The sequence below is a fragment of the Pipistrellus kuhlii genome, unplaced genomic scaffold (assembly GCF_014108245.1).
Source record: "Pipistrellus kuhlii isolate mPipKuh1 unplaced genomic scaffold, mPipKuh1.p scaffold_m20_p_23, whole genome shotgun sequence".
NCBI lineage: Eukaryota > Metazoa > Chordata > Mammalia > Chiroptera > Vespertilionidae > Pipistrellus > Pipistrellus kuhlii.
This window is the reverse complement of record NW_023425522.1, coordinates 11,440,797-11,581,420: the sequence shown is the minus strand read 5'-3', so window position 1 is coordinate 11,581,420 and position 140,624 is coordinate 11,440,797. Positions and strand designations below refer to the sequence as shown.

Genomic DNA, 140,624 nt, shown 5'->3' with positions numbered 1-140,624 from the left:
GATCTTAGTCCCTCGGGAGTCAATGTGTGTGTTTCTGCTTGTTGAAATACAGTTCAGTTGGAGCCCTAAGAGTGCCAATGTATTCCCCGCTTCCGGATGCTGCCTTCCTGAGCACCAGGACAGGCGGGCACTGAGCAGGGGACCTCAGGTGACTTAATGTAGCTCACCAGTGCCTACTCCAGCGAAGAAATGAGTCTTGCATTCTTCAGAAACTCATGGAAGGGCATGTTTCTGATTAGAGGTTTGCCTACTAATTTTTACAAAAACTTTGATGTGACTTATGCCAAGTAATTGTGAAGATTCTTTTCCCCCGTGAGTATTGCATGAAGGTTACGAAGTTGGAACAGGCGAGTCCTGAGTATGAAAGCTTTAATTTATCTACCTCATTTATTTTTTATTTTTGTAGCTTTAGTCTCTTTTCCTATTTTATGACCGCTGAAAGTGTTCCCAGTCCCTGTCTTAAACCTAAGAGTTGATGATGGTGGGAGCTGCTGGACCTTCAAGATGTTTTGTGATTTTTTCAATCCTTTTTTTGCATATGTAATAAGCAAATGCTGAAACTTTGCTGTGATGGTTTAACGAGGAGGAAGAAGGAAAGACCATGGTTTCTGGGTGAAGGGGTCTTTCCCTCGATGCGGAAATGTACATCAAAATGTATCAAAAGCTGGTCTCTGAGTTATTGCACCTGAGTTCAGGATATTAAAAAAAAATGTGTTTTTTTTGCCAAGTTGTGCCTTTCCTTCTGAAATTGTAAATGAACACAATACTAGAACCTGTTTATACTGTGAAGTGGATGTTGTTACAGAGGACATGCCGGAGGCTTTCTCACTGTTATGCCTTGTGAATGTACGATCTACGGAGAAAACCTTGTAGTTTTACCTGCTGATCTGACTGTTGGAAAATAAATTTTGGTATTTTTCCCCTCAAAAAAAAAAGAAGTGTCTGCTTCATCTTTCCCTTTTATTAGGAAAGCAAAATCTTTCTCAGAAGCATCTACAGAATTCCCTTCATGTCTTATTGGCCAGAAGCCAATCACTGACAAAGGGTAATTGGAATACCATGAGGCCAACTAGGGCCCATCTCGTGGGCTTGGGGAACTGGCCTATGCTTCCCGAAATGAAGAGATTTCTACTCACTACAAAACCTGGGCTCTGATAGGAACAAAGAGGGGGAGCTATTGGGTAGGTGATGTCCATGATCGGGTGCTGTGACCCTTTCAGAGGAGCCCTTACCCCAGGCTGCCTGAGTGGCTCCCTTTCCATGGAACTCAGTAGAAGCATGTCCCTAGGAGGGAAGAGAGTCCATGGTTGTCGGGTCAAGGGCTTCGCTTCAGCTCTGCTTCCAGTTCCCAAGGCCAGGACTCCCCAGGAGACCCACTGGATTGGGAGGCTAGAGCCTGAGTCATGAACTGAGCTTGGTCCCAGCATCTGACACAAGTCAGTCCACGCTCTGGCCTCAGTTTCTATCAGGAAGGGGCTGGACCAGAGGATGTGTAAGTCCTGTCTCCCTTACCCCATCTGGTCCTCCATCTGCTTGGGCCAGATGAGGTCCCCATGCTGTCTCAGGGGGACTCTGTTGCACAGCCCACCCTATGTCCATCCGGGTCTTAGCCATTTGCTGAAAACCCCTTCAGACCTTTTCCTAAGGACCTATCTTGCCTCTTACACTTTGTCAAGTGGTTCAGCTAAGACCCTTCAGTTTTCTCTAAGGCAAGCGTGTCAAACTCAAAGGCTAACACAGGCCAAATGAATGAGGTATGTGGCCTGGGGACTGCGAGTTTGACATGCTTGCTCTAAGCAGTGGTCGGCAAACTCATTAGTCAACAGAGCCAAGTATCAACAGTAGAATGATTGCAATTTCTTTTGAGAGTCAAATTTTTTAAACTTAAACTTCTAACACCACTTCTTCAAAATAGTTTTGCTCAGGCTGTGGTATTTTGTGGAAGACCCACACTCAAGGGGCCAAAGAGCCGCATGTGGCTCGAGAGGCTGCAGTTTGCCCACATGGCTCTAAGGCATCTGGATCAGACATTTGGGCCAAGCTTGGCTGAACACAGAATCCTAACCAGGACTGCTCTCAACTGTGTTGCCAGGAGCCCACACGGATCCTATGCATTCCAAAGATCAGGACCCAGGGTTCCTGTCCCTCTGATCTCCCAATTGGGATCCTTCCCTGCCCTCTGAGCCGAGAACTTCCTTAGGGAAAGGCCTGCACCTCCCTCTCTGGCAGAACCAGGGAGCAGGGCACCTCCTGGGACACGTGAAGTTCTCTCTCCTCCCTACCATCTCACACACCAACGAAAATAATGGATAGTGAGGTGTTTGCTCTGGACTTCAAGCAGGGAATCATGTCAGTAGCGCAGTCCAATTCTCAAAATCAATACGGGCATTCCTGGGTAAGGCCCTTAACGACACATTCCTGTTTGTAGAAATAAAGACCAAATGTTGGTCAATTAAGAACCAGACCTTGCATCCTAATCTTATCAAAGAACCCTCTCCCCCTACTCCCACAGCCTCTGAAAGCTTTGTCTCCCAACCCACCAGGAAAGTGTCTTTTCATATTAAAAAAAAAAAAAAAAATCCATCAAGAGGAATCTTCCTTACCATGGGATGGGTTTTCACATTCCTTCACAGAAAGCTTATCATTTCAGGCTAAAATCTGCAATCAGATATTCTGTTTCTTTCCTTGGGTGTTGTGAATCAGGGCTCTCGTTCTCACTTCCCAGCCCAAGGAATGTTCTCCTGGATCTGCTTGTTCAAACACCCCCTCCACCCTCAGAGACACAGGCCGTGACCCTTGGCCGTTCCAAAGCAGAATGTAGGCCCTGCTTCCAGCTGTGGAGGGCAGGGGAATACTCAAATTCAATCTCGGAACATCCTGTCAGCCTATCAAGAGACTTAAACTAAAAAAAAAATATATATATATATATATATATATATATATATATATATATATATATTTTATATATATAATAAATTTTTATTATATATATATATATATATATATAAATAAATTTTTTTCATTGATTTTTTAGAAACAGAGGAACAGAGATATTAGATAGATAGCAACATCGATGAGAAACAGCATTGATAGGCTGCCTCCTGCACACCCCCTGCTGGGGAAGGAGCCTGCAACTCAGTTATGTGCCCTGACCAGGATCAAATGATTAACCTCTTGGTTCTTGGGTCAATGCTTAACCATTAAGCCACGTCCCACTACTGGGGATCAAGCCCGAATACCAGGCATGTGCCCTGACGGGGAATCAAACAGGTGACCTCTTGATTCCTGGGTCAATGCTCAACCACTGAACCACACTAGCCAGGCTTAACTATTTTTTTTTCCAGCAAAAATATAGATTATATATATTTATATAAATATTAGGAACATTTCCCTCACCCACCCCAGTAACATGGTTCTTAGTATTTGATTTTTTTTTCCACACACTATAGGGAATTTTTACATACATTTCAGCCAACAAGTTTTGATCTACTGGCTTCTTGGTGCAGTAACGCAATGGCAGTCCCCTCTGGTGCCACAGGCTCATAGGACTACAAGGAAGCTATTAACACTCATTTCTTAGGAGGTGAGGCCAGCCCCCCAGCAACTTCTCTTGTATCCCTCTGGTCCACCATGATTCATAATACTTAGAATTTTTTCTCCTCACGTGAATCATTAGACGTTAAATATGGAGCCACAGAGTCACAAAGGGCCCCAAGCTTTTCAGCAGAAAGCATTCTCCCTCACTAGGCAACTACCACGGCACAGACCTGATGGCCTGAAAATCTGCTCCAGATGTTAGTCAATATTGTCTGTATGTGATTGTGAAAAAGTCTCCCTTAAAAAAAATCCGAAGTGCATAGTGAGAACAAATCAAAGCTTTTTTCTTTTTTTTTTCTTTTCAGCTTCAGTTTCACCGAAGCATCTTTCTAAGCGAGGACTACTCAGATGCCTTGCCTTTGTCCTCCGCACCATCCAAAAATAAAAAATTTAGTAAAATAAAAAATAATAAAAATGATAAGCAATTGAGACATTCATCAGCCTGCCTGATAAACAAACTTTGCCAGCAAACACAAGTCCTATCAATTTAAAGAAAAGTTGACAAGACAAAAAGTACCTACGATGACCCAACTACTGTGCTGTTGGGTAATTGATAAGGTTGACCTCTGACTTCATGGATGTAAAATCCTATTGGGAATATCAGGGCAGCCACACAGAAAAGGGTCATTCCAGGGAATGCTACCCATCCAGCATATTTTGTAGTTTCTCTCCGCCAGTTGAAAGCCACAAGCAAACCACACGTGACAGTCAATGAAATGACTCCCATGATGATAAAAAAAAAAAAAAAAAAGTGTGGGGACCCACTCCGGGGGAAGCCCAGGTGGGAGGCATGTTAGGTCTCACCCATGGACTGTTTGACACTGCCACACAAGGCCCCCGGTGAGGACTCCCGGCTTTAATCCAGTTGGGGTTGGGGCTGCTGGAGATGGCGAGGATATCAGCGGCCATAAAGAAAGAGGCACCCAGAGATGAAGGTCAGTTTATCCATCTCCCAGCCCCACTCCCCCACCCCCCGAGCCCCAGGCAGGCTGCCCTGTGCCACGGCCCCACACAGCTGGATCCACACTCTCCGACCCCACCTAATTTTTATATTAAAAAAAAACACGAGCAGGGTAAAAGAAATGTTAGCAGTACAGAAAATACTGAGACAAGTCCCTCCCACTTCAGACCTGAGTCCTTCCTCCCCCAGGAAGACAGACACCATCAGCAGTGCCTTGTGCCTGCGTCCTCCCAGCAATGGTACACGGGTGTGAGCTTCTGGAACAGGTACACATCCTCTGTTACAGATGAGAGCACACCATACACACTTCCTGCCCTTGTTTCCACCGCCCACCCCATGGTCCACACCCCAACCTGCTACATTTATTTGGAGATGGCTCCATTTCAGGACATACGAAGTTTGACTAGGGTGGGCTCTGTTTTAAGTCAGTAAACTTTGTTGTTAAACGGAGCCAGGGTTAAGTGCAGTTCCTGTGTGCAATTCCGTGATGTAGACAATTGTGTCCATTGTGTCAGCAGCACCCCATTTCCATCTCCTTCCCCCCTGAACGCTCTCCTGCCCCTTCCAGGAACCTGCTCCTGCCTTCCCCAGGCAGCCCTGTCCTGATTGCTATTTCCATGGCTCAGTTCTGCCTGTTAAACTTTATAGGAATGGAACCCTACCGTACCTACTCTTTTGTGTATGATTAACAAAATGCTTTTGAAATCCGTTCCTGTTGTGGTGTGTATCCGTTCATTCCTTCTTATTATTGTTGCTAAGGAGCATACCATTGTACGGATATGCTGCAATTTGTTTGTTCTCCTGTGATGGGCATTGGGGTTGTTCCAGTTTGGGGCCATTATGAAGAAAGATGTTATTAAATTCTCTGAACAAGTTTCTTTGAGGACATGTTTTCATTTCTCTTGTACATATGTCCATGAGTGAGCCTCACTCATTATAAGAGCTGGATAGCATTCCATTGTGAGTCTATAATATAGACTCTATACCATATAGGAAACAAGTGCCTACTGATGGGCATTTGGGTAGTTTCCAGCTTTTGCTAATCTATATACCGTGTTTCCCTGAAAATAAGACATCCTCCAAAAATAAGACCTAGAGCATGGAAAGATAAGACATCCCCTGAAAATAAGACCTAGCGCAACTTTGGGAGAAAAAAAGAATATAAGACACTGTCTTATTTTTGGGGAAACAGGGTATATAAAAGGCTAAAATGGTAAGTGTCTCTCTTATAATCTGACCAGTTGCTATGACGCACACTGACCACCAGGGACAGACACACTCAAGTAGGAGCTGCCATCACACACACTGGCCGGCACCAAGGACCTGGTGCTGACAAACCAACATTTGGCTTCCCCCAAGTGGGACACAGGCCCCACCAAAGTGACATTCCTGAAGTGACATTCCTGAAGTGACATTCCACCAAATCGCAGCCACTGCTGCCAAAACCCCATGGCGCAAAATGCAGCCGACAGCCCAGCCCAGCCTGGAAACGGTTGCTGTGGGTGCCTGGTAATGACGTCACATAGCAATGCCTGCTTCCTCTCCCTAGCAACTAGCCTCCTTGGAGTTTCTTCATCCCAAGAACACAGTAGAAACATTTTACACTTTAACCAAATGTCTGTGAAGCATTTTCCAGTGCCTTATCTCATTTGATCCCCACAAAAGTCCTGGAGTAGATAAATAGGAGACCTGGGAGAATTCTATTTTCTTTTCATTGGCCAGAAAACGGAGATTTAGAAAGGTTAGAAACTTGACCCCACTGAAAAGAGGTAAGAAATGTTGGACCTTGAAAATGACTTCAGGTTTTCTCACTATGCAGAATATAGTCAAACACTGCTGCAGTTAAATAGTTCACCCTTTGTTCTCCCTGTGTGATCTACAATAATAATCTGCTTCGTGTTGATATTTACTGCTGTGTTGTAGACAATTACCTGAAAGAGAAGTTAGGGTGCTTCACTGGGCTGGAAAAAGTTTAGCTAAATCAGAAAGCAGGTCTAATTAATCAAGTTTATTCTACATCTATATAAAGGCTAAGTTGACGCCAGCTTACAAGATACATATAAAGTTCTCGCTGGTGCCAAACACACACATGTGTTTCCCTCTGTCATCATTGATAGTGAATTTGGTTGACACTGCTATTATTGAGAAAGGGTGAACAGTGATATTAAAATATTTCTTCTAATTAATTTCCTTTTAATGTGCACGAATTTGTGCACTGGGCCACAAGTACTGTAATAAACACATCTGTGTTTGCACCCATGTGTATTTATGTAAGGACAATACTTTCCTAGAATGAAGTGCTGGCTCAGGGAGTGTGTGTATTTACATACGGGACAGATATTGCCAAACTGCTCTCCAAAGATGTAGTGCCAGGATATAGTCTCAAGAACTGTGCCTGAGACCTTACTTTTCCACACCCTTAGCAACTCTGTGTGTAATCAGACTTTTCAGTCTCTGCTAATCTGCTAGTTGCAAAATGCCATCCCATGGTTTGCAAATAACATTGAAGATTTTTTCATATATTCATAATCCATTTGTGTGTCTTTTTTGTAAACTCTGTTTTTTCTCTCTCATTTTGAGTGTTTTTAAAAGGACTTTTCTTATTAATTTGTAAGAACTCTTTACATATTAAGATTAGTCATTGGTCACAGGAATTTGTAGTCTATGTTAAGCTCTGGTGAAGCTAGTTACTGTTTATTCTTTTAAATTTATTCCCCCTAGCTTTTCTCACATATTTTTCCATAAGAATTTCTGAATCAGCTTTCTCTAGTTCCAGAGAAACCCTGCTTGGCCTTTACCCCTCTTGCTCTCTCTCCTACTACTGTTTCCTTCTCTCTCCGGATGTCTTGACCTCAGCACTATTGGCTTTGGGACCTAATAATTCTTTGTTGACAGGAGCAGTTCTGTGCTCTATGGGGTATTCAGCAGCATCTTGGCTTCCAGTCACCAGATGCCAATGGCAACCCTACACCCTCCGACCCTTGGTTGTGACAAGGAAGAATGTGTTCAGGCGGTGCCAACTGTCTGAGGGATTCGCTCTGATTAGCTGCACTCTCCTCAGTGACCCTAGAGCGGGCAGAGAACACTCCTACCTCCTCCAAACCTCTGCTCAGTGTTCCTTCTCAGCCTGTTTTACACCACAGTTCCCCTGCCTGCCCACACTCTCCATACTGCTCCTGATTTTCCTTTATTGAGCTTTTCATCTTCTCAAATACTATACAATTTACTCCTTTAGTCCTTTATTTTGTCTTTCTCTCCCTTTCCTTTAAGAGTGTAAGTCCCACTAGGGCCAAGATTTTTATCTGTTTTGTGTGCCTAGAATACACCTGGTACATAAAAGTTGCTCAATAAATATTGAATGAATGAATAACTGAATGAATGAATGAGTTGAGGAAAAGATTTATAGATTGGTTTAGGTGAGAGGTGACATCTTGACAATATTGATTCATCCTACCTAATAAAATGATATTTTTCATATATTAAAGTATACTTCTACATCGGGACACGCAGCAGGCAGGGCTGGCTGTTGAGAGGCTTGGCTGGGACCCTGTGGCTCTCAGGGCGGCTGGCAGCAGGCTCCATGGGGCGATGGCAGTGTCCTGAGGTTGGCCACTTCACATTTATAGCTGCGGGCTTCTCAGTTTACTGCCCCTGCAGTGCGGGCCTGGCACCCTGCACCAGCTGTGGGGAGCGGAGTGCCTGCCTGAGCGCTGAGCTGAGGGTGAACCCCCGCCCAGGGCCTGCCCTGCTCTCTGCCCAGAACCTGGTTTCAGGCCAAGGAGCTGCTGGATGTGGAGGGTCCCCTGGCACCCCTGGCCCACGGGCCTCCATGAGCAGCGGGAACCTTGCCAGAGAGCGGGAGCTGAGGGAGTGGGTGCGGGTGAGGGTAAGATTGGAGAGGGGCTCACAGCCAAGGCTGGGGTGCCTGGGGGCTGCTACTAGATAAGCACACGGGAAACACCCAGCTGCTGCTCTGCAGTGTGAACCCCTTACCCTGTGGGCTTTCCCAGGCAGCCTCAGCCAGAGGCCTCCCAGCCTCAGGTGCTGCTCTCACAGACAGCTCAGCGGGGGGGATGTGTGTCTGTTCAGCCCAGAGAGAGCCTGGGAGAGGTTAGGGAGGGAGGCGAGCTGTCTGAATGCTGGCAGCCTTGGTGGAGCCTGGAGCAGGACCGGGAGCCTGACTCCAAAGCCTGTGCCAAGTGGACCCCAACTTTTGTGGAACTGGGGAGTGAGGTCCTGCTGGTTTGCCAGAGCTCTGGGAGGACCAGTGCAGATGCCCTCCCCCCCTGGGCCCAGAGCCTGGCTCTGCCTGCTCTTTGGGAAGTCTGGGACGCGGAGGGCAGGTCCGAGAGGGAGGGAGTCTGGGGTCAGGCATGAGGCAGGCCTCTGGGGCGCCTGGAAGCTCACACCCTGTAATCGAGGGAAACCCCAGAGAGCAAACAGGGGAGGGGTGGGGCAGGTGGGGCCATGATTACTGGGTGGGGTGTGGAGGGACCCATGGGAGGGGGGTTGGGCCCACCTTGGGGAGGTGAGGCAGGAGGGTACATACCTAAAAACGGAGCTGATTTTTATATAAATAGAATACCTGTTGGGTGTGCTTCCTTTTAAAGTTGGAATAAATAAAAATAAAAAAGGGAGGGGAGATTTATTTATTCCCTTCCTCAGCAAACACCCAGATGCCAGACCGTGGTGGTTTCAGCTTGGTGACACTGGCGGCTGACCAGTCAGGTCATGGTGCCCTCCTGGTCTCAGATGCAAAGGGCATTCCGGTTCTGCCTTTACTGACCACTGCTGGGGGCCTGGTCTGTGCTGAACGGGGTTGCTGGGAAGAAGCAACCTGAGGATGAGGCAGCCCTCCTTGAGACTATAGAGGAGGGACAGGTATTAATTGGCAAATCAAGAAAGGCTCCAGGGCCTAGTCTGAGCAGAGCTTTGAAGGATGAATATGAGTTTTTCAGATTCTCCTTGTAACAAACAGTAAGCCCCTACTCTGTGCTGGGTGTCAAACTCACAACTGAGAGAGACAGGACACAGGCCCTGCCCTGTGGAGTCCAGTAGGACAGTCATGTCAGTGGTGACAACAATGTCTTAAATGTTGAAATATAAGTGTGTGTAAGATGCATCAGAGACCGGGAGGGACCCATCCATTCTTTGTGGGGACATAAGAACAGGGGCTGGCATGTCCTGGGCTTGGCTGAGGCCAGGGGAGCTGTGTGTAGTCGGGAGAGTTGTGCTAAGAAATAGGTAGTTGGGCCCAGCCTATGTGCCTCAATGGTTGAGCATCAACCTACAAGCCAAGAGGTTATGGTTTGATTTCAGGTCAGGGCACATGCCCTGGCTGCCAGCTTGATCCCTCTCATCAGTGGTGTTCCTATCTTTCTCTTCCTTCCTCTCTAAAATCAATAAAAATACATTTTAAAAAAGAAGGAGGCACAGGAGATTTGACCAGACGAAGGGAGGGAACGTGATGACAAAGCAGAGAGAGGTTTGAAGAGGTTATGCTGAGGCTTTGAAGGTGGATGAAGGGGCATGAACCACAGGATGTAGTTCTGGAGGCTGCACAGGCCAGGAAACAGACCCGCCCCCTCCCCGTGAGCCTCCCAACAGATTGGTGGCCTGATGAAAAGTAGAGTGAGATCTCCTCTCTCTTTCTCTCTGCTCGTGCGCACACACGCGCACACACACACACACACACACGCACGCACTCACACATACACTCACACACTCATACACACACACACACACACTCACACACACACACTCACACACACACATGTGTGCACACACACACACACACACACACACAGACACACACACACACTCACCCTGAGATAAGGACATCTGAGCCCACAGCAAGAAGGCTCCCTTAGAGAGATCCCACTCTCCTTTTTAATAAGGCCACTAATCTAATGGTTACAAATTCTGAGATTCCCACTACCCCCTAAAGTACGAACCACAGGCATGGGGGTACCCAGGTCACCCTCACTTCTGATCAGTCTGCTACACATTTGGGAATTCCCCTGCCCCCTCAGGTACAATGATTCACTGCAACGACTCACAGGACTCAGGAAAGTCCTATACTTATAATTACAGTTTATCTTCAAGGATGCAAACCAGGCCAGGCCAAGTGGCCACGCACTGGGTGAGGTCTGGCAGGCTCCAGCATGTGAAGCTCCCGTGGCCTCAGGGATGTGCCGCCTTCCCACCACATAGCTGTCTGATCGGCAAGTGCACTGGGCCTGGAGGTGCAGAGTTTTTCACTGAAGATCCAAGTTCCCATCTGTTATCATTTCCCTTCAACCCAAAGCACGTCATTTGTTTTATAGTGTAGGTCTTTTTTGTCTCAATTCTTGAAGGCTCTCTTCATTGGGTATAGAATTGTGAATTGCCAGATTTTTCTTTTCTATTTCAGACACGGAAAATGTTGCCTGCCCTTCAAAATAACAGATGAGAAGCTGGTTGTTCCTCTGTGTACAATTGGTTGTATTTCTCTGGCTGCTTTTCTGTTTATCTTGGGTTTTCAACAACTTGATAATGATGTGCCTAGGCATGGTTTTCTTCATATTTATCCTGCTTGGGGTTTGTTGTGTTTTTTAAATCTTTAAGTTTATGTGCTTTGCCAAATTTTGAAAAATTTTCAGTTATTTTTGGCAAATATTTTTCTGCCCCATTATTTCTCTCTTTTTCTACAACCATGATTCAAATGTATTAGACATTTTAATATTTCCCCACAAATCCCTGAGGTTCTGTTCTGTTTCCCCCCACTTTTTCTCTGTATCTCAGATTGGATAATTTCTATTGATCTAGTTTCAAGTTCACTGGCTTCTCTGTCATCATCCATCTACTGTTAATATTTAATTTTAGATATTGTATTTTTCAATTTTAGAATTTCTACTTGTTTATTTTTATAGTTTTTGTTTATCTGCTGAGATATCCTATTATCATAAGTATTTTTCTTTACATCAATAAGTGTGGTTACTATAACTATTTTAAAATCTTTTTCTACTAATTACAAGATATGGGTCAACTTATAGTATTGGTCATATTGTATTATTCTTTATACAATGGGCCCCATTTATATGTTTCTTTGCTTTTCAAACAATATGGGGTTATATCTTATACGTTGTGAAGACTGTTGTAGAGGTTCTGGATTCTGTGATAGTCTTCTGAAAAGTAGGGAGTTGTTTTTTAAGCAGGCAATTAATTGATTAGATGCAAATGCAGACTGAATTTCAAATCTCAGTTCAGATTTTTGTCTGTAGCCAGGTTGTTTACATCTGTTTCATGTAGGTATGATTCAGGCATCATCCAGGGATCTGGGAGGAGTTTCTATGCAGAATTTAGGGGTCCTTTTCTAGGACACTCTTTCCCACCTAACATTTCCCCATTGCTTTCTAGCTGCTGTGGTTGTTCTCTGGTCCTTCGTCAGAGAAAGAATGAGGATTTTCCATTTAAGGAGGCCTGCATTTAGACTAAAAGATCTGAAAATGGAAACTCACCCAGTTCTCTCCCCCCACATGTTAACTAATAGGCTTTTTGCAAGTGTGTGTGTGTGAGTGTGTGTGTGTGTGTGTGTGTGTGTGTATGTGTTTCCTCTTCGGTGCCTTTAGGGAAAATTTTTTTTTTTCATTTAAAAAATTTCTTTTTTTAATTTCCCCAGAATATATAACTATTATATATAGAAATGACAGTCCTATTACTTGGCCATTTTTGAAGTTGCTATCTATGATTGTCTTTCTCATTCATATCTCACTCCTATCTCACCTGCTCACTCCACTCCAGCCTCACTGGCCTCGTTGCTGTTCAATGGACTGACGAGGCAGACCTCCACCACAGGTGGGGTTTGCATTAATTGTTCGCTAATGGAAACCTGGAGGTCTCTTGCCCCAGGAATCAGCTTCTTCTCCTCCTTTGGGTCTTTTCTCACAAGACACATCTAAGTGAGGCCTCTCCAGGCCGTCGTATATCACATTTCTGCTCCATTCCATGATGTTGATATTCCACTCCAATGCTTTGTTTCTTCCCTCTCATCATACTATATATTTGATTTACTTTTTTACATATCTTTTCTCAATTAGACTGTAGCTCCATAAGGGAAGACATTTTTGTCTGTTTAGTTAGTTTGTTTAGAAGTATGGAGGTAAGTACTGGAAGAAAGTGCTAGAAGTACTATTTCAAGCATTTGCCTCTGGGGAAAGGGGAAAGGTGGGGTTACAGGCAGATAGGGGGCCCAGGGCTGCAGTGGGAGGGCCTGGGTGGGGGCGCAGAGCATGGTTCAAGACCTGCCCCTTTGCCCACCACTGCCGCCCTGCCTACAGTTCCTTTCAAGGTGCACCAATTCATGCACCAGGCCTCTAGTTTTAAATAAAACTTGATCTTTTTATCAACTTCATGTTTATTTTTTTTTTTAGCTAACCCCTCACTTATTTTACATAAATAAAAACATTATTATGATTATTTTAAAATATTACAAAAGAATATCTGTTCACCCACTACTCAGCTTAAGAGAGAAAGTATTAGAAATAACAGTTGAAATGTCATGTGTACCCCAATTCTGTTTCCCTGTCTCCCCATATAACTATTCTCCTATATTTGGAGTTTATTATTCCTTTGCATGGCTTTAAACTTTTACCATATATTTCTGGTCCATAAACAATAGATAATATTGTTTTTGCATACCATTAAACCTTGTATAAATGGAGTGAAATGTATATATGCATGTGTGATGTATATATTTCTAGAGCTTACTTACCTCCACACTGTCTTATGTTTTTGAGATTTATCCACATTCAAATATGTTAACTTATTTTATTATTATTATTTTTATATTTTATTGATTTTTTACAGAGAGGAACGGCTAGAGAGTTAGGAACATCAATGAGAGAGAAACATTGATTAGCTGCCTTCTGCATATCTCCCACTGGGGATGTGCCCGCAACCACGGTACATGCCCTTGACCGGCATCGAACCCGGGAGCCCTCAGGCCAAGGCCCTCAGGCTGATGCTCTATCCAAACCAGTCAGGCTAGTTGACTTATTTTAATTGTTGAAAGGCATCTAATTGTACGACTATGTTCTAAGTTCTCAATCCATTCACTTGTAAATTAGGATTTATGATTTTCCTTTTTTTTTTTTGTCATTAGAAACAATATCATAATGAAAAATCCTCAAAAGAACTGACCTTAGTATACTCAGAAAGGCTTGTAAAAGTTACTTTTACAAATAAAGAAAATGGGGCGGAAGAAATAATTTCAAAAATTTCCAGGCTCGCCAAGGCTGGTGTGACTCAGTTGAGCACCACGTCCCCTGAACTGAAAGTTGCCAGTTCAATTCCCTGGTGAGGGCAATGCCTGGGTTATGGCTCAATCCACAGTAAAGGTATTCAGAAGACAATCAATACTTGTTCCCTGTCACATCGATGTTTTTCTATCCCTTTTCCTTCCTCACTCTCTAAAAACACACACAAAAACATTAACAAAACCTTAAAAAAAATTTTTTTTTCAGGTCCTGCTCAAGGTAGCTCAGTCAGTTGGAGCGTTGTCCTGATACACCAAGGTCATGGGTTCAATCCCTGGTCAGGGCACATACAAGTATCAACCAATGAATGCATCGATAAGTGGAACAAGTGGATGCCTCTCTCTTTAAAATCAATCAATCAATAACAAATAAATAAATACAAAATTCCTTAACTAAAGAATATCAGGTTGCTGAGCTTTCCAAGTGCTCAGCACAAGAAAAGTCAAGATCCTGTAAAAAAATAAAAAATAAAAAAAAAGGCCCTATGAAGTTTCAGGACACTGGGAACAAGAGAAGATCCTGTGAGTTTCCAGAGAAGAAAAAAATACAGCAGTGTTTTTTTTTCTTTTAAATCAAGAGCAAGAATGTATTTAGACTTTTTAGATAGTGACACTGAAAGTAAAAACAAAATAAAACAAAACAAAAAAACCAAGAGAACAAAGCCTTTAAGTTTTTGAGGGAAATGATTTTCAGCCTAGAATTCTACAGTCAGCCAGACTGTGAATGAAGGATGGGTGTGGAATACAGATATTTTTGATGCTTCGCTGGATTGAATTTGGTGGTACTTTCTGTACACATTTTGTGTGTTTATCTGTGAACTCAGTTTATAGCTTTCCTGTCATGAACTGCCCTTGCTGGTTTTGGTGTTGAGATTATGTCAACCTCCTAAAATAAGAGTGTATGTTCCTATATTTCAGGAACAATGCATATAAAATTAGGCTTATCTACTCACTTCCCATTTCCGTGTGTTTGAAAATGTTCACAGTGAGGCCGTCAGAGAATTATCAGAGCAAAGGGGAAAGTCGGAACCTTCACTCGGTTCAGCGGAATCTGTGTGCCAGGTTTGCAGCCAGTCAAGCATGACACAAAACTTTGGACCCAGCATCAATTTGGAGAAGGGATCAAGGTTCACATTTTAATACAGACATCATTTATAGACACAGTGATCAAAAGAAACTTGCCTAACCTAAAAACACACAGTACAACTTTTCCATCCGTGTGCTGTTCACTAGCTATATCACAGAAAAATGTCTGTATCCATAACCAGTTAAAATATTAGGCCTCCCTACAGGTTAAAATTAGATTAAATTTGGTGTTTATTTATAGTTATACTAGTGGCCTGGTGCATGGATTCCTGCACATTGAAAAGAAATTAATTAGAAGAAATATTTTAATATTACTACTCACCCTTTCTCTATAATAGAAGTGTCAGAGATGAAAGAAAATTAATAAAATGTACATGAAAATAGAATATAAATTGATTAATAAACAATAATAACATGATATAACAACAAAGACATGCTATAAAAAACAACAAAAACATGAAATACAAACAATAAAAACATAATATAAAAACAAGCAAATTCAGTCAATCAACAAAGTTTTATATGTATTAGGCAAGCACAAAGCAACATTTATTTTTAAATTGCCAGTGAGCATCATATGTACCACTGGTCAGTTGAATGATTAGATGTACATACAGTTGGTCACTTAGCCATATATAGATTCTTTATAATTTTGCTACTTCTGTTTGTATCCCTAAACAAGATGTAGTATTATATTGAATTTTTACATTTTATAAATATTATCGCTCTCCAAATATTCTTCTGTGACTTCTTTCTTTCACCAAATATAAGATTTCATCAAGTATTCATGTTTCAGTCATATTAATGTGTATACCTCTAATTCCTTCACTTTTTCTGTTACGGTATATAAATATTTGCCATGAAAATACCCTAATTTATTTATTCATTCTCCTATTAGATATTTCCATGTTTTTGTTCTTTCAAAAACTATGACCATCATTTTCTTTTATATGACTCCTTGTACATATGTGCAAAAGAAATTTGTTGTTGTTTTTTTTCTTTTTTTTTTTGGAGGTGGTCTTTGAACTTCTTGTCTTATATGCTCCCTAAGCTAACTTTGGAAAAACTATGTATCTTTTTTCTACATTTTTAATTTGACACCTAAAACTTTAAAGTCATGATTTTAAATATTAACTTGAACCATATGAATTTGCCATATTTGTTGGCTGAAAATGGTTGCATATTAAAAATTCAGATGGTTCAAACTTGTAGTTGCAAAGAATGTCATGTCTTGTTATTATAAATATTTAAAAATAAAACTGTTACTTCATTTTTCAAGATGTATTCAATAGAATCTAAATAGCATAGTAACTTGATACTTGCTATTACCCACTTTAAAAATATTCAAATGAACTCTTCCTCCACAGACCAAATTTATAGTTATTTTTCCCATGTATCTTATATGCTTATTCCACTTAGCTCATATTTTTCATTTGAATTGTTCTATTGTTCTTCCAATAATATTTTCTATAGTAAAAATCTATGTATGAATAGAAATATTTATGTTTTAAAGTTTCTTATGACAGTAAGACTCTAAGTGTTAAAATTTTGTCTGCCCTGTGTTATGACAATTACTACGTAGTATCATTTGACCAAAGCAACATAAATGTAACATAGGTTTTTATAATTATGATATACTAGAGGCTCAATGCACGAAGATTCTTGCAAGAATAGGCCTTTCTTCCTCTGGCTGCCAGCAACATCATCACTCCAGCCAGAGCCGCCTTCTGCCTCTCACCTTGTCATGTCAATTGGCATATTCTCTCCTTGTTGGTTGCAGGCACTGCCATCTTTGTCGTGGGTCACAGTCAATTTGCATATTTTATCTTTATTAGATAAGATAAAAGTAAAATTTGATTGGAAAGACAGCACAATAGGGTTGATTTTTTGTTTTGTTTTGTTTTGTTATCAGTTAGCCAAGGATAAATGCTTCTTCTTTACTTAGAGAAAACAGGATCCAACTCCTTATTTTTTTGTTATAGATTGAGCTCTAAGCAACTTTGCTCCTGTGTCAAAATATTGGAGCTACAAATTTAGCTCAGCTCATTTATGAGAAACATCTTCTGTATAACTTTATTGGTAAAATGGTCTTTATAAATTTTTAAATTAAATTTATTGGGGTAGTATTGGGATATGTACCCCTATGTTCATTGCAACATTATTCAACAATAGTCAAGATATGGAAACCACCTAAGGGTCCTTCGATGGATGATTGGATAAAGAAGATGTATAGATTTTTACAAATGGATACCAGTCAGCCATAAAAAGATGAAATACTGACATTTGCAACAATATGGGTGAATCTTGAGAGTATCATGCTAAGTGAAATAAGTCAGATGTATGATTTCACTCATATGTTTGATATAAAACAAAGAGCAACAAACAAACAAAGTCAGCCTTTATTGTCAAATTAATTATCAAAATATATTTACTTTCTATTTTTTTTAAAGTCTTATTTCAATTTTCCAATTTGAATACCTATGCTAATTTGCAATTCCTGTAACAACCCTCTCACTTCTGAATTCATTTAACTCAAGTACCCGAGTTCATATAACTCATGTAAGTTAATTGTGTGTCCAGACATGACTTTAAAAAGATCTAAGTTTAATTTCTTGGACTTAATAATATTTCTCATGTGTAGTAGTATTAGATGGGAAGAGGGTCTCAAGGTCTGGGAAGTTCTAACTAAATATTATTTCTTGCTAAATGTTAAAATGTAGTATAGTATTTTTGAAGATGCAGCTCTAAACAGAATGAGCTGATAGGAATTCAACTGTGACAAAGCCAACTGCAAAGAAGAAATCAACATGTAGCTGACCAAATAGTGTATATGGGTGTCCCCCCCCCCAAAAAAAAATGTATTGATATACAACACTCTGAAGAATTATAAAGGGAGTGTTAATGAAAATACGTTTCATTTTCCAAATTGAGCTATCAGCTGTTAGTGTGTATACATTTTGGGGGACACCCACCCTGTATACGCAATGGCTAACCCAGTGTTTCCCAACCTTCTCTCATGATGAGAATCACCTGGTGGACTTGTTAAAACACAGATTCCTGAATCCCAACTAAGAAGTGCTAAACTAGAATTTTTGGGAACATATAGGTAAAATTGTATACTTAACTAGTGCTCTAAGACAGATTTTATATACAGAGCACTAAGTTAGGTATGCAATTTTACCTATATGTTCCCAAAAATTCTAGTTTAGCACTTCTTAGTTGGGATTCAGGAATCTGTGTTTTAACAACTCCACTAGGTGATTCTCATCATGAGAGAAGGTTGGGAAACACTGGGCTAACCCTCCCTTTGGGGAGGCCAAACTCTGGATGTGAATCTCCTGTACCCTTTATTTGCTTTGAGGAAATAAAACTACATGCCACAACCATGCCTTGTGTTTTGTTTTTAAATAGAGCAACCCAAGTGGAAACACCTTGATTTCCATACCCGTAGGTCATATGTGCAATCCTTCCCCGAAGCAGAGTACATTTCCCCACCACATCGACTTTGGACTTGGCCATGGACTTGCTTTGGCTAATAGACGGTGAGAGATGGGAGGTGGCTGCAGCTGAGCAGAAGCTTTGGAGGTGCTGCAAAGTCCCAGCAGCCCTCTTGTTCCTGTTTCCTGGCGCCTGAGGGTGACTACCTCCCCAGGCTGAGTCTTGCAATGAGAGGGCATGTGAAACTGACCCACAGTGCTGAGTGAGAAGAGCATGGAGCTGCCCACAGTCTACCCACAGCCAGGAGCAGAGTTGCGAAAACCACCCATTCCCAGCGAACTTGCAGCGGGGAGTAAATATTTGCCGTTGCAGTCTCGCCTAGTGAGAGCTGACCAATGCTGTCTTTGAATAGCAACTGTCCAGTACTCTGAGCAAATCAGGCCCTGACTTTTTAGCAGCTCAAGCTTGTTTACAAACACAACAGTGTTTCCAAGTGGAAGTGTGGACACCAGTAATGCCAGTCTTGTGACCAGTTGTTGGAGCAAACCTCTCCATAGAAATACGCATCCAGCCCAAGCATGCACAAAGAAACTCAAAGTCCAAGAAATCTGTTCTCAGCTGCATCCCTAAGCATGCCTTAAACACATCGCAAGCTCATCAGTGATACAGCTGTTTTTTTTGTTTGTTTGGTTTTTGCTATGATGTCAGTCATAAAATATGAACTGGGAGGAATGGGATTCATCAGTCTGAAGAATATTTTTTATTTACTGCCATTTTAAAATGTTTTTTTTAATTTTATCCTAGTCTGATTTATAAGGAGTTGCAAAAATAGTACAGAGTTCCCCTACCCCGTTCCCCAGGTGGGTCCAATACAGCATTCCACATAACCCCACAGCATTATTCAAAACTGGAAATTGACATTGATACAATACGAGCAAGTCAACTACAGACTTTTTCTCACTTTAACAATTTTTACATGCACAGTTTGTGTGTGTGTGTGTATCTGTAATTCTATAAAATGTTATTACATGTATACGTGTATCCATCACCACAATTAGGGTATAAATCTGCTCAATTGCCTGTTTATAGTCACATTCTCTCCCAACTCCAACCCCTGGCAACCACTGGTCCCTCTAATATTTCCACTTGCAAAACATTATAGAGATGGAATAGTGCCATAAGCGAGCATTTGAGATTGTCTCCTCCCCCCCCCCCCCCCCCTCAGCACAATGGCCTTCAGATCCAACCAAGTACCATTTATTTATTTATTTATTTATTTATTTATTTATTTATTTTTACTGCTGAGTAGTATTTTACTATCTGTGTATCTATTCACTTGTTAAAGGACATGTGAGTTGTTTCTAGCTTGGGGCTATTATAACCAAAATTGCTTCAATAAATGGTGTTGGAAGAATGGGACAGCCACATGCAGAAGAGTGAAACTGGACCACTATCTTACACCACACCCAGAAATGAACTCAAAATGGATTAATCCCCAGAAGAGATGCAAACAGCCATCAGATATATGAAAAGACGTTCAATTTCACTAGCTATTAGGGAAATGCAAATCAAAACTACAATGAGATACCACCTCACACCTGTAAGAATGCTTAATATCAAGAAGACAAGTAATAACCAGTGTTGGAGAGGTTGTGGAGAAAAAGAAACTTCATTTAGTCCTGGTGGGAATGTAAACTGGTACAGCCACTATGGAAAACAGTATGGTGGTTCCTAAAAAAAAAAAAAAAAAAAAAAAGAGTTACCATATAACAGACTCAGCAATCCCTCTTCTGGGTGTCTACTCGAAAAAGTAAAAAATATGTATTTGCCAAGATATATGCACCCTATGTTCCTTGTAGCATTATTCACAGTGACCAAGATATCTAGACAACCAAAGCATCCTTCAATAGAGGACTGGATAAAGAAGATGTGGTACACATATACTATGAAGTACTACTCAGCCATAAAAAAGGTGAAACACTGCCATCTGCAACAACATGGATGGGCCTTGAGGATATTACACTAAGTAAAATAAGTCAGTCAGAAAAAGCTAGGAACCATGTGACTTCATTCATATGTGGGATACAAAACTGAAACTCAGAGACATGGACAGACAACAGTATGGTGGTTACCAAAGGAAAATGGTCGAAGGGGTGGTAGAGAGTAAGTATGTAGTGAAGGAAGGTGATTTGCCTTTGGGCAGTGGGTACACAATGCAATATACAGATTATGGATCATAGTAATGTACAATTGAAACCTATAGGACCCTATTAACCAATGGCACCCTAATAAATTTTTAAAAAGACAAAAAAAAAATGGATTAAAGTAGTGATTTTCAACCGGTGTGCTGCTGCATCTTTTTAAATGATGCAATTCTCGACTTTTTAATCAGCGACGCTGACCTCTTTTCTCTTAGATTGTCAAATTTAAAAATGACAACAGCCAACACAACAGTAGCTATCTGGTATGAGTAAATCAAAATTATACCTCTTTATTTTGGTCAGATCAGCAAAAAACATAATATATTTTTTTTGGCGTGCCTCAGACTTTTAGTAACTAGTGTATGTGTGCCGTGAGATGTAAAAGGTTGAAAATCACTGGATTAAAGACTTGAACATAGACCTGAAACCATAAAACTCCAGAAGAAAATATTTGAAGAAAATGGAAACACTAATTGGAAAAAATATATGCACCCTTAAGTTCACTGCAGCATTATAGCCAAGATATGGAATCAGGCCAAGTGTTGATCAGTGAGTAAATGGATCAAAAATGAATCTTGCCATTTTTTATAATGGGTGGATCTTGAGTGTATTATGCTACGTGAAAGAAGTCAGACAGAAGAAGATGAGCACTAGATGATCTTACCTATATGTGGAACTGAAAACAACAACAACTCACAATACAGAGAATAGATAGTGGTTGCTAGAGGTAGGGTTGGAGGGTGAGCAAAATGGGTGAAAGGAGAAAAAGTTACACATTTCCAATTATAAAATAAATAAGGGGATATAATATGCAGCATTGTAATTATAAATAATGCTGAATTGTATATTTGCAAATTGCTGAGAGAAGATTTTAAAAGTTCTCATCACAAGAAAAAAAGTTTTGTAACTATGTATAGTAATGGATAACTAAACTTGTTGTACTGGTTATTTTGCAATATATACAAATATAGAATAATTATATTGTGCACCTGAAACTAATATGTTATATGCTAATTATTCACAATAAAAATTAGTTGGGTGTATTTTTGGAAGCTGATTGCTTTGGAAACCCATCTTTTTGCTTAATGGATGGTTTTGTAAATCAATGACTTTGTAGAGAGATGGCATATCAAACTCAATTAATTCTTACCAGAAAGTAACAGTTGCATATTAAAACTGAGATCTAATTGATAAAACACACCTAATTTAAGTCTTATAGCAAAAGTAGATTTTTACTATCTCAGTTTTAAGATGAAAATTCTATTAAATTATTCATATGCAAATGAAAACTGTGTCACATTTATATACTATCATATTCTAAAACAATTTTGATTTATATATGTTCCTTTTTTAGTTAGGAAGTTATTTATTTTTAAGTTAAAAAATATGTTCTAGTGTTTATATTCATATTTTGAGAAATATTATTTTTAAAACACAAGAAATAAAATATAGAATACCTCCTGAGGATAGGTTACTAAAAGCAGCCACATTGAGACAAAATGATGGACACTGAATTAATCCTCTTTATGGTTAGTTAATCACTACAAGATGTAAACTGACATGTTCCTTTTCATTACTTCATTTGTTATCATGAACACTAAATTATAAGCTATTTGTGAAGGGGGAAAATGACAAAAACAGAGCGTTTCTTTGGTAAACCAATTTGCATGCATAAATTGAACTCCTGTTTCAGCTTTTGGGAAAAATTAAATGACTCGTGAATAAAAAATAAATTTATTAAATGATTACATATGATGATCACACTTTCTTATGTGTTTAATATTTTTAAAGAGAGAAAGATGTCTCTACTGCTAAAAACCAATTGGTCCAACAGCTGCCAATAGGATCAAATAGTCCATGCAATCTCTGCATATCAAGTTTCCGCATAAGCATGGGTCTATTTCTAGGCTCTTAATTCATTCTATGCTACTGATCTGTTTCTCTGTCCTTATTCCAATAGTTAATGATTATATTAATTACTCTTATCCATTGGTGATTTTGATTGGCTTCCACTGTTTTCCTGGCAATTTTTTTACTTAGCCTTGGGATTTTGTCCTTTGTAAATCTTGAATTCGGATAGGCAATTTGCCCTTCACCATTCCAGAGTGTCTGAAGTATTCCTGCAAAAGTTTCAATTTTACTTGTAGCCCTAGCTGGTTTGGCTCAATGGATAGAGCATTGGCCTGCAGACTGAACGGCTGCATGTTCAGTTTTGGTTAAGGGAATACAACTTGGTCCCAGGCTCCATCCCTGGTTGGGTGGATATCTAACCAAAGGATGTGTCTCTCTCACATTCCTGTTTCTCTCTCTGTCTCTCTCCCTCCTTTCCTCTCTCTCTCTCTCTCTCTCTCTCTCTCTCTCTCTCTCTCTCTCAAAAAAAAATAAAATAAAAATAAAATAAATAAATAAATAAATAAATAAAATTGATGGCCAAATATCCTCTGGTGAGGATTAGTCAAAAAAAAAAAAAAAAAAGTTTGCATTTTAGCCCTGCCCGGTGGTTTCGTGGTTAGAGCACACGCCCAGATTTGGGGTTTGATCCCTGGTCAGGGTGTGTGCTAGAGGCAACCCATCTATGTTTCACTCTCATATTGATGTGTTTTTTTTTCCTTCTCTCTCCCTTTCACTCTCTAAAATCAATTAAAACATTTTTTTTTAAGTTTGAATTTTAAATGTAGTTTGTCAAATAAAAATTATTTTGGGACTGTATTTCAAATTTATAGATTAATTTGAGAGGCATGAAAATGTTTACAATGTTGAGTCTTCCCACCATGAACTTGGTATAATCTCCCGTTTATTTAGTTTCCTTGTTGTTGCTGTTGTACGTTAGTTACCAGTATTCCTGAATTACCTGGGGATTTTTTTCCTCAACAATTTTAATACTTTCTTATCCATTGGTGATGTTGACTGGCTTCCACTGCTTACCTGGCAAATTTTTACTTAGCCTTGAAGTCTCATTTCAAATGCTACCTCCTGGGTGAAGGTTCCCCCATTGCTACTGCCACTCAGAGGATTTATTACATTTGTCATCTAATTGCAAAAGGAAGTGTTTACTGATTGCTCACTATATGCCAGAACATTTGTGAAGCACTGGCTGAGCATTAGTCCATGTAATTTACAAAGCAGCTTTCTGAAACCAGAGTTGGTGTTAGTCTCTCCACTTATGAAGTAAAGAAGCCCAAGAGGCAACCTGTCTAAGGCACAGAGCCAGGAGGAGGCAGGGCCGGGAGAGGGTGCGGGCAGGCTGGCTCCGGAGCCCATGCCCTGAGCCTGGGACATTCCCTTTCAGGCAGTTGTGCTGTTGCATTGAAGTGGTTCACATGCATTCACACAGCCCAGAGGAAGTGTTTGGAGTGCACACACGGAACCAGACGCTGTGAAAGGTGCTGGTTGAACATACGGTGTTGAATAAAACAGACATGAAATAAAAATCACACCAGGACGAATATAGGCACACACAGAGCTAAGTGCCTTGGACGGGGATGGGGAGGGCAATCCAGTTAGATGATAGAATTACGACGGGGGGAGGGCATCAGCAGGCAGACGCAGGAGGGGTCCGGGAGAAGACGTGTTCTTAGGTGGAGGTACAGGAGGAAGGTCAAGCACTTGTTTAGGTAGGATATGCTGGGTGTTAGAGCTCCTGAGACTCAGGCTCCAAAATGTTGGAAGTAGGGAGCTGTGGGACTCCCATATCAGGACTGCACTGAAGACAGAGGGGTGGCCATTATTAAGGAGCACACTGTAGTTAAACCTCAGGGAGGGGTAAGACTCCCCAAAAGAAAGCTGCAGAATGAGAAGACAGGCCGGCAGAGGAGGAGGAAGGAAAGGAGAAAGGGATGGGGGTGCCAGTGTCTGCATCCTTATATATCCGGCACCCCAGATGGGGCCGAGCACAGAACAGGTACCCAGGGCTTGTTGGCAGGTGGCCAGATGAATGAATGGCCCTTTCAGGGCAGCCTTGGTGAAGTCCCTTCGTCGCTGCACGGTTTCCCAGAGGGAAATGGCAATAGCAGCCTTGGTCAGGAGGGCAGCGGCTCCGGCCCCCAGGGGAACGCCCGTCACTCTGCAGCTCACCGAAGTCCAAGCACAGGTCTGTCCGCGGGCTGCGCGGTGGCCGCTGGGGGGCTGCAGGCGCTCAGGCTGCGGAGGACAGAAGCCTCGCCTCCTCTGCGATCGCCCAAGAGCCTAAAGCCTTGGGTGGGAGAGAGTGCGCTGGAGGGGTGATGGTGGTTGGGGGTGAGGTGGGCAGTCAGGGGGAATGGAGGAAAGAGGTCTGTTGCCCAAAGCTGCACAGACCCCTCCGGAAGCCAGGAGTGAGTGCGGGGAGGAGAAGCCCGCGGGGCGCACTGCCTGGGGCGGACTGCGCCGGGGTGGGGGGAGGAAGGGAGGGAGAGGGGGTTGTTAATGGCCATCGCCTCTGCTGGAGACCCCCTCCCAGAGCTGGGGAGGACAGATCTGAGAGACCCCAAGGCCTGTGCAGACTTTCCCCCGGAGACCCCTGCAGACGCAGAAGCGGGGCCACACGCCAAAGCCATTGGAATGAGTGACCGATCACATCGCGCTGGGCAGCCCCCGGGCAGGGCTTGGAGCGTCCCTGGGGGCGGGTCCGAGGCTCCGGAGTCCGCGGGCGCCTCCAGCCGCCGCAGGGTGGCGGAGTTGGGGGCAGGGGGGCCCCACCGACCCCGAGGGTTGGCCCCGCCCCTGAGCCCGGCAGAGACCTCACCGTGGGGGGCGGAGTTGCCTGCGCTCCACCAGCCCCTGAGGCCATGGCCCCTTCTTAAGCCCGCGGAGCCTCTGGCCGCCTCGCCGGCCTCTCCCGCCTTCCCCCCCCCCCACCCCAGCACCATGGCTTCAGCACTGAGCTATGTCAACAAGTTCAAGTCCTTCGTGATCTTGTTCGGCACCCCGATCCTGCTGCTGCCGCTCATCATCCTGGTGCCCACCAAGGTCAGTTGCGTCTCCCTGCAGCCGCGGGGGCTCCAGGCTACCCGGGTCCCCGTGACGGGATCAGAACGCGGGGGCACCCATTGGGAGCGCAGGGATTCCGAGGGAGCTCAGGGTGCCAGGTGCTCCCACCCTGTCCTGTAAGGGGCACCCCAACCTTGGGGTTTACGGATCCCAGGACACAAGAACCGTCCCAGCAAGCACGGAACCTGGCCGCTAGCACAGATCTCTCCACACAGAACACCCACAGGCTCAGCCTGGCCTCAGTCTCCCCAGAGACTCCCGCCCCTCCCCTAGAGTGCCCTGGCCTGGCCTTTCCCTCCTCTCTCCTTCCTCTCTCCTTCTCTCTCCTTTTCTCTCCTTCTTTCTCCTTAGTGAAGAAGGACTTCTCAGCTATAAGGGCTTCCGAGATCAGCCAGGCACCTAAGTGGATCCTGAGTGCTGTCTTTGTCACTCTCCGGCCCCATTTTGTGCCTCCGTTTCCCCATCTTTGGCCCACTTCTCTTCCCAACTCGGAACCCCTGGACGCCATGGCTGAGTCAAAATCCTCCTGGGGCTGAAAGGCGGTCAGGGTGGGTCTGCTGTGCGCGCTGCCTGCTGTGGCTGAGGCGGGAGGCGGCCAGGTTCCCAGAGCTCACGCCCTGGGTGGCAGGACTCAGGGTGGCAGGGAAGGCCCTGGCCTCCCAGCGCTCCCGGGAGGGAGGCAGAGAATGAATGGCCTTGGCCACAGGCTGAGGGCTGTGCTGGGCTGTGTGGAGCCTGTTTGGCAGAGACCAGAGCCCTTTGAAGGCTTTTGTGGCTGCTGGCTGCTCCTTCCTCACTCCCTCCTCCAGCCCTTTCACTCTCAGCCCAGACAGGAAACCCCGGGCCCCCTGTCCCTCCAGGCAGCTTGGGGGAACAGAGGAGTTCTTTCGGGGATACGGGGATACGCTGGGGCAGTCCTGGAGGCCTGGGGTGGACTGGGGTAACAGGAAGCCAGATCTGTAAGAGAACCCGACTTCATTCCCACTTCCTTGTGATTTCAGTGAAGCCTCTGAGTTGTCTGGGCCTTGGTATTATTGCTTGTACAATGGGCAAGGTGGTTTGGTTCTGACAGGTATGGCTTTGGGTGCCCAAAGGGTCCTAGGATGGGGAGGGGAAGCCGAGAGGAGCCCTCCAGCGGGCTGATGACGGCCCTGGATGGGCCAGGGATAGACCAACAAACTGAGATGGCTCTTCTGTTGTCATACCAACTGCGAGCTGCCATATTTCTCCTGTAGAAAGAGGTTTGGGGCCGTTAACACACATGGGGAGGAGAGCTGTGATTTTAGTTGTGTTTTTCCCTGGAATGAGTATACAGCTTGGCTGACCTTCATGCTCTGGGAGAGTTTGACTGAGACCCCCGCCCTCCCCTCTCCCGCCATGCCCTGAGCTGGGACCCTCAATTCCGAGTGTCTGTGAGTGTCGTTAACCTGCTTTGGGAGTGAGGATCAGTGAGGGAAAGTCCTTCCAAAGGCTGCCTTCTCCTGGGATAGGTGTTCCCTCCCACTGGGACAGGCGACCAGGGCCTGGACCTGCCCCGGTGTCTCTCCCTTTGTGCCTCTGTTTTAGCCACAGCCAACAAGCTCCCCGCCCCTGCCCCCGCGGCCACACCATTGTGCAAGGAAAGCCAGAGGCACTGGCGTGGGCCAGCGGGACTGGACAGCCAGCGAGCACTTGGCAGCCTGTGGGGCGCTGTCTGAGGGGGCGGCGAGCCGGAAGGCACATGCCCCGGCCTCTCCCACAGACTCCCCTCTTTCCTGCCTCTCCTCCAGCCAGCGTCCTGCCTGGCTTCATCTTGGCCCCACTTTTTCTGCCCTTTCTTGTCACCCACCCCTCCGCCTTTTAAAAATATCTTAATAAAATCAATGATATGTCTATTTAAACATATCATTGATTTTATTAAAATAGTAAAAAAAATATTTTTCAAGTCTGTAAAGTACAGAGTACCGTAAAAATGAAAATACCTTTAAATCCCATAACTTATTAATATTCTGATGGCCATCTTTTCAGAAATCAATCCATCTCTTTTCTCCCTCACTCTCTCATTCTCTTTGTACACACACACACACACACACACACATACAGACACACATACACACACACACACACATACACACACACACACAGCACATTTCCTTACCCACATTCATTTTTCATTAGGCAATGTAAAATGGGCAGTCTGTTTGTTAATACTCATGGGTTTGTTCAGTTGTGCACTAAACATGTATTTGTTGATCCCTACTATGTGCTAGGCACTGTGCTGGCTGCTGACTTTTAAGTCCCACTCCACGTTTGTGTGGGCTTTAAGCGCCTTGCCAGCCACACTCCCGCTGCTGGAAGCAATCTGAGCTCATTTACCTCCAGGGAGCAGGCGCCTCTCTCGGGCAGAGTCCATCTCACTCGCCTGGTGACCGCCCCTCCTCAGACCAGTCTAATGGAGCCTGTCCTGCCTGCGCAGCCTCTCCTGCAGAACATTCTAGACCAGGAGGGTCAGAATGGGGTGTCTCTGGGCCCCGATAGTGAATGGAGGCGAAGGGCCAGTTCAGCTTGTCTTTTCTGTTGTTTTTTTTTGATGCTTCTGGGACTGTGCTGTGAAATTGGTTACAGGTGCCACCGATTGTGTCAGAGTTTAGATACTAAAGACTCACCCAGCACTTCCTGTTAAAAGGGTCCTCCTAGCCCCTCAGTTTACAGGTGAGGACATGAACCCGCAGGGAGGGAGCCGGGTTGGGAGTGAGACGAGTGTTTGCTCCATGGCACTGCTAAGTGACTGCTGAAAGCCAGACAGTGGCAGACAGTGGGCACTGGTTGGTCTGCCTGGTGTGGAGCCTGGGCTCCTGCCTTGAGCCCGTGGCGGCATCAGCATCGATGCCTGCACCCCTCAAGCAGGGGCATCAGCAAAGCCCTCTCGGGGGTTGTCCCAATCAAAGAGAGTGTCACGCCAGCTAGTGGTGTGGAGGCCAGGGACTCGAAGGGAAGTCTTACAATGCACAGGGCACCGCACCCCTCAGCAAAGAATCTGCCAGCCCAAAATGTCCGCAGTGGTAAGGCTGAGAAACCCGCACTAGGCAGAGCAAGGGGTCCTGAGGTTCTCATGGGGTGCCGAAGGAAGGCTTATTTTTTATGCCAGCTAACACAGTCCAGACAAAGAATTTCTGTCCTCACACAATATCCCCTGCACGTAACACGTGCTCTCAGGGTGATGTTAAGCAGTGAGAGTGGACAGGTGCGTCTCTCCAGCAGCGTGGTCGTGGTCATAGCTGGAACTATGCTAGTCCATTCCTTGAATGGGCATTTGCTGAGCATCCCCTTAGGGTCAGGCCTGAGGACAGAGTGAATCCACAAACCCTGGTTCTGGTCTCAGTTGCTTCCTGTTCTGTGGTGGTGATAGTGGTGGTGGGAGAGTGGTGGTGGTGGTGGTGGTGATGGTCAGACATTAAGGAAACAACAATGGCAACCGCATGTGCCAATTGCTCTGGCTGGGGGAGCAGACACAGAGGCAGGTGCAGACCCAGGCTGTGGGGGAGGAGGGGAAGGCACCTAAGGAGAAACACAGACTGCCACCAGTCTGGGATGTGTAAGAGGAGGCCCAGTTGCTGCCAGTGCCCTGGGGTAGCTGGAACTCAGGGTGTGAGTGGGCAAGGAGATGGGGCTGGAAGGGTGTGCAGGACCTGCTCCATCCTGGAGGGTCTCCTAAGTTATGCTAAGGCATTCAGGTTTTGTCCTGGAGGCAAAAAGGGCTTTTAAAGAGGGGGTCATATCAGACTTGCAAATGAGAAAGAGGGAGCCTCTGTGCCTAGTGACATAAGCAGAAAGGTCAAATGGAAGATGGTCTCAGCCATCCAGGCAGGAGGAAGTGTGTCCTGAACAAAGGCAGTGGCTCCGGGTGAAGGCAGGAGGAGGAAGAGGCCAGAGAAGAAAGGGCTAAAAAGCTATAGGTCTTGGCGTTGATAAAATAGGCTGGGGTGGAATGAGGGAGAAGGCAGAGTCTGGATGGTTAATAATCTACACTAATAAAAGATAAACATGCAAATTGGCCATCACTCCGATATGTCCACCAGCCAATCAGGAGGGAATATGCAAATTAGAAGGACAAATATGACACCCACACAGCTGCTCCAGGCAAAGAGTGACAGGGTGGGGCAAGACACCTGCTATGAGGGGTGGGGAAGGGGGGAGGGAAGGGATCTACAGGAGTGGCACTGAGGCCACAGCAAAGACCAAGACAGCAGGTTCCAGCCTGAGTCTGCGGCGAAGACGAAGAAGGCAGACTCTAGCCGGAGCAAAGGTCCACGTCTCCGGTGCCAGAGGAAAACCTGTTCTGGAAGTTAAGGGAAGGAAGTCTATTGCAAGAGTCTGTTTCTACAGTGGGTCTCTAGTGATTCTAATAAAAGTGCTCAAACATGAAACCACCTAGGGATGTGGGCATTATTACCCAGGTTTTAACAGGTGGGGAGACTGAGGGCGGCAGCAGCATGCCCAGACCTCAGGACTGTCTCTTCAGTTTGCCAGGTGTGCCTACGTCATCATCGTCATGGCCACTTACTGGTGCACAGAAGTCATCCCTCTGGCTGTCACTGCCCTCTTACCTGTCTTGCTTTTCCCACTCCTCAAGGTTCTGGACTCCAAGCAGGTGAGTGACCCAGAGGATCCTGGGGGCTTCCTGCTTCTCCCCTGGGCTCCTTCCCAGAGCCTCGCTCTGAGCAGCGCAGTCCCCAGGGGACCAGAGATGCTTCCTGTGGGTTCCTTTTGGCATGGAGACATACCACTTGACCCTGCATCCCACTCCCAACTGACCCTCACGTCAGCATCTGGTCTGCTAGCCTGTCTCTGGGGACTTGGGTGGGCCTAGGCCAAGCAATGCGTGGTCAGGAGGCAGCCCTGACGGGGCCTCCATGCCACCACCTTCCAGGTGTGTGTCCAGTACATGAAGGACACTAACATGCTGTTCCTGGGAGGCCTCATCGTGGCTGTGGCTGTGGAGCGCTGGAACCTGCACAAGAGGATCGCCCTGCGCACACTCCTCTGGGTGGGGACCAAGCCTGCACAGTAATTATGCCTTTTCTTGTGGCTCTCTGTGGGCCCCAGGGCTGGGAGGAGCTGTGGCACAGCCCAGGTCACCTACTGGCAAGGGCTACCCATGGGCTTACCTGGGCTTGGCAGGCAGGTGGACTCCTGGGTGGGGTATGTGACAATCTCAGCTGAGGACACTAGATGCATGGGCAATGGTGGGGGGCCTGTGGTGAGTGGCAGGAGGTAAGGGATCTCTGAATCCGGAGGAGACTGGTCAGCAAGCGTCCCTGCATGTAAAGAGGGCTTCCTGGGGGAGGGGCTGCAGGGTGGGTGAAGGCTGGAGCCAGAGCATTTGTGGGGAAAGCAGCCAGAGGTGGCTCAACCACCCCTTCCAGAGCTCGCACCCACTAAGCTAGCCTCTGTAGAGAAGCTTCTTACCTCATCTTCCCCATGTCACTCACAACCTCAGCTTCTCCCCTCTCTCCAAGATCTCCCCTCCAACCACAGGCAGCTTCCAACCAACCCATGGAGTTGACATCCTCAGATCCCCCTGGTTCTGAGCATCTGCAGCGCCTAGGCATGACTCTGGGAGCACATTTATCTCCTCACTTATCTCTCTCCACAACTCTGAGAGTTGGGTTTTATTCCTCCACCCAGCTTCTATAGATGAGGCATTTGAGACAGAGAAGGGTGAAATGCTGAGAAATGAGGCCTTGGCCTCTGAGTTCAGCTCTAGTGGAGACGCCAGGATGCAATTCTCTTTTGAGGCAACATGCTCCCTAAATGACAGCGTGCCCAGCCCAGCCCCGGGGAGGCAGCAGTTGGTTACTTCACAGCAAATCCCTTCAGAGATGTCCATGTGTCAGGAACTGTGCTGCTCCACGCAGACAGAGCCTGGTGCAACCCCAGGAGTTGCTGCCTGGCTCCCTGAGCAGAAAGCTTTGTGCCTTTCTGGTCTCTGTTACCCTACGTGGTATCGATCCCCTCCAGTGATTAGTCTCCAGGGTCAAATAAAAAAACCATTGCATTTTGTAGAAGATATCTCGGTGGTTTCAGAATTATTTCTCTCAGGATCCTTGGATTGGCCAGCCTTCCTCATTCTGAGAGAGCTGAAGGACTTTGGTTCCAAATCTAGAAGTTCACACAGGCTTCTCTCCTACTTCATGTTACCAGGCTTCTCCTCTGAGTGTAGTTTCCAGCTCCATGGCACTTGCTTGGCCTGGGTAGACCTTTATGTTGAGGCCATGGTGTCTTGAAGCATCAGGTCAAAGCCTCAAACATGAAAACTCTGCTCCTCCTTCCAGCCTGGACCCAAGCCTGTGTTCTGTGGGTCTGTGAGGTCAGCCTGCATGGACACGGGCTTGGACCTTGCCTTGGTGCAGTGCAGCACCTAGATCTCTTCTCCAGGAGAATTATTGACCCTGAGGAGAGGCCTGGCTGCAGAGGGGCATGGAGACCAAGAATGTTTTTTTTTTGTTGTTTTTTTTTCCCCATCTATCCAGCCCTCCCTGAGCTTCTTCTGTTCCCGGCCTTGTGCTAGGTGTGTGGAAGCCATGGAGAAGAATCAGTCTCTTCCCCTCCCTGCTCACCACCAAAGGAAGAACACTTATCAATGGCTGGATTTGGGTTCTCCAAATCCAGCCATTGATGAGTGTTGGTGGGGCTGGAGGAGGGTGTGTCCACCCCTGCCTGGTGGCCACTGGGAGGAAGGCTACAGAGGAGGGACTTTGATTAGAAGAACCATGAGGGGTGCTCTAGGCAGATGGCAGAGGTGAGACAGCGGTGAAAGGACAGGTGTTATAAATGAAGGGAACATGTTTTCTGAGTACTGTTTGATCTGGTCCATTGCAGAGTGGAGGGAGTACAAGGTGTGTGTGCAGAGAGAGGCAGTGGGGCAGTCAGCCATGAAGGAGGTCCCACTTTCCCAGGCTCACCCTACCCTTCAAGGCTAACTCTATTATGAGAGGAGAAGCAGGGTCCGGGGTTGGTGGGAATCTTCTAGATAGAAGTGGGGTGTTGGAGCTGCTTGCCCATAGGGCCAACCTCCACCCTGGGTTGACACCCTCTGGATGCCTGTGCTGCCCCTGCTGGACAGAAGCTCCTCAGAACCATGACTGGGTCTGAGAAAGGCCTCTTGGTGCCCCCTGCCTCTCCCCTATAGCCAGCATGGAAGACATCAGTAATGTCTGTGGAGGAGAGGTAAGAAGGAGAACAGAAGGAAAGAAGGAAGGGAGAAAAGACAGGAGGAAGAGGGAGGGACTCAAAGTATAATCCTCTCCTAAGGACTCAGTCTTGAACTGCCATCAACACCATGCCTTGACCCCTGGCATCCCTGCAGGGGGACTTAACCCTTGTTGCTCCCTGAGGGCTTGGGGCAGTGGGGATGGGGATCCTCTGCTTCCCTTCCTGCTTCTCCTCTGCAGGCTGATGCTGGGCTTCATGGGTGCCACCGCCTTCCTCTCCATGTGGATCAGCAACACAGCCACCACAGCCATGATGGTGCCCATTGTGGAGGCCGTGCTGCAGCAGATGCAGGCCACGAGCACAGCCAACGAGGCTGGCCTGGGTGCCCTGGAGCTGGTGGACAAGGGCAAGACCAGTGAGCTGCCAGGTGAGCCCCTGGCCAGGGTGCTGCTGGGTCCCCAGTTTTGGCCACCTCTCTGCCTCCTGGAGCCCACATTTAAACAGGCATTCAGAGAAATACTTAGAAACTGCTGTTTTTGTAACGTTTGATAATGTAATTATTGCAGGAAAGTTAAATTCGTTAGTATCACTTATAGCAAGGTTCAACCTTTGGTTCATTTAATCACAGAAATCAATAGCTGTTCATTTGATTATGCATTTGAGCATCTTTTGAGCACTCACTGGGGGGCCCTCATCCATTTCTCTTCCTACTCATCCTCACAGAGGCCTCCCCTGCACAGGTCACACCTCCTATCCGCTCTCTGCTCGCACAGGCATTGGGGTGGTCTTCCCGTGATGCTTCCCGCCAGGCGCCCAGCTCTGGGAACTCAGAGGGAGGCTATTTTATTCTCTGCCTTCTTTGTACCCCATCCCCAGGGCCCAGCACAGGGGAACTTAGGGCCCCTTCTGATGGCCCCATTGGCAGATCCTGGGGCAGGTCCTGGGGCTGCTGAGATGAAGTAGGCACACCCTATTTTCAACACAGGGAACCGGGTGGGGTGGGGAAATGAGGCCCCTCACACAGTTCTTCTGACTTGGGGGAAGCCATGGGATGCCATAAGCCAGACACCAAAGGAGCTTAGACAAGGGGAAGGATTGCTAGGAGGCACGGACATCTAAAATGGATTTGGACAACCCCCTGGATTGAGGGACCAGCCAGAGCATAGGCTAGGAAGCAGGGAAGAAGGGCGTGTGTCTAAAGTGGCTGCATTTGCCCTGGGCATGGAGGAGCCTGGGGAAGCAGTGGGAAGTGACAGAGAAAGCAGGCAGGGAAGATGACATGGTTGGGTTGTGGGTTGAGAGGACCCGGGGAGGGAGCCTGCAGAGACAGCACATCCCCACCTCAGGTCAGCAGCAGAGCTAGGAGCTGGAGCTGAGCCACGGCCCCCGGGGCTGGCTCTGCTTACGAAGGTGTGTCACTACAGGGAGCCAAGTGATTTTTGAAGGCCCTGCTATGGGGCCACAGGAGAATTGTGACAGGAAGAGCATGTGCAAGGCCATGACACTGTGCGTGTGCTACGCGGCCAGCATCGGAGGCACTGCCACCCTGACCGGGACAGGACCCAACGTGGTGCTCTTGGGCCAGATGCACGAGTGAGTCACTGGCCATGCCTTCTGGGGACAATGACTTGGGCCCTGGGTTGGAGGGACTCAACCTCCTCTCCCATCTCCTGAGCTGGGCCCTGGAACTGGGGCCTGGCAAGGGTGGGGGGCTGTGCCCCCATCAGCCTCTGCTGCACCTGCTCAGGAATCCTCAGGTTAGGAGCTGATGACAGTCCCCAGGCCTGGCTGCTTCCTCTCCTGGGTGCAGTATTTTCACTCAGGCACATCATGTTATTGAACTCTGAACTAAAGTCATGGGAAGAGACACCATTTTAGATACTAGGTCCTTGTTTACAACTTGCAGGAAATAGACACCCCTATAGATGCTCTCCTCAAAACTGGCTCACCATCCTTGGTCATGAATGGTAATGGCCCTATGATATTAGGGATCTTGAGATGCAATAAAGAGTTAGGGGTCAGGCCACTCATTGCCTCACCAGCTCATTCATTACAGTTCCTCTCATTGCCCTTGAGGTGACCTGTGCCCTTGTGAGGCCCCAGGTGGACCACAGTGGTGGTCTGTAACTTTCCTTGGCCACAAGGGGCACAGGTCTTAAGGACCCAGTTGTGTGCTGGTCTTGTGCTGGGGGGAGCGGGGTGGGAGGGGGCTGGAATCACAGAGGGAGGGGAGATCTGGGCTCTCTCTTTGGGATACTCATGGTCTGCTGAGGTAGCAGATGCCTGGTGAGTTCTAGGCAGGACGTGTAAATGCATGAAGGAAAGTACAGATGCAGTGAGCACAGAGAAGGAGAGAAGTATGACGTGCCCATCCTGTGCAGACAAGACAGGTGGGGTGGGAGGGCAGCTAGGAGGTGGGAGGGCAGGTGTGGAGCCTGGCTAAGCAGACTCTTGAGGTCCACAAGCAGACTCTTCTGATCCTGTGATGTTTTCTGTAATGATAGCCTCGGGCTCTCCCTGGAGTTCCTGCTGAGTGCAGAGAGCTCTGTGTCTACTTTGACATCCTTGGGCTGAAGTGAGCAAGTCTGGGGATGGGAGGCAGAGCCTGGAGGAAAAGGGACCCTCCTCCAGTCCCCAGAACCCTGTCTGGTCCCACTGTGGGAAGCCTTTGAGATTGTTTTCCTAAGGGGCTGGAACTTTCCTTGGCCACAAAGAGACACAAGCCTTAAGGACCCAGTTGTGTGCTGGCCTTGTGCTGGGTGGGGATGGAATCACAGACGTGGGGGAGACCTGAATGCTATGACTGTTCGGATACTCATGGTCTGCTGAAGTAGCAGATGCCTGGTAGAAGCCCACAGGATGAGGGTTCTTGGGCATCTGTGGACCTCCTGATGCTATTGACCAAAGTACGTGTGTACAAAGCTGTCTTTTTCTGGAGGGAACGGCCATGACTTTCATGAGCTTCTCAACAGGGTTTGGACCCCCATGAGGGACAGTTGGTCACCCTTCCAGCTTATATTGGGCTTGGCTATGTTCTGGGGCCCCAATGATTAGGGTAATACCGAGTGGTGGGCATGGATGGCTGGACCTCAGGAGGATGAGACTCTGCTCCAGACCACCTCTCAGGGTCCAGCTACTGGTCATCCTGTACCCACCCATCATGACCTGATTGCTTTGGGAATCAGCATCTGGTATAGATGTGGACCCATGTTTCTCTCTCCAGACTGTTTCCTGGTAGCAAAGACACTGTGAACTTTGCCTCCTGGTTTGGATTCGCCTTTCCCAACATGGTGATCATGCTGCTGCTTGCTTGGTTTTGGCTCCAGTGTATTTTCATGGGATTCAAGTAAGTTGAACTGCTTCTGGAATAGAGTCTAACCTACAGAAGAACCAATGCCCTTGTAGAAGAACCAATATTTAGTTCTAGGAGAATCCATAGAGTTCTTCCTGTCTGGCTCCATTTCCACAGCCCATCATCTGCAGTCTGCCCTCTCATTTTGGCCACCTCAGGCTGTTCACTGTGCCTTTGCACATGCTGTTCCCTCTTTCTGGAATGCCATTCCCTATCTTCCCACCTTTCAATCTTCTTAGGCTTCAAGGCCAGTTCAAATGCTGCTTCTTTAGGCACACGTTTCCTGACTTTCCCCACCCATTCCGTTGTGGAAGCATTCCTCGCCTGCTCCTCTGGGCTTCCATGGGCACCCCATGGCTTTGAGCCTTGGTACCTGTAGCCATGTTCCAGTGCTGTCCCTGATCCCTGACTCCTGACCTGAGCTCCTTTGGGGCCTGTGGTAAGTCCTCTCTGTCCCCTGCTCCCAGCCAGGGAGAAAGGGTGCCATCAATGTGAGTCAAAGCAATTAAAGGGAATCTTGTCCCCATGAGCAAATCGATATTCTGGACCAACTCCCACTTGGCCGTATGTGTCCATTGGGTCAGGTCACAGCACACCACCTGCCCATGTCCAGACTCTTCCTGAACACTTGCCATGTTCCCAGCAGTGTGCGAGTTCTGGGAAGTTTATCTTTCTCTTTCCAGTACACCCCAACCCAAGTTCACCAAGAGTCAACCTTGACAGCAGCCAGACTTTGGACAGAAAACCTGGTGTGTGGCTGACAAATACCTCAAAAACACTGCTGTGGTTTAAAAAGACACACATCTATCTATGGAGCTAAGGGGACCCTCTCACAGGAGTATGGAAAGTGTTTAGCTTGAAACGTGTGCTCTGTGCCTTAAATCACAGGCAGCTAGAGCCGAAGACAAGGGGCTCAGAGCTGAGAGGCAAAAATGCCCCCAAACCCAGGGATTTAACCAGGGGAAAATGGGATTTTTGTAAGTTTTCTTCTGAAGTAGGAACTGGTTTGGAAACTTCAGTTAAAAGAAAACTCTCTATATGATCAAAGTAGTCATAGCAACAACATAATAATAGTAGTGGGCATCCTCATATGCCACCTGTGTGCAGCCTCACATGAGAGGGAAGCTGCTCCCATGGGTTCTTGGGAATATAGCTTTGCTTTGAGGGTAGCTCTTTACCCTGCTTTAGGCCTAGTGTGTCCTGGGAGATGTGGTCCAAATCTCTTGTAGTCTACAGGTGGTGTCCCTGCCTCTAATGGGGTCATCCTATCTAATAAAAGAGAAACATGCAAATTGACCATACCTCTGCTACATCCACAAGTCACACCCACCAGCCAATCAGGAGTGAGTATGCAAATTAACCCAACAAATATGGCAGCAGCCAAGGAGCTGGAGCAAGCAGGAGGCTTGGATTGCCCCTGGCAATGGAGGAAGCCAAGCTTCCTGCCTGCCCTGCATGGCCTTGGCCTCTGTTCAAGGCTACAAAGTTTTAATTACAGAAAAATAAATAAATCACAGATGCCAGGACCTCTCCTTAGGTCTCTGGGGGGCGTTATTGGCCTGCAAACTACCATAGGCCCCTCTCCAAGGTAGCCTTATGCCCCAAAGAAACCCTCACCCTGATCCAGGACGCTCTTCAGGGCAAACCAGCCATCCCCCACCAGTGTATTAGGCATCTATCCTATCTAATAAAGAGTAATATGCAAATTGACTGTCACTCCAACACATAGGATGGCTGCCCCCATGTGGGCACAAGATGGCCGCCACAAGATGGCCAGCAGGAGAGGGCAGTTGGGAGGGACCAGATCTGCAAGGGAGGGCAGTTGGAGTGACTAGGCCAGCAGGGTAGGGCAGTTAGGGGTCACCTGGCCTGTAGAGAAGGGCAGTTGGGGGGGACCCAGGCCTGCAGGGGAGGATTAGAGGGTGATCAGGCTGGCAGGCAGAAGCTGTTAGGGACAATCAGGAAGGCAGGCAGGCAAGCAGTTGGAAGCCAGAAGGACTGTGAGAGGGATGTCCCAGATTGGAGAGGGTGCAGGTTGGGCTGAGGGATACACACGCCCCTGTGCACAAATTTCATGCACCTGGCCTCTAGTAGGAATAATAATGACCAACGTCTGTTAGGTGTTTACTAAATCACAGATGCAACTTTAATGACTCTACATATATTAATTAATCTTCACATCAACCTGGGAGGTAGGTGCTCTTATTATTCCCAGTTTATAAGTAAGGAACTGAGGCATGGAGAGGGAAAAGGCTGCTCAGGGCCGTGTCACTTGGAAACTGTGGGACTGAGCTTTGAACACAGGCAGTTTGGCTCTGGAGCCTGTGCCCACACCCCTACATCCCCTGATGATCTGTTCCCTGCTTCTATTTCTTTGTATCCTCTAGTTTTAAAAAGGTTTGGGGCTGTAGTCTGGAGAAAAAGAATAGCGAGAAAGCTGCCTACGAGATGTTACAGGAAGAGTACAGGAAGCTGGGACCCTGCTCTTTCGCTGAGATCAACGTCCTGCTCTGTTTTCTCCTGCTGGTCACCCTGTGGTTCTCCCGGGACCCAGGCTTCATGCCTGGCTGGATGTCAGTCGCCTGGATGGAGGGCGAGACAAAGTAAGTCATTGGTTCTGCAGCGCCTGCCATGTCCTTCCTTGTTCTGGAGTTGAGTTTTGAAGCACTCTGTTGTTTTCCCAACTGAGTTGTTCCTCATGAATCTTAAGGACAAGCCCACAGATATGTGCCTGTGGTCGCTCCTTCCCCAACAGGTTAAGCAGAAAATCCTTGGCCAGGCTGGTGGTCAAGAGAGACTTGTTGGGCTGGAGTGAGGTTCCCAAAGCTCTGGGCTCCAAATCTCTCCCCTCATCTTTCTTTAGATCTGGGCAACTTTCTAAAGACACGGATGCTGGGGTCCAGATGCTTCTTTAGTAGAAACTTGGCAGAAGGGGGTATACGTAGTTTCTCTTCTGGCTAAGATGTTATGAAGGAAAGGCTGAGAAACGTGCATGTCCTGGAAGTGGGTTGGGAGACAGCTGCCTGTTACTGTTTATTCCATTTTTAATTTTTATTTATTTCTTGTTAATCCTCACCTGATGATATTTTTACCATTGATTTTTAGAGAGAGTGGAAGGGAGGGTGGGGGGAGAGAGAAAGGGAGAGAGAAAAACTTCAATGTGAGAGAGATACAACAACCAGGTGGGGATGGAACCTGCAACCCAGGTTTGTGCCCTTGACTGGGAATTGAACCTGTGACCATTTGGTGGGTGGACCAATGTTCTAACTACTGTTCAACAGGGCGAGGGCTACTGATATTTTTGAAAGGTCTGTTGGTGAACACCCGGTGAACCCAGATTTCTAGAGAATCTGGCCTAGAAGAGGTCATGACGTTCACCCATGGGACAACACAGAAAGTGAGAGTGAAGTGAGCTGCTCAGAGTTGCCCAGTGTTGGTAGCAGAGCCAGGCCAAAGATGGGGGGTCTTGATTTCCATCCAAGATTCAGTCTGCTCCTGACCTTGGCCTTTGGAGTGCCAGTTTGCATGCCTAGCTGAGCCTGCTTCTTCGTGCAGGAGCACATAGACGAGGCACAGGTTTGTGGCATGGCTTCCTGCAGCTGAGTTGGCTCATCCATGTGCTCTCCCCATCTAGGTATGTCACCGACGCCACCGTGGCCATCTTCGTGGCCATATTGCTATTCATTGTGCCTTCGCAGAAGCCCAAGTTCAACTTCTGCAAGCAGACTGAGGAAGGTAATGCCCCTGTCTTGGCCTTGCATTCATCAGGGTTGGGGGCCTGGTAGCAAAGGCTCTCCATGGAAGTCCCTGGGCTTAGGAGGGAGAAAAGCCCACACCATCAAAGAGGACTGGCAAGATTGCACAGTCTGGGCAAAGGGAATTTTTCAAGCCTTCCCTGGGTATTGTTGTTTTTAAATATATATATTTTATTAATTTTTTACAGAGAGGAAGGGAGAGGGGTAGAGAGTTAGAAACATCAGTGAGAGAGAATCATCGATCAGCTGCCTCCTGACCACTCCCTACTGGGGATGTGCCCGCAATCAAGGTACATGCCCTTACCCAGAATCAAACCTGGGACCATTCAGTCCAAAGGCCAATGCTCTATCCACTGAGCCAAACCTGTCAGGGCCTCCCTGCGTATTGTTTAGGGCAAAATCTCTTTTGCTTTTTAAAGATTTGAAATTGTATTAATATTACAACAGGAACAGAAAAATGTTTCGAATTTCCCATAACACCATCAGTACTTTTTTGGTTTCTCTCTCCTCCCAGAATTTACTAATAAGCACAAATATTACATGACTATAATGGAAAACACACCATTTGAATCCTGTTTCTGTTTTCATGTATTTGATTGGATTACTCTATAGACATTTCCTGCTCTTTCCTGAGTCTTCAAACTTATGTTCCCTAATAATGGCATTGTATTGAGTCAGGGGGCTGTAACTATTCTCCTATTACGGGTCTGGTTCTTTTGAAATTTCATTATTACAAATTAAGGTATTTCTTCTTTAGGATAAATTTCTAGTAGTGATGTCAAATTGCTTTCCAAAAAGATTGCACCAATTTATAATGCTGCCATATTTTCACCAGCAATGAGTGCAATAATTATTGTAAAATTTAGCTAATTTGTAGGTATGAGATGGTACTTATAGTCTACACAGGCTTTTATTCCCCTAATCAGATGTCTTGGGCTTCATAAGACTGCTCTGGATTGTGCATGTGTATTTTTCTTTCTTTTTGTTTTTTCTTTTTCTCAGAAAGGAAGACTCCATTTTATCCGCCTGCACTGCTGGATTGGAAGGTGACCCAGGAGAGAGTTCCCTGGGGCATTGTGCTGCTTCTGGGAGGTGGATTTGCTCTGGCTAAAGGATGTGAGGTAACTTCCCCAGCTGTGGGCTGCCCGGGGCCCCATTCTTTTACCAAGATAATGGCCAACGAACTAATCCACCCCTGCACCCCTGTACCCTTGCACTCTGGGCTGGTTCTCTGCCAGTCCCCTCCACTAACTCCACATTTCTCAAGAACAGGGACTCTAACCTGGTATCTAGGAACCCTGGGCCATGAGTAGTGCCTAGACTAGAGAAATACTCTTTGAGTGATTGTAGAAACAGTGAATATAGGTGACCCCGGGTTAGCCAAGGGAGGCAGAGGATGCTGTGGGGTCTCCTTTGAGATTTGGCAATAGGGATCTTTACTCTGATTTCTTTTAGGGAAATCCTCCTCTCAAGTCCTTGTAGATATCTCCACCATTACCTTTGGTTCTTCTACTTCCTGAACTCTTGTTAATATGGCTGCCAGTTTAAATTTTCCTCTAGCTAAGTGTATAGCAGTGTAGAAGGAGAGGAACAGCCTTTGGGAAAAACCACCTAAAAAATGTATCTTTCTTACCTCTCCCCCTTCACTGATAGGGGAATAAATGAGACAGAGGGAGAGATGGGCCAGTTATCATCCTTGCATTCATGCACCTGTCCATCTGTCCATCCATCCAGGAATGGAATGTGATAGATAGACTGGGTCTATCCTGTTACTCTGTTTCCTCAACATCTGGAACAGAGCCTGATGCATGGCAGGAGCATCAATATTTTTGGATGAACAAATCCATCCATCTACCATATATTTCCGGCGTGTAAGACGACCCCCTAATTTTACAGTTAAAACATAGGTTTAGGCCTATATTAGCTGTATAAGACTACCCCCCACTTCCGAGGCAACACCAGTTCTTTTTTTAATAGACCGCCTCTCTGACTCTGGCCAATCTGAGCAGGCTTTTTACTATTATAGAACACAGTGTTGTCTTATACGCCAGAAAATACGGTAGTCACTTCTCTATCCGGCCATCCATCCACCTAGCATTCATTCATTTCACCAAACATTTCTATTATGGTCCTGTTAGTCCAGGCATGGGACTTACAGAGGAGATTGAAATAGGGTCCTGTTTACAGGATCATCACCGACTAGAGAGGGGCATATATATGAAGAGCATTTGGGGAAGTAGTGACACATTGGTAAAGAAATGTGTGTAGTACCTGGCTGAGGATCAGAAGATGAGGCTGCTGAGGCTCCCAGAAGCCACTCTATGAAGGTCTTGAATTCAAGATAGGGAGTGTGGACTTAATTCTGCAGGGACTGAATTCAGGGGGCAGCCACTGAAGGGTTGAGGCCAGAGAGCAACTTCATCAGAACTCCAATTGGGGATAATCATTTAGATGTCCGGAGTGGAGACCTAGGCAGGGCCTAGTTGAGAGAGACCAGTAGATGCTCTATAGCTTTCATCCAACTCAACCTCAATACTGGACTTCATGGATCATTCTCTCCTTGAAACTTCTTCCTCCTTTGGTCCCCAAGATGCCATTCTCTCCTGGTTTCCTTCTAACTCTGACTATTCCTGCTCAGGCTTCTTTACTGACTTTTCTTCTGTTCTCCCTTAAATTTGATGTTCCTCCAGGCTCTGCCTTTGGTATCTTCTCTGTTCATTTTTCATTCTCTCCCCTGGACAATCTCTTCTCAGCCCAAAGCACCAAATCCAGATCCTAACATGAATGTTCAAATTTCTCTCCTGAGCTTCAAGGACTATGGGAGACTGAGAGGAGACAATAGACATGAGATGTTTTGGGTGGCTTGGTGACTGAGTGGAAGGAATGAGGGGGACAGAGATTCCTAGGATGACCCCTGGTCTTCTAGGTTGGACAGCAGGTAGATGGTGAGTCCATGCACCAACCTTGGGAGCTAGGAGGAGCAGTGGAGTCTGAGCTAGAGAGGATAAATGCTGGTTGGGGCATGTTGAGTCTAACACGTTCATGGACATCTGGGTGGAAATTTTTAGGAGCATGGATGTTGATGTTTAGATAGTAGAGAAGCTGAGATAGAAATATAGATTTTGGACACAGCAGGACAAGGATGGAGATTGAAATTGTGGGCATGGATGAGCTCACCTGTGGAATGTATGCAGGGAGAACAGGAAGGAGGGGAGAGGCTAAACACCCTAGAGAAAGATGAGGGTCTCTCCAGGCCCTGGAGGAACTTTAGCTATTAGCCCTTCAGTGACTGCCATCGTGGTGCTTTCCAGGCCTCAGGGCTATCTGAATGGATGGGGAAGCAGATGGAGCCCTTGCACGTTCTGCCCCCAGCAGCCATCTCCTTGATCTTGTCCTTGCTCATTGCTGTATTCACGGAGTGTACAAGCAACGTAGCCACCACCACCCTGTTCCTGCCCATCTTTGCCTCCATGGTAAGTAATCCTACTGGGGGAGAAGGAGGCTCAGCCATCATTTCATAAGAAGTTACCAACCCGTGACTATATCCTAAGTTCTTAGCAAGGCTGTGAAATCAGGGGCCAGAGCCCAACCAAGGTTTCCAGCCCTGATTCTGGCCCTACCTCTGATAGGACTTGTGTGCCTCTGATGACCTTGGGCCTACCCTCAATGTTTTGCTGGTTCTTTTTTGTATCCTTCATGCTGGCCAAGGCATTAAGCATAAGCCAGCTGCTCATAATCTATAAAATAACTGCCTATTTTTTAAGGTGGGTTGACAAAACTTGGGCCAAGGAGGAGTGGACCAATGCCATGAGGGAATGATAGAGGGTCTCTGAGAATGTAGCTCAGGTGTGCAGGAGGACTACAGCGCAGAGGGAAACCACTGGCTGGGATCCACCAGGAGGAGATCTTGAAGAAGGTGGGGCTTGGGAATGGTTTGGGGGAGAGGAAATTCTGGAAGGTGGAGAGTCCAAAGAAAGGAAGTGAGTACATGACTAAAGACCCCCAGAAGCCTTGCATTGAGCCCCGGGATCAGGAATTAGTGCACTGTGGTCAAGCATGTTGCTGAGCTGGGACTTAGAAGAAAGCAGAGCCAATAGGAAAATCAGCTGTGATCTTTTTGTGCATTTGCTGCTGTCACTCATGATATGGCAATACTGACCTCCAGGTGGTACAAGAAGAGCTGGGGCCTTGGAGTAAGGAGACCTGAGTTCAGATCTTGGGATCCTAGAACATGCCATTTACGTTCTTTCCTCCTGCACTTGTGCTGAAGGTCAAGTGAGATGATGGGTTTTTCCTGTGAAAATCCTCTGTAGATTGCAAACAAGCCTGGGAGAGGCTGAGGTTGCCATTCTGGAGTTGGGAAACAGACTTACAAAAACTGAGCACAGCCTTGCAGTTGGTAACTTCACCTTGGCAGCCAAGGTGTCTATGTGTATAAAAAGCAAACTTAATTGGCTGTTCCTTTCAATCCAAATGAAGATGAAAGTGTTAGAAATAGCAAGGTGGCTCATCTCCCCCTCCCCTAAGCAGGCTGCCCAGACCTATGCCAAGGAGCATTCCTTGTTGCAGGGCATGAGTGTGAGGCCTCCCTCTCTAGCAAAGGTTTGGCTTTGTCACCTCCCACTCCAGCACTGAGTCCTGAGAGCCCCAGCCCAGACAAAGGAAGGTCTTAACCCAAGGGAGTGGCCAGGCCCATCTAAACAAGCCTTGCTAGAGGCAGAAGCCCAAGTAAGATTCCTTAGGGTCCAGTTGTGGGATGTTGGTGACCCCCATCTGGATCACAGAGCCACAGGCCGTGCATATACCATGGGTGCCAAAAGCGGCACAAATGGGGGAAACCTGGAAATAGACTGGGCCTCTGACTGGGACCTCTCAGGTTCTCCCAGAAGGAGTGGGACTTGGTACAGCCTTTCCAGAGACTTGTTTACCCACAGGAGCCCTAACCTGAAACCTGTCCTCATACCCTTTGAGCAATTCATGGCTGGGAACATGTCTTAGAAAACCATCAGAGATGTCTACAAGCATATACAGTTGATTGTTGAACAACACTGCACAGGAGAAAGTCCATGTATAACTTTGGACTCCCCAGAACTTAACTACAGCCCTTCAGTATCCTCGGGGGATTGGATCCAGGACTTCCCTCAAGTACCAACACCTGCAGTTTCTTAGGTCCCTTGTATAAAGTGGCGTAGAGCAATGCATGTGTTTGGCCCTCCACATTGTGGATTTCCATTTCATCCACAATTGGTTGAATCTGCAGGTGGGAAACCTGGGGATATGGAGGGCTGACTGTACATGTATTGAAAAAATCCACATGTAAGTAGACCCGCACAGCTCAAACCACCTTGTTCAAGGGTCAACTGTATTATAAAGATGTATGTCATATAATTATTTATTTATAATAAATAAAAGGGCTGGTTGAGATAAGTTATACACTCATACAATGTATTGTTACCAAACCAATTTTTAAAAAATTAGAGTTTTGAAGGGCAATAAATAAAATGGGAATGTGCATAATTTTTAAAATCTTCACTGAGGATATTTATTGATTTGAGAAAGAGAGAAAAGAAAGGAGAAAGAGAGAAACATTGATCTGCTGCCTCCCACAGGTGCCCTAATAGGGGATTGAACCTGAAACCTAGGTATGTGCCTGACTGGGAATTGAAGGCACAACCTTTTTTTTTGTTTTTTGTTTTTGTTTTTTTTGGTGTGTTGGGATGATGCTCCACCAATTGAGATACCTGTCTGGGGTTAACACTTTTTAAAGTTGAAAATGTAATACATATACATAGCTTACAAATGTCCAATAATACCAAAGAGTCCTATTCTCTAGCTTCCTCCTAGAGACAACTTCTGTTATTAATTTTTTAGGTATCTTTGTGGATGTATTATATACACACACATTTAAAAACAAAAACAAAAAAACAAATGGTATCATTCTATGATCCTGTTCTGCACCTTAAATCTTAAAAAAATCTAATGATACGTCTTGGAGATCTTTCCATGCTAGCACATAAAACTATTCAGTTCTTCCTTACAGCTGTGAACTAGTCATTGTGTATGTACATATTTTATTTAACCATCCTGCTACTGATGGCCACTGAGTCAGTTTCCTGTGTGTTTTGCTGTTATGATGTTGCAAAGGACATCTTTGCATAGTGTCTTCCCTCATGTGTATGTAAACCTGCATGTTAATTATTAATTTTGATATGCATTGATAGATATTATGAACTATATTATGATATCATTAATTCATTTAGCAAATATTTAATGAGTGTCTACTCTGGGCTAGGTGCTGTTTGCTACATGTGGCTGAATTTTAAGCTGTAGAGTAAAAAAGATGGCTACCAAATTCCATATTCAAAATGATCCCAAATGTGTACAACAACACATGCATACACTGATGTATCTATAGGTGAGATGTGGTCCCTGCCCTCTAGGCCCCAGCGATCTGTGGCAGGGCACATAGGTGTGTGCACAGGTGGGCTGCAGTAACACTCCCAGATTCAGTGCAGTCTAAGTGGCCAGCATGGTCTTCGGCACATAGTAGGTGCCCTAGAGCTATATGTTGAATGAATGGAGGAGGTTCAGAAAGGCCTCCCGGGAAGGTGGCTCTGAGCTCAGCCTTTGGGGTCCAGCAGAGTTACCACCAGAGGCATGGCAGAGAGTAGAGCCGCCAGAAGGACCAAGGCGTGGAGGTGGGAACTCGCACAGTACAGGAGGGGGATGCTTTCAGAGTGGGGGTCCCAGGGCTTTTGTTTTCTGTCTATGTGACACTGCAGTGCTGTGTTTCCCCCCAGTCACGCTCCATTGGCCTCAACCCGCTGTACGTCATGCTCCCCTGCACCCTGAGTGCGTCCTTTGCCTTCATGTTGCCTGTGGCCACCCCACCTAACGCCATCGTGTTTGCCTATGGACACCTCAAGGTTTCTGACATGGTAATGCAGCTGCTTTTATTTACTCCTACCAGCTCTGACGCTTTTATCTTGAGGGACACGCTATTTATTAATGACTTGTGATATCATGTAATTTGGGGATATCACCCAAAGTCCAGCCCCATCCGCATTATTGGCATTTATGTGCAGTTTTTACTCTTTTTTTAAGATCATTTCACATTTCATACTATCCTCCCAAAGCTGAGAGGTGGGTAATAGAATCTTCCATCAGGGAAGCCCTCCCTGAGGGTGGGGTCCCACATGGTCGCAAACTAGCAAGAACCCATAAGGACTGGCAGGAGGAACTAGGCCGAGATGGGTCACAGGGGTGGATACCAATGACAGAGATTGACTAACAGAGGTGTCTGCAGGCATAGAAGCAGAAACAGGGGAAGGCAGTGCCTGGGGGAGATGGGGCCTTGTAAACAGATGCAGCTGGCAGAGGAACTCTCTTAAGTTCTACTTGGGCTCTATCATCTCTGCTAGTAGAGGGGCTGGTCTCAGAAGGGGACAGGCAGGAAGGGAGGGTCCTCCCTCAGTCCAGTCAGGTGTGAGTGATTTCAGAGCCTCTAATGGGTAGCTTTGGGAGGCTGTGGAGCATTCTTAATAAGAAACCATGGACCACAAACTCAGTTCAGATCCCCAGTGAAGAATCTGCACAGGGCTTGGAGCAGTGGTTAGTGAGCAAGAAGAAAGACCTGGCATCAGAAAGAGCCAGGGAGGTTCTAGAGAAACCAGCAGGTGTTCTGGGGATGCGAAGGTGCTGGGGTGAGCACAGGCCCTAACGTCAGACCTCAGCTCCCCCAATATTTTTTCTGAGTGGCCTGGGGTGTTGCCTCATGCCCCTCCATAAGGCCCAGTGTTGTAAACATACAAGCAGGCAGAGACCCCGCCATCATGCCTGTTTCCCAGAGATGCTTGAGCACCGATGACACTTACTGGCTTTGAAATTGCTCTGTCTGTGGGGTAGGGTGAGCACAGAGCATGGCTCAGGGATGGGGGCCCAGCAAACCAGCCTGCAGCCCCTTCTCCAAGAGCACTAGTTCCCAGTGTCCCTTTCACCTCTGTTCTGAATCCTGCTGACCTGCGGGTGCTGACTCTTGGCCCTGATCTTCTTCAGGTGAAAACAGGAATGATGATGAACATAATTGGAGTCTTCTGTGTGTTTCTGGCGGTCAACACCTGGGGACGGATCATATTTGACCTGGACAGTTTTCCTGACTGGGCTAATGTGACTCATATTGAGACTTAGGAAGAGCCACGAGAGCATAACACAGCCCCTGTCTTCCTGAGGACTCCTGAAGCTTCTGGCAAACCGTACAGCAGAGCTTTGGGATTGACACCCCAAAGTGACCTGATGATGTCCTCACCCTACAGAGACCCAGGCCCAGGTCCTAGCCAGGGGACAGGTGGCAGAGGGCAGGTTTGGAAATTAAGGGAGACTCCTAAGACACAGATGGCTTCCATCTTTCCGGGACCATGCCACAAACTCTGGGGTGGGCAGCCTACACACTGGGTTCTGATGTCTACTTGCTTAGTCTCAGGGTCATCTAAATGGGAATCAGATCCCAGCTTGGGAGGTGAAAAATGACCTTCCAGAGCCTGCACCTCTTGCTGCTGACCTTGAGCTGCCTCAGATCACTCCTGTCACTTGGAAGGGACAACCCAGCCCAGGGACAGAATGTCTGGTCCTGGAAGCTTCCTGCTCCTGGAGTGAGAGTGGGACTCAGAGCCTCCTGGAACCACCAGGAGTATAACGCCAACACCCAAGGATGCAGGATTTGAACTGATAACTTCCGGATGACGTCACCCATGGTACATCACGGGCCAACCAGCTCCCCTCCTTACCTTGCTCCATTGGACTGACAGTTCAGAGCCCTTTCACAGCTCTCTAGAGCACCTCCTTTACCTCCTAGGTCCCTTCGTTGTCTGGGCCAACATTCACTGGGATCTCCTTGCTGGGACCCTCTGACACCCCCTGTTCTCCCAGGCAGCTCAGCTTGGCTTTTCTGGGAGTGGGTCTTCCTGCCACCCCACACCGTTGGGATCACACTCCAGGTATGGGAAAGGTGGCTTCTTTGGGAACACAGTTGGATATCTAGGTCCCCCCTCACCTGAAGGCACAGAGTGGATACAGCTGTGAACTGCCTAAAGCAGTGTTCCTTTGGAGTTTGTCCTTCTAGAGTTGGAGCTCCCCTGGGGAAAGCCTTCCTTTTGCTGTCTGGCCTTCGCAGCCATGTCTGGAGGGGACAGAGCATCGTTGAGAATGAGCAGTGCTTGGTGGTCCCTGAGCAGACAGCCCCTGCCATGAGTGAACCTGTATGAAATTGCTGGAGCAAAGACCTCAGAAAGACTGTGGGAACCCTCAGAACCCCTGTGAGTGAGACATGAGAGATGTCCATCCCTTTGCCTAACAGTCCCATTTTCTTTCCTTGTGCTGCTGTGGGAGAAAGGCCAAAGCAGATAAGTGAGGTCCATTGATGGCATATTTCAAGGCGGGAGAAAGTATGGGAACCCAAGGAAAAGTCCTCATAGGCAGAGCATGTGCCTGGTTCCTTGGGTGGGCGGATTCTTGGCCACCACATCTGCCTCCCATAAAAAAGTGCCCGGTGCTGACGGACTGGCATCGGAGGGAGAGGAGGGGCAGGCAGATGAATGAATACTTATCGTCGCCCACCTCCTGTCAAGCTCCCTGTACCTGGTGCAGCCACCACTTATCTCATTTGACCTTATCTCACCCACCATGTATCTCAGCAGCCCTGTGAGATAGGCAGGTGATAGTATCCTTGTTTGTCTTTTAAGAACCTGAGGATCTGAGAAACCACATCTCCTGTCACACATCTAGTTAGTTAGTAGCACTTAGGGTTCCAATCCAGGTCTTCAGTCTCCAAGTCCACTGCTCCTTTCTTGAGTCACCAGGGCCTTGTGGGAAAGTGAATGGCCAAGAGCAAGTCTACCCCAAGGCCCTGCCTATTCAAGGAAGATCACCCAACAAGAGCCCCTTTCTGCCGCCTCCTCTGAAACGGACTCAGGACACTGTTGGGGCAGAAGGGGCTGATCTTTGCCCGAAGAAGCAAAGCATTTTATCCATCCTGTCATTTCTGCTCTCTACATGGCTGCTCTGGGCGTGTCTGCCACACCAGTCTGAGGGCTCCGAGGACTTACCCAGCATTGTGACTGACCCAGAGCAGGCCACCATAAATGTCATTGGTAAATAAATAAGTGATAAGTGTGGTCTGTTAGATGTATTGTACATTTTGTGATAAAGTTAGTGAAGGTCATCCAAGCTACGCTGTGAAAGAGGAGGAGGACTGGCCAGGCTGATTAGGGGGCATGTGGTGTGATGGGTGGAGGATTCTACCTGACTTTATCTGCTTGATGGCTGACAAGCAAGAGGGGTGGGGGCTTCACAAGAGCAGATCCCACGGCTGGGGAGGCTGAATTATAGGCTGTTTCTATACAACTTCTCTTGAAGTTGGTTGGAGTTACACTAACAGTTATGGCCAGTGCCAATCAGGGTTGCTTTTGGCTACCAGTAAGAGAGAAACCCAGCTAACAGTAGCTTAAACCATAAGGGCATTTAATGTCTACTTAACAAGAAGTCTGGAGGTAGACAGCTGCTGATATTGCTCCAGCCACTCACTCAGGCCACCAAGGGCTTGGGCTTTGCCATCCACTCTGACATTCACTTTGCCTTTCTCTACTCTCATGCTTGACCCTCATGTTACATACACATCTGTATTGAAGGCAGGAAGAAAGAAGTGTGGGGTTGGGGCATGAAAGTGTCTGCTTCATCTTTCCCTTTTATTAGGAAAGCAAAATCTTTCTCAGAAGCATCTACAAAATTCCCTTCATGTCTTATGGGCCAGAAGCCAATCACTGACAAAGGGTAATTGGAATACCATGAGGCCAACTAGGACCCATCTCGTGGGCTTGGGGAACTGGCCTATGCTTCCCGAAATGAAGAGATTTCTACTCACTACAAAACCTGGGCTCTGATAGGAACAAAGAGGGGGAGCTATTGGGTAGGTGATGTCCATGATCGGGTGCTGTGACCCTTTCAGAGGAGCCCTTACCCCAGGCTGCCTGAGTGGCTCCCTTTCCATGGAACTCAGTAGAAGCATGTTCCTAGGAGGGAAGAGAGTCCATGGTTGTTGGGTCAAGGGCTTCGCTTCAGCTCTGCTTCCAGTTCCCAAGGCCAGGACTCCCCAGGAGACCCACTGGATTGGGAGGCTAGAGCCTGAGTCATGAACTGAGCTTGGTCCCAACATCTGACACAAGTCAGTCCACTCTCTGGCCTCAGTTTCTATCAGGAAGGGGCTGGACCAGAGGATGTGTAAGTCCTGTCTCCCTTACCCCATCTGGTCCTCCATCTGCTTGGGCCAGATGAGGTCCCCATGCTGTCTCAGGGGGACTCTGTTGCACAGCCCACCCTATGTCCATCCGGGTCTTAGCCATTTGCTGAAAACCCCTTCAGACCTTTTCCTAAGGACCTATCTTGCCTCTTATTAGTACACTTTGTAAAGAGGTTCAACTCATGTTCTCTTTAAGACAAACATGTCAAACTCAAAGGCTAACACGGGCCAAATAAATGAGGCATGTGGCCTGCCACGAGTTTGACATGCTTGCTCTAAGGCATCTGGATCAGACATTTGGGCCAAGCTTGGCTGAACACAGAATCCTAACCAGGACTGCTCTCAACTGTGTTGCCAGGAGCCCACACGGATCCTATGCATTCCAAAGATCAGGACCCAGGGTTCCTGCCCCTCTGATCCCCCAATTGGGATCCTTCCCTGCCCTCTGAGCCGAGAACTTCCTTAGGGAAAGGCCTGCACCTCCCTCTCTGGCAGAACCAGGGAGCAGAGCACCTCCTAGGACACGTGAAGTTCTCTCTCCTCCCTACCATCTCACACACGAATGAGAATAATGGATAGTGAGGTGTTTGCTCTGGACTCCAAGCAGGGAATCATGTCAGTAGCGCAGTCCAATTCTTAAAATCAATACGGGCATTCCTGGATAAGGCCCTTAATGGCACATTCCTGTTTGTAGAAATAAAGACCAAATGTTGGTCAATTAAGAAGCAGACCTTGCATCCTAATCTTATCTAAGAACCCTCTCCCCCTACTCCCACAGCCTCTGAAAGCTTTGTCTCCCAACCCACCAGGAAAGTGTCTTTTCATATTAAAAAAAAAAAAAAAATCCATCAAGAGGAATCTTCCTCACCATGGGATGAGTTTTCACATTCCTTCACAGAAAGCTTATCATTTCAGGCTGAAATCTGCAATCAGATATTCCATTTCTTTCCCTGGGTGTCGAGATTCAGGGCTCTCGTTCTCACTACCCAGCCCAAGGAATGTTCTCCTGGATCTGCTTGTCCAAACACCCCCTCCACCCTCAGAGACACAGGCCAGGACCCCTGGCCGTTCCAGAGCAGCATGTAGGCCCTGCTTCCAGCTGCGGAGGGCGGGGGAATACTCAAATTCAATCTCGGAACATCCTGTTAGACTATCAAGAAACTTAAACTAATTTCAAAGATATGTTATATATGTTTTCATTGATTTTTTTAGAGACAGAGGAACAGAGATAGGTAAATAGTAACATAGATGAGAGAGAAACATCATTGAAAGGCTGCCTCTTACACACCCGCTGCTGGGGATGGAGACTCAGGCTTGTGCCCTGACCGGGATTAAATGGGTGACCTTTTGGTTCTTGGGTCAATGCTTAACCATTAAGCCACACCCTCTGTGCTTAAACTAATTTTTATATTTTAAAAAACATGAGCAGGGTAAAAAAAGTGTTAGCAGTACAAATAGTACCGAGACAGGTCCCTCCCACTTCAGACCTGAGGCCTTCCTCCCCCAGGAAGACAGGCACCGTCAGCAGTGCCTTGTGCCTGCGTCCTCCCAGCGATGGTACACGTGTAAGCTTCTGGAACAGGTACACATCCTCTGTTACAGATGGGAGCACACCATACACATTTTCTGCCCTTGTTTCCACTGCCCACCCCATACCCCACACCCCAACCTGCTACATGTATTTGGAGATGGCTCCATTTCAGGACATACGAAGTTTGACTAGGATAGGCTCTGTTTTAAGTCAATAAACTTTGTTGTTAAACGGAGCCAGGGTTAAACACAGTTCCTGTGTGCAATTCTGTGATGCAGACAACTGTGTCCATTGTGTCAGCAGCACCCCATTTCCATCTCCTTCCCCCGTCCCCCAACGCTCTCCTGCCCCTTCCAGGAACCTGCTCCTGCCTTCCCCAGGCAGCCCTATCCTGATTGCTGTTTCCATGGCTCAGTTCTGCCTGTTAAACTTTATAGGAATGGAACTCTACTGCACATACTCTTTTGTGTATGATTAACAAAACGCTTTTGAAATCCGTTCCTGTTGTGGTGTGTATCCGTTCATTCCTTTTTATTATTGTTGTTAAGGAGCGTTCCATTGTACGGATATGCAGCAATTTGTTTGTTCTGTGATGGGCATTGGGGTTGTTCCAGTTTGGGGCCATTATGAAGAAAGATGTTATTAAATTCTCTGAACAAGTTTCTTTGAGGACATGTTTTCATTTCTCTTGTACATATGTCCATGAGTAAGCCTCACTCATTATAAGAGCTGGATAGCATTCCATTGTGAGTCTATAATATAGACTCTATACCATATAGGAAACAAGTGCCTACTGATGGGCATTTGGGCCGTTTCTAGACTTTTGCTAATACCTGAATAAACACGTCTGTGTTTGCTTCAGTGTGTGCCTATGTGAGGACAATACTTTCCTAGAATGTGTGTGTATTCACATACGGGACAGATATTGGCAAACTGCTCTCCAAGGATGTAGTGCCAGGACATATTCTCAAGAATTGTGCCTGAGACCTCACTCTCCCACACCCTTAGCAACTCTATGTGTAATCAAACTTCTCAGTCTCCACTGATAGTTCAAAAATGCCATCTTATGATTTTAATTTTCATTACTTTAAATTGCAAATAACATTGAACATTTTTCACATCCTCATAATCCATTTGTGTATCTTTTTTGGGTAAACTCCCTCTTTTTCTCATTTTTGAGTTAAAGGCCATTTCTTATTAATTTGTAAGAACTCTTTATATATTGAGGAAATTAGTCATTGGTCACAGGAATTTGTATTCTATGTTAAGCTCTGGTGAAGCTAGTTACTGTTTATTCTTTTAAATTTATTCCCCCTAGCTTTTCTCACACATTTTTCCATAAGAATTTCTGAATCAGCTTTCCTAGTTCCAGAGAACCCTGCTTGGCCTTTACCTCTCTGGCTCTCTCTCCTACTACTGTTTCCTTCTCTCTCCAGGGTGTCTTGACCTCAGCACCATTAGCTTTGGGACCTAATAATTCCTTGTTGACGGGAGCAGTTCTGTGCACTGTGGGTTATTCAACAGCATCTTGGCTTCCAGTTACCACATGCCCATGGCAACCCTGCACCCTCCCAGCCCTGGTTCTGACAATGAAGAATGTGGGCAGGCAGTGCCAACTTTCTGAGGGACTTGCTCTGATTAGCCTCACTCTCTCCTCAGAGTCCCTAGAGTGGGCAGAGAACACCCCTACCTGCTCCAAATCTCTGCTCAGTGTTCCTTCTCAGCCTGTTGTACACCACAGTTCCCCTGCCTGCCCAACTCTCCATACTGCTCCTGATTTTCCTTTATTGCGCTTTTCATCTTCTAAAATACTGTATAATTTACCCCATTAGTCCTTTATTTTTGTCTGTCACTCCTCTTCCTTTAAGAGTATAAATCCCATGAGGGCCAAGATTTTTATTTATTTTTTCTCTCTCCTGTTTCCTCTATGCCTAGAACACACCTGGTACATTGTAGTTGCTCAATAAATATTGAATGAATGAATTAGTTGGAAGAATAGATTTGTAGGTTGGCTTAGTGAGAGATGACATTTTGACTCATCCCTATATATAAAAATGGTGTTTTCCGTATATTAAAGCTTACTTTTACTGTGTCTTCCAGTACAATTTTAAAGTTTCTTATAAATGAGAAATTCCAAATGATTTTTATAGTAAACATCTGCCCAGACTGGTTTTTATTGTTCTTACTAGAGGCCCGGTGCACAAAATTCATGCACGGGTGGGGTGGGAAGGAGAAAAGGAGGGAAGGGGGGAAGGAGTTCCCTTCAGCCCAGCCTGCACCCGCTCTAATCCAGGACTCTTCAGGGGATGTCCGACTGCCGGTTTAAGCCTGATACTGGGGATGGTGCCTAAACCAGCAGTCGGATATCCTTCTCACAATCCAGAAATGCTGGCTCCTAACTGATCACCTAACCAACTCTGCCTGCTGGCTTGATCACCCCTAACTGCCCCCCGCTGGTCACCCCCAACTGCCCCTGTGCCACCTAGTCACCCCACACAGTCTGCTGTTCAGTCATTTGGTTGCCCTCACTAACCCCCCTGCCAGCCTTGCCACCTCACACAGCCTGCTGCTTGGTCATCCATTGGTTGTTTTGGTGCTGATGGCCCCTGGCTTTTTATATATTAGGATTAGTGGACTTGGGAATTTGAACTGCCTGACTTATGTGGGTGTGGAATGGCTGTCAGCAGGGTGTCAGGCCCCAGTGGCTTCCCTGGGAGGGTGACTCTGGGCCTGCAGTGATGTCTGGAGGCCCCTTGTTCCCCACCACCCAGTTCAAGGTCTTCCTCAGTCTCCTGGGAGGCCTCTGCCTTGCCTGACGGAGCCTACAGGCATCCATCCCCATCCTGCTCCCCAAGGGGGCTCACTCTGAGCTTTCCTGCAGGGCAGGGTGGTTACCTGTCCTGGCTGGTTCCCTAATCCACTGGAAGGGGCCTGTGATGGGCACCATCTGTTCAGTGGAGTAGGTGTTGGAGGAGAGACTGTTCCTTGGTAGCCTCTGAGAGGACCAAGAATGAGGGCCTTCCTTCCTTGCCTCTGTTTCCTCAGATCCTGGCAGAGGGGGCCCTGCTCCCCACCTCGCACTACACTCTCGCCCAGGCCTGCACTGGGAGTGGTGGGCAGACGCAAGGCAGAGGCCAGCTCTGGACCCTCCTCCTGGGAAATGGGCACAACAGCTCTTCCACGGTTCTGAAAACTCTGGGCTGGGCATACCCTGGGCACTTTTTGAAGCAGGCTGTCCTTATTTCATCAGCCATGGGTGCCAGCCAGGACCACGCTAGCTGCAGTCCTCCCAGGTCCCCTGACCCGAGGTAGCCTCAGAAGGGCCTGAAACTGTGAGCTAGAGCCGCCCACGGCAGGAGGAAGACCTGTGGAAGCGCCCGGCTCCCTCCTCCAGTGTAAGTCAACAGAAAACAAGATGTGCTTGGGAAGCAAGACCAGAGGTGTGACTGCTGGTGTACAAAGTGCTGTGTCAGGTCCGCCTTCCACTCTGCCTGGGATCACTGGGACCCCATTGGCCCTGCTCGGAGCCCAGAGTCAGGAGACCCAGCAGGCAGGTCTGGCCAGGGCCCTGCGCCTCCCAGAGTGGCTGGCGGCAGGCCCCATGGGGCCATGGCAGTGTCCTGTGGTTGGCCACTTCACATTTATAGCTGTGGGCTTCTCAGTTTACTGCCCCTGCAGTGCGGGCCTGGCACCCTGCACCAGCTGTGGGGAGCGGGGTGCCTGCCTGAGCGCTGAGCTGAGGGTGAACCCCCGCCCAGGGCCTGCTCTGCTCTCTGCCCAGACCCTGGTTTCAGGCCAAGGAGCTGCTGGTTGTGGAGGGTCCCCTGGCACCCCTGGCCCACGGGCCTCCATGGGCAGCGGGAACCTTGCCAGAGAGCAGGAGCTGAGGGAGTGGGTGCGGGTGAGGGTGAGATTGGAGAGGGGCTCATGGCCAAGGCTGGGGTGCCTGGGGGCTGCTACTCCATAAGCACACGGGACACACCCAGCTGCTGCTCTGCAATGTGAACCCCTTACCCGGTGGGCTTTCCCAGGCAGCCTCAGCCAGAGGCCTCCCAGCCTCAGGTGCTGCTCTCACAGACAGCTCAGCGGGGGGGATGTGTGTCTGTTCAGCCCAGAGAGAGCCTGGGAGAGGTTAGGGAGGGAGGCGACTTGTCTGAGCGCTGGCAGCCTTGGTGAAGCCTGGAGCAGGACCGGGAGCCTGACTCCAAAGCCTGCGCCAAGTGGACCCCAACTTTTGTGGAACTGGGGAGTGGGGTCCTGCTGGTTTGCCAGAGCTCTGGGAGGACCAGGGCCTGGCTCCTTGGGCACCCAGCGGCAATCTGCCTGCTCTGACTCAGTTTCGGGGTGTGGGGGGCCCAGTGCAAATGGACTCCTGTCCTGCCCTCCCCACCTGGGCCCAGGGCCTGGCTCTGCCTGCTCTTTGGGAAGTCTGGGACGCGGAGGGCAGGTCCGAGAGGGAGGGAGTCTGGGGTCAGGCATGAGGCAGGCCTCTGGGGCGCCTGGAAGCTCACACCCTGCAATTGAGGGAAACCCAGCGGAGGGATGGGGGCAGGTAGGGCCATGATTACTGGGTGGGATGTGGAGGGACCCATGGGAGGGGGGCTGGGCCCACCTTGGGGAGGTGAGGCAGGAGGGCACATACCTAAAAACGGAGCTGATTTTTATATAAATAGAATACCTGTTGGGTATGCTTCCTGTTAAAGTTGGAATAAATAAAAATAAAAAAGGGAGGGGAGATTTATTTATTCCCTTCCTCAGCAAACACCCAGGTGCCAGTCCATGGTGGGTTCAGCCTGGTGACACGGGCGGCTGACCAGTCAGGTCACGGTGCCCTCCTGGTCACAGATGCAAAGGGCAATCCGGTTCTGCCTTTACTGACCGCTGCTGGGGGCCTGGTCTGTGCTGAACGGGTTGCTGGGAAGAAGCAGGTCCTGTCCCTGCCCCGAGGGTGAGGCAGCCCTCCTCCAGAGAGTACAGGAGGACAGGTTACTACCCTGACTCCCCGAAAATAAGACAGTGTCTTATATTAATTTTTGCTCCCAAAGATGCGCTAGGTCTTATTTTCAGGGGATGTCTTATTTTTCCATGAAGAATACGGTACACATTTATTGTTAAATGAAAATAAAGGAAATTTATTACCTGTATACGGTACGGTAGTACGGTAGTTGTCAACACAAACCAGACAAACTGTGAATCCTACAGTATCAAGAATTTACTCATTTATTCAATGACAGTCATGTCATCATCTTCTGGAACATCATCATAACAATCCAATTCCTGAATTTCCTGGTGAATTTCTTGTGACTCCATTTCTTTCAGAATCAGTGGACCAAATCTCTCATGTTTAGCCTAAGGGGGGGGGGGGCTTATTTTCGGGGGGATGTCTTATATTTCACTCAGAAGGAAACCTGTAAATAGGTATTATTTTCGGAGGATGTCTTATTTTTGGGGAAACATGGTAGTAACTCAGTCTGTGCCAATCAGAAAATCCAGGGCCTAGTCTGAGCAGAGCTTTGAAGGATGAATATGGGTTTTTCAGATTCTCTTTGTTTTCTTGTAACAAACAGTAAGCCCCTACTATGTGCTGGGTGTCAAACTTGTAAGAGAGGGAGAGGACACGGGCCCTGCCCTGAGGAGTCCAGTAGGACAGTCATGTCAGTGGTGACAACAATGTCTTAAATGTTGAAATAAAAGTGTGTGTAAGATGCATCAGAGACCGGGAGGGACCCATCCATTCTTTGTGGGGACATAAGAACAGGGGCTGGCATGTCCTGGGCTTGGCTGAGGCCAGGAGAGCTATGTGTAGTGGGAGAGTTGTGCTAAGAAATAGGTACTTGGGCCCGGCCTGTGTTGCTCAGTGGTTGAGCATCAACCCATGAACCAAAAGGTCATAGTTCGATTATCAAGAAGTCATGGTTGGCCGAGACCAGTTTGGCTCAATGGATAGAGCGTCGGCTTGGGGACTGAATGGACCCAGGTTCGATTCCGGTCAAGGGCATGTACCTTGGTTGCGGGCATATCCCCGGTAGGGGATGTGCAGGAGGCAGCTGATCGATGACTCTCTCTCATCGATGTTTCTAGCTTTCTATCTCTCTCCCTTCCTCTCTGTACAAAATCAATAAAATATATTAAAAAAAAAAAAAAAAAGAAGTCATGGTTGATTCCTGATTAGGGCACATGCTTGGGTTGCAGGCTTGATCCCCAGTGGCAGGCATGCAATCAATAATTCTCTCTCATCATCGATGTTTCTATCTCTCTCCTTCTCCCTTTCTCTCTGAAATCAATAAAAAAATATTTTTTTAAAAAAGAAATAGGTACTTGGATTGGGCTTTCTTATGTCCACCTGCTTAGTGAGTTTCCCAGAGGGAGGGAACTAACCAGCAGCCAGGAGTGGGCCTGGGTTTTTAGGCGAGTAGTCTGTGGATGAGCTGCGTGCTTTGAGCAATGGGACTCCAGCTCCTACCCCTTCACATTCCAGCTGGGTGGCCCTGAGCCCCCTGCTTCACCTCTCTGAGCTCCCTTTGCTCACAGCAACAGTGATCACACAGGCTCGGCAGGAGTGATGCGAGTCAATGAGGTGTGTGCACAAGGTCTCCTGCAGCTTGCTGATAAAGAGACAGGAGGCAGGACTGGTCATGGGAGGGCCCGCGGAGGAAGGGACGGTGGTGTATGCACCCAAGCCCACCCTTGCTCTGTCAGGGGTATCTTTATGGGCAGGAGAGGTGGCATTCTCTGTGGGTCCCCGGACAGGGAGGGGTGCAGCCCAGCGGGAGGGTTGCCTGCATTGACCCAGGCCCGGTTGTCACAGTGTCCTGTGTCTACGTAAGCCTGGCTCCTTTGTCTTTTTCTCTTCTGAATTTGGGCAATGCCAGCCTGTCTGCGACAAGTGTACCCAACAACCAGGGCTTGGCTCACCTGACCCCGGGCCCCCGGTCAGTTGGGGAGGGGGCAGAGGCTCTGAGATGGGACTGACCCAGGAGGCCAGCCCTGCTCCAGGGATAGCACTTCCTCCATCTCCAGACTCGCACTCCGCAGGCGAAGCGGCAGCACCCGACTTGTTCCCAGCACCGGTGGTCTCCCCGAGAGCCGCTGCTGACTTGGCCTTGACGCAGGCGGCCCGGGAGGACCTCCGCTGGGATGGGCCTTGCGAAAGGCCCGTTACCTGCCAGTGCTCAGCATCCGAAATAGACTCCTGCGCGGCCAAGCCTCTAATTCCCTGTGTCCCAACAGCAGGTCGGTGCGGGGATAACTATGATCTAACTGGTCTCGAGCTATAATTACGGAGTCAGGATGAAAAATTACAGGCGTCGTGTGGGCTTGTTTTAAATATAACGTAATCCATACCGCCCTCTCTCTTATTTGCTGGAGCTGAGGTGGAGTCTTTGGTGGCTGGCACAGGTTTTGCCTGACGTGTAGCCGATAAACACGGCCCTTGCCAAGGGAAAAGGACACAGCGGGAGGCCTCCCCGGACCCCTGACGCTCCTGCCCGGCCCTGGCCCGCAGCCCACAGCCCACATGCGTCTGGGCAGTCTCTTTGTTGTTCACATGTCCTATCTCCCAGCTGGCCGCCCTGTCTCCAGCCTCCCCCGGCCGGTCCACCAGAAACATCTCTGTAAAACACAGCCTTGTGCTTCATGGCGCCCCTCTGCCTACAGGGTACGTCCAAATCCAAGTCCCTTTGTCTCTTGGCCCCAAACCACCTTTCAGCACCTATTTGGGAACAGCAGCTATGAGGACACGGGACCTGGGGTGGCCCATATGGTCATGTTCAGGCTCCTCCGCTTAGGAGCCGAGTGGGGGTCTGGGCAGGCGACCGAGTCGAGGTGCTTTGGCTCCTCCACTGTGACCACAGGTTGTCATGAGGGTGGGATGAGGTCACACACTCCTAGGGCGACCCTAGGCATGTCCCTTTCCCCCACCAAGTCACAGTTCACCAGCAAAAGGAATCAATAGTCTCACTGCCTTTCAAATCGGTAAATGTTTCTCTAAAGTATTTATTTTATTTTATTTTATTTTTTTTAATTTTTGGTGTAGTAGGTTGTGTTGTAAGGTGGGCAAGCCTCTGGGAAGCAAAATAGAAACACATATGCGAAACATGTTTATATCCTAGGAGTAGGAATCATCCCTAACGGAAAAAATCAAACTGTGGACAAAGGTGTGTATTTAAAAGATGTTTACTTCAGTGTGTTTTTATGCTCTCAAAGAACTGAAAATATAAAATGCCCAATATTTAGGTAACAGTAAGTATTCACGATGTGTCCACTCAAAACACTCTTATGCACTCATTAGAAAGTGTTTATAAAGAACTTTTTTTATGTTGAAAATGCTTCTATTTAAAGTGAATGAAACAGATACAAATTATATATGTTTTTATGGTAATAAAAACATACACGACCACAGGAAAGAGTTGAGGCGGAAATATAGCAGCGGTTATCTTTGGCGACCTTACAGGGGTATATATTTTTGTCTTGTTTTCTGTATTTCCAAATATTTTAGAATAGGCATGCACTACTTTATAATCATTTTTGAGAGAGATGGGTGTTAAAAACGGTCTAAATGAAATGAGACGCTGGAACGCGGTGTCTGAGTTTCTGGATGTGAACAGCCTCCCAGTGCAAGGTCCACAGAGTCTAGAGAGGTGGGGGCGGAGACCACCGGCCTCAGGGCCGAGCAGCAGGTCCGGTGCCCGGAGTCAGGAGCCACTCGCCAGCCGCAGGCTCCCACGTGCATCTCATTGCCTTCCCGCGAGGCCAGCCGCCTTTTGGAAGTCTTCCTGAAATCCTCCCAGGTGCTAGGGACCTTCAGCGCCACTGGCAGTGGGCAGTGCGCCAGCCCGCTCTGTCCCTGCCGCACCTGGGAGTGCTAGCGGCCCCGCATCCAAGGCATCCACCGGGACGAGTGGGTTTCCGCCCGAGAAGGGAGCTCTTTCTGCCACCGTGGGCCCAGGGCTCGGAGCAGGAGGGGAGGCCGAGCTGCGGTCACCGCTGTGGGCCCCTTCGCTGTCCACATCTGGACCTTGGGACCCACATCCCCCACTGCCAGGACAAGCAGGGCCATGGAGCTGGGAACACTTCATTGGAGGGGGTCCCTGAGGGACAGCCTGGTCACTCCCGCCATTTCTGGGAGATCAGCCCCGAGGAGGCCACCTGGAGAGAGAGAAGGGGTTCTTGAGGAGCCACCGGAGGAAGAAAGGAGCCCATGTGAGTTCGGTGGGGGAGGGAGGCCCACTAGGCCAGGGGTCTAGCCAGCAGCTTGTCAGGGCTTGTCCAGGACCACCATGGACCAGCCAAGTGCCTACTCAGTTAGAAACCAGAGGAAGTCCCCAATCAGAAGCTGAAAGACTGTGGCAGACAGACAGGCTTACAGCGAGAGCAAGATGACACACAGCAAGGGCAGAGGTGGAGAGAGGGACAGGCTGAGGCCCAGTGCGGGCAGAGAGGCCATCCCAGGAGTGAGACCAACGCCCTGAACACCTCATCCTGGCTGCAATCAGGGGATCTCAATTAGAGGAGCCGGGGTGCCACTTTACGCCTGCTAAATTAGCACCCATTAGCCAAATGATACCGCACAGCCGCCAGGCTGTGGCACAACCAGCTTACACACACCGCCCGTGGCCCTGTCAATTAGCGTGGCCTGTTAGGGAAGAAATTGGCAATACGGCTCCAGGGCTGTTAAAATGCTCCTCTCTCATTCTGTGGTAATCCCACTTCTTGGAATGCGCTGCGAGGAAATAATCCAAGAGAAAAATGGGTTTGTCCATCAGAGATGATGAGTGCAGTGTTTTCCGTTATGTCCAATAGGCACCGAGAACTCTGTTGTTTAAAATAGGAAGACTCAATCACAGCATGGAAGGATCCTTATGATATGTGCAAAAAGCAGAAAGTGAAACTATCTGTATGAAATTAATAATGACACAAAACAGCCGCCAGGATGCCCGGCAGCCCCGCCCTTGCTCGTGGCCGGTGGTCCTTGATGCCCACTGGCCACACAGACACTCCCGTCTTCCCTGGGGGCCTCCCAGCCGCTCCCCGTCTGAAGCTCGCTAACCAAGAGGCCTAGCCCACAGACCTCAGGCTGGTGGGGAGACAGCCTCGGCCGAGCCTGCCCACCTAGGCAGCTGACGCTGGGGCCCTGGGGAGTCTGGGTGATGTCCGCTGGGTCACTCCAATGTCACACCGTGAGGAGCCAAATTGGAACAGACATGGTGGAGTTGGGTCTTCATTTAAGAAAAGGGATAAAGTGATTTTTCAGGCTTTGGAATGTCTTGCTGTTTGGGAGCACAGCACTCTGTTTAAGCCAGCTAAGTCTGGGCTCCCAGCTGGGGCATCCTGGGGGTGAAGGCACTTTAGACCAGGCTGAAGGCAAAGGAAGGAGTCGTGGGGCTCCCCACCTGGCATGTCCCTCCCTCCCCCCAAGGAGGCACAGCTGGGATTCTGAACTTGAACCACCAGTTCTCTGTCTTCCCCTTGTTTCTAATGTCCATCCCAGCAGTTGCAGTGACTGAGAACTCACTAACTCAAGGGTGATTGACAAGAAAGGGAAGAGACCACATAGGCCAGTGGTCAGCAAACTCATTAGTCAACAGAGCAAAATATCAACATACAATAATTGAAATTTCTTTTGAGAGCCAAAATTTTTAAACTTAAACTTCTTCTAATGCCACTTCTTCAAAATAGACTCACCCAGACCGTGGTATTTTGTGCAAGAGCCACACTCAAGGCCATAGAGCTGCATGTGGCTCGTGAGCCGCAGTTTGCTGACCACAGACATAGGGCATGGATGAGCATGTGTTACCAAACAATTCTTATTCAAAGCCTGTCTGGCTCTCCAAACATGCCCTTAATGGTGCTGCAGAGACACCATGGCCCTGCCGTACAGGGGTGGAGGGCATTCTGTGGCTGGGCCTGTGTCCAGACAAGCCTAACCTTGTCCATTCAGTCCATGACCAGGACTGAACACGAAGAGGCTTCATCATGGTCCCTGCCCTTGGTGCGCTCTCAATCTCAGGGAGAGGAGAAAACAAGGAAGGGTAAGTCTAGGAGCGATCACGTGGGTACTGTGAAGAGGCTGTAGAGGTGGAGGTGAGAACACCCAGGAAGTGGGCTCAGGATGGGGTGGAGAGCCCAGCAAGGCTCCCTGGGGCGTCGAGAACAGCAGGGTGTTACCTGGAAGAAGGAACATCAGGGGCGAGGGGCAAGTGCAGGAGTCCACCAGCTTCTCCCCTGGGGGCCTGCCAACCACCCATCCTGCCCAGACCTCTGAGGAGAGCACAGTGGTGGTCTCAGCCTGATCCCAACTGCTGAGGGTCCTGAAACTGACCGCGAATGTTCATCCATTCCTCAGTTTGCTCGTATCACAAACACTTACTGCACACCTGCTCTGTGCTAGGTACTCTTACCTGTTCTGGGAGATACAATGACAAACAAGTCAAGATCTGTGCCCTCCCAATGGGGAAAACAGACAACAGACAAGTGACAAATAAAGCAAATTCACACTGGAGAAATATATAATCAGGGTTAGTGGATAAGAGTGATGAAGGTGGGGGAAGAGGAAGAGGTATTTAATCAGTAAAATCAATATCTGATTTAACACCTAAATGATGTGAAGAGGCAAACAACATTAAGAAAATCTGGGGAAGAGCATTCTAGGCAGTACACATGGAAAGTGCAAACGCAGGGATAAACGTGGCCTATTTAATCATTAGCATGAAGACCAGCACAGTGAAGAAGGCGTGAGGGGCGGGTGGGGTGGAGGGACAGGGGACTGGGCCACAGTGCAGACTCATGGAAACCACCGGAGGAGAACATTTAAGGAGAGGATGGCTCCCAGTTTCAAATGCTACAGAAGGGTCGACGAGGACAGGACTGAGAGGAGCCACTGGAGTTAAGACTGGCCACTGTAGGAATAGACCTTGGGAAGGACAGCAGTGGTGCAGCGAGGCTGCAGGGGTAGAAAAGGAGATCAGATGGGGAAGCTTCAGCAGCAAGTGCAGAAAGCTCCTGGAGGAAGTCTGGGGGAGAATGAAAGAAGATGAACCATGGCTTAGGGGTAAGGTGGGGTCAGATGGAGAAGAGGGAGCCCAGGCTGGGAATAGGGGAGATGGAACTTGATCGTTGACTTAGGCAAGAGAGCAGGAGAGGGAGAGGTGCCCCATGGACTTCCCACTTCTTTCTTCTCCTTCCCCGCTCAGACCTCAGCCTGCCTGCGCCCTAGTGCCCAACAGGCATCCCTCCCCAGGTGGTTGCCCTGCCTCCACCTGTCCTTGCTCAGGGAGACAGAGCTCACTACTGCCCGGCGGGCGGGCAGCCTAGTCCATCATGGGTCTGGCTCCACTGTTACAAAAGCTTTCCTTGGAGAGCGGACACAGACGCGGCACAGTGTTGGGACTTTAATGGGGCTGAGCTTTCTGTGCTTGGCTATAGATCTCATAATACGTTTTTTAAAAATCTTCCTTCTGTTGAGCCCAAATGCACCTCCTTGTAGCTTTTTACCCTTTGATTCTCATCCGCTCTCGAGGCTTCCTTCAGACAGCAGAGGGCAGCGGGCCCACCTTGTTTTCCTGTCTCAGGCTTTACCATCCCTGCTCTTCTGGGGTGTCCAGGGTTTCTCCTGAATATGTTGCAGCCTCACTATCCTTGAGCACGGATACATGATGAGGGGAACAGCTCTCCACTCCTCTCCGACCAGCAGGCTAGTGGTTAAGAGCCAGCCTGGGTTTGAATCCTGGCTCTGCTCCTCCCTAACTGGTAACGTCGGGTAAGACACTTAACTTCTCTGTCCCAAGGTTCTGCGGATGCCTGGATTAGAATGCAGTGCTTCCAACAGTGTCTGGGGGAAAGGCAGTGCTCCATGCATGTTTACTGCTCTCAGGTGTCAACGCTCCGTTTGGAAGGGAATATAAAGCTCAAAAAACTGCCGAAGGAACCTGTTCATCCGTCTTCCGGGGCTGCTGGCTGGCCCTGGCACTCACCTTCACATCTGTTGGTTTCAGGAAGCTGATCAGAGCTTTATCCTTTGTAGAGCAGACCTCCTAAATCAGTGTCGGCAAACTCATTAGTCAACAGAGCCAAATATCAACAGGACAACGACTACTAAAATTTCTTTTGAGAGCCAAAAACTGACTTCTGCGCATGGGTCACAAAGTTTCAATCGCACTGTCCTTGTGTGCCCACACGTGGTATTTTGTGGAAGAGGCACACTGAAGGGGCCAAAGAGCCGCAGTTTGCCAACCACTGGCCTAAATCAACGTGGGCATGTCAGGTGAAGATGCTCTGATTTCCCCAGATGAACATGGCTAGGGCCTGCTCCTCAATCAGAGGATGCTGGTCTGAGAAAAACAAGGCCTGTGAAGCATCCCCAGGCCCCAGGCTGTTTAAAAGTCAGACCAGAACTTAGTCTGGGGACGGAGAATGCAAAGTGGCCACAGCAAAGCCAACTGGAGAGTGCCCCTCAGAAGCTGTCATTCCTGCGGTCAAATGAGCTGGATCTTCTGTCAACAACTGCCCCCTCGGGCCTCTGTCCTACTTGGCAGTTGGCCTAGGTTTCTGGTCATCCAAGAAGCAGCCTTCACTGCTGGGCAAGGATGGTCTGACCTCTGCTGTCCACTGGGTGTCATGGCACCAACATGAAGACGGCCATGACTCGGGGCACCGTAGTGGGAGGAGACCTCAGACGTGCACTTTCTCCAGCTGTTTTGACAGTGTCTCCCAATATGAATATATTTCACACGGTAACTATACACAAAGTTTTCACAAAGCAGTTCTTACCTTTAATATGTGTGAGCACTCTGATAGATTCTACATTTTTCTATTTTGTTTCAAGAATAAAAAAATAAAAAAAATGCTGATTGCAGTCCACAGAATTGGTGTCATGGCCCCAGATTTCCTGCTGAAGTTCACGAGACATTGCTGAGTTAGTACCCTAGTTCCCCGACTCCGGTCAGTGTGCACCATGTCCCCGTCAAACCACCGGCCACACTGAAGGCTAACTGCTTATGTTTTCTTTAAACCCATGCACCAAAACGTTGTTAAACACCCATTAGAGCGTAAGTAAAATATGGGTGAAATTACAAGTTTGAGGGCAGCATTTCCCCCCAATCCACACTGAATAAATACGCAGTGACAGACAAGGTGCTCTCACTCTGGGCCTCAGCTTTCTCATTAAGTAAAACAGCAGATATTAGAATAGATGGATGATTTTGAAAGGTTTTATTTTAGCGTCTGGGCCCTTTTGCAAATGAATTCTCATTATCAGTCAAAAAGCAGGCCTGTTCTACAAAGGACGAAGCTCTGATTAGCCCTCTGAAGGTGAGTGCCGGGGCTGGCCAGCAGCCCCTGAGGGACGGACGACCAGATTCCTCCAACACAGTTTCACTGTGGGGGAGAGGGCTAAGGGGCAGCCCCACTGAAGGAGCCAGGCAACCCTGACTGCCTGCCTCCTTAGGCCTTTATTGGAATTTTTCTCTTTAGATACAATCAGTAGGGTGAGTAATGTTGGGAGGACACACGTGTTTGCCTTGTCCTCTAGGCAAGGGCATCCAGGGATTAAGCATAAGGATTCCAGTAAACATCCGGAGGTCTGAACATGTGCAGACTTGTTTGGAAAAGTCAAGGAATAATTAGGGGTGCCGCCTTTGACCCTCCCCTAAGTCGGAATTCCGACAAACAGGGCAGGCGGCCTTCCACACACTTCCCGTTTATCAGCATGTCCTCCTTACAAACTTCCTGACCAAGTCTTGTGTGCTCCCCAACAGGTGAGTAACGACACTCAGAAGAAGGTCCCTTAGGGATCTGCAAAGACAGAGATTTCTGCAGATAAGGGCAGGTTCTCATATCCTCCAGGCCTGGACTGGAGCTCAGCTCTAAGGAAGAGCATTGCCATTTCAAACCTCTTTGACAATGGTGCACAGGAAAGAGTAAAGAATAAAGCAAGTCAGAGTAGACAGGCACTGAAACGTGTTCACCAAACACCCTTATACGTAAAATAAAATATTGTCCTACACTTGGGCTGGGTCAGGGATGTTTTGGGAATGTAATCCACAAACCCACTTCTTGGGAATCTGTCTATATATATAAAAGGCTAAGTGATCAACCGGCCGGTATATATGACACGCACTGGCAATTTAAAAATAAATGTTGACTCGCACATGCGAGACATTTGTCGCCGTATGACACTGGCCTCCCACTTAAATTAATTAGAAGACAGTTTCCTCTGATGCCAGCATTTGCGATGACTATTAATAAATCACAAAGACAGCCGAAACCGGTTTGGCTCAGTGGATAGAGCGTCAGCCTGTGGACTGAAAGGTCCCTGGTTCAATTCTGGTCAAGGGCATGTACCTTGGTTGCAGGCACATCCCCAGTAAGGGGTGTGCAGGAGGCAGCTGATCCATGGTTCTCTCTCATCGATGTTTCTGTCTATCCCTCTCTCTTCCTCTCTATAAAAAAAAAATCAAAATATATTTAAAAAAATAAATAAATCACAAGGATAAACTCTAGACAGAGTAGGAATATTCCTACCTGAACCCGTTTTCAGACATGGTCAGTTATATGTTGCTTTCTCTGGAGTTTGAAGAGCCTGTGATGTTAAAGTTAAGGTTGTAAATACTTCATCACAAGAGAAATTAATCAAGCACTCTGAAAGTGTTTTTACTCTTAATGTGGTGTACAGGGAGATATGAGAATACGTTTAATCAACTTACCAGTCATTGTTTTTATCAATGTTGTTTTTATATGTCTTTGTTGTTGTTATATCATGTTGTTATTTATATTGAGTAATCAATTTATATATTATTTCCATATACATTTTACTAATGTTCTTTAATCTCTGACACTTCTATTATAGAGAAAGGGCGAATAGCAATATTAAAATATTTCTAATTCATTTCCTTTCCATGTGCATGAATCCATGCACTGGGTCACTAGTCAAATATATTTCTGATAAAATGCTTAAGCAACTTTCTGGTGAACTGTAATGGTCATAAGACCTCTGAGAAATCAGTTACCTATGTGCTCAGATTTGGGAAGGAGCCAATGGCCTTTATCTGTCTTTCAGTAAATCTAATGATTCTTAACCAGAACTTCTTTCTGATCTAACCATTCTCTTTTCCTATACAATGTCTTTGCCAATAGATACTTGTTGAAGTGACCAAGTAGAAGCCTTTTCTTTTGCCATGAGATTGTAATAAGGTCAGGAGGGTGGAAAGCCCCAGATGCCGAGTAAGACAACCAATTGTAGGGTGGGACCTCGCCCCCAGGGTGACCTTTCCTCCCCAGCATATAGCTGGTCATGAGGTTTGGACCCCGACCTTCCCTCCCGAGAGATAACATCTAGGCCTCAGTTGTACTTCAGCTCCAAGTCGAGAAACGCCAACAAAACCAGCCACTGCTGACCTCAGGACCAGAAATGATATGCTAAATGTTTATGCACCTGAAAACAGAGCTTCCAAATACTAATGAGATGTTTTTGGAGCCTCACAGGATTGGAGCTTTGCAGGATTCTGTATAAATGGAGTCTCTATTTCTTTTTTCTATTTTTACTATTATGCTCACTGTAAGTTAAACGTAAGGACACTATACCTACCTTTATTTGGTTATCAAAAGAAGTCATCTGGGGAGGCAGTAAATAATTAACGGTTGCAAGTTATTTTGGCTTCTCTGGACTTCAGTTTTTCCATCTGTACCATGAAGGTCAACTGTTTTGAAAAAAAAAAAAGAAGTTTAAACAGTGAATTTTCCTCCAGCCTAATAGCATGTTGAACCCATGTAAGCATGTGGAACCATAGAGGTTAAGTCAACTATCCAGGGTGTAGGCACTGGTACTAGCCATACTGGGATGGGAGCAATAGGAAGGATGGAGGACCTGGATCCTACAAGATCTAAATGAGAACTTGAGCCAAATACCTTGCTGGTCAGGCTCTTAATTCTTCCCCTGACTTGTGTGATCTGGAGAAAAAGTATTCTATTAACAACAGTCAACAAATAGATATGTGAATTTTGTAAGCTTCCCTCCATTTATATGTAAGTGGATGGATTATGGGGAGAATGACAGGTGCTGACTGTACTTGCTTAATTTTTCAAACTGACCTGATTGGCAACCACCGAAGGCAAGTGACAGCTATTTCCTAGCTCAACAAATCCAAGGGATTAGTAGATGGAGCCACTAGCTGCTTTCCCGGCTGGCAATAGAGGGGACAGTATTGCTCTTTGCTCTTTGTTGCACGTAAGTGCTCAGCATTATATACCATGTCACAGCTACACAGCACTTGGGCTCCTTTGAAACTTCCGAGAGAGGACACTGTGGGCCACACTTATTATATGCAGTAGGTACAATAAAACTGTGGCAGATATAAGCTTCTTTAATATACAGGATCATTTTGAAGCTGTGGAATCTGATGTATAAACCAGTATGCATGGCAAATATCTTGTCAACATCCTTTTCTTCATGGCTCTTGTCTTTTTGACACTTTCTTGCTTTGAAACATGGATAAATGAAATTTGGAGGAAGAAACTTAGGTAACAAGGATAACAAAAAGAAAGAAGGTACCATAATTCTGTATCCTTCCAGGAGAATCAATCATCTAGAAACCCATTGTTTGGCTTTTTCACAGAAACCTTCCAACCAGTCTTATAGGTGTTACTAAGGAGGAGGATCAAAGCAATCAATGACAGTGAAGTCTAGGAGGATATACTCCAGGTTGCTGACATTTTTTCCAAAGGATGAAAATGGAAAGGGATGATGACAAATTATTAAATTTTATTTACCCATCTTTGAATTATTTCATCTGTTACCTTAAGCACATAGCACTTTTGTAATATACATTAATAAAGAACATTGATAAGAAAAGCAACTATGTATTCCTTTAACACACACAAAAACAAACAAAAACAAACAAAAAAACAAAAAAACAACACTGATTAAGAGAGTGTTTGTATATAATGTACATGGTCTGTCATATTTACAAGAACCAGTAAGCTCAGCAGAGACTAAAATTCCCAAGTCCAATTATTAGTTTACAGCAGAAGTTTTATGAGGCAGGAGCCTGAGGGGAGCCTCCGGGTTTGTAGCACTCCTCTTGTGCCGCCCGGTGCCCTCCCCTGTAGTTAAAGGAAGTAACGTGTGTAATGACTTAGCACAGTGCCTGGAACCACCTAGTCTTCCACCTCACAAAGAGGTCCCATAGAATCAAGGCCACTTTCATCCTGTTAGATGGGACCAGCTTTCCTCCCGCGGTAAATATCACGTAAATTATTGAAAGCAGAGATGGATGGTCTCCTCAAAGAGCGACATAGCTCTCTCCTCCGAGAGTTCCTGCCTGAGATGTGACATAGGTCACCACCTCTAAACCTCTCCCAGAGCATAATCCTATGGTTAGTGGGGTGCTTCCTCATGGATCATGCTTTAGAATCTTCACGATTTTTCAACCTCAGTACTATAGAGATTGTGGACCCAGTGATTCTTTGTTGTCAGGGGCTGTGCATTGTAGGGGGTGTTCGGTAGCAAGCAACATATACCAAACCGCTCAAGCCAAAACTTAACCCAGTAGATGCCAGCAGCATGCAACCCCCACAGTTGTGACATAAACATCTCCAGACATTGCTAAGTGTCCACTCTGGGGCAAAATTGTCCCCAGTTTAGCCGAAACTGGTTTGGCTCAGTGGTAGAGCGTCAGTCTGCGGACTGAAAGGTCCCGGGTTCGATTCCGGTCAAGGGCATGTACATTGGTTGCGGGCATATCCCCAGTAGGGGGTGTGCAAGAGGCAGCTGAGTGATGTTTCTCTCTCATTGACGTTTCTAGCTCTCCCTCTCCCTTCCTCTCTGTAAAAAGTCAATAAAATATATATTTTTTAAAAATTGTCCCCAGTTTAGAACCACCGTCATCGATCAGTTTCGTTTTTCTTCAGCTATCCCATAAGAACCTGGGGCTAGGACTACACATTACTGTTCATGTACCCCCCCTCCCCACCAACCCGCCCCCCTCCTCACCACACACACACAAAACTTGAACTTTTAAACTTGATTTTAAGACCAGTGCAAGCCAAGTTTCCTGAAGCATTTAGCTAACATTTTAGTGCAAATTTTCTCACTTATTGGTGGCTGCCAAAGGACAAGAGGCAAGGAAAAGTTAGGTATGTCAAGCAAGGCCCTGTGGGGATGAGAGCGGGGGGGGGGGGGGGGGGGGGAGGGGGGGGAACGGGGGGGGGGAAAGAGGTGTTCCATTTTCCATGAAGAACAAGATCTCAGATTCACTCGTGCAGCATAAAATGAGTGAGACAGGCTGGCAGATGATAGCTGCTTAGTCGTATGGCTTTAAATACCATTTATGTACCCATGACCTCACATTTTACATTTCTTTGTTGTTGTTCATCCTCACCTGCCTTTGACCAGGGAAGACTTGAACCCGTGATTCCCCAGTGCTCCGGCCAATACTCCAACCACTGAGCCACACCAGCCCTGGCCCACATTTTATATTTCCAATCCTCACCTCCTTCATGGTAGCCAGATTCGTGCATTCAACTGCCACTCAATGTCTCCATTTGGGTCTTATATAGGAATCTCAAACTCAGCATGGCCAAAACTGAGCTGATTTCCCCTCTTAAACCTGATTATCCTTCTCTGCTATTTCTCATGAATGGCCATACCACCCATACAACAAACTGCTCAAGCCCAAACGGAAGTCATCCTTGAGTCTTCTATTCCTCTTTCCCTCGCCTCCATATCCTTCAGTCATGTCAGCTCTGCCTCCGAACCCACCCTAGATCTGCCTCTTTTCTCTAGCTCCACTCCTGCCACCCTAGAATGAGCCACTGTCATTTCTTTCTAGACCACGGCATTAGCTTCCTAACTAGTTCTTATTTTCTCTCTTGTCCCCTATATCAGGTTTTCTCCATATCACACTACTTATATATTGAGCTAAATAACTCTTGTTTGGTGTATATGGTGGGGAGGGGCTGTCTCAGGAACTGGAGGATGTTTAGCAGCATCCCTTGCCTCCAACCACCATATGCCAGTAACAAAACTCCCCCCGCCCCCGCCCAAACTGTGACAAACAAAAATGTCTTTAGACATTGTGAGGGGGCAGAACCACCCCCAGCTGAGAACGATGGCCCTGCATCCTACACACAGAAGGCAGGATATTTTAAAAATGTAAATTGCATCATGTCACTCCCGGGCTGAGAACCTTCCAATGTCTCTCCATTGATCTTACAGTAACGCGCCTCCTTGCCTGGCTTCCAAGACCTCTATGAACTGGCTCCTGCCTACTTCTTTAACATCCTCTCTTCCACACCACGACTCTCCCTCATCCAACTCCAGCCACACGGGTCTCTCTGTTCCTTAAACATTCCAAGCTTGCACCCATCCACTCTTTGCACTTGCTGTTCCCTCTGCCTAGAATACACTCTTTCCAGATCTTTGCATGGCTCACTGTTAATGCACACAAATCCCAGCTCCAATGGTGCTTAGTCAGCAAGGCCATCCCTGACCACCCTATCTAAAGGACCCACGGACCTCCATTCGCTTCCACACTGCTGGTTTATTTCCCCCATAGCGCTAATCACAATAGGAAGTTGTCTTGTTCTCCTGGAGAGGCAGACCCTGTCTACCTGGTTCTCTGCTATAGCTCAAGTGCTAGAACACCATCCAGGACAGAGTAGGTAATCAAAATTCCTCCCCTCCATCTTCTCATATCTCAGATCAGGCTTCCCTTCTAAGATTATCCTCTGCACACATCCCAATGGAGGAACGAACCGGTAACCTGGGCATGTGCCCTGACTGGGAATCGAACCAGCGACCCTTTGATGCTCAACCCATTGAGCCACACCAGCCAAGGCTCTAAGATTATTCTTTTCTTTAAATAAAATAAAATAAAATAAAATACCTTGCTTTGCTAATTCCATTTTAATTGATTTCAGAAAGGAAGGGAGAGGGAGAGATAGAAACATCAATGAGAATCATTGATCGGCTGCCTCCTGCACGCCTCTTTTGGGGATTGAGCCTGCAACCCAGGGAAGGGGCCCTTGACTGGAATCAAACCTGGGACCCTTCAGCCCACAGGCCAATGCTTTATCCACTGAGCCAAACCAACTAGGGCTCAAAGGTTATTCTTGATTGGTGACCTTTATTTCTAACTATACTAAACCTATGTTTAAAAGTATAGCTGGGGTTACTATGTACAAAAAAAAAAAAGATAATTGCTTATTTTGAAACAAACAAAGCCAATTATTGAGTGAGTGAAAGTCTGTTCCATGCCCCGCAGGTTTTGAGGAGGTACATAATCATTCTACTGTCATCATTTCTGGTTGCTCCCTGTCCCTAGGCCAGGAAAGGGACTGTGCATCTCAAACTCACCTGGTTCAGAGGTTCAAACAGCCTCGGTGTCCATCAATTCAATTGACACAGTAGAATGGCCTGGAAACTTGTGCTGGCTTCTAGTTAAAACAGTTGCCTGCGTCAGAGGCATGATGGTCCAAGGTGCAGCATGGTCAACAAATGCTGGCTGAGTCGGGAAACTGTAGACGGGCTGTTTCTTGTGTTGATTTATAGGCGGTTTCTATGATTGGTCCACCCGGCAGCTTGGTGGCTGCAAACTGGAGGCAATGTTGTCCTGGCTGAGGGCCATGGCCCTTTCGTGGCTTCTGGGAAGTACCTCATCGGGACATTTTTACATTCTGGCTGGTTGCCGCCTTGTCCCTCCGGGGAGGGCTCTCCACGCGGTGCACAGATGTCTCCACGCGCAGGGACGAGGCCCTCACGTGGCGGGAGGACGTCTCTGTGCGCTGCGAGGAGGTTTCCACGTGCTGGGAGGACGCCTGGAGGATGCGAGGGAGCCGCTTCCCAGAGGGGAACTGGGAGGGCCCCTCGCTGCGGCACTGGGAGGTCTCCACCTGCCGGGAGGACGTGTGTACCCGCCGGGAGGAGGTCTCCACGCGGTGGGACGAGGTCTCCACGCGGACCGTCGACGTCTCCTTGTAGCGGGTGGTTTCCACCAGGGGCGAAGCGGCCTTTCCCCGAAGGGGTGAGGCCATTCTAAGGGTTCAAGGGGGTGGGAGACAGAGAGACCTCGGGAGGCCCCACAGACGAGCACGTCCCTGGTAGTCTCGCCTCTGGGTTACATCACAAGGGAAGGGAGGATGTCACAATGGCGTGTTACATCACCGCAGACACAAGGGTGGACGAAGGCGCCCCCACACCATGACATGCAGGCCCCGGGTTCTGCCGGGCTTTCCTCTCTCCCTTGCAAATACTGGGCCCTGCCCCGCGCCCTCCATTGCCTGGGGCTCGCGCAGGCGCGTAAGCGGCTGAGCCCGGGGCGAGCCCGGACCGGCCCGGGATGGGCGGAGCCTCCCGCTCCCACGCCTGGCTGCGTCCGCCCCCACATCCCACACTGCCCCGCGACAGGAAGGCGGAGCCGCGGCTTCCGGGACCTCCTCCTCCGCTCCCGGCAGTTGCCTTGTGGGACTGGAGGCGGTTGAGCTATTTTGCGGGTGATGGCCGCGGCTGTCGCTATGGAGACAGGTCAGTAGCTCTGGGACCCGCTAGTCTTCGCGGACAGACGGGTCGCGGGCCTGGACACCTACCTCCTCCGGCTCCCCGGGGCTCCTTGCGGGGTGACTGTTCGGACCCGGGGGCGCGAGGGCCCTCGGCGCGGCTGGAAAAGCTAAGGTAGCTTGGCTTTTTCGGAGGTGATTTGTTCGCAGACCTCCCTCTCTTGCTGGTCAAACACCGACCCCGTGGGCTTCCTGGCTTGGGCGAGACTACCCGAGGGGAGTTCGATTTGTTTTCTGCGTCTCCAGTGAACTTGTTAAAGTTTGAAATATCGTCGACACACTCGTGTGTTTTTCTGCCACGCACCCCCTGATCTTGCACACATTCCGTCTCTCTCTCTCTCTTTTTTTTTTTTTCCCAGTTTGAACTCTAAACTTTCTTTTCTGATTGACTTAGCATTCGCTTAGCTTTGCTAAATATAATCACATTAACATTTTAAGGCAGTATTCATATAGGGCAGTGTTTCCCAAACTTCTCTCATGATGAGAATCACCTGGTGGAGTTGTTAAAATACAGATTCCTGAATCCCAACTGAGAAGTGCTAAAATAGAATTTTTGGGAACATATAGGTAAAATTGTATACTTAGTGCTCTGCCCAACTAAGAAGTGCTAAGCAGGGAGCAACTAGTTTAGCACTTCTTAGTTGGGATTCAGGAATCTGTATTTTAACAACTCCACCAGGTGATTCTCATCATGAGAAGTTTGGGAAACACTGATATAGGGGAAGGCACAGTTATTATTACCACGTACCCCAGTGATCACTGTTAAAATCTCTCCATAGGGGCTTGTAAGTGATAAATGTCCTGCCTCCTGTGTGTTCCTGTTTTCTTTGATGACTTTTAACTTTAGAGGAATAATCATTTTAGTCAGGGCTTTGGTTTTCTTAATCCTTGTGAAGGTTTATCTCCTCTCACACCCAGTTCAGAAAAGCCATCATCACCTGCCCTTCATGAAGAAATGTGTATCAGCATTTAGTCGAGTTTCTTCACTGCGCTGTTTTCTTTCTACAAGAAAACTTTGTTATATAAAGTGACCTTTCCTTTGGGTGATTTTCGCTATCTTCTCTCCTAGATGATGCTGGAAATCGACTTCGGTTTCAGTTGGAGTTGGAATTTGTGCAGTGTTTAGCTAACCCTAATTATCTTAATTGTAAGTTGTTGAGCACCTCATTGAATTAATGATTTCTGGCAGATGAGTTGCAATTCATATTAGTGTCTGCTTTTATACATTCTCAATGGAACGGGATTATTGCTACACTTAATACTGGTGCATATACATATATAATTGAGCAAACTGGGACTTGTTTATGAATTCAATGTGTGTTGGTGGGGGAGATGTTATGTATGTAAATTCTTTGTTAGAAGTCACAAATCGGTTCAAGGATTGGTTTGCTCTACAGATGCATTTTTTTTTTTTTTATGCCTTTCAGTTCTTGCCCAAAGAGGTTACTTCAAAGACAAAGCCTTTGTTAATTATCTTAAGTACTTGCTTTACTGGAAAGAACCAGAATATGCCAAGTATCTAAAGTAAGTTTAATTTTAATAGTCCTAAATATGTATATGTTTTATTATACTCCAAAACACTGGATTTAACAGACTTCTTAGTTTCACCCATCTCTCCACCTTTCAGTACACATTTATCCAGGCGTCTTCAAACTATGGCCCTCAGGCCACATGCAGCCCGCAGAGGAGTCTGATCCGGCCTGCCAGGTTTTTTTGGGCAGTGAGCGCAGCCGAGGTGTTACAGTAGGAATTAGTAGTTCATATAGTCCGGCCCTCCAGCTCTCTGAGGGACCGTGATCTGGCCCCCACTTTAAAAAGTTTGAGGACCCCTGCTTATCTCTAATTTGGATTATTGCAGTAATCTGCTCACTGGTTGTCTTTGCTTCCACTCTTACCTTTTTCCTCCACCCCACCATCTCACCCCTAGCCAAACAAAGCAAAACAATTCTTTATGCAGAAGCCAAATTGACCTCAAAATTGTAAGTCACAACGTGTTACTTTTTTGCTTAGAATCTTTCAATGGCTTCCCATTGCATCCAGAATAAAATTCAGTCACTTGAGCTGAAGTTCTGTATGATCTGGCTGTCTTATTTGACCTTGTACTACTCACTCCATCTCACTGGTTTTCTGATCCCAAGGGACCCACATTCTATTAATATAGGCAAAAAATTTAAGAATGTGGAAAGGGCTACTTGTAAGGACGGTTTTCTGGAGGAGGTAACCTTCCAGAGTCTTAATGGCTACTGTTTTCTTAGGGCCTCCTATGTGCTGTATTGTGCCCATTTTAAAAATAAGCACACACACACACACACACACACACAATTTAGGTTGTGCAATAGATGTCATTTTAATGGTTACTAAATTGCAAGAAGCATATTATAATCACAAGCATTCCTTTTTGCTGGTAAAAAGTACACTTTGAATTCACACCTCTTCTTTGTCTTACTAAGCAGTCAAGAAGCAATAATGAAACTTTTGTGTGTGTTTTTTTCTAAGCAGAGTTTGAGAGGAAAATGTTTCAAACTTGCACTTTTTATCCAAGTCACTTTTCTGATCGATGTCTAATACAGTGGTTCCTAACCTTTTTTGGCCATGCCCCACCTAAGCATCTCTAAAATCCTAATGCCTCCCCTCCCCCTGTGACATATAAAAAGCCTAAAGGCCATTAACTTGGTCTAAATAAGCTTCCAAAGAACATGGCATCCATGAAAGAGAAAAAGAACGAAAGGACAGTTGTAGTTCTGAGGAAATCACTAAGAAATTGTTTAAAAAAATAATGTGACATGATATGAAAAAATAGCAAATAGCTTCAAAACATACAATAGAGAACTAAAATGCACAAATATATCACAATATATATTTATACTAGAGGCCCAGTGCACAAAATTTGTGCACTCCAGGGTTAGAGAGGGGCGTGGTCCTTCAGCCCAGCCTTCGCCCTCTCACAGTCCTGGAGCCCTTGGGGGATGTCCACTGGGAGTGGGCCTAAGCCAGCAGTCAGACATTCTTAGCACTGCCGCTGTGCTTGCCAGCTGTGAGCCTGGCTTCTGACAGCTCCCCCTATGGGAGCACACTGACCCCCAGGGGGCAGCTTCTGTGTTGAGCATCTGCCCCCCCTGGTGGTCAGTGCGTGTCATAGCAACTGGCCGTTCCACTGTTTGGGTCAATTTGCATGTTAGCCTTATATGGGATGATACCCCTCGAACCATAAGAAATGTAAAAAATTCAGTTAATAACTCATTCTTGAATTGTTCCCCTAATCCAAGGGGCATGTGCTCCATGTTGGGAACCACTAGTCTAATTCCTGATTCATGAAGCTGCCTGCAGGATCCTTTGTACCCTTCCTGGCTCTTTATAAACAACCACTTATTCATTTATTTATTTACAGAAAATACTTTTTTATTAGATCCCAACATGTATTAGTATGTATGTAGATTAGAGACTCAGTGATGGACACTGAATTAGACACCACAAGTTTAATTTCACCCACCACATTGCAGAGATGGTCATCTATACTATGGCTAGAGGTTTCCAGTGAGCACTGCAGGAATATACTGTTTTCCAAACGTGTCATTTCTACCATTTGTCCAGTTTTGGCTCTGTGTACCCCTGTATGATTTACTTAAAAAAACAACAACACACACACACATTATTTCAGAGAGGAAGGGAGAGGGAGAGGGAGAGATAAATATCAATAATGAGAGAGACCCCTGCACACCCCCTACTGAGGATGGAGCCCGCAACTTGAATATGTGCCCTTGACCAGAATTGAACCTGAGACCCTTTAGTCCACAGACTGATGCTCTATCCACTGAGCCAAGACCGGCTAGGGCTGATTTAATGTTTTTTTAATTTACTCAGACGTTATGTCTTTTCCATTTGAAATAATTTTACTTACAAAACAGCTTGGAAAAAATAATGAGCATCCCTATATCTTCTTCACCCATATATTCTAAATGTTAAAAATCTTATGTAACTACAGTACAATGATCAAAATGAGAACATTAACCATACACTTATCTAATCTACAGACTTCAAATTTCACAGGCTGTCTTACTAATGTCCTATGTCTGGTACAGTATCCAGTGTAGCTCATATGTTGCATTTTGTCATGTATTAGTTTCCTTTAATCTGAGTTCTTCGGTCTTTTTTCCCCTCCATGACTATGACACAGATGTCACTTTACCCACCACTAATGATGTTAATTTTGATCACTCAGTTGGAGTGGTAGCTGCCAGTTTTCTCTATATCAAGTTACTCTTTTTTCTATTTAATATGTTGCGAGGTAATACTTTGAAACTGTTTCATACTTTTCCCACTAATTTTAGTATCTATTGGAGATATTTGCTTTAAATAGTTTTTACTGTGGTGATTGGGCACAAAAGTGTGCTTGGTAGTACCACAGTGTCATTGTTCCCAGGTCTTCTCGGCACAGAAAGAACACATATCTGTGTCTGGCTCCGTTTCTGGTAAAAAGTCATGAGTTCATACTGCTGTTTTCAATTCCTGCTCAAAAATGGGGTTCATTCTTGCCTTTTCCGTTTCCTCATGTTTTTTATGATAGCCAGAAGTTTGACTCTTTATCCACAGTATATTTGCTTATGTCTTTGCTCAGTCTTAGAGTATATATAATTTCAGAATTTCATATCCACATGGAAAACTAGAGTATAATATTTGTGCATAAGTTCTTTCTGAAATTGACTCTGTCTCTATCATTATTGATGGAAAACCAGTAGTTATCAATTAAACACATAATTACTTAAAATTAAAAGCGTTCCTACTCCTCACTTGGAAACCACCAGAGTAGATTAACTTGATTTTCCCCCAAATGTTGACTCTGCTTACCAGTTATTGTGTGGTCGTGGGCAAGTTACTTAATCTTTCTGATCTTATTTTCTCACTTCTGAAAATTTTGCTTAATTCTGACTTTTGATCACTAGTTTCTTTGCCTGAGCAGGAAAAAAACAAAACAAAAAACTATGCTACTAAAGTGTTCTAAGTTAACAGTACAGAAAATGTAGCTGCAAGATCATTTGTACATGAATAACTGAATTAGAGCTTGGAGTTATTGACTTAAGTTATGCCAATCATTAATTGATAAACTTAAACCCAGGTACCCTCAGTGTTTACACATGTTAGAACTGCTCCAGTACGAACACTTCCGCAAGGAGCTGGTGAATGCTCAGTGTGCGAAATTTATCGATGAGCAGCAAATCCTGCACTGGCAGCACTATTCCCGGAAGCGGATGCGCCTTCAGCAAGCCCTGGCAGAGCAGCAGCAGCAAAATAACACCTCAGGAAAGTGAAACACTGGATCCAGACCGACTCCTAGGACTGTATATGTTGCTTCTGTATAGTGAAGACCAAAAAAAAAAAAAAAAAGACTCATCTTACCTACTTTCTTGTGCTAGCACTTAGTACCTTTACTGTGCTATTTAATCCAGGTTAACTTTTTATTGTCAGTAGATTATTTCTGTTAAGCCAAAACTGTTCTTTGATTTTCTCTGGATTTGTACATTTTTATTAGTATTTAACACACTCAACTGAGTAAGGACAGAAACATTTGGTGCTTTAGACCAACTTAAGGAGGCAGTGAGGATGGGGCAGAGGGCGGGCCACCGAACATCCTGAATCAGTCAGGCTCTGTACCTACAGTGGGGACTGGGGAGTCCATCTCCTGGGACCTTCCTGTCCCTCAGATCAGCTGCCCTACCCTTCTTATCTATTGTAGATAGTGGAGCCACTGACTGTTCCTTATCTCCACCTACATAAGGAATAGACAGCGACCTCTTTAGATCCCAGAGCTGGAGCAGTGCAAGGTTTTTTACATTCTGCAGAAGAGGACATACCTGTATCACTGATTGCTTTGCAAAGAGCTTTAATGGAAGAATCATTGCTATGTCGCTGACCTAGTGATGGCAGGGAGATTGATAGTTAACTAATTGGACTTGGCCTTAGACTAGAACAAAGATGAGGAATTTCAAATACTTGTGCTCATTTGGTAAAGCTAACATTTATTTGGCAGACACCACAAACCACCACTGTTAGTGCTTAGTTGCATTTTCATGTCATTCTTAGAACAATCTTTGTTCAGAAGCAGACTGAGGCTTAGGCAGATGAAGTAACTTGCCTATGGTGACACTGCTAGTAAGTGGTAATCAGAGTGTGACTGAGCACAAGTGGAATCCTTTCTACCGCCAGGCCACCTGCCTCATACAAGTAGTGAAGTACATTCAGTTAGTTTGAAACAAAGCTGCCTGTATGAAGTAGGGCAGTGTTTCTCAAACTTTTGACATATGTGTACCCCTTCTATAATTTTTGTAACACTGAGTACCCCTTGTACTCATGAGAACGTAGAATTAGGCGCAGCTAAGCACGGTGCAGTGCATACCCCCACCAAACTCCAGTGCAACGCGTACCCCCACCAAACTCTTCCCGTACCCCTGGGGGTACGCCTACCACACTTTGGGAAACACTGAAGTAGGGGCTGGATTAGATGTGCTGTGCTGTGGTTAGCTTAAGTTCTGCATTCTAAAGCCAAAAAAGGTGTTTTAAAAAAGTTCTTTGTAAATTCATGGAATTTAAGTTAAAAGATCTAAAATTCAGAGATTTGGAAGCAAATTCCTTTTAGGGGCTTTCAGATATTCCTATTACCTCCAGTAACACATTCCTTTGTGCTATTACTACCACTCCTAAAGACTTATGTTACCTTATCTTAAAGATATCCATATATTACAAACAAACAGGGTTCATGAGTATTTTTATAGCACTCTATTGTTTAGACATACCATTTTTAAAAATCATTGCTTATTTATTTAGGCTTACCATGAATTCAAAGCAAGCATGCAATTTCATTTATACTAGAATAAATCAGGAAATCAAGACACAATTGTCATAATCAAATTTTAATCTTCAGAGAACAACATCTCCACGAGGTCAGCCTGAAGACATTCAGATTCTACCAGTTTTTGTGGCTGTAAGAGAAGAACAGTCAAATCATAACCCACAACTATAAAAATGTTATTAGGAGGGGATAGAGTTGGCCATTGAGACACTATTAACTAGTTGTAACAAGTTTTATGAAACACTTAAGATATCTGCTCTTAAGTTCAGTCATTAAAATACTTGGCTCAAAACTTAGACTAAAACAGGAGACAGCAAGCCCAGTGCCATCCCCTTACCCTCAGTTCTTTAATTTAGAATCCCAGAGTGATGACTGTAAGTTCCCTTCCTTTTCAGACAGAATTATGGGTTAACGGGCAAGCTGCCATTGATGCCAGTGCTTAAGAAACCATGTGTAAATCAACTTACTTGAGCAGTGTTTAAAGAATTTTAAATTAATAACTTTTTTTAAAAAGTATGAAAAAGATGTAATATTTAGATGTTTACATTACTAATAGTTTACTGGGATTGTCCATAGGGGATGGACAAATGCACTCTGAACAGCACTGTGATGTTTGGATGAAATGTCAAAACCTTTCCATATACGAGTCCAGAATGAGTTAAGAGAGTTTTGACAGGGTAAATTGTAGCCCCAACATAGTTGAAGAAAGATACTCACTGTTCCATATTTAAGGAGCGTAGGCACTGCAGTTATTTTCAAGTTTGTTCTGAAGTCATTATTTGGATCTTTCCAACTATTTTGCAAAGAAAAAGTGACATGAAAAACATTTTACTATGTTTCTTATATTTGTTTAATATTTGATATATCCCTACATTTCGTTTTTTTTAGTAATCATTGTTTTTGTTGTAGACATTTAAAAAACCTTAAGGACTGTGACTTTTTCCCCTGTGTAAGTTTCATTTAAAGTGTGATTAAGATATGTATATAAAGACAATTAAGTTCTGAACTAACACCAGACAAAATTTATTGAGTTGTCCTTCTAATACAAGTGGCTGAACATTCAAAATTTTGATTTGTATTTAATATCTTCTAATTGCTTCAATCATCTGACTGTATCTTAGACATAGAACCGGAGTCCCGGGGCCCTTCCCATCTGTTTGAAATAAGTGCAGTGCATATCTGGGAGATAGAGTATATATTGCCACTTACTAAGGTTTTTCTCCTACTTGGCAGTAGATGAACACACATTCTTCACAAATATGCTTCAGCCCCTCTCGTACGACTGGTTCAGCTTTAAAAAAAAGGTTGATATAAAATAATAACACATTAACTCTACAATCAGGCCCTGATAAACAGTATCCCTCTCCCCTCCCCTCATGTTGCTAAGAACTCAGACCTAAATTGCAGTTAACTAATTTGAAAGCCACTTTAAGGGTAACTACGCCCTAGTCCCAACGCCCAAAAGAATGAAATGCATATTTGCTGACCTATGCAAAGGACATCAACTCACGTCATCACTAAGAGGCTAGTTATACTGAGGAAGTGAAAAACTGTAAAGGATTGGATTTCAAGATTATATGGGTCGAATGGTAGAAGGCACTCTTGGGGCGGGGGTGCACTTAATGGGAGAAAACGGAACAAGGTGGGACAAGGAGGCAAGATGCCAGCTTAGAAAGCTCTGCGGATCTCCAGGAGTAAAACTCCTTCCTCTGCCATGAACTCTGCTCTCCGGCCAGAATCTCGGCCTGGACTTCCTGCCACTTCCTTTGAGCACCGAACCCCGGTCTCACCCTCGACGCAGTCAGGGCACCAGCTTTTTCCTTCGGCGTCCTTAGAACCGGTGAAGTAGGCGAAAATGGTCTTGCCTTTGTGCTGCTCCACAGCCCGGTTGAAGTCCTCGAAGCCGGACACCATCACCTCCAAGTAAGGAGCCATGGGGAACGCACTCCGGAACCGAAGATAGCCCGGGGAAGGCTTCGGGTGGGACTGCCCAGAGGCGGGGCCCACGTGGGGCGGGGCGAACCTGCTTCCGGGTGGGCCGAGCACCTGGTGCCTGCAGGAGCCTAGAAGGCTTGGAGAGGGGGGGCTACGGGGGCCTCTAAGGGCCATAACTCATCCGTACCGCCTTTCTGCTCTCGTTTCTTCGGTTTTCCCGTTCTGGCCCCATTCCGAAACCCTGGCTTCTTTTCTCATCTGCTCTCGGCCCCAGCCCCGTATACAATGGCTGCAAAACCTGCTGCCGCGCAGCCCTGGGATCCTTAGGTGGCTCTCGAGTCCTAACGGCTCCCAAACCGCCCTGCTCCCGTTGCCATGGGGACCCGGCGAGCGGCCGGAAACCAGGCCTCATTGCGGTCCCCCTATCCCCCAGCCCCACCCCCCAGCCTGCTTCCCAGTAGCCGCGCCTCGCCGCCTCAGGCCGGGTGGGCACCCGCGGTGTTGGGGGATCCTGGGGAGCTGCATTAGGAGTCCTGGGCCTGGGGGAGAGGAGAGCTTGACTCAGGGCAGATACTGCTGCTCGTCGCCCCCTTTGACTGTTTTCCTGCCTAGGCTTTAGGGTGGGGCCAGGGCTGAAGGGAGGGCGAGCGGGGGCACGGGGCGGGGGGCTGGGAGGAAGTCAGGCTGCGAGGTTGGATTGGCTGTGAGTGCGAGTGTGCCGCCCGGGCCAGGTGCCCAGGCCGCATCGGGGGAGATGGGAACTGCCCTCGAGCCCTGAGCCAGGCGCCGGCCGGGGCCTTGGCCGGGCTGCTGGGGGCGGGCGAGCACGGCGATGCCGGGCCGCTGTGCGGGGCCCAGCCGGCCGGGGCGCAGAGCCCGGCGGCCCAGGGGGAAGAAATGGCCTGGGGTGGCCCGGGTGCGAGGAGGAAGGCGCCGGGCGAGGGCCTCGGTGTGGGGGGCCCGCTGTGTGAGTGCGGAGGAGCCGCAGGGTTGTCGGCGGCCGTCTGGGGGCAGAGGAGCGGCGGAGACAGGCGAGGGCCCTGGGGCGAACGAGGCTTCCAGGACCCCGGGCACTGCGGGCTCCACTGAGGCCGCAGAGGCCCCCGGGGCCGTGCTGGTGAACGGGGCGGCGGGGCAGCCCCAGCTGGTGGGGCCTGCCGGGGCTGTGTGGGTGACGGGCACCGGGGACGAGGAGCAGCCAGCCCACCGGAGCCCGCGGGGCAGTGAGAGGAAGGGCCGCCCGGGATCGACGGGGCACGAGAGCATCCTGGAGCTGTGGCTGAGGGTGCAGGCCAGGAGGGCAGCCTCGGGATGTGGGGAAGGAAGCCGCGTGGAGCTCCACCCTGTGCCTGCAGGACTAGGGCCGGTGGAAAGGGGTGTGCCTGGCCGAGCTTCGTGGGTAGAGACCAGCCGCCGTGGTCTCACCGGACCGTGGGTGGAAGGACAGGTTAGGGCAGGGCCCCAGGCCTCAGGAGGACCCACAGCTGCTGGCCTAGGAGCAGGATGTGAGAGGCCCTCGGGCTTGCGTGGGCTGGGGCAGGCCGTGAGGTTGTCTCCTGCGGGTGTGCCGGGGGCTGTGGAGACAAGCTCTGGGGTTGCCCCACACCCGCTGGGGAGAGGACAGGCTATGGGGGTGCCTGGAACTGTGGAGGAGATAAGCTGTGAGGTTGCCCCAGGCCCTTGGGGAAAAGGACAGGTTATGGGGGTGCCTGGGGCCGTGGGGTGGGCTGAGGCTGTAGAGGGAGAGGTAGGCCGTGGGGTTACTCCGGGTCTGTGGGGGAGAGGGCAGCCAGGACCGGTGCCCGGCGCTCTGGTACAGGAGGCAGTCTCTGGGGATACCTTCTGGGGGCGGGGACAGGCTGTGGGGGTACCCAGAGCTGTGGAGGAAACTCCCCCTGTGGGTGCTCCTGGCGTGTGGCAGAGGAGACAAGCCCTGGAGGAGGCAGGCCCTGGGGGTGTTCCTGACCTGTGGGTGTCCAGACAGCCTGTAGGTGTGCCTTGTGCTGCTGAAGAGGAAGCCAGATGTGGCGGAGACCCGGGATTCAGGGAGAGGGGACAGGCCCTGTGGGTAGAGACGGGCTCTGCAGGTGGCCCAGGGTCCTGGGAAGTAGCCCAGACGGTGGGGGTGTCTGGTCCTGAGGGGCAGGAGGCAGGCCCCAGGGCAGCACCAGGCCTTTGGCGGGTAGGACAGGCCCCAGGAGGACCTCGGGCTTTGGGGAAGGAGGCAGGCTGTGGGGCAGTGCCAGGCCTGTGGGGAACATACCAGCCTGTGGGTGTGTCCCAGGCTGGGGTGGTGCCAGGGGCCATAGGGGAACAGACACGTTACGGGGGCATCCCAGGCCTGTGGGACAGGCCGCAGGCGCTGGGGGTGCCCCTGGCTGATGCCGTGCCAGGGGCGGTCGGGGAGGAGACATGCTGTGATGATGTTCCGAGTCTATGGGAAAGGAGGCAGCCTGCGGGGGAGCAGGAGGCTCTGGTGCCCACAGCTTTAGGGGTACCTGGCTGTGTGGACCAGGAGGCCGGCTACAGAGACGCTTTGTGTCTGTGCAGGAGGCAGGCTGCGGGCTTGTCTGAGATGGTGGGGGTGTCCGAGGCCTCGGGCGTGCCCAGGCACAGGTGTGCCCCCACGGGGGCCCCCGCAGCTCCCGGAGTGCCTGGACCTGCGAGGGTGCCTGCCGCTGTGTGGGTGTCGGGCCCTGTGTGTCCGGAGGTCAGCGCTAGAGATGTCTTGAACCTGTGGGGAGGCGCCCACACTGCCGGGACACCCCTGGCTTCTGGGGTCCCTGTGGCTTCTGAGGACCTGGCGGCTGCGAGGGAGGATGCTGGGTCCGCGGCTTTCCCCAGGTTGTGGGGAAGGGGACCGGTGGCTGACAAGGTTGCTGTAGCTCCTGAGGTGCCTGGGCTTGCAGGGGGAGAGACTGGCTCTGGGGGTGTCCCAAGATCTTGGGGAAGGGGACAGAGTGCCAGGGTTCCTGTGTCTGTTGAGGTGCCCGCTGCTCCCAGGGTGCCCTGTCCTCTGGGCGTGGAGACTGGCTCTGGAGGCTTCTCACCCTTGCCGGGAAGGAGACAGACGGCGGGGGTACCTGTGACTGTGGGGTTACCTGGGCCTGTGGAGGAGGAGACCCTCCCTGGGGGCCTCTTGGGCTTACCGGGAAGAAGACAGACAGCGGATATGCCCGTGGCTACTAAGGTCTCCATGGCTGTGGGCGTGCCCACAGCTGCTGGCGCTTCGGGGCTGGTGGTGGGTGACACTGGCGCTGGGGATGTCACCGGTGCCTGGGGAAGGAGGCTGGCACTGGAGAGGCCCGCTGCCGCCCGGGCATCGGGACCTGTGGGCAGGGAGACTGGCTGCGAAGGTGTGCCAGGCCTGTGGAGGAGGCCCACGGCAGTGGTCCCCGAGGCTGTGAGGGTGCCTCTGTCTTTGGGGGTGCTTGCGGGCGTAGGCGTTCCCGTGGCGGGGCACGTGCCTGCTGCCGTGTGGGTGTCTGGGTCTGCAGGAGAAGAAGCCACTGCTGCTGGCTCCGGCCTCACCGTGGGGACCAGACAGTCTGCACAGGGACCTGGGGCTTCAGGGGAGGAGATGGGAGGTGGCAGCATCCTGGGGCTGGCAGGGGGGAGCCAGGCAGCGGGGGTGTCTTACACCCATGGGCGTGGGACCAGGTCGTGGAGCTGCCCAGGGTCTGTGGGGGGAGAGGCAGACTGTGAGGATGTGCCGGGAGTGTCGGGGACAAGAACGACTGGGGAGGTGAATGAAGCTGTGGACGTGTCCTGGGTTTCAAGGGAGGACGTGGGCATTGGCCGCTCCCGAGATCACCCACCGCAGAGGGGGAGGAGACAGACTGGAGGAGTGTCTGGAATGAGAGTGAGGGGGGACACTTGGGGAGAAAATTGTGTGGGGGAGGACAGATTGAGGGGAGCATTCCTGTAAAAGTAGGGAACAAGTTGAGGGGTCCTGGGACTCTTTGGGAGGGAACAGTGTGGGGGAGATTTGTCCTGGGTTGTGGATGAAGTTACAGGATGTAGAGGTGTCTCAGGATGGGGGAGGGAGGAGATACTGTGTGGAGAAGTCCCACAGTATGTGGGGTAACAAATTGGGAGATTTCCTGGAGCAATTGGAAAGGGACAGATTGCAAGGAGAAAGGGGTCCCAGGACTTTGTACAGGGGAACAGTGTGTGCATGTGTGTGTGTGTGTGTGTGTGTGTGTGTGTGATCACTCGAGGTATCGGGGAACTGTGGGCATCACCTAGCTTTTTCCTGGTAGAGAAAGGATTATTAGGCCTGATGCATCTCGGGGGAAGGTGTAGACCACATAAAAGTTGCAGTCACCCTGGCCCCAATTCTCAGACTCCTTCATTGTGTGGCTCCAGCCCCTGAACTGTGGTGATACCAAGCCAGTTGGGATTCCTCGTCCATGTACCTCCTCCCATCTTCGTTTTGTATCTTGTCTCTACAGCCTTAGAAATAAGGAATCTTGGACAGCTGCCTTTATGTTCCTTCACATGTATCTGTCTTTAAGCAAGTCCAGTCTACAAATGTTGGGTTTATTCAGAAGCTTAAATTAGGGATTTTTTTTTTTTTTTAACCTGCATTTCCTAGTTGATTTACTATGGGATTCTTTGAGAGAACAAATTCTCCATTTAACACTAGTCTGTTTATGGAAAATCAGCTTAATTCAACTAATGTTGAGTTAAATTGTCTACTATGCTCAAAGCACTTATTGTGGGAAATATCAGAGAAGAGCAAGACAAGGCCCTTACCCTCAAGAAACCTTGTCTAGCTGGGAAGATGAGACATAAACCTGTGAAATAGGTAAATAACAACGTGAGACAAGTGTGTAATAAGCACATGATGAGTGCAGGGACAATGACAGGTCTATAAGGAGGCCTTCAGTGATAATGAGTAGAGCCCATAACACTTACCACAAAGCTTAACACTGTCCTATCTTTTATCTCCGCTGTGTGTGTATAGAGTGGGGGGAGACGGGAAAAGTGAAGATGTGGAGAGGTCATTCAGGTGGTTAATGGCAGATCCTGGCATAAATCTCGATATTCTTACCCTGAGGTTTACTTAGAGTCATTCAGTTATGTCCTTTTGAGCCACCTAGTAGAGTAAGTGGGACTACCTTTTGACTAGTGGTTGGGATTTATTAATGTAGAACACGTGTCCATAAAATGCCCTGCTGGGAAGTGCTTGTTGACCATAGTGGAAGTCTGTTTTTGTAGTAATATCTTATTAGAGACCCTAGAGATTGGAAATTTGGAATGAAAAGGGCTCTAGAGATTGCCATTAAAATAGTGTGTCTCCCTCTTCTCTTGGGAAAGTCTAAATTCAATGCTTTTGTAACTGGAAGGAGCTATCATATACCTATCTTCATATATCATTTGCTCTCTAGTGTGAGGTTGCTATGGACTACTAGAACATAGTTATAAGAGTATGATATTGTGTTTCACTTATTCTTTCCTTTTGAAGTCTCTTGGTCTGAAAGTAGCTTTCTTTTATTTTAGGCAACGTTTTTGGGGAAGAACTGTTGGCTGATAACTAGGCTTTCACTATTGTTCTGCGCTCTCTGACATGATGGGACCAGGCAGACCAGCTTCAACTTGTGTTAATCACGCGTCTAGTGTCCAACTAGATGGGAGGAGTGACCCCTGGAGACCTCAGACCCAGGTAGTTGTGATTTTCTTTCCCCTTCATATTTTTATTATGAAACATTTCAAGCATTAAAGTTGAAAGAAACGGTAAGAACCTCTTTTGAATCCTTCTAGTTTCAACAGTTGTAACAATTTGTCCTACCTGGTTTTCTCTCTAACTATCTCTAAAATGCAGAACCACTTCGGAGTAAGATGCAGATATGACATTTTGCTTCTAAATATTTTAGAATACTAATCCTAAAAATAATCTCTCCTATTTAACCATGATACCATTATCAAACCTAAGAAATTGACAAAAAAAAACTTCCCTAAGATTACCCAATAACCAGTCTTCATTGAACATCACCCAGTTGTTCCCAAAATGTTTTTACTTCCAACGTCGTATTACAAACACACAGCAAAGTTAAATTTCACAGTGAACATCAAGATTCCATTACTATTTCACTGTATTTTTTAATTGCATATCTTTTCTTCAGTCCATCTTTCTAGGATCCATTCATCAACCCAACTTACTTTTTGACATGTCAAAGTAAATTTCAGATACCGGTACTCTAGCTAATTCAGCATGCATAACATATACTAGAATTCATTCTTTACCATTTTTTCTTTTCATGTAAATTTTACATCTGAAATGAATATATTCATTCACGTTTGCTGAGTTTTGACAGATGTGTACACCAGTGTGACCTATGCCTCTTTCAAGATTCAGATCATGTCCACTATCCAAAAGGTTCTCTTCTGCCCTTTCCTAGTCAACCCCGCCCTTCCCTCCAGAGGCAACCACTATTCTGACTTTTTTCCACCACAGTTAGTTTTGTCAGTTTTAGAACTTCATATAAAGGGAATCCTACGCTATGTACTCTTTTGTGGAAGAATTTTTTCCACTGGGTACAATGTATTTAAGATTCATCTGTGTGTTGCATGTGTCAGTTTGTTCCTTTTTAATACTGAGTATTCCAGAGCAGGAGTGTGCCAGTTTGTTTATCCATTCTGCAACTGGTGGACACATGGGCTGCTTCTCGTTCAGGTTATTATAAATGAAGGTGTTATAGACATTCTTATACAGATTTCTTTGTAAACATGTTTTTATTCCTCTTGGGTAAATACCTAGAAGTGAAATCACTTGGTCATTGGATAGGTGTATATTTATTTTTATAACAAACCAACAGACCTTTTCCAAAGTGGTTTTACCATTTTACATTCCTACTAACAATGAATAAGAGCCCTTCAGTTTCTCCACATCTTTGCCAACAGTTGGTATTATTTTTTAAATTATAGCCAATCTGGTGGGTATGTAGAAATACCTCATTGTGGTTTACAAAGAAAAAAACCCATATTTATATGTTTTATGTAAATCCTCACCTGAGGATATTTTTTCATTGTTTCTTAGAGTGGAAGCGGGAAGAAGAGATACACAGAGAGAAACATCCATGTGAGAGAGACACATCAATTGGTCGCCTTCCTCATGTGCCCCTTCTAGGGCCAGGGATCGAGCCTGCAACCAATGTACGTGCCCTTGATCGGAATGAATCCAAGACCCTTCAGTCTGTGGGCCAGTTCTCTATCCATTGAGCCAAATTGGCTAGGGCAAGAAAAATATTTTTAATTTTGACATAATTTCAGACTTACATAAGAGTTGTAAGAACAGAACACAGAATTCCTGGATACTCTTCTCCTAGATTTCCGAAATACTAACATTTTGTTACATTTTCCCTCTCTTCTTCCTTGTCTTTTTCTCCTCCCCCCACATTATTTCTAAACTGAATAAGAGCAAGTTGCAGACATGATGCCATTTTACTAAGTAATTGTGTGTTTTCTAAAAACAAGGCCTTTTCTTATATAATCATAATACAGTGATCAAATTCACATTAAATGATATTAACATCAAAATGATACTGAAAACTATGACAATATGGAAACATGACTATGATAGGTGAAAAACAAACAACTTGTATCTATTATGATTAAAATGAATAAAGCTTAAGTCTGAATGAGAAAGTTATAAGTGGACTGTTTAGAGCAAGATGAACTTAGGTGCAGGATAAAAGATGTGGTCTAACCACCAGATGAAAAGTCTCAGGAAGACCTGAAGAGATACTGTCAAATGGCTTAGGTCCTGTGTGGTGGGTGGCGTGGCTGGGAGCAGTTTTGGGAAATGCTCATGATGGATTTTATTGGTCACTTGCTGGAACCTGATATTTTGAAACAGGACAAAAGTCCAGAATTGGAGAGTTGAAGAACTTACTGATGGTTTCTTGAAACTTTCTGGGTTGGCATTTAGAAGCATACATACCATTGATGTATTAGTAACAGGGTGTGGGGAAGCACAGGACTTGATTGGAAAGTCTGTAAGGAGGATTCTCCAAACGGTCAAGGGCCTCTAGGGGGACCTTGCCTTAAAGCAACAGCCTCTGCCTTGACTTTTCCAAACAAGTCCGAGCCCCTGGGTGTTTTACTGGGATCTCTATGTTTAGTCTTTAGACATGACCTTATAGAAGCATGTGTTTTCTTTAAGATACATTGCTGATTGTATCTAGAGGTTAATTTCAGTTCAAGATGTTGTTACAATAAAAGCCTAAGGAGGCAAGCAAACAAGGCAGTCTGATGCCTCTTTCCAGGCAGCCCCTTACCCCTCTTTTTCCAGAAATGGGTGCCAGAGTAATCATTCATCTGTTGCTCAGGGTCTGCTGGTGAGTCCCTGTAACAGAAGGATAATACTGTGGGTCTGAGTGAATGGAGGGTAGAACCAGGGATAAGTGACGAATTCAGAGTGTAAGAGAGTGGACAATTCAATCATTATAAAATAAAAATACCTCTTAGCACTAATGTGTAAAATCTTAAAAACTTGGTTTTGGACAAATACTAACTATGTAACATATTATTTTTCTAATGTCTGCTTACTTTTATTTTGTTTTAAAGAACCAGCTGCAATTTAATACGAATGTTCCTACACAGTCAAGCAACTTAGCAATCCGGTATTCTTACCCACATGCAATTAAAATAGAAAAACTGAAGCACTCCCACACTGAGTCAGACCACTATAAAGATTTGGATTTTGGAGATGGTCCTGATCTAAGCAGGTCTGTTTCATTTTCTGTCGTATCAGAAGAGAGACTTAGCTATGCTGTCCACCTTGCCAAAAGAGATATTAAACGAAGACACTTTGAAGAACATGTAAAAAAATACCATCTCACAAGTCAATCCCAAATCTCTCAGAAATGTGGATGCACCAAGCATACGAAATCTGACCTTGGGGTGGAAAGGAAGGAAATGAAAGAAGCTTTTCATTGCCGCCACCAGCCACCCAAAGTAGAAATTTCCAGCTCAGGTGCCAAGGTATACGTATACACATCTCATGCAGGACAGTCAGATTTGACCATGCCAAATTCGCCACCCACCCATGACCCAGGACTGCGGCCTCATGGCAGGACAGGTGACCACAAAAGCCTATGCGAACACAGAAGCCTGCTAGAAGTTCAGCGACTCCAGAAAATATTGAACAATTGTATCCATAAAATCGAAGAAGTAACAAAAGGTGAGAAAAATTGGTGAGAGTGGAAATAGTTCATATACATTCTTTTGCGACCCCCACCGCCCATCAAACTCCATTCCCACCTCCTGTCACTAGAGCAAGCACTCATGACCAGACAGGTGGACTTTGAGTTTGACCAGTGTCTTTTTTCTGAAGAGTTTTTCCTGTCCTAGCCCCTCCCTCCATCAGAGTCAGGTGACACAGCTCCTTTCCTGATTCTGCACTTGGTCATCGACTGACCAAAGGCCCAACCTTAGGTGTTCTGGCACCAGATTGCACATCATCCTATAATAGTTTGCTTCTTTAACCAGAAGTCCTTCTGACAAAATTATTTTTAATTTGTTCAAAAAGGAACATAGTGTATGTACATTTTCAATGAAAATGTTTCAATTTAGAGAACATTTAGATGAGTACATAGCAGTGACAACGGAAATGGTGGATATATAAGTAAATATCTGACCGCAGGGTAGAAAGGAAGGTGTCTGTTTGCTATAGTTTCTTTAGTGTTCTCATGTCCTTGTTTCCGTGGGGAGTAGAGCATTGATGCTATTTGGAAAATTGAGAGTTACATAGCTAACAAGTAGGGAATCCTGCTCAGGCTGCAAAGAGTTGAGCATCACATGGACTCCTGTGCTGGGATAGTACCTAGCCTGTGATAATCTTTGGCATTTAACTTAATGTATATGCACTGATGTACATATACGTGTGATGTATATAGGCTTATGTACACATATGTGTAATTTATATACAGTGATATATGTATACGCGTAATGTATATATGCTGGTGTACATATACATGCAATGTATATATGCTTATGTACATATATGTGTGTGACATGAGGAATTTAAGGTGCCTTACAGAAATGCCTGTGGTTGAACAAGCTAGAACGCACATGTAAATGATATTGTGATATAGGAAAAATTAGGGTTTGTTAGGGATGGGTTACAGATTTGTTTCTGAGTTCCTAGCAGCCAGCTAAGGAAAATGTGATCAGTTGCAGAATTTACAAAGTCTAAAACAGAAAAAATAATTGTGTAAGGAAAATAACTATTGAACATATTGAGGGCAGAAAAGAATTTGTCCTGTGGGCCTTCAAAAAAGGGTATGTTGTGATATACTGAACAATTAAAAGCATTCCTATGTCAAAGTAATGGGAATATTAAGATTCATTTCTTACAACATTTCTTCAGTGTCAGCCTGTGGCATGACCCTATGGCGTACTTTGTTAGAAGCCATGTGCCCAGGCAAGAAAAGTCACAGGGCCCACTGCTCTGATGATGGGGCTTAATACAGGAGTACCTTTCGAGCAGATGCTCACAAACTCATAGTGGGGAAGGACTGGAGTGGGTTTTTTTGTGACATTTTTTAAAGTTAAAAATGTCAGTGTGTCTCATGTAGTACTTTATAAACTTGAATAAGAATCACAACAGTAGCATTCTAATATATAAAAACCAAAGGCTTAACTGAACACCAGAAGTCATCCTGCAGTCACTCAGCACTGACTGCCGAGGAGGCTATGGATCAGGCCCGGAGAGAGAGGCAGGGTCTGATCCACAGCCTCCATGGCAGCTGTTGATCAGCGTTGCCTCTCTCTTCCTCTCTGGGCCTCCACAAGGGCGTGCTGATGAGCCCTGCCACTGATTAGGCCTGGAGATGCTGACTGTCATAGAAATCAACCAATCAGAACCAAATCTGGGTGAACTGTGAGGAGCCAGTGGCTGCCTAGGAGGCAGAGCTTTTGATACTGACTGGCATAGAAATCGACCAATTTGAACCAAATTGGCCTGTAGGGGAGGGCAGTTGGGGCAACCAGGCCAGCAGGGGAAGGTATTTGGGGAGATCAAGCTGGCAAGGGAGGGCTGTTGGCGGCAAAATCCAGCCTGCAGGAGAGGGCAGTTGGGGCAACTAGGCCTATAGGGAAAGCCTGTTCACTGCACCCAGGCTGGCAGGGGAGGGCCATTGGGGGCGATATCAGATTGGTAGGGGAGGGCAGTTGGGTGCAACCAGGCTAGTAGGGGAGGGTAGTTGGGGGTGAGATCAGGCCAGCAGGGGAGGGCAATTGGGAGTGAGATCAGGCTGGCAGGGGATGGCAGTTAGGGGCAATCAGGAAGGCAGACAGAGGGGTTAGGGACAACCAGGCAGGCAGGCAGAGGGGTTAGAGGCAATGATGCATTATAGAATTGTACAATTTTATTAACCAGCTAGGGGCCCAGTACACAAATTTGTGCACCTTGAAAGGAACTGTGGGCTGCGAGGCTGTAGTGGGTACGAAGCGGGTCTCGGCCCATCCTCCACACCCCCACCTGGCCCCTCCCACCATGTTCCCTGGTCCCGTCTGCTGGCAGCCCCACTCCCGCCAGCTTTGCTTGAACCTGCTGATGGTGCGGAGTGATTGGGGCCGGTGCCAGCAGTGAGTGGGGCTGGCACTGGCAGTGGGTGCAAGCAGTGGCTCCCGTAGCAGGTTTGAGTGAGGCCATCACCAGCAGCAGGTGTGGTGCCGGCAGCAGGTGCAAGCGCCCGGCAGGACCATGGTGTGTGGGAGCAAAGAATTTTTAGTAACCACCAGAGGCTTGCCCTGATGACAGTGACTGGCACACACTTTGGTCTGGCGCCCCTGCTCACCCTCCCACCATGGTCGATGCCTGCCATGTTCCGTGCATGCCCCCTGGTGATCAGCGCACATCATAGCAACTGATTGGTTGCTTTGTTGTTCTGTTATTCGGTCTATTTGCTTATTAGCATTATATATATATATATATATACACAATATATATGTGTATATATATATATACACACACACACACACACACACACATATATGTACACATATATATATAAATAGAGAGAGCGCGCTACTAGAGGCTCGAGGCTCTGTGTATGAAATTCATGCACTGGGGTGGGGGTATCCCCCACCCTGGGCTGCACCCTCTCAGTCCTGGAGCCCTTAGGGGATGTCTGACTAATGGCTTAGTGCTGCTGTGGAGATGAGAGAGGTTCCTTCCACCACTGCTGTGCTAGCCAGCCATGAGCCTGGTTTCTGGCTGAGTGGCCCTCTCCCTGTGGGAGCACACTGACCACCAGGGGACAGCTCCTGCATTGAGCTTCTGCCCCCTGGTGGTCAGTGCATGTCATAGTGACCTGTCATTCTGCTGTTTGGTCGATTTGCATATTAGCCTGTTATTATATAGGATGTCATCCAAATAAATTCAATAAAAAAGAAAAAAAGAGAATCATTTGTAAGAGGAACAGTTAAAAACTGTGCCTGAGCCAGTTACCATTGACATCTATATATATAAAAGCCTAAGTGATGGGCTGACTGGTCAGCTCTGACGCACACTGACCACCAGGGGGCAGATGCTCAATGCAGGAGCTGCCGATTGACAGCAACTTTGCAGAGTGCCCTACTGCATTCCAGGGCCCCTTGGGGGATGTCGGACTGCCGGTTTCAGCCCGATCCCCACAGGCCAGCCCAAGGGACCCCACCTGCCAGAGGGACCCTGCTCACTCCACAGATACCACCCCAGGTGCAGCTGGCCGGGAAGGGACCACAGGAGGTTGGCTCCAGGGCATGTCTGCCCTGCTGGCCACCTTCTAATTAATTTCCTTTCAGGGTGCACGAATCCATGCACCGGGCCTCTAGTATAACTATGTGAACCCAGAGTTTCTCTGTACAGCCCAACAAGAGAGAAACAGTTTGGCTTGTAAGCGCAGAGACTCTATCTGTATCTACAAGCCCTTGATTTCAAATGTTCGATTTTTTTTCAAAAGTACTTTCACTAGTTTTTAATGAGTAAATAAGAAAAATTTGAATCGATAAAATATATTTACAGAGCACTGCTTCTGTCTGATGGTTTAATGGAATTTTGCCTAAGAATTTGTGTTGTAGACATATTTGAAAACCACCTACTGGAAAGGAGTGGATGAGTTGTACATCCCTTAGTTAGTCTTCCAGGAACACTTCCTTTGAACTAACCTTTTGAAAATGGGGTACACAGTGTATGCGAGGCAGGGTTCCTAACAAATATGTGAAGTCATGTAATCTTCATATGTTGGAGAAAGGAAGAAATCTTTAAAAACAGAAATGGGCCATTCAAGTATTTTTGAGAAAGTAGAAACCATTATAGATTTTGGCTCAATACAAAGAATTTTAAACTAGTAAAAGGTACCTCACAGTGGAGTAGGCTGTCCAGTGGAGTTTGTTTCAAGGAATCCCTGCTTAGAGGGAACTTGACCTTGGTAATGTCATCATGGCCCTTCCATCTCTGTCGGTACAGAGGCCCCCTTATTCCTGATTGCTTGGCTGATGAAAAATGACATTTGTTGTTACTACAGCTTCATTTTTCTTCTTAAAATAGAGATCTTCAACTTCATTATCTCTGAGTAACTGAAATTTTTTAAAGTTTTTATGTTTGGTTTATAACCCACTTCGGGGGATGGGGTATTTTCAGATAAAATGGAAGAAGCTTTGGATCCAGATGAAGAACGGCGAATCCGGGTCAGGAGGCAGGAGCAGGCTGTTCGCTCTGCCCGGACGCTCTACGTCCTCCAGCAGCAGGTGAAGGCGGGACACACACACACACACACACACACACACACACACACACCTTCAGCCTGTGTTACCTTCTCAGAGAGTTTGTTTCCCTTTTGTCTCAGGAATATTAGCACCTTGGTATCCTCCATGAATTCTGACGTGTTTGTGAGGCTAAATTTTCCTGAACACATGGGCAAATAACTCATTTTCTTTTTGCCATCTGCCTTTATGTGCATTTGTGTATTATGTGTATATAGCCAAATCCTTAAATAGTGGTTTTTGACTTTTTGGTAGCATAGACTCTTGAGAATCTACTAAAAGCCATGGTTCTTTTCCCCAGAAAAGATGCTTGTACAGCACATACATGATGAAGTCAAGGGGATTAGATCCCCTAAAACCCTTTGTTTTTAGTTATGAATCCTAATCCCACCTGTCTCATGTTATTTATCTACTAGAAGCTTAGTAAATAGTAAATAATTTGATCATCTTTATTGAGTAGTAAAGAATGAAGACCATGGTAAGTATCTTTCAGGACACATTTAAAGGCTGATAAATGGGCATTTATATTGTTTATGGGTATGTTTTTTAAAAAATGTGTGTTTTAACTTTAAGGCCTTACTCATGAATAAGTCTTTAACTCATTTCTGGTCACTTTAGTCACATGTTGGCCTTATTGCTTAACCAAAACCTGGACCTTTTTATTTAAAAGAAAACGTGTGAATTAGATTTTGTTCTGTATTCTTGTTGGATTGTATTTGGGTCCTTACTCTATATTGCTACCATAGAGATTGTTTTAAAACATAAATGCTACCCTGTCAGACCTCTGCTGTAAAGACGCCCATGGCTTTGTAACAGGACCCACTGAGGACTGACCCGGCTCCTACCTTTCAGAGTCACCTGCACCTTCCCTCCTTCATGTTTGGTTCCTTTTACACTGGGGACAAGGGATGGAAAACCAATTATCTATTTTTGGGGTACATGAATGAAGATCCTTGTCTCATTTTCAAATGACTTGAAATAATAATGGCTGTATTTGGACAAGACAAGCTGTTTCCTTTTCTATAAAAAAAGATCAATGAAAAGGTACAAACTTTTCATTTTCCCCCCCTTTACAACACAGGTTAGAGAAATCCAGGAAGAATTGGATAAATTGAGTCCACATAATACTAAACACACTAAGAAGGTATGATGCAATTTAATTATGACTGATATTATTTCTAAGTTAGATTTCCAATGTTTTGTTAGTATCATGTGTGTTCTCTGTGCTAATACCATTTCCAGTGCTTATAGAAACTGGTTAGTGAGGACATTGGCACCATAACTAATGAATTTGTGGTTGTCTTCCAAGGGACAGTTTTTGAAAATAGACTGTTGTTGTTGCTGCTGGTGTAAGAAATGAAGAAGAATAGGAAGAAAATGATTTTGTCATTAGAAATCTTTAAACTTTACAATTCCCTTTACTATGAAAAAATCTTCACCTTAGAAATAGTTTGATATAGAAAGGAGATAGGCCAGTGGTTCTCAACCTGTGGGTCACGACCCCTTTGGGGGTTGAATGACCCTTTCACAGGGGTGGCCTAAGACATCCTGCATATCAGATATTTACATTACGATTCATTAACAGTAGCAAAATTACAGTTATGACGTAGCAACAAAAATAATTTTATGCTTGGGGGTCAGTCACCACAACATGAAGAACTATATTAAAGGGTTGCGGCATTAGAAAGGTTGAGAACCACTAGGATAGACTGTAAATATCCTTAAGGGTGGGGTTAAAATAAGGACGTTCTGAATATGGAAATAACTTCTCACATTTCACTCATTGCCAGTCATGGGCAATGTCCAGGCTGGCATCTGCCTATCGAGGAGCCATTCGAGCCTTACAGATGTTTGTCACTCAGTTTACGGACCGAGGGGAGCACCCAGTTCCTGCTCAGTACAGGGAACTGGGCAGTCTTATCCGCCAGCTCTCACTCTGTTCTGCCAAGATGGATGCTGATTCTTCCGTTTCTGATGTGGTGATAGATATCCTGCAACAAATTGAGGTATGAAATTGACTTATTGTTGTTAAAAAATGCATTGTTTCTTGGTTTGTTTGTTTTTTAATCTTCACCCCAGGATATGTTTTTATAGAGAAGAAGAGGGTAAGGAGAAGAAAGAGAGAGAGGAAAGGAGGGAGGAAGGGAGGGAGTGAAGAAGGGAGGGAGGGAGGGAGGGAGAGTATTAGAGAGAGAAACATCTATGTGAGAAAGAAACAGCCATAGGTTATCTCCCATATATATTCTGACTGGGAATTGAACCCAAACCACAACCTTTTGGTGTATGAGATGATGCAAAAGTACATTTTTTTCTAAGCAGGGAAATAATATTTACCATCTCTAAGTTTCATTGAGGTTTATGGAGAATACCATACAAAGCTGCTACAACTAGTAAATTAAAGTTTTACTGAGGGTAGTGAAAGGATTTCATTTTTTTAAAAACTAGAAATAGTTAGGAATTTTTTCTTTTTTAAATATATTTTTATTGATTTCAGGCAGGAAGGGAGAGGGAGAGAGAGAGAGAAACATCAATGATAAGAGCGAGTCATTGATTGGCTGCCTCCTGCACATCCCTACTGGGGATTGAGCCTGCAACCTAGGCATGTGCCCTTGACCAGAATCGAACCCAAGGCCCATCAGTCCGCAGGTTGAGACTCTTATCTACTGAGCCAAACCTGCCAGGCTGGACTTCATTCTTATTTTATTGTTTTTATCTTCTAGTCCAGCTGCCACTGACCTTTCAGACATCATGGACCATTGTTTGGCTACCGCTGGTCTAATCTATAATAATTGTCTTTCACATCTTTGAGAATTGGTCATTTGAATCTACAACATACAACCACTCTTAACCAGGTCCATTAATTTAAAGGAATTTTCCATTTCCTGACTGTGCCATTTAATAAAGAATTTTAGCAGAGAAAAGGAAAAACAGTAAAACAATCTTAAATTAGTGTTTCAGTTAAAATATTAGCATGTGATCTAGAGAGATTTATGGAAAAAAACATTTTAAGATATATGGAAGCAGAGCCTCAAATCTTATAATATGGCTAGAAACTTCAGGAAATCACAGTTGGCAAGTCCTAGTAAGGAATGGATAGTGTTCTTCCTTCTTACTGATGACAGACAACAAGGACAATATCGCCTTAAATCTTGATAGTTCTCGGAAGTTCACAGAGTGCTACCACATAATTTTGCCATTTTATCTTGACTGCAGTGCTGTGATTTGCAGAATGTCTTATTTTACAGATAACATTTTTTAAAAAGCTAAGGTTAGAAAGATGACACAATTACTTTCCTTGAGAGCTGGGAATCAAATTCCTATCTTCTGATTTCATGCCACTGTTATTTCCACTACACCACATGTTTTCAGCTACAAATGAAAAGATGACCTGCTGTCAGTGTGACACAGCAGCTGTGGGCTGTAGAGGAAAGGGGCTGAAGTTTGGAGAACTGTGGACTGCGTGGCACACCAGTTTTACCATTAACTGGCCCGTGGCAGTCGTTAAGGCTCCTTCTGCCTTTACAAGTCCATTATCCAGCGTATGTTCGTGAATGCATCGGTTATGTTTGGGTAGTTAGAACTCTCTATCAAGAAGGTTATGGTCCAGTGCAGACCTCTAAACACTATATCAAGTCATGTGATGTTTTTTAGACTTACCCATAAGAAACATTTATTGGTCAAAATTATTTCATTTAGAGGATATATATTTATAACTCTAGAAAAGATGGCAAGAGATTATCTAGTCATTTTCCCAAATTTTGAGCAAGAGTGTCTTAATTTAATGTTTCTTAAACACAATGTCTGTTTCTCCTATGTTTGAAAGTATTCCATAGTGCAAACAGTTTATTCTTGTTGATGTATTGTGCCATCCCACAGCTTATCTTTTCATTGCCTTCCTGTCACTGAACTAAACCTCCCTGGCTTTTTCAGTTGCCTTTAATTTGTATAGGCCAGATGGACACTAGGCCCTTACTGCTGGGTCATGCGTGAGGGGGGTACTGTGTTAGAGGAGTTGCCTCCTTTATTTTTATTTTATTTATTTATTTATTTATTTATTTATTTATTTATTTATTGTTTATTACACATGGTTTATTTTAATCTGTGCAATGACCAATTGAGGTAGGTACAACTATAATTTTCCCTATTTTTAAAAAATATATATTTTATTGATTTTTCACAGAGAGGAAGAGAGAGGGATAGAGAGTTAGAAACATCGATGAGAGAGAATCAGAGAATCATCGATCAGCTGCCTCTTGCACACCCCTTACTGGGGATGTGCTCGCAACCAAGGTACATGCCCTGGACCGGAATCGGACTGGGACCTTTCAGTCTGCAGACCAATGCTCTATCTACTGAGCCAAACCGGTTTTGGTGGAGTTGCCTCCTTTAGAAAGCAGGCACAGCTCTACCATTGTAGTAATGAGTGACCAGAGACACTGGACACACAGAGTTTCCTTTAGTTTATGAAAATGTATATTAAGTGTTTGCCCGCTTAAAATTATTTGAGTTTATGAGTTTTTTATTGAGAATTAAAATGCTTTAAAAGCATGCAGGTTTATATTCTGAAAACTATGGTTAGTATTTAAAATGGTGATCCTTAATTTTAGGACTTGGATGCCTTTAAAAGTATTCATATTTTGCCCTGGCCAGTTGCTCAGTGGTTAGAGTATCAACCTGCACACTAAAGCACATGTGTCAAACACAAGGCCTGCGGGCCAAATCCGTCCCGCCAGGCCTTGCAATGTGGCCCGCACCGCGCTGTCATCACTGCACTCCGCTGCGTTTCCATCACAATGACAGTTTATGACTGTTCAGTAAACCATTCGGCCCGCGATTTAGGCTGGATTTTAGATTTTGGCCCCTTCTCTGATTGAGTTCGACACCCTACAGAGGGTCACAGGTTCGATTCCTGGTGAAGGGCAGATACCTGGGTTGCAGGTTCGAACCCCTCCTTGGTTGGATTACATGTGGGAGGCAACCAATCGATGTGTCTCTCTCTCTCCTCTTCCTCCCTTTCACTCTCTCTAAAAATCAATGGAAAAAATATCATCAGGTGAGAATTAACAACAAAAATGTATTCATATTTTGTATTTTTTTTTGCTATGGTTTTAGTGAGCTTCATAAAAGCAGAATTTCTTTTATTAACTTAACTTTAAAACTTTAAATATTAAAGTTTTAAAGTTAAGTTGAACAGTGTTTTCTTAATCATTAGAAATAGCCATTGATAACACATTTCTCTGGAGTCTTCATTTTCAGTCTTGTGGTTAAAAGTCAGACTTTTTAATCACTAAGAGATATACTAAAAGAATAATTGACTGTTTCATGGCAGGCTTTGGAATCCCTCTTGGAAAAGAAACTGTCACCACAAAAGGTGAAGAAAAATATTACTGAAATTAGCAGCAGATTTCCTGTTGATAGTCCATGGCCCTTGGAGAGATGGCAGAGTGCATTGCCAAAGAGCGAGAGGAGACCCTGTGTAACGAAGAAGATACTTCCAAAGGAAACAAGACAACCTTCAGTGGCAAAGAAGGTTCTTGCTGGTATGTGTCTTAAAGTGTTCATTGCAAGGCATTTTATTCCTTGGAATTGTCTGGACTGTAACATTGGCTACACTGAGGGAAAAGTTAAGATTTAAAACCTAGTCCTCAATAGGTATACTTGAACAAGACTGGAGACTGGAATATTCTTCCATAGGGGACCTTTTCCTACATACAGCATTTGGGCTACCCAAAGTAAATTTCTACAGAGCTGGAAGTTAGAGCCCTACTTTTAATTTTAACGATAGATAAATAAATAGATATATAGATAAAGAGATACATATATATCCAATGTGCATGTGTATATCTTACATTGGATATATATGAATCTTTTTATATACATATATCTCTTTAGCTATATATATAAAAGCCTAAGTGAAGCCACCCAATGACTGAACAACCAAATGATCAGTCGACCAGTCACTGTGATGCACATTGACCACCAGGGGCAGATGTTCAATGCAGGAGCTGCCCCCTGGTGATTAGTGTGCTCCCACAGTGGGAGCACTGCTCAGTTGACTGACGGGTGCCCAGATGCAGGGCTCACAGCTGGCTGCCATAGCCCGGAGACTGCAGCAGAGTGGCAGTGAGCCTTCCAAGTGGCAGTGGCAGCAGGTGCAGTGGGACTGGGATGAGCAGGAGCAGCAGGCAGGAGCGATCTGGTTTCGGCCCAGTCCCCCCAGGCTATGTCGAGGGACCCCACCCCCACCGGTGCACGAACCCACGCACCAGGTCTCTAGTATAATAGTAAATTCCTAGGAAGTGGAATTGCTAGCCCATGTGGTATGTATTATCAGACATATACTGGCAACTTGTCCTTGAAAGTGGGCATAAATTATGTTTTTTTTCCCAGTCTCTCAGTGGGAAATGGTATCTTATTATATCTTCCTGATTACTAGTGAGGAAGATTATTGTTTCTTTCATGTGTTCCTTAGTCATGTCTATTTTCTCTTCTAGAATGTATAGAAATTCTTTATATAATCAGGATCTTAGTCCTTTTATGGTATACATATATTATAGATATTTTCTCTTAGTTACTTGCTTTTGCAATTTGCTTATAATACTTTTTCTGGTACAGAAAATTTTAATATTTCATGAGGCAACTTTTTCTTCTTTGTTCTTTTACAAAATTTTGCTGATGGTGATTGCTTATCTTCAGAGGAATTTTAAATGAGCTTGTCTAGTTCCATGAAAAATGCTGTCAGGATCTGGATTGGTATTACATGGAGTTCATAGATTATTTAGGGGAGAAATGGCATCTTTAGTATATGAAGTTGGCCCGTCATTTTATCTATGTTCTTTGTCCATCTCTTTAGTTGAATTTTATAATTTTCTGCATTCAAGAATTTCTGACATAGGAATACATATGCATCTCAAAATTCCTTGTTAGATTTATTTCTAATTATTATTACTCTTGGAATGGGACCTTCTTTTTTATTAATTTTGAAATTGGTTATTGCTCCTTATAGGAGAGCTATTGAATATGTACATTGCTCTTATGTCTGACACTTGGCTGAAATCTTTAATTTGCTATGAAAAGGTATACATTTGAACATTTCTGAAATTGGGATACATTTTTAAATTGACGATATCATAATTAATTGGCAGTATTTTATAATTTGCTATTGTGCATAAAATAATGTTTATACTCAGTGTTTTAGGTTTGATGAAATATGAGATTTTGTTAGTTGATACTTCTGTATTTTTCCAAATAGATGAGATCACCTGCAAATAAGTAAAGCTTTGCCTTTCTTTTTATAATTTTTATACTTTTCCTTCTTTCTCTTTCTGTGTTGAGTGGGTTTTAATTTAGTAATAATTCTAATGGCAGACATTATTTTGCCTCCCAGATTTAATGGGAATGCTTCTCCTTTTTCTTTACTTTGTAAACTATGTTTAATTTCAGTATGTATCTATTGAATATTATTGATAATTTATTATAATCATCAACACAAATTTTAAAAAACCAGAATTGCATTGTACTGTACTTGCACAATTGATTAATGTTTATAGTACTATGTTAGAGATTAATGGACAAAAATTATTTTAGCACTTGAATGAACATCATTATTCTCTGTACTTTTTCCCTTAAATTCTATTTTGGTGCTTTTTTAAATTTTATTTTTAAATTAGTTTACATTCAATATTATTTTGTATTTGCTTCGGGTATACAGCATAGTGGTTAGATAATCATTTACTTTACAGAATGTCCCTCTGATATTTCCAGTACCCACCTGGCATCATATTGTACATAGTTATTAAGATATTATTGACTATATTCTCTATGCTGTATTTTACATCCCCTGGACTGTTTTGTCTCTACTCCTTTTCATGCAGTCCCCCTACTCCCTCTCTTCTGGCAACCATCAGTCTATTGTCTGTATCCATGAGTTTGTTTCAATTTAGTTTGTCCATTTATTTTGTTCTTTAGAGTTCACTTATAGGTGAAATCATATGGTATTTGTCTTTCTCTTACTGACATGAAGATTATTCTTTTTTATGGCCAAGTAATATTCCATTGTAGATATGTACCTCCCCTTTTTACCCACCCATTTACTGATGGGCACTTGGGTTGCTTTCATATCAAGGCTATTGTTAATGACACTACAGTGAACACGGGTGCATATATTCTTCTGAATTAGTGCTTTGGATTTCTTTGGAAATAAACCTAGAAGAGGAATTGCTGGGTCATAAGGCAGTTTCATTTTTAATTTTTTGATGAACCTCCACACTGGGAGTCTTCCCTTCTCTTGAATTTTTTGGAATTGTTTGAGAAAGGATAGATGTTAGTTCTTTGAATAATTGGTAGAATCCCCCATGTGAAGCTATGGTCTAAGACTTGTTTGTTGGCAGATTTTTTATTCCTGCTTTGATTTTGTTGCTGTGTGAGGCAGCAATTTAGGTGTTTAGCTATGTGACCATCTTGGTGTCTCTCCTAAAGTCTTTTTTGATACATGAAACTTTCCTAATTTCTTATATTTTTATTCATTTTTGTTTTTTATATTTTGAAATTCTGCTGTTAGGTGCATAAGAATTCCTGACCATTAAATCTGTTTTGGGGATTTTATACATTACCCTGTTTCCCCAAAAATAAGACAGTGTCTTATATTAATTTTTGCTCCCAAAGATGCGCTAGGTCTTATTTTCAGGAGATGTCTTATTTTTCCATGAAGAAGAATACGGTACACATTTATTGTTAAATGAAAATAAAGGAAATTGATTACCTGTATATGGTATGGTAGTACGGTAGTTGTCAACACAAACCAGACAAACTGAATCCTAAAGTATCAAGAATTTACTCATTTATTCAATGATAATCATGTCATCATCTTCTGGAACATCATCATAACAATCCAATTCCTGAATTTCCTGGTGAATTTCTTGTGACTCCATTTCTTTCAGAATCAGTGGACCAAATCTCTCATGCTTAGCCTGGGGGGGTCTTATATTTCACTCAGAAGGAAACTTGTAAGTAGGTTTTATTTTCGGAGGATGTCTTATTTTCGGAGAAACACGGTGATAGTAGTAGTAAATATTTCTCTTCGTCTTCTTTAATGTTATTCACTTTGGATTCTGTTCTGTTTTGTTTCATCTACCTGACTCGTTTGGCTTAAAATAATAGCTTTCATTCCTTTATGTTCCATCTTCCTTTGATGTTTTATTTTAAGAAAGTTGCTTATAAATAATTTGGTGTTTTAAGCCCTGTAATACAGTTCTATATGTAACCTACTTACATTTACTGACTAATGATGCATTTGAACTTTTTTATTTTATTTTATGTTTTTTATTTGTCAAGACTTTTTCCCCCTTTTGTTGTAATTGATTATATTGATAAATATTTTTTGTTTCATTTGTGTTTCCTCTACTGATTTGAAAGTTATATGTCACTTCAATTTTCATTTGATTTATTTAGTAGTTTATTGTACCACCTCTAAAATGAATGTAACAAAAATGAATTTGCTGCATTATTATTAGACATTTATTCACTATAATGTGATATTCTCTTCATTGTCAAGCAATTGGAACTAATATAGCATCTGCCTGTGCCAGCCTTTTCCCTTCAGGACAAGTACCATGTCTGTTTGCCATTGTGTCCTTTATGACCAGCCCAATGTCTGACACAGCTAGGCACTTGGAGAGTGAAAGGGTACCTCATTGTTTTAATTTGGATTTCTCTGATTCTCAGTCATTATATTTTCATGTTTTTATTAACAGTTCAGCTTTTCTTTCTATATTGCTGGTTTCTATCTTTAGTCTAGTTCTCTATAGGATTGCTTATTTGTGGATCTTCTTTATATATTCTGTATATAATTCCTATGTTAATTATTTGCGTTACAGATCTCTACTTCCAGACTCTTAACTTACCTTTTACCTAGATGATGTGTTTTTGTCAAAAGGAAATTGTAGCATAGTATAATTAAATTAAATATCTTAATATATATGAGTTTAAGAAAGCCTTTTCTGTACTGATATCATAGTCACAGTCTTCCTATATTTTCTTCTCAAAGCTGTAAAGTTTTCCTTTTACATTAGGTCTTTGTTCCATTTAGGACTTAAGTGTTGTTCACTGTGAGGCAGGGACCCTGTTTCATTTTGTTGCCTGTGGACACGGATAGTCTTAGCACTGATGTTCACGTTGCCTTTGTCATAGCCATTTGCTCATTGGTTCCTGCCTGTTCATGCTTCACTCCCACACTGCCATGATTTTTACAGCTTTACCATGAACACTGCATCTCTGGTGGAATAAGCCACCCACTCCTTCCCACTCCATACTCTGTTATTGTGCTTCACAATTATTTGGGCTATCTTGGGTTTTCTTCTTCATAAGAATATTGAGGTTAGATTTCCACACACAAAAAAAAAAAAAAAAAAAAGTAGGGATTTTAATTGGATTTGCATTGAAAATTATAAATTACTTTGGGGAGAATTGACATCTTTCCAGTATTTTTTCCATTCATGAAAATAACTTATTCATATCTTCTTTTTTTCACATTCTTTAGAAATACCTTTAATTTTTTTAAAAAGTATTTTCACTGATTTCAGAGAGGAAGGGAGAAGGAAAGAGAAAGAAACATCAATAATGAGAGAGAATCACTGATCAACTGCCTCCTGCAAGCCCTCTATTTGGGATTGAGCTGCAATGCAGGCATGTGCCCTTGACCAGGATTGAACCCAGGACCCTTCAGTTCGCTGGTTAATGCTCTATCCACTGAGCCAAACCAGCTAAGGCAAAAAATATATTTAATTTTTTTTTTCTGTAAAAGTCTTGTATATCTTTTTTTAGTTTTCTTCCTAAGTGCCTTATAGTTTTTGTTGCTAATGTTAATAGGATTTATTTCTCTTATATTTTCTCATATTATTTTGAAATATGGGAATGATGCTGGATTTTATATGTTTTTCTTCTTTTATATAGAATATTTGCTGAACTCTCTTTTTAGTTGTAATTGTTTGCCTGTATATAGTCTTGATTTTTTATATAGTAAGCATTATCTCATCCTCAAAAAGGGTGGTTTTATTTCCTTTACCATTGCAGGGTGTATGTCCTGTATGGAGTTCAGACTCTATTTGGTATCAAATTAGGAGCCATCAAAAGTTTGGACAAATGACACTTAAATATTTACTTTTTCTATTTTTAATCCTCACCCCAGGATATGCTTACTGATTTTAGAGAGAGGGGAATACTGAGAAAGAGAGAGAAACATCCATGTGAGAGAGAACATTGATCGGTTGCCTTTGTATGTGCCCCGACTAGGGATCAAACCGCAGCCTTTCCGTATATGGCATGATGTTCCAACCAACTAAGCAGCACTGGCCAGGACAATATATTTACATGTTAGGAAAGACAATTTTGGTAGCCAGGTGAAGGTGTGATTGAAGGTGAAGGAGTTGGTAGATGCTGTCACTTCAGTCAAAGGTATCGCAAGCCTGACCTTGGGAAGTGCAGAAGGGGAGGAAGGGCAGAGATAAGTACGAGATATTTTAGAATTAGGGTCAAAGGGACCAGGTGAGTGAGTAAATGTGGGAGGTGAAATTCAGGGCGTCAACCCTGAATTTCTGCTTGTAGAAGTACAGTAGGAGTCAGAGGAGGAGCAACTTTGACAACAAGGAGCATGCCTGTCTGTAGACAATCATTCTCTCCCACTTGGTGTGAATACAATTTTCCTCAGTTTGTCCTTTTGAAATCTCCATATAGATAAATATCCACCTGATGAAGAGCTTCTGAGGACCCCGGGGTTGGAGAAGGATTTTGATGCATTAGTTGGGGATCTCCTTCCAGAGGAAGCTCTCACTGTTCCAGACCAAAATGCAAGCTTCAAAGAAGAACCATTAGCCCCGGCAAAAACCAAAGGAGAGGGGAAGAGGCCTGTGACTGACATTGTGAAGAAAGAGGCTCTGGCACCAGCAAGATCCCAGCAAGTATGAAATCACTTCTTTCTTTTGGCCCATTATATCCACCTGACACTCCAACGTTAAATGGGCTGTAAGGTGGAGCCAGGATTTGAGTTCTTAGACATTAAATGCCAGAGCCCTTGAGTCCAACTACCTCAATTAAGCTCACTTAGTCCAACTACCTAAATTAAGCCAGGTCACCTGGCTCTGGATTGTTTTTATTTTTTACCAGAAATAGCAATTTTTAATATTGTTGCTAGGACAGGATATTCTCTCTTATCCTGGCTTGCTAATATCCTAACTTATTTGATATCAAGGTCCTAATCAGACAGGCTATTTCAAAATTTGGGTTTTTCTGCTTCTGATTTAGAAGTGTGAACTTTGAGGAGATTAAGATTTGGTTCCTACTAAAGATAAATATTGGTAAATAATAACTACTCAATATTAAAAGCATCCTAGGGTGAGTACTTTCTAATATGGCTTTGGAAGCCAGCTGGCTTGAAACTAGATTATATTTTAAGCTTCTAGTTGAAATTTAACTTAAGGCCCTACCAGTGGGGAATGGCCAGAACACCACCTCGTAGTCTAAATATCCTTGATGTGGTTCTTGCCATTTAATGGTGCTGTTCGGGGCTTCTGTAGCAAACCTATATTATTTGGTGACCACAGGAAAAGGAATTAGCAGTTAACACCAGTTACTGACGGATCATGGATTTGGATCGTCTTTATTCCTTTGCAGTTACTCTCTGGGGGTCATTGGGAAGTTAGAACTGAGCCTGTGAGAATGAGCTTGGTGTTCTTTTCAGAGACACCTCCTTTTCTGTAACATTGTAATCATTCTGTGTAGATGGCACAAGCCTTTCTACCTTTGTCGTCATACTGTTCATTTAACCTTCTAGAAACTTGTGAAGAAAATTATCTCCCACTTCTATGCCCTTCCTTGTTTCACTGCCCTAAGTATATTTTTGCTACGGTCAATAAATTCCTTAAGCCAGTTGGAGAAAGACAGCTATCATATGATCTCACTCGTATGTGAATCTAAAGAACAAAATAAACTGATGAACAAAATAGATCCAGAGACATAGAAACATGGAAAGTCTGATGAATTGCAGCGGGAAGGTAGGGGTGGGTAGGAAGAGATTAATCAAATAATTTTTATGCATATATGTGTACCCCATGGATACAGACAATTGTGTGGAATGGGGGATGGGCTAGAAGGAGTCAGTGTGGGAAAAAGGGGACATTTGTAATATTTTCAACAATAAAGATAGAACGAACAGAAAAAGAAATTATCTCCCATTTTACAGATGAGAAACCAGAGGCTCAGAGAAGTTAACCAAGAACGTTTTACAGTTTAACTCTCTTCTTTTGGTTTATTATGAAAACATATATCAAAAGATGGCAAAACTATGGACTCCAGTTTTGCATCTCCCCTCCCCGCTTACCAACATTGTTTTTGTGTCATTTACACCCTCCCCCAAATTTCCACCTCAGTGCTTCCCAGTTAGATTTTTGCTGATTAGATGCATGAATAGCAGAGGGGCACTTGAAGCTTCAGTAAGTCAATTTCTTTGATATTCATTTGGTTTGATAATTCTTATTTCTCTCTTACAGGGACTTCACAAAGCTGAAAAAAGTAGACCAACCCAATATCAGGGCAAAAGCAGGCTGCATCAAACAACAGTTTCATCCAGATTAAAAATAAACCAACAGCCTGTGAAAGACAGTAGGGCTCCTTGGATACCTCCAAACCCCACGTCCCCACAAGCATCTCCTAAATGGTATGTAAAAATTCAAGGGACCATTTGGGTATGTGACTTTATTTTTCCTTCACAGGTCAAAGACCACCTATTATTTAGTGCAAATAAAGCAGCAGCCTTCGTTTCCATTAAGACGTTTTTCCTACCTGACGACGGGTAGTGTGGCCTCCATGGGCCACCCAACACCTTGTGGATGTGTCATTGTATGGAGGCTCATAGGCTTTCCTCACTGTCTCTTCACCTAATACATTCTAGCTACTTGAGGCCAGGACCTGTGCCTCGCCCGTATCTGAATGTTCCATGCCTAGCACAGTATCTGATACTTAGTAAATTTTAGCAGGAATTCAGTACGTCTTTGCTGGATGGATGAGTGAATATTTTAAAGTGATTCTAATTCCAGATAATAATGATTTACAAAACTATAACGATCTCACAGACACTGTCTGACTGCAGGGGACAGTTGGGATAATGCTGACATTGTTGTGTCACCTCATTCCCCACAGCCAGAGAGAAGGTATTGTCCTCTGGGGGCATCGGGTCCGGTTAGGTGGGAGTAGTAACCTCTTTGTGGAGTTGGTTAGAGGGGAACTTGTTTGCCATGGCACAGTAGGAAGTACAGGAGGTAGGACAGTAAAAGGAAGGCAGCAAAAAGTAATAATGTGGCGAGCAAATGAGTGAGAGGTTAAGTGACTGAAGGGGTCTGCCTTTGGGGGCTGGCAAAGGACAGGGTAAGAAGCTTGGTTGAATGGATTTCCCTTAAGGTTGAATGATTCTAAATGAATGGTTCTGCTTATCCATCAGCTCTCACTTTAAAGAAGAAGAAGCAATGTCTAGAGAGTTTACTGTCTTCCTTACATAGCAGAGCTAGGACTCATAACAGGTCTTCTGAGTGCACAACGTGCTTTTTTAATTTTTATTTCCTCTAAATTCTGTCTTTTATGTATATGTTAGTATAGAGATGTGAATTCAATTGGTAAACATCAATTAGCTGAAATTTATATTCCAGCTGAGTGTATGTGTGGTGGGTTGGAAGAGGAGTGGATAATAAGGCCTCCAGGCTCAAAGTGCTGTATTAGGCCTATAAAGGTAAAGGATTGCTTCATAATATGGAATGTAATTAGTGACCCAGGTCTATATAACAGGTTTTTGTTGAAGTTTACCTATTACTCTATAATTGACTTTTTTCCCCATTTAAAATAGTGATTGGCCATGGGTGGTGGCACTCAGTGGTTAGAGCATTGCCCCCTTCCCTCCACAGTGAAGGGTCACAGGTTCGATTCCCAGTCAAGGGCACATAACTGGGTTGCAGGTCTATCCCTGACCCAGGGCATGTGCAGAAGACAACCAATCAATGTGTCTCTCAAGTTGATGTTTTCTTTCTCTCTTCCCTCCTGCCCCCTTCGCACTCTCTGGAAATCAGTGGAGAAAATATCCTCAGGTGAGGATTAACAAAGTAAAATAGTGATTGCTTCTTTGAAGCAAAAGGAGAACTGCTCTTTTCATACTGAGCCTGAGTCCTGGGGGATCTCACCCTTGTTCACACTCAGCTGCCACGTTAGGGCCCTGTGCTGGAGATCACCATTACTGAGTGCTTTTATCTCCTCTGAGCTGTCACCTTTCCGGGAGCCACCGGCCGTGGAGTGGACGATCACAGAGATACACTTCTCATTTCTTGCAGTGCTGCATGGCTGAAGGTGAGACCCAGCCCCAAAGATGCCACGAAAGAGCAGTCTGTCGAGCAAGAAAGCGCTCCAGAGGAAAGTCAGTTGGGAGGAGCTGTTGAGCACGAAGCAGTTAGGTTTGTGCTGATATTTTCAAATCTTTAAAAATGTAAGGGCCCCTTTCACATAGATTCTAAAGGAACTTTCTTCTCTTCCTTGTGTATAAAGTAGTTCTTTAAAATGTAAATTATTAACATTTTCTGTCAAACTATCAGACAGAGAATCCCTTTTTTATTCCTTATTTAATTCATTCAAAAATTATATGAGTGTCAAGTGCTTTACACATATTAGCTCTCTTAATTATTATCCTATATAAATAAAAGGCTAATATGCAAATTGACAGAACAGCAGAACGATCCGTTGCTATGACACATACTGACCACCAGGGGGCAGATGCTCAATGCTGGAGCTGTCCCCTAGTGGTCAATGTGCTTTCACAGGGGGAGCGGTGCTCAGCCAGAATCCGAGCTTATGGCAGGCTAGCGCAGCAGCAGTGGTGGGAGCCTCTCCTGCCTCAATGGAATCACTTAGCCATCAGTCAGACATCTCCTGAGGGCTCCCAGACTACGAGAGGGTGCAGTCTGGGCTGAGGGTCTCCCTCCTCCAGGTGCACAAATTTTGTGCACTGGGCCTCTAGTGACCCTATAAAGTAGATACTGTGGTTATCACTCCCATTTTTCAAGTGAAGCAAGACATGTTCAGTCATTTACCCACGGTCACACTTTTAGTCAGTGACCAAAGCTGGGATTTGAACCCAGGCAGTCTGCCCTGGATGGTGTGTTATTCTGGTTGCTAAGCACAGCAGGTCGTTTAAGATCTAGGATAGAAGTTAGGAGAGGTAGAGTTGGGTGTCATCTTTGAGGCAGTGTTTGAATTAGTCATGCAGGTAGGTGATATTTACAGGGAAGAAGTAGGAAACAGAATTTAGTTGTGGGTCAGGGGTTGAGCTTTGGGTTAGCTCCCCAGGAGCAGGAATAGGAAGGGGAACCAGTGGGAGAACATCAAACAGGAAGGAAGAACAGAGCAGGTAAGGTGAGTAAGGATGAGAGGGCTCCAGAGAGGGGTCATGTTTCTCCAGTGAGTCTTGAAGGTCACTTGTGCCATGGACTTGTTTGGCAGTTTGGTGGCACTTTTGGACTTAATCCAATAATAATGTTTAAATGCATAAATAAAATAGACAATTAACACAATATCTTTTTTAAGTTATATTTGTGTTAGTTGGCTGCCAGTTGCTTGCTTTGTATATGGTACAGTTGTGAGTGCTATGGAGACTTGAAAAAGGGCAAAAAAGACCAAATCCCAGCCCCTAGGAAGGACTTGCCATTAGCTGTAATTTAAGATGAAACATGGTGTGTACCCTAAGAAGTAAAGGGTTAAGAACAGAGGTTTTATAAGGGAAAATAAATTAGGATTAAACACTAAATTAGGCCCTAAATAGGGGATGATACGGCAAGAACATTCCCTGTGAGGAAAGCAAAAATGAATATGGGCCATTAAATAATTGAATAATATTTACATATCCCAAATCGAAAGAATCAGAGCCCATCCGCACAGAGTGAGCTTTTCCCTTCACTTTTATTTGACTTCACCGGGCCTCTAAGGTTCTCTGGGAGTCCATTGCTTTGTCTAACCAGGCGTCTTCAAACTACGGCCCGCGGGCCACATGCGGCCCGCAGAGGAGTCTGATCCGGCCCGCCAGGTTTTTTGGGCAGTGAGCGCAGCCGAGGTGTTACAGTAGGAATTAGTAGTTCATATAGTCCGGCCCTCCAGCTCTCTGAGGGACCGTGATCTGGCCCCCACTTTAAAAAGTTTGAGGACCCCTAGAACAACATGTAGCTACAGCAACAGCTTATTTTATAGTTGGACAGGAAATCCTAAGTCCAGGCATAGATAGTTCTCTGAGGAATATTCGGGAGCAGTTTTTGTTGCTCTGCACACAAGGAGTGCTTGTGCACAGAAGTGTCTTTTTACCCAGAACGTTACTTGGAGAGCTTTTGGGGTCCAGAGAGATTGTGTTACCCTCTGCATCCTTCCTAGAGGCAGGATAGCTCTCTGGTATCCCAGTCTGTGTCTGTGGTATTGGCACTTGCAGACCGAAGCAGAAGTGGTCTGACTGTGTTTGTTCTGTCTACTAGACTCGCTTGGCTTGATGCAGAAACTTCCAAAAGATTGAAGGAACTCGGAGAATTAAAAGCTGAGGAAATGGACAAAATGCAAAATCAGAGGTAAATATCTGTTTCTGGGGTAGAGAAAGAATAGGCTTGATCTATTAATATATCATCTAACTATTTTAACAGCCAGCTAATTAAAATGGTTTAAAGGTGTAGTCACACTTACGTTTATTGGCTGTCTGCATGCTTAAAAGATTTTGAAATCACCTCAGAAGACTGCAGTGGAGCCAGGATTGGAGTGCAGGGGAGTCCTGGCGGCTGAGGAGGGCTGGGTGGCTGTTCTGTACTGTCCTCTGGGCTCCACTGGCTTGATGCTGAAAGGATTCTTGAACTTTAGCTTTCCTCTTGAGCAGTGGTCCTCAACCTTCCTAATGCCGAGACCCTTTAATACAGTTCCTCATGTCTTAGGCGACCCTGCTAGCGGTTCTCAACCTTTGGGTTGAGAACTGCTACTGTACAGCCTGAGACCATCGGAAAACACAGATATTTACATTATGATTCGTAAGAGTAGCAAAATTACAGTTTTGAAGTAGCAATGAAAATAATTTTATGGTTGGGGGACATCCAACATGAAGAATTCAAGGGTCACAGCATTAGAAAGGCTGAGAACCACTGCTCTAGGGTCATCTGGCTGGAATAATTAGCTGTAATTCATCCTGGTCTTTAGGTCTCTCCTTGGCAGGGGAAGAGGGGAGTCAGGCTGTTCAGAGTAGAGTCTTCTGATTTTTTGCCTGGAGAGTAAGGATCTGGAGGCCATGCCCTAGGGGCTGCTGGGGAGAAGGGTTGTAATTCCTACCATTCGGCATTCAGCGTGCATACATGGTCCACTCCTTTTGGCACTGTCCCTGCAGCCTCAGCTGGGATTGGCATCCCTTAGTCAAGAGGCCCTTCCGGAGACAGCACAGACTGCTCACAGCGTTGGAGAGAGGACTAATGTCTCAAACATCACTTGATCCTTGTCTTCCATATTTAAGCTGCACCTCCCAGCTCGCCCCCAGGCTAGACATGCCTGGTCCTGCCAGGCTTGTGCTCATGTCAGTCAGTAGTGCAGGTTGTGTGGGTGTTCAGTGTTCCCATGCTGGCTAAGTATTCCGCTTTCTCAGGTCGGCTATGTTATTACCTTTGGCCTTCTGCTTCCAGCACCTTTCCCCTCTCTTTGTGGTCTATGTCTAACTCTGTTATTTTGGCTCTTTGGAAGGGAACAAAATTAGTTTCATTTGTCCAGTCTTCTACCATCTTTAGCTGTTTAAAGGCAGCCATCATTCTTTTAAAATGTTCTGAGAGCCTCACGTACTTCATCAGATGTTTGATGCAGGACCAGCAGTGTTGCATCTACCTAGAAGTTGTTAGAAAAGCAGAATCTCAAGCCTCAGTCAGACCAACCGAATCAGAGTATGCATTCTATTTTTTATTTTTTGTTAATTCTCACCTGAGGATATTTTTCCCATTGATTTTTAGAGAGACTGTAAAGAAGGGAGGGATTGAAAGGGTGGGAGGGGAGAGAAAGAAAAAGAGAGAGAGACATCCGTGTGTTCCTGGACCAGGACTGGGGAGCAAACCCACAACCCAGGTATAGGCCTTGGCTGGGAATCAAACCCATGACCCTTTAGTCTGCAGGTCAATGCTCTAACCACTGAGAAATACTGGCCAGGACTCAGAGTCTTATTTTAATAAGACTCTAGGGCACTTGTATGGCCCTTAATATTATGGAAGCATTGCCCTGGCCAGTGTGGCTCAGTTGGGGCATCGTCCCGTACACCAAAAGGTGGCTGATTTGATTCCCGTTCAGGTTACGTACTCAGGTTATGGGTTTGATCCCTTCACATCGATGTTTTTCTCTCTCCCTTTGCCTCTGTTTAAAATCAATGTGAAAAAACAATTAGGGAAGCATTGTGGGTTTATAAACACTTGATTTTCCTTCTATTTTATATTTATTTCCTGAATGGTAAATAAATATATAATAGAATATTTTCTAGCTTTTGATTTTAATTCTCTATTTTATTTCTAAATAGTGTTTCTGCTACCCAGTTAGCAGACAAGGTAGAGAAGACAGTCCTGGAGCGTTTGAAGCCTCTGCTGGCACAGGCTCAGGTAATCTGCTTCACCTCTTTTGCTTGCCGTTTGGAAGTTCCAGAATAGAAGGAGTTGCTGCAGAGGTCACGCTGACCCTTCGTAGGGCTGAGTGTCTGGCAGATGGAGGCTGCAGTGCTGAGCTGTGCTGCTCAATGCTGGCTGCGAGGGCCTTCCATTGTGGGCTAGTGATGAAGATAGGGAGAAAGTCCCACTTTTTAGGAAGGTGAGATTTTAGTTTGGGGAATGAGTTTAGATTGCATTTTTCATTCTTTTTAAAATATATATCTTTATTAATTTCAGAGAGAGGAAGGGAGAGGGATAGAAACGTCAATAATGGGAGAGATCATTGATTGGCTGCCCCCTGCATGACTCCACTCCGCCCCCACCACGGATCGGGCCTGCAGCCTGGACTCCGTCCGGAATTTGAACTTCGACCTCCTGGTTCATGGATCAACACTTGCTCACTGACCATACCAACCAGACACAATTTCCATTCTTAGTCAAATGACTCTACCTGCGGTCATGTGCTTAGCTAACTGCTTCTGCTCTTTCACGTCAGTGGTTTGAGATGACTATTTTTCCAAAGGAGAGATATTTCTGGGTACATACCAGTGCTTTTTTGAAGATGACATTGTATACAGCATCATCTTAAGCTGAATGTTGTGGCCAGACCCTGTGGATCCACCTGTAAATAGGAGCAGTCTGTGTGTGTGAATGGGATATTATCATCTTAAATGGAGTGAATGGGCCCCTGCAAAGGCCCCTGAATTTCTGTGGCTCTAGTGTAAGAACTGTTGAATTATTGTTGGAGTCCATAGGAATCTCAGGACTGTAGAACTGGGACGGGTCCTAGAGACCATGTCATCCAACCTCTTCATTTTACCAGAGTTCACTGGATAGAGAAGTTTCACTGGATAGAGAAGTGGAGTAATTGCATAAAAACTCACAGCTACTCTGACAATGTTTACACAGTGGGGGAGGAAAAGGGGCAGGAAGCCAAGATCAGCACATAAACACATGACATTTATTTTCGTAAAAATGGAGTGCTTCAAATTGCTACAAAAAGCCGCCTGTTGCTAAAGCTGATGAACAGTCCGCACAGAAGTTACCCTGTTACATAATGCATTTGTACTAATATGGGTTGTAAATTTGTATAATTCATGAGCTTGCTTGTCTGTTTTAATAGAGAGTCAATTCTTCTGTGGGAGTACATACTCATTCGAAGGATGGACCATCGGTAAACACAGGGACAGCCCAGCCTACAGAGGAGGTGTGTGCGGTATTATTACGTGATGATGCCTCCGGTTTTAAGGCAAGTGAGGCGCACATTACTTAGCAAACACTAGATCATCTAACTCAAGAAGTGGAAGTTACTTTTCATATGTGGCATGTTAATGCTTACAGTGTGCATTTAGCATTATGAGTTAGATCACCTTGCAAACAGCTCACGGCAGTCTCTGGAGCCACAGGTTCTTGTTAGCGGCTCTTGCTCTCCTCGTGATGAGAACATGAGTGCACTGCGTGACCCTGAATGCTGATGGCCTCCGGCAGGAGAATGGCTGTCCTCATTTCCTTTCATTCAGCCTGGTTTTGCTCATTACTGGCCTAATTTCCTTTATACTCGTGGCCTGATATTTATTGTTAGGCCGGCATGTTTTGAGTGTCCAGTAATGACCCGTATCTGGCCGCACAGAGAGAAAAGATAGCCCAAGGAGAAATGATAACATTTGAGGGAAGAACATGTTTTGTAGTTGTCCAGCCTCTGGAGGGCTGGCAGGCGTGTTCCCACCTGCCCAGGCTGTGAGTGGAAGGTGCCAACTGCACCACCGACCCCGGGTGCAGGTTGGAAACAAGGTCATGGCGTCTGCGCACAGAGCAGGGGTGAAGGCTGCAGGGCTAGGAGGGAGCTGGAAGGAGCACCACCAGTCCAGCCGCCTTAGGAACAGGAAGGAAGGCAGCAGATCTCCAGAATGTGTCCCTATTGTAATATTAATAGTACTTTAGCTGCAGCATATTTTCCTAATCTTTGTGATTATAAGTTTATTGTACAATATTTTATGACAGAATCTCATGTGAGGTGAGGCTTCTGAGACTAGAAACTAAAAGCCTGCGTTTAGCTCTTACAAATCGGGGATGCTATGTTCTGGTGCTCTGTTCAGATAGCCACCAAATGCCACTTTTGTCCTAGAAAAATAACGAGGCTAACATCTCATCTAGGGAGGCAACTCCACAAATGGAGTGATTATAAATGCTCCCTGTGAAGTGGACATGTTTGAATATTATTAGGAACTAGTGGCCCGGTGCATGAAATTCGTGCACGGGGGAGGGGGAGGTTACCATCAGCCCAGCCTGTGCCCTCTCCAATCTGGGACCTCTCGGGGGATGTCCAACTGCCAGTTTAGACCTCAGTTGGACGTTCCTCTAGCAAGCTGGGACTGCTGCCTGCCTGTGTGATTGCCTCTAACCACTTGCCAGCCTGCTCACCCCAACTGCCCCCCGGCCAGCCTGCACGCCCCCAAATGCTCTTCCTGCTGGCCTGCTCGCCCCCAACTGCCCCCTCCCCAGCATGATCACCCCCAACTGCCCTCCCCTCCTGGCCTAATAGCCCCTAACCACCTCTGCCTCAGCCCTGCCACCATGGCTTTGTCTGGAAGAACGTCTGAAAGGTCTCCCAGGCTAATTCGCACATTACCTTTCATTTGTATAGATAGTCCTCACCGGGCCAGTGGTTAGAGTGGCAGCCCACACACCAAAGGGGTATGGGTTGCAGGTACAATCTTTGGTCCAGTAGGGGCGTGTGTAAGAGGCAACCAATCAATGTGTCTCTTTTGCATTGATGTTTCTCTCTCCCTCTCTCTCTCTCTCTCTCTCTCTCTCTCTCTCCAACTTTCCTCCCTCCCTCCCTCCCACACTCTATAAAATCAATGGGAAAAAAATATCCTCGGGTGAGGATTAACAACAACAAAAAAGAATAATTAGCTTTCTACATAAGAATTACACAGATGAGTTTGCATTAAATGGTCTTTACTAGAGCTTATGGAAGAAGAAACATATTTAGTGTTGTGGGCTGCTGTTAAATGTCAGGATTGTTGCAGAGTTTCTCACACAGCACCATCCAGAGTCATTGTTTTTAGCCCTGGCAGCTGGTTGGGTGTCATCCTTACACTGAAACATTGATGTGAGTGTGAAACATAAATTGACTGCCTCCTGCACACCTTCCACCAAGGATTGAGCTGGCAACCTGAGCATGTTCCCTGATCGAGAATCGAACCAGCAACCTTTTCGTGCATGGGACAATGCTCACCAGCCAGGGCAAAATTTTTATTTAACTTTGATTAAGATTGGATACTTATTCATATCTTCACTGGCCATTAATAACATTTTATTCTGTGAACTATTATGATCCTTTACACAGACAATATTAGTATTACTTGGTTATTGCTACTGTTTAAACGACTGGTAAAAATTGTACTGATGTTACTGATTTTGGTATTTACTAACTCAGAGGAGGTTTGATTTGGCATAGAAACTGACGGTTGGATCACCATGTAGTTGGTTTGTTATGACCAGCATTAATCTTTATGATCAGCATAATCCTCTGCTGGTTTTGGATAGCCTTCCCATCCTCCTCCCTTGTTTCGTAGGCTACTGCTCTGGATTGTAAATCCAACAGCAGTCCTCAGCTGGACGATATTTTGGAAGATACCACTCGTGAGCCCCGAGCTATGACTCCTTCTAAGATATTGGAGCCTGACGCTTTAGCCACCTCGGGGGACAGCCTGTATCTGGAGAACATGCTGCTCCGAATGGAGGAAATGGAAGTAAGGTCTGGGCTGGAGGCTCTGGTTGGCCGCGGGGCCGGAGGGAGCTGGCCCTTGCTGAGCGCAGGTCCTGCGCATGCGTTTCTGTAGATTAGCAGGACTTTGGAATCACATCACTGGTTTTAAATCCTAGTTCAACCGCCAACCAGGTGTCTGACCTTGATAAAGCCACTCACCCCCTCTAATAAGTGGGGTGCTTTTAAAGATAAAATGTGGCATGAAGTCTCATCATGCCGATAGTTGATAACTACCTGATACTTAGCTCAGGAAGCGATATCCCCTGGTATCACTGATGTGGTTCAGAGAGCGCCAGGAGCATGGGCTTCCTCATGCCTCAGCTCGTCTGCCTCTGCTCCCCGGCTGGCCTGGGAGCCTGACACACCACAGATAAGTGTGCCACCTGTGATTTCCACCATCTGACTTCAGAACGCCTTTCTCAGAATCTTCCGTCTCAGACATCACCCAACCCAATCCCAGGATTGTTCAGAGCGGGAGCTTGAGACCAATAAGGGAGTAAGTGATGTGGCTAAGGTCACACAGAAATTCCCACCAGAGCTGGGCTGACACTCCATCCAAGTCTAACAACCAATTCAGTGTTTTCTTTATAACTGCACCATGATTATATCTCATTTTGGCTTTTCTGCTAAATAGAGACATTATAGGGGAGACAATTTTTTGTTGCTTTTTGAAAATTTAAAGATGTGTAGTTTATCCTAGTCTTTTAACTGATTTCCCTGTCTTGGGAGTAACCGCCTAGATCCAATGATAGTCTCTAGCCAAATGTGGTTATTTAAATATAAATAAATTAAAGTTAAACATACTAATATTTCAAGTGGTCAGTAGTTTGTGGTTACTGTATTGGGCACGACAATTATAGAACATTTCCATCCTCACAACAAGCTCCAGTGGACAGCACTGGCCTAGATTAGATTAATTAGATTAATCGCTTCATTTTTAGACTTCACTTCATAAGCTAATCACTTCCTGGTCTGGCAGATGCTCATTTCTGGCAATGTGTCTGTATCAAATGTATCTGCTGAGCTATGACATTCTTGCTAGCTCTGGTTTCTAATGAAACTAATTTATTCTCATCAAACTTTTTTTTTTTTTTTTTTTTTTTAAGAAATACCAGGAGACAGTTCGCCAAAGATATAATAAAATTGTATATACAGATCCTCAACTTTGGATGCAGGAAGAAAAAAATGGTGAGTGCTCCCCTCACTTTTCCCCCAACAGTTATCCTGGAAAATTTTGTACATACAGAAAAAATTCTACAGTGAACACCCATAAAACCACCTTATAGATTCTACAATTAACATGTTGCTACATTTGCTTTATTTATTTATACTCTGTCCATCAATTCACCTTATTTTTCATACATTTCAACTTGTGTATCAGCAACTAGAGTTTAATATCTATGGCTCTTTTTCCGTTTGAGGTAAAATTTACATATAATAAAGTGGAGAGACAGACTGTATCACCTCCAGAAGTTCTCTTATGCTCCTTCCCAGTCAGTTCCAATGACCCAGGCAATAACTGTGCTTTTTTGCTCACTATATAAATTAGCTACCTGTTCTAGACTCTCATATAAATGGAATCATGCCTGCATATGTTCTTTGTCTAAGACTTCTTTCATTCAGCATGATGTTCTAGATTTATCTGTTACTTGTTTCCGTTGCCACTGTAACAGATTTAATTTTGTAGCAAGTTAAAGCACAGTTTCAGGGATTTAAAACACACATTTATTCTCTTACACTTCTGGAGGTCAGAAGTCTGAATCAAGCCTTAAAAGCCTAAAGTCAAGGTTTAGGCAGCTTCTAAGGCTGCCTGCGCACCTTGACTTATGACCACACTCCTCCAGACTTTGTTCTGTGGTTAAATCTTCCTATGACTGCCTATCACAAGACACTTGTGTTACATTTAGGGGGGACCCCGATCATCAAGGATGCTCTCCTATCTCAAGAACCTTAAAGACTCTCTTGCCATAGAGGGGAACATTGACAGGTTCCAGGGATTAGAATGTGGACACCTTGAGGAGCCATTAGGCAGCCCACCATACTGGGATCAGTTCATTCCTTTTCACCGCTGAGTAGTCCCTTTTATGCCTGTGCCACATCTAGTTTATCCATTTGTTTGTGGATCTACATTTGCTTGTTTCTAGTTTTGACCTATTAGAAATAAATCTGCAATTAATGTACCATGTTCCCCAAAAATGTATACACACTTTAATAGCTCATAACTCACTTAATTTTCACTCCTTTTCAGGTTTAACTGATTTGAAATAATGAACGAAGCCAGACTAAGCTTTGAATAAAGAAAGTTTATCCTAAAGTGCCACTAGACTTTTTTTGGGGGGGACACATAAAAGATAAAGTTTGTCCTGACTGCCATGGTTCAGTGGTTAGAACGTCAGCCCTTGAACTCAAGGGTCGCGGGTTCGATTCTGGTCAAGGACAGGAGCCTGGGTTGCAGGTTCCCTGCCCTGATGGGAGCGCACATGGGAAGCAATCAATTGTTGTGGCTCTTTCACATCAATGTTTCTTTCTTTCTCCTCCTTCTCCCCTCCCCGCTCCCTTCTCCTTTCTCTAAAATCGATAAGAAAAATATCCTCCAGTGAGGATTAACCAAAAAAAAAAAAAAAAAAGATGAAATTTACTATTCAAAACCAGCAGCAGTCTACAAATTGAGGGTGCATGAATACTGAACTGAAATGATTTTTTAAAAATATTTTTATTGATTTCAAAGGGGAAAGGAGGAGAGAGAGAAACATCAATGATGAGAGGGAATCATTGATCGGCTGCCTCCTGCACAACCCACACTGGGGATTGAGCCCACAGCCTGGGCATGTGCCCTGACCAGGAATTGAACTGTGACCTCGTGGTTCATAGCTTGACATTTAACCACTGAGCCACGTTGGGTGGGCCAAAATCATTCTTGATGTTTGAGATTCCATTGCTTTGCATTATCAGCAGTGCCTGGACCAGAATAGTCATAAATTTGAAAACAGGCATTGATAAAAAAAATTATCCATTTCTGTAGATTCTTTTAAATTTTGCAAATGAACTGTATATGTTAATAAAAACTGACTTTCTAATCATTCAAAGTGCATATACATTTTTTTTCAAATACCCTATATATTCATGCATAGTCTGTGTGGACATATGTTTTTATTTTTCCTGGATAAACACCCAAGAGTAAGTTTGCCAGGTCATGGGATAGGTGTATGCTTACCTATAAAAAACTATCAAATCTTTCCCCAAAGTGTCTGTACCAATTTACCCTCCCATCTAATTGAGTCCCTCTTGCTCCATATCCTTGCGAACATTTGATATTGTCAGTCTTTAAATTTAATTTCCATGTTGAATAATGAGGTTTAAAACATTTTCAAGTGACTATTAGCCATTTTTATATTTTCCCTGGTGAAGTATTCAAATCTTTTGTACATTTTCTAATGGGTTGTCTTATTTTTGAGTTGTAGGAATTTTTTATGCATTCTGGGTATACACTTTTGCCATATATAGTTATTTTTAATAACAGTTTTATTAAGATACTAGAGGCCCACGCTTCGGGGTCCCTCGGCCTGGCCTGCACCCTCTCGCAGTCCGGGACCCCTTGCTCCCTACTGCCTGCCCACATCGGAGGCAGGAGAGGCTCCTGCAACTGCCACTGCTCTCGCCAGCCGTGAACCTGGCTTCTGACTCTGGATGTTTGAGATTCCATTGCTTTGGAATTTCCACTCCTGTGGGAGCACACTGACCACCAGGGGAAGCTCCTGCGATGAGTGTGCTCCCTGGTGTTCAATGAGCATCATAGCAAACGGTCATTCTGCCGTTTGGTCGATTTGCATATTAGGGTTTTATTACATAGGATAATTTACATACCATAAAATGCATGCTTTAAGTATTGTATATTTACTAAGTTGTGCAAACATCACTGCTCTTTAATTCTAGAACCTTTTCACATAAAAGAATCACCCTAAAAAAAAAAAAAAAAAACCATTGCAGGCCTGCCCTACTCCTCTCTTTGCCCAGCAGCCACTGATCTACTTACTCTTTGCAAATATTTTGCTCCATCTGTGGCTCACATATTTTCTCAAATGTGTTTTATTACAGGAATATACTTTTACTTTTGATGAAGTCGAACTTTCCATTTTTCTTGTATCGTTTTTGCTTTATTTATTTAAGAAACCTTGCCTATTCCCAGTTTGAAGGGAGAGCCTTTTCTTCTTCTAGAAACTTTATGATTTGGCTTTTGTGTGTAGTCTGTGATTCATCTTGAATAAAATTTGGCCTGTGTTTTTGAAGTGGAGGTTGGCTCATTTTTCCTCCTTAATGGATATCCATTTGTTCTCATGCCATTTGTTGAAAAGACCTTCCCTGTTCTCCTCCGCTTGTAAAAATTCATTCAGACGAATTTTGGCTGCAGTTGCTAGGCTACTATCACAGTGTTAGCCGGGAAGTGTTACTTCTGTTTGATGCAGGCTTATCATTTACTACCTTCCTCAATGAAAAGAGGTGAGTAAAAGCTGGTTAAACATTACCCCTGAAGGAATTTAAGTAGGATGATTACTAAGGGCTGTAAAGGAAACTGTGGGTCTCGATGGTTTACAGCAGTAGCCTACAGTCACATATAGTTTTTTTAAATCCTCACCCGAGGATATGTTTTTGTTGATTTGAGAGAGAGAAGAAGGGAGAGAGAGAGAAACATTGATGTGAGAAACATCAGTCTGTTGCCTCCATAGGTGCCCTGACTGGGTATGTGCCTTAACCGGGAATCAAACCCGCAGACTTTTGGTGTACGGGACAGCGCTCCAACCAACCGAGCCACCAGACCAGGGCTTCACATATAATATTTTTAAAATACGGGTTTGGGGTGGGTGTCATTTTAGAAAAAGTGGTGTTCTCCATGTCAAATTTTGACAGAAGGATGACCCATCAAAGCACAACACCTATTTGTTCCTTTTATGTTTTCTGCCGTTTTCAGGTGCTCTATTCTTTGCTCCTGTTGGTTCTCTCTTCACCCCAACCCTAATCCCGCTCCCATCTTCATTCTCGCCACCCTTGAGGCCCGACTCACATGACCCTTTGGGGACCAAGCTGGCAGTGCCCAGACTGGAATCTAGCTCCCTCCCTCACAGGCCTGTGAGCTCCATGGGCTCCGACCTGCCCTGCATCGTAGAGCTGTTTGCTGAGAGGTCTCCTCTCTCCCAGTTCGACCACAAGTTCTCCGAGGCCGGCCAGCTGGTCAGATTGAGTTGTGCTTCCACTGCACCCGGCACAGGCCTGGCCGGGAGGCCCCGCTCAGTGAGTGGGCGGGCACTCCAGCACCGTTTTGTGTGGAAGCCGAGGGAAGCAGTTTGTCTCACAGGTGGGGTGGCCTTTGGCCCCAAAGTTGGGTTGCATCGTGCAAAAGGCAGTCTTACCTAGGACTCCATGTTGTCCTTTTCCCAGGGCAATTTGAATGAATAGTCACTGTCTGACTCTGCATAAAGTTGAGGGATACAGTGAAGAGGAGCTCCTTAGGACAGATACTAAGCGCTAAAACGAGTTTCAGACACTTTATTCCAGAATCATGGACCCATAGAAAGAGCCCTGCTTCCCGATGTTCAGATGCTATGTTCAGTCGCATCACACATTTAAAGGGACTCTTGAATTGTGCAGGGTCTAAGCGTATGTCCTCTCCTCTGTGAACAATTGAAATTTGGTTGTACTCAGCATTATTTTTACAAAAACTGACTTTTGCAGTATTTCTGACAGTGAGAGATCACAAGCATATAAATGAGTTAGAGAAAGTTCTTTGACTTAGAGATTCTCCTTACCTAAGAGAAGGACAAATCTTACATTTGAAATACATTTGAAATTATAAATAATCCAGAATTCCAAAGAGCTGTCAAGCCTGCAGGGTCTAGTTAATAAGTTAATGTTTCGATATCGTTATGCTGATTTTCCGGCAATGCCACAAATTAAGTCAGCTAATTAAGTGCTCAGGTGTAAGTGGGTTTTTTTCCTTTGCCCTAATCAAACCATTGAAAGGTTAAAAAATAAACCCAACTGCTGAAGACCCTGGATGAGCGGCTCGGTTCCGGAACCCGCAACCCTGGGGCTTGGCACAGACTTCCTTCTGCCTTCAGAGCTAGCAGAGGCTTCAGACAGCTCACTGTTCAACAGTGACTCCTGCCTGGCTGGTGTCTCAGTAACTTCTAAATTCACCTTTCCTCTTTTTTCATTGCACCGCCTGCGAAGCCATTGTGCTTGAGGGGGTGGGGGTGCCTGTGACTTCCTCACGGGCGGTTGGCCATGGAGACAGCCTGGTATGTACCCTGACTCTCCTTTATAAGAAGTCATTTGATTCCTCTCCTTTTCTAGACCAAAAACGCGCAGCAGTAGGTGAAGGACCCCTTTCTCCTCACCCAATCAGGATCACAAAGACAGTAGCCAGCAAGGACCCAGACGTGCACATCGTGTTGGAAAGGCCCTGGAATGACAAGTAAGCGCTAACGAGCCTGATCTCATTGTAGTCGGTTGCCTTCAGTGTTGGTGAGTTTCATATTCCTTCCGTTCCCACAAGACACAGAAATTCTTTTTGAGCAAGATCTTGCCAAACTCCAAGATGGCTCAGTAAAGTAGTGTGTTTAGAAGATGGGCATAGAAACCGTTGCATCTTGCTCTAGCCGATGGGCTCAGTGGATTGAGTGTTGGCCTGGGGACTGAAGGGTCCCGGATTCAATTCCGGTCAAGGGCATGTACCTCAGTTGCAGGCTCCTCCCTGGCCTGGGCCCTGGTCGGTGAATGCAAGAGGCAACCAATCAATGTATTTCTCTTACATAGATGTATCGCGCTCTCTTTCCCACTCTCTCTTCCACTCTCTCTAAAAATCAATTGAAAAATATCTTTGAGTGAGGATTAAAAAAGAAATTAAAATATATTTTTTAAAAAGGAGAAACATGTTGCGTGTTAAGGAGCCTGGATTGTTCTGTTGAAAGCATCACGTTGGTGCGGTGGTTATACTGCAAATTCCTGCCAGATTTGATGTAGGAGTTCTGATTTCTACAGGACAGGAACTCCTCCCTGGTGGAGGGTTAGTCCAGTGGCGGAGGGTACCGGTAGATGGTGAGTGGTGATAACGCTGAGTTTTGTTCATTGTGAGAAAGAGAAATGAGAGGAAGCCTTTCTGGCAATCCACCGGGGTGGGTGAGCAGTTTGCCCTTGCTTGCAGGTGATTTTGAACGTTGTCATCGTTTTTATTGGTTCTCAGTTCCCTGGATGACAGTGGGGGACCAGAGGAGAAATCGGAGGAAAGAGAGGCTCCCCTCCTCTTTCCTTCGGAAGATTCTGAGCAGAGAAAGGATCGGACTGCCCTCCTGGTCCCCCCCGGGATGCGACGCAGCATCGGAGACTACTGCAGCCGCTACGACCAGTACCTCCGGATGGTCTCCCATGAGGCCGTGGGCTCCTTCAATCCGTGGCTCATTGCTGAAAGGTCAGTAAGTGTTCCGTGCCACGGGCCAAATGTTATCTGAGAGAGTGGCGGGGAAAGAAATGTCCACGGTCTCACGCTGTGCTTTGGGCCTTGGAGTTGCAGTTGCTTTTGGGCTAGTGGCCAGGTTTCTCTGTGAACGTCCTTTCCCGGATCGAAGAGATTGTGGAGCAGCCTGGGTGATGTCGCCAAGGGAGGGCGCTGAACCTCCCCTCCTGAGGCAGAGCGGGAGGCTCTTCCACCAGAGAACAGAGGCTGGGTCAGAAGCAGTGTGGTCGCGAGGTCTTCAGGGTCGGACAGAGGTGCTCATGGCAGCAGGCCTTTGGGCTTTGCAACGTGCTCTCTAACCCTTCTCCTTCCGAGGTCGTTTCGTGGAGTCCTGAAACATAGTCTTCCTGCTGCTAAAATTTTTGAAGAATGGATAAGGTTTTTTTTCATGTAAATAGTTCATTGAAATCTATTCTTTTTAAATTGGACCCAAGTTTGATTTCCTCTTGAATATCACTTTATTATAAACATGCAAATATTTTTTCATCATCGAGTCAAGCAGTATACTATGATTTCTTTCTTGACCAAGTTTGAAATGTATTTCAGGAGTTAACAGTTGCCCCTTTTTTATTTGCTTATTCTTTTAGGTGTTTATGAACTTTCCCACCCACTAGCCAACATCTCAGTGTCTTTTTCTCAGTGGTCAGATGTAGCAGTTGATTTCAATTTCTCGCCTCTACCCCACTCTCTCTCCTGAGACCCTCCCCTTCCTCCCCCAGCCTGGCTGACTGCCCTCTAAGTGGCACTGTGGCTCCTGCTCTGGGACTCCCTTCTTCATGGCCCAGCGTGTTCGGTCACCTCCCTCCCAGGTCAGAGGCCTTATTTCCAGTGCCCTCATCGCCCTCTTTCCAGGTTCACTCTCTTACTTTGATGGAGCATATCCTGTTTGTCTACTGGAGGAACATTCTTAAGATTTGCCAGTTTGAAAGTGTCTTTATTCTATGGAGACATACTTGATTGATGATTTGGCTGAGTTTAAAATTATGGGTTTATTTTTCCCAAAGAATCTACGCCTTCATTTGTGGGGGCGAAGGAGCGATTGTCACTTAGCTGCCTGGAGCAGGGGTGGACACCTCGCTGTTCATTCTGCAGAATGTCAGCCCATGCCCTCATTTTCCACCCAGACCTGCCTCCACCTGCATGCTCTTACTCCCGATTCCTGATTTCTGATTCCGGAGTCTTTGTTTTGTGAGACAACCAGCTTGCTTCCCTTGGCATGTCCCTGGACAGACTCCTGGGTTTCAGCTTCTTCTACTCCCCCTGTTCTGCCGAGCCAGTTAGGATTCCTCCATGTGCATTTCCTTTCTGGGAATCTTGGACAGTCCTCATCTACTGTTGTTTCTTTTTCTCCTTGTAGATTGATGTGTTTACTTAAGTCCTTTTATTTTAGTGGAGTTCTGAGCGGGATCAGAGATAATCACTTATGTTCAGTCCCTCAGTTTTAACTGAAGTCCGAAAGCTTCTCTTTAATAGACAGCGCCCTTCAAGGTACCTGAGCATTCAGTTCTGGTAGAGATGCCGTGTATTTTGTGGGGGAGGAGAGTGGGCAAACCTCACTTGCTTCTGTGTGTACACAGTCCTACAGATGCTCTCTTATTTTCCCAGCGCCTGTTTGAATGGTGAGGCTAATTGGTATATTGGGAAATCCAAAAACAAGCCACGGGAGATAGACTTCCATGTACGTTCTTACCACCTGATAAATGAACGCTTCGTTCATAGTTGTTTTGTTGCTCTAGGGAAAGCTCTCAGACTATCTATAGTAATAAAAGAGTAATATGCTAATTAGGGTGGACGTCCATCTGGACAAAGCCACAGCGGCTGTGAGGCCCAAGGCTCAGACAGCCATGGGCTCAGGCAGCTGTGGGTTTAGGCAGCTGTGAGGCCCTGGGGCTCAGGCCTCACAGCCACAGTGGCCGTCAGTGGCAGCAGCAGCAGGGTGATGGGGGGGTGCCTTTCCCTCATTGGCCTGGTCGCCTCCCACAGAGGGAGGTCAGAGGCAGCAGCAGCAATAGAGTAATGGAGGCAGAGCCTTACCCTGAGCAGCCCGGTTGCCTCACACAGAGGGAAGCTATACTGCAGCTTAGGCCTGCTCCCCAGGGGGGAGCCTAAGCCATCAGTAGGACATCCCCTGAAGGATTCCGGACTGTGAGAGGGGGCAGGTCGGGCTGAGGGACCCCTTCCAGTGCATAAATTTTTTGTGCACCAGGTCTCTAGTAAGGAATAACAGGTTAGCATGTAGAGGCCAGAGCTATTAAAATATGCCTGGATCTTTACAAATGTTCTCTGCTGCAATATTTGGCCCTTACAGGACAATGCATCTGAATTTTCTAACTCCGTTTCAATCTCTTTGTTTCTGATTTGAGTGTTCCTAAGTGGGAGATCTTGAAAGATTATCCTAAGACAGTTGACTTCACTTAATAGCTTCTTATGTGAGGGAAATCTTAGATTTTTTTCCCCCCTGTAATATCTCCATTTCTCCTTACACTGAAGAAAAAGCACTGCTTGAGTGATCAAAGGGAGATGATATAAACTGGATGTAAATAAGAGTGGCTGTAAAAGGAAAGGCTTAGGTGATGTGATGCTTTTGATGAAAGCAAACTCTTAAGGATCCCTGGTTTAAAAAACAAATCAGGAGACTTCAGGGTAAAAAAGACAGACTGAACATATGAATTCATCTTTATCCCATGTATCTCCACCCAACTGTATGTCACTAAAAGAATAAACAAAAGGCATGAACCTTTAAATGAGAACAAACGAGAAATAGCAATAAAAACTTGGAAGCCATAAGCAGATAGACAAATAGCAAATGACTTAGCAGATCAGGGAGAGCCAAGTGCCTGGTGACGGGGAAGCCAAGAACCAAGCTGATTCATGCAGACACACCTGGTGAAACACAGGAGTGGGAAGCAGGGGATGCTTGTAAGGCATAGGGGCAGTTAAGTCAGGAAATGGGAGGCTTGGTTCAAATGCTCATTCTTGAAGATAGCAGCCATTGATAAATGCACAGCCCCTTACACATAAAAAGCTCTGAGGAAGCCAAGTAAGTAGAGCTATTACATCATGAAACAAGAACAGTATTTTCTTAATATGTTTCTATTGATTTGAGAGAGAGAAAGAGAGAGAGATACAGACATTGACTGGCTGCTCCTGCACACACTTTGACCTGGGACAGACCTGGGACCCGGGCCTGTGCCTGGCTGGTACTGGAATCGGCGACTTTGATGCACGGGCCGCTGCTCAGCCAGCTGAGCCGCACCTGCCAGAGGAGAACAGGGTGTTATTAAAAGCTAGTGGCCCAGTGCATGAAGTCCGTGCACATTAAAAGGGAATTAATTAGAGGAAATATTTTAATATTGCTATTTGCCCTTTCTCTATAAGATGAAAGAGAAGTAGTAAAATGTGTATGAAAATCTCCCTCCTGTCAGAGTCTGGGTTACACCATGGGAACCAAAGTCAAGTCCCCGCCCACCCACATGTGCCTCAAAATCGCACAAGACCTGGACCCGGCCAGCCCCACCCTCATTGGGCTAGATCCAGACCCGGCCTGCCCCATCCAGGTCAAGCCCTGCTGGGTGGGGTCGAGGCCTCAGGTCGCCTGGCCTGGGCCAGAAGATGCAGCCTGAGGTCCCATCAAGCCCAGACAGGCAGGCGGCACAGCCTGAGGTCCCCTAGGCCAGGGCAGGGGGCATGCTGTGAGGCCCCCCGTCAAGCCCCATAGGTGGGGGGCATGGCATGAGGCCCCCTGTCAAGCCCCCACCAAGCAGGGGGCGCAACTTCAGGTCTCCTGCCCCAGCCCAGCGCCTCACAGCCTCAGGTCCCTGCTCATTGCTTGTTAAGGCTCGTTACAGGAACTCGGCCTCTGCTGTGGGTGCAGTCATCTTGTTAAGGTGTGGCAGTCAATTTGCATATTCCCTCTTTATTAGATAGGATAAACTTTCAAAGAATAAAACAAACTTTTTTAGAAATAAAAAATATGACTGAAATAAATTCACTAGAGGGATTTAAAGAAAAAGATCTCTCAGGAAGTAGAATTGAAAAAAACACACCAAGGATGGATAATAGGGAAGAAAAGATTTTAAAAGTTAGAGGGTTATACTGTCAATGTCTTAGCTCTGGTTGCCGTAACAAATGCCATAGGCTGAGTGGCTTAAACAAAAATTAATACTTTATAGTTCTGGAGGCTGGGAAGTCCAAGGGCCTGCTTCCTGTTTTGCAGACAGCCCTTCTCTTGCTGTATTCTCACTTGGCCAAGAGAGAGAGGTCCTCTTTCTCATGCCTCCTTTATAAGGGCACTAATCCCGTTCATGAGGGCTCCACCCTCATGACCTATTTACCTTCCAAAGGTTCCACCTCCAGATTCCATCACCTTGAGAATTGGGCTGTTAGATATGAATGGGATGGAGGCATGCAGATTTTCAGTTACTGTGTAGTGTCCAACATCTGTGTAGTTAGATTTCCAGAATGTGAGAGCGGGGGAAATGGAGGAATAGGAATGGGAAAAGTCAGAGAAATACCATAAGAAAACTTCCCAGAAGACTGTTAGTCTCTAGGTTGGAAGAGTTCATCATTAGTCCACTGCAAATTAGAGAGTGAGTGAATACATATATGAATAAACGAATAGGACAGAACACACCATGGCACATCATTTTGTAAAGGAAATTTGAACATCCCAGTGTGCGGACATTGTGATAAAAGGTTCCTGAGAGTTAAGCCTGTTCAAACAATCAGAACTGAGACTGGGACCTTGTTTTCAAGAGCAACACTGCCAGCAGGTGTTAGAGCATGCTCCCCAAATTCAGCCTCAAATCTGTGCTCAGCTAAATTGTCAACTAAATATAAGGATAAAATAAAAACATGTCAGGTGTACACGGTATCAAAAAATCTAGTTCCCATGCACTTTTTCACTAAGTTACTGGAGGGTGCATACCACCAGCACAGGGTGCACATTGAAAAAGAGGAAGGCAGGATTTAGGAAACTTAGACTACAACAGGGAACTTCCAGAAAAATGGCCAAAGCTATTTATATGAGAACTTCTCAGTAAGCATAGAAAGCAACCAATCCAGGTTGGAATAGGATGACAGAGCACCAGGAGGAGTGGTTCCCAGAGTGGGCAGCAGGGTGAGGGAGGTTAAAAGGAAGAAGAAAACAACCCGGCTGGTGTGGCTTAGTGGTTGAGCATCGACCTATGAACCAGATTAGGTTCGATTCCCTGTCAAAGCACATGCCCAGGTTGCAGGCTCAATCCCCAGTGTGGGGCGTGCAGAAAGCAGACTATCTTTCTCATTGTTGATGTTTCTGTCTTTCCACCTCCCTTCCTCTCTGAAATCAATAAATATATTTTAAAAAAGAAAAGAAGAAGAAGGAGAAGAAGACAACAGATACTTAATTTGTTTGAATGGATTCGGATTAGCTTGGTGTTTCTTAATATGATGATTTCATAATATAGAAGAATTCACGATAGGAATATGGAAAGCAAAACAAATACAAAAACAAGGTGACCACTTGATGACGCACATGGTAATTGGGACCACGTCTCCCCCTGAGGATAGCTCCTAATAGAAACGTTGGAGTAAAAATAAAGCGGACGTGCTGGAAGGCACCAGAAGGTAACCAGGTGATGCAGCATAACTGGGGCAGCCGCGTGGAGAAGCAGACCGGAGGTTAGCCCTGTCTGGCGCTGCACAGTCAGTCCTAGGGGACAGGGCACGTGGGTGGCGTTCCCAGGTCAGAGGACAGAGGTGGGCCTTGGGCCTCGCCATGGCGGGGGAGTACTCACCTCACCTGAAGTGAGGGTGACCTGGGTGCCTGGAGCCTCTCAGGACTCTGCGCGGCTCCAGATGATCTTTGTTCCTCAGCTTATACCAAAGTGGTTCCAGGTTACTGCCCCCCAGGCACCAGGCAGCAGCTAACACACATTTTCTCTGAATGTATAGGACAGCATCTTAGGACTTAAATTATTGTTAGACTTTTCAAACAATATACAGTGCCTGGTATATGGTGGTGAATAACCAGGTAGCAGAGAGAGATGGCACTAACAAGAACTGTCCTACAGCAGCTCCGAATGGTAGACCCATCAGACACAGACAGGATCACAAGGACATCAGGCCATACATAGAGGAAGCTCTAAAAGGCCCAAGCTAAACAAAGAGGTACATCTTACATAGGCACATCGTAGTAATGTTGAAAAGTCAAAGATAAAGAGACAGAGTGCTGGATCTTGGAGGGAAGGCTGGAGGAAGAAAGACAGAAAGACCATGGAAGCTGGGAGATCTAATATATCTTTTAAATTTTTAAAGCAGGAGAACTCCCGACCCGGAGTTCTAAGCCCAGTGAAGTATATTTCAAGAAGTAAGGTAAGAGAGGCTCCAACACAGTTGAAAAAGTGTATTGTGGTAGACCTTCACGGTAGGAAACATTACAAGGATATTTTTTTAGTCGGAGCAAAATAGTCACAGATGAAAGGTCAAAAATACAGGAAGGTGTGAATTGCTAAAAAGGTCAGTGTGTAGATAAATGAATATTGACTGTATAAAACAATAAGCTGCTGTCTTATGGGTGTTTGCATACATTTAGAACACACAGTCACAATAGCACATAAGCCAGGGAGATGAGAGATGGTGTTGTGAGGTATCTTCTACTTTCTGGGAAAATGGCAAGCATAGCAATTAATGTTAGACTTTTAAGTCAGGGATTCTCATTGTAATCTAGGGTGACCATTAAGAGAATAATACAAGTTCATAGCGAGAAAAGAATGCAATGAGAAATGGAAATATCTGAAGGAGGGCAAGGAAGAATAGAGAACAAATAGACAACTAGAAAATATTTAGTGTTTTAGTAGTAGAACTTCAAATATAAGGTGCTATTTTTGATAGATAGAGACTATCACGGAGTATGTGTGTGTGTGTCTGTCTGAGTCGGTCTGGCAATGGCACCAGTAGCAGTGAGCACACTTATACCAGATCTTTGTTTCTAAATACTATTTCCCATGAGAAGGTACCAGGGCTTCTCAGAGGAATGGCTGATTCTGGGCCTGGGGCTGGGAAATGTAGGAGGAGCCTGGAACATCACGTGCCAGAGGGAGTGTTGAGAGCAGAGAATGCTGCTCCTGTCAGGAGTACCCAGGAGCCAGATTAAAGGGGCTCCAACTGGCCAGTCTGGGATATTCTGAGTGTCAAAATCCTGTCTAATAAAAGAGTAATATGCAAAGTGACTGTTGTTTCAACACACAAGATGGCTGCCCCCATGTGGTCAAAGACAGCTACCCCACATGGACACAAGATGGCCAGTCGGGGAGGACAGTTGGGAGGGACCAGGCCTGCAAGGGAAGGCAGTTGGGGGTGATCACGCCAGTAGGGGAGGGCAGTTGGGAGGCACCAGGCCTGCAAGAGAGGGCAGTTGGGGTGATCAAGCCTGCAGGGGAGGGTAGTTAGGGGTGACCAGGCTGGCAGAGGAAGGAAGTTGGGGGTGACCAGGCTTGCAGGGAAGGGCATTTTGGGGGGACTCCGGCCTGCAGGGGAGAGCAGTTGGAGGGGACCAGGCCTGCAGGGGAAGGCAGTTGAGAGAGACCAGGTCTGCAGGGGAGGGCAGTTTGGGGGGAACCAGGCCTGCATGGGGAAGGCAGTTGGGGGGTGGGGCAGACCACCAGGGGAGAGCAGTTAGGGATGATGAGGCTGGCAGGGGAGAGCAGTTAGGAGTGACCAGGTCAGCAGGAGAGGGCAGTTGGGGGGGACCAGGCCTTCAGGGAAGGGCAGTTAGGAGTGACCAGGCTGGCAGGGGAGCAGTTAGGCATCAATCAGGCTGGCAGGGGAGTGGTTAGGGGGTGATCAGGCTGGCAGGCAGAAGTGGTTAGGAGCTATCAGGAAGGCAGGCAGGCAAGCATTTGGGAGCCAGCAGTCCTGGATTGTGAGAGGGATCCCAGATTGGGAGAGGGTGCAGGCTGGGTTGAGGGACACACACACACCCCGTGCACAAATTTTGTGCACCGGGCCTCTATTAAATAATAATGGTAATGAGTTACAAACTACTGAATAAGAATCAGACAAGCCTATATGAATGAGTGAGTGAATGAATGCGTGAGTAAGTGAATACATACATATATAAAGGAGAAGGAAAGCTTTTATTACAGTAGAATGCCAACTACTAAATGGAGAAGGAATGATGAAATTAGAAATTCAGTGTTGGCAGCCCTGTAATAATTGATTCAGATAAGTTGGATGAGAAGCAAGATATTTACATAATCACACAGCATCTCCCCCAATACACATATTAATTACAAGGGGAAACAGGATTGTACGGGGAGAAACCTGGCAGACATCACTGTCACCAAGGGGTAACAGGTCACTCAGCAGTGAGAGGGTGAGAGGAGCACTCGGGGAACATGACCCCTGCTGTGGCTTCCGTTCCAAAAATGTGTCACCAGAGTCTCCCCATGAGGAAGCATCAGACAAACTCAGATTGAGGGACGTTTTACAAAAAAAGGCCTTCACGCTGTAGAAAGCAAAGTCCTGGAGGACAAAGGCCAAAGAGCAGATCTAGGTTAAAGGAGAGTGAAGAGACATGACCGCTAAATGCAGTGTGGGATCCTGGGCTGGGGCCGGAGGAGGGCGGGAGGGTCCCCTAAAGGATGTTATTTGGACAGTTGGCAGGCTTTGGAAAGGTTTGTAGATAAGATTAGATAATGGTGTTAATGTGATTTTTATAATTATGGTTATTTAAGAGAATTATGGTTATTCAGGAAATAAAAATGAAGCACTTAAGGGATGTCAAGTCTGCAACTTACTCTGCAACAGAGAAAAGTTGTGTGCGTGTGTGAGTGTGTAAGGAGAAAGAGAACACACATAGAGTGTCCTGCCCTGTCCCGTCCCATAGAGAAGGCAGGCCCCCATCTCTGTGATCTGGGTTGGCTGAGTTGCAGCTGGTTTTAATTTCTGGTCACTGCTGGCCTCACCCATCTCAGGGTGAGGTCCCTCCGGTGTGATTCAGGCCCCTCCCTCCAGCTCTAAGTGCCATCATCTTAACATCTCGGAGAGCAAGGCCTCCCTTGTTTTTCTCCTTCAGAAGTATCTTGGCTGCCCTTGGCCTTCTGCGTTTCCGGTTAAATCTTAGAATTGACTCGGTGAGCTCCCCAGCCGAGTGAAGAAAGGCTCCCCTCTTTGGCTGCACGCCTTCAGCTGCGTTGTTTGTCTTCAGCTTTTCAGAGGAGTTGGTGGACGAGGCGCTGGGGTCCGTGACTGCTGAACTTGGGGACTTGTGTGAAGGTTACGCAGAAGCTGTGTTCACCTCGGAATTCCTAGAGGCTGCCACCTGAAGGCTCCGCGGGAGCGGCGGCACCCCCTTCGCTTAGGCCACGGCCGGTCTTTCTCCAGGCTGTCCATCCAGGCCAGGCGCTGCCCAGTGAGAGGAGGGACGCGCCAGTGAGGTCATCGCCATGGCAATGGTTCTGGTAGTTCATGGTGGAATGTGTTAACATTGTTTAGTACCCAGGAATCGGGAATTGATTATGACAATATATTTTCTGAATGTATAATTTTCCTGTTGCTGTATTCCCCCACTGGCTCAGGTTGGTGATGAGAATGTTTTGAAAAGTAACAGATCGGTATATTTCATACAGGGATTCAAGTTGCTTTAGATCCCACAGGTGGATCAATGCCCACAAAAGTGCAATTACCGTTCGGTCCCCTCACCTGGCTCACGTTTTCATGCCAAGCAATTTCCCAACCAACAAGGCACCTGTCCCCATCGGGTCACACACTCTAGGCGAGCCGGGTCAGGTTCACTGCCAGACCTCTGCCCTGTGCAGCTCAGTGAGAACAGGAGCCACCAGTTGTCAGTCACAGCAGCCAACACATTTCTCAATGTGCAGTTCCTAGCTGCTTCTCACATGTTGAGTCTTGTCACCAGTTGACATATTCTGACACACACAGCTTTCTCTGAATTCAGAGGAAATCGGTGTACATCCGAGTGCCCGGTCAGAGGTGCAGAACTCACTTCCATCGCTGGGGAGGCAGACATGCCTCCAAACCAGAGAGACCTGGTGGGAGGAGAGAACCGAAGTGAAGGACGTGAAGACCTCTGGGTCTGGGTCTCGGTCTCCAGAGAAGGGAAGAAGCTTAAGAAGCATAACAGCTTGGTCCTCGAACGTCTCGTAAGTCATATTTTACCAAGGGTAAAGCTTCTGTGTTTTCAGAAGTTCTGAATTCAGAAAAAGAATGTGTATGAAAAGAAGTCACTGCCTGGGAAAAGGTTCCCTAGGTTTTTTGCCTGAGGCTTCTGGAAAAAAAAAAAAAATGTGAAGCGTGAGTGATGTAGATGTTCCCCTTGGAATAATGTGAATCTTTCTGTAACGTATAGAGTGTTGTCACCTGGGGCTTTTCTCTGAAGTGCAAGTATTCCAGGTGATAATTTAAGCTGCTTGATCCCACTTATTTGTACAAAATTGATTTTTATTTAATGTTAATGTTTTCTTGATTAGTCTTATATAACCTCAGAATTAAAAAGGCTTCAAGGGAAATTAAAGGATTTAATTGGAGGAGTTAATGTGTACACTTGAATTGATAGACGCGTCTGTCATCATCATTGATCTCTTAAAGTTATTTGTGTGGCAGTCTTACTGTGCTGATATTTTAAATAAACTCGGTATTTTAAAGTATATGCATGTCTGGTTGAAATTATTTACATCTTTGTTCCACGGGCAAAGTGAAATGTGATACATAAGAACCACTGAGTCTGCTTTCTACTTGATCTGAACAGGCTGGGTTGTTTGCCACTCCTTCCCCACCCGAAAGAAATAAATGAAAATGACACATGCCATGCGCCAGGCATTGCTCCCAGCGCTCCCCGTGTTATTTAATTCTCAGATCTGTGGGAGGCGCATACCGTTATTCTTATTTTATAGACGAATGAGAGGAGGCATAGGAAGGGAGAACGAGGTGATCAGACTACCTGTGTTCATGATGCCGTGATCCTGGATCACTTGTTCCCCAAAGACCTTTGTCAGTTTTGAGTCCCCACGTGTGCATTCTCCTCCTGCACTCCTTCCCACTCAGCACGTCCCAGACGCTGTTGCAGGAGCGGTCCCTTTCCTCAGCACATCCTGTCGGCAGAAGACTCAAGTCCAGACTCCTTTGCTTTGTTTCAGGATCTTTCCAGCCTCTCCTGTCCCTCCCCCTAGATGGGTCTCCCGTCTCTGGCTCAAAGTGGTCGAGGCTTACTCCTGCCTCCATGTCAGGGTCTATTCATAACCCTGAGGATGCAGGCAGTTGAGTCTTCAGGTGTGAATATTCCTGAGGTAGGCTTGCACTGTCCCAGGCCTCTAGAATTCTTGTTCTTCATGAACAAAGGTTGTGTGTGCAGGTCATTCTCTAACCCCGATCCCAGGTCGTATAGGGGTTTTAGCATGTTCACATGCTTGCCTCCAGCCTGTCTAGCTCAAGCATGTCAAACTGGCAGCTGGTGGGCTGCATGCCTTGTTTGGCCACGAGTTTGTCATGCTTGGCTAGCTCCTCAAGGGCAAGGTCTCTGTTGACCGAGTAGTTGGCGCTCAGTAAATTCCTTTATATATATATTTGTATTGATTTCAGAGAGGAAGGGAGAGGGAGAGAGAGAGAAACATCAATGATGAGAGAGAATCGTTGATTGGCTGCCTCCTGCGTAGCCCACATTGGGGATTGAGCCTGCACCCTGGGCATGTGCCCTGACCAGGAATCGAACCATGACCTCCTGGTTTATAGGTCAGTGCTCAACCCCTGAGCCACATCCGGCCAGGATGTCATTCTTTTGAATTAGAGAACAAGGAAGGCACTTTCTCTTAGGGGAAACAGTTAGTACAGAGGTCTGTCCCAGCTCTGTGCAATCTGTAAGTGTTCTCTCTTGTGAGC

At 45.8% G+C, this 140,624-nt stretch overlaps 6 protein-coding genes, 1 long non-coding RNA gene and 1 pseudogene across 14 annotated transcripts; 5 read left to right on the top strand and 3 right to left on the bottom strand.

The window, feature by feature from the left end:
• Window positions 1–1,267: 1,267 nt before the first annotated feature.
• On the bottom strand, window positions 1,268–4,546 carry LOC118727052 (annotated as a pseudogene).
• A 20,719-nt stretch (window positions 4,547–25,265) lies between these two features.
• Window positions 25,266–49,623, top strand: SLC13A5 (solute carrier family 13 member 5). Of its 2 annotated transcripts, XM_036452349.2 has the most exons (12): window positions 25,283–25,525; window positions 30,048–30,176; window positions 30,456–30,592; window positions 32,980–33,167; window positions 34,165–34,333; window positions 35,964–36,086; window positions 38,480–38,695; window positions 39,727–39,827; window positions 40,850–40,968; window positions 43,159–43,320; window positions 46,648–46,785; window positions 47,903–49,622. In XM_036452349.2, the coding sequence occupies exons 1-12, from the start codon at window positions 25,424–25,426 to the stop codon at window positions 48,032–48,034; spliced, it is 1,716 nt and encodes a 571-aa protein (XP_036308242.1). In that variant the 5' UTR covers window positions 25,283–25,423; the 3' UTR covers window positions 48,035–49,622. The 2 variants fall into 2 exon arrangements, with proteins under 2 accessions (XP_036308243.1, XP_036308242.1); XM_036452350.2 differs by lacking the exon at window positions 46,648–46,785 and having other exon boundaries at window positions 25,266–25,525; window positions 47,903–49,623.
• Window positions 49,624–60,853: 11,230 nt separating this feature from the next.
• Window positions 60,854–74,955, bottom strand: CUNH17orf100 (chromosome unknown C17orf100 homolog). 2 transcript variants are annotated; one of them, XM_036452375.2, is made up of 3 exons: window positions 74,018–74,955; window positions 69,251–69,362; window positions 60,854–61,815 (listed from the first exon to the last, which is right to left on the bottom strand). In XM_036452375.2, the coding sequence occupies exon 1, from the start codon at window positions 74,692–74,694 to the stop codon at window positions 74,317–74,319; it is 378 nt and encodes a 125-aa protein (XP_036308268.1). In that variant the 5' UTR covers window positions 74,695–74,955; the 3' UTR covers window positions 60,854–61,815; window positions 69,251–69,362; window positions 74,018–74,316. The 2 variants fall into 2 exon arrangements, 1 of the variants encoding a protein (XP_036308268.1); XR_006742544.1 differs by lacking the exon at window positions 60,854–61,815 and adding an exon at window positions 68,197–68,245 and having other exon boundaries at window positions 74,018–74,316.
• LOC123652954 lies at window positions 60,998–82,565 on the top strand. Its single transcript, XR_006742545.1, has 3 exons — window positions 60,998–61,007; window positions 70,687–70,691; window positions 82,254–82,565. It is a non-coding gene; the product is annotated as an uncharacterized LOC123652954 (long non-coding RNA).
• MED31 (mediator complex subunit 31) lies at window positions 75,060–80,719 on the top strand. The gene is made up of 4 exons (XM_036452374.2): window positions 75,060–75,184; window positions 76,286–76,363; window positions 76,644–76,740; window positions 80,330–80,719. Exons 1-4 carry the CDS (start codon window positions 75,157–75,159, stop codon window positions 80,520–80,522), a joined length of 396 nt encoding a protein of 131 aa, XP_036308267.1. The 5' UTR covers window positions 75,060–75,156; the 3' UTR covers window positions 80,523–80,719.
• On the bottom strand, window positions 82,013–84,319 carry TXNDC17 (thioredoxin domain containing 17). 2 transcript variants are annotated; one of them, XM_036452371.2, is made up of 4 exons: window positions 83,926–84,319; window positions 83,270–83,351; window positions 82,778–82,853; window positions 82,013–82,190 (listed from the first exon to the last, which is right to left on the bottom strand). In XM_036452371.2, exons 1-4 carry the CDS (start codon window positions 84,167–84,169, stop codon window positions 82,122–82,124), a joined length of 471 nt encoding a protein of 156 aa, XP_036308264.1. In that variant the 5' UTR covers window positions 84,170–84,319; the 3' UTR covers window positions 82,013–82,121. The 2 variants fall into 2 exon arrangements, with proteins under 2 accessions (XP_036308264.1, XP_036308263.1); XM_036452370.2 differs by having other exon boundaries at window positions 83,851–84,310.
• A 109-nt stretch (window positions 84,320–84,428) lies between these two features.
• Window positions 84,429–139,396, top strand: KIAA0753 (KIAA0753 ortholog). Of its 5 annotated transcripts, none has more exons than XM_045586652.1 (19): window positions 84,429–84,480; window positions 89,501–89,663; window positions 92,567–93,182; window positions 97,629–97,735; window positions 98,832–98,894; window positions 99,541–99,756; window positions 103,080–103,290; window positions 109,481–109,704; window positions 111,292–111,458; window positions 113,116–113,235; window positions 115,294–115,383; window positions 116,632–116,721; window positions 117,342–117,420; window positions 118,589–118,672; window positions 121,047–121,223; window positions 122,347–122,428; window positions 127,589–127,709; window positions 128,478–128,702; window positions 137,938–139,396. In XM_045586652.1, exons 2-19 carry the CDS (start codon window positions 89,568–89,570, stop codon window positions 138,053–138,055), a joined length of 2,886 nt encoding a protein of 961 aa, XP_045442608.1. In that variant the 5' UTR covers window positions 84,429–84,480; window positions 89,501–89,567; the 3' UTR covers window positions 138,056–139,396. The 5 variants fall into 5 exon arrangements, with proteins under 5 accessions (XP_045442608.1, XP_045442609.1, XP_045442607.1 ...); XM_045586651.1 differs by lacking the exon at window positions 84,429–84,480 and adding an exon at window positions 87,978–88,805; XM_045586653.1 differs by lacking the exons at window positions 84,429–84,480; window positions 118,589–118,672 and adding an exon at window positions 87,976–88,805.
• Window positions 84,652–88,728, top strand: LOC118727051 (collagen alpha-1(I) chain). The gene has a single exon (XM_045586650.1). The coding sequence runs from the start codon at window positions 84,828–84,830 to the stop codon at window positions 87,921–87,923; it is 3,096 nt and encodes a 1,031-aa protein (XP_045442606.1). The 5' UTR covers window positions 84,652–84,827; the 3' UTR covers window positions 87,924–88,728.
• Window positions 139,397–140,624: the final 1,228 nt, after the last annotated feature.

What these genes read in the sequence shown, in the direction of transcription:
- SLC13A5 (XM_036452349.2), top strand. Translation starts at nt 25,424, where the DNA reads ATGGCTTCAGCACTGAGCTATGTCAACAAGTTCAAGTCCTTCGTGATC. An exon ending in TCATCCTGGTGCCCACCAAG is followed by an intron (nt 25,526 to 30,047) that starts GTCAGTTGCGTC and finishes CTGTCTCTTCAG; the next exon opens with TTTGCCAGGTGTGCCTACGT. An exon ending in GTGGGGACCAAGCCTGCACA is followed by an intron (nt 30,593 to 32,979) that starts GTAATTATGCCT and finishes TCTCCTCTGCAG; the next exon opens with GCTGATGCTGGGCTTCATGG.
- CUNH17orf100 (XM_036452375.2), bottom strand. Translation starts at nt 74,694, where the DNA reads ATGGCCTCACCCCTTCGGGGAAAGGCCGCTTCGCCCCTGGTGGAAACC.
- MED31 (XM_036452374.2), top strand. Translation starts at nt 75,157, where the DNA reads ATGGCCGCGGCTGTCGCTATGGAGACAG. An exon ending in TAACCCTAATTATCTTAATT is followed by an intron (nt 76,364 to 76,643) that starts GTAAGTTGTTGA and finishes TATGCCTTTCAG; the next exon opens with TTCTTGCCCAAAGAGGTTAC. An exon ending in GAATATGCCAAGTATCTAAA is followed by an intron (nt 76,741 to 80,329) that starts GTAAGTTTAATT and finishes ACTTAAACCCAG; the next exon opens with GTACCCTCAGTGTTTACACA.
- TXNDC17 (XM_036452370.2), bottom strand. Translation starts at nt 84,169, where the DNA reads ATGGCCCTTAGAGGCCCCCGTAGCCCCCCCTCTCCAAGCCTTCTAGGC. An exon ending in CAAGTAGGAGAAAAACCTTA is followed by an intron (nt 82,854 to 83,269) that starts GTAAGTGGCAAT and finishes TTTGCAAAATAG; the next exon opens with TTGGAAAGATCCAAATAATG. An exon ending in CGCTCCTTAAATATGGAACA is followed by an intron (nt 82,191 to 82,777) that starts GTGAGTATCTTT and finishes CTTCTCTTACAG; the next exon opens with CCACAAAAACTGGTAGAATC.
- LOC118727051 (XM_045586650.1), top strand. Translation starts at nt 84,828, where the DNA reads ATGCCGGGCCGCTGTGCGGGGCCCAGCCGGCCGGGGCGCAGAGCCCGG.
- KIAA0753 (XM_045586652.1), top strand. Translation starts at nt 89,568, where the DNA reads ATGATGGGACCAGGCAGACCAGCTTCAACTTGTGTTAATCACGCGTCT. An exon ending in GGCAAAGAAGGTTCTTGCTG is followed by an intron (nt 103,291 to 109,480) that starts GTATGTGTCTTA and finishes ATCTCCATATAG; the next exon opens with ATAAATATCCACCTGATGAA. An exon ending in TCCGAATGGAGGAAATGGAA is followed by an intron (nt 121,224 to 122,346) that starts GTAAGGTCTGGG and finishes TTTTTTTTTAAG; the next exon opens with AAATACCAGGAGACAGTTCG.